Here is a 104,317-nt window from a genome sequence, read left to right as displayed (position 1 = left end):
ACGCAGTTAACCCATTAATGGCACCTCGGATCACAGAGCGGAGGCCCATCTCCCTCTGCTAACTTGTGCTCCACTCACAGGGGGAACAGTGGAGCTATTTAGATGTGACAGAGCACCAGTGTTTCTCTGACAACTTCAACGCCGTCCCACGGATCTCGTTTGTAAAAAAAAAAAGCCTCGGCAGCAGCAGTGTCGGTGCTCGAGCGTTAAGTAGATGACACGCTGGTAACCCTATTTGTCTTGTGCCGAACCCATTACAGCATGCTGTTAAAATGCACAGCCTTCAAGACGGATGGCGAGGTCCTTGGTGATCTGCTAATAGCGGCGCCAGGATGAGCACAACACTTGGAGGATGAGTGTGCAGAGGGAGACGGAAAAGAAAACTACCTGGTGGGTGTGAAACTATGCACATAAAAATGGAAAGGGAGGTAGCAGAGGTCACCTGTTGCTCCCGACAACGCTGCAAAGTGAAGGTTGTTGGTCGCGTAGCTGTTGTTCCAGCTATGAGACACAGCTTTCAGGCCTGATGAATACTCTGCCATTCATCTGCCACCAGCAGCTGGGGTCGGCTCAAGCAGCTGCCTAATAGGCTGACGGGGAGCTTCGGCTCCCGGGAGGAAAGTTTGAGTGGCAGGCCGACTCCATGCGGCCACTTAGCCCATCTTTGTTATTTAACACACAAGCAATCTTGGCAGAAACCAGCAGCAACGACCGCGAGACCTGCATTACCTCTAATGGCCACCAGGGGTTGACTCCTCTGGTTGTATAGAAGTCTATGAGAAAATGACTCTACTTCTCTCTTGATTTATTCCCTCAGTAAACATTGTAAACATGAGTTTATGTCTCAATCTCTAGTTTCAAGTCTTCTTCAATACAGCATGATGTTCATTTAGTAATTTATGGTCCATTTAGAGTCAAATAGACCATAAAGCAGGGGATGCTTTAGGGCGGGGCTTCCTTGACATTGACAGGTGAATACGCTTAAAAATGTCTTACTCAGCATTCGGTTGTACTTAGCTCCTCCCTCTCGCGTCACTCCTGGTTCCAAAAAGCATCCCAAGATGGCGAAGGCCAAAAAACAAAGATGGCGATGGCCAAAATGCTGAACTTGAAGCTTTAAATACACTTTCCATTACACTTACATTTCACCTTGAAGTACTGTTATCGGTTTGTCTGTGCACTTCATTTTAATTGTATATTCTATTGTAGATTTCATTGTAAATTTAAAGATGCTCCCATTTCTTGCACTCTGTTTATTGATTAATGTTATGCACCACCCGCCATGACAAATTCCCTGTATGTGAAAACATACATGGCAATAAATGGTTCTGATTCTGATTCAAAACCGTAGAACCCAAACCAATGGGTGACGTCACGGTGACGACGTCCGCTTCTTATGGGCAGTCTTTGGGCAGGTGACGTTGTGTCATTTAAGAGGTAGAAGAACACACAAAAAGGAGTGCTTCCACTTCCACTCCTCCAGAGAGAAGTGATTAACTTGATTTCATTAAAAGCTGCAATGCAGCAATAAGCCCAAAGACTCCGGTCGCAGCAGTAACTGACAATATGAAATATATCAGAGCAAACTAAGGGGAAAAGAGTAGAAATGACTTCCCATGCTCAGCAAGAACAGGCTTTTAGTCTCAGGCTATTTTCACACGAACACATCAGTTTGAACATGTTGTTACATGTCAGCATCTTTTTCCGTCTTTTGAAAAAAGATAAGTTTCTACATCTAAAAAAAACAAAAAGGAGAGGCACTTAAATTTTGTCTGCAGGGCATTCACAGGCCACTTGAGCCAGCAGCTGTGCTCCATTCCCACTGTTTTCAAAGTGGTATCTATTGCTCACAGGAAGAAAAAAAAAACAGTGGGCCAGCGGGTTACTTGTGATTAAGCTGATAATGATTCATAGTAGCAGAAGTAGTCGTCTTATTAGTCCTGATGTGTGGCTCTACAGGTAGGTGCGATGGACACAGCACAGCAGGCTGGGACCTACACATAAGAGGCTGTTTGTGCATTTATTTATTTATGCTAATGTTCTTGTCCTAAGTTCCCCTAAAATTTAATGTATAAATCAGAAGTGTCAGCATGCTCAGATTTAGTCTTTAAAGCTACTACGAGGAACTTTCATTGTGTGTTGATTTTGGCGGTCCCTGTGGACAAAGGCGGTAGTGTTTCTGAGCCCTTTAGAAAACCTCTCATTTTACTGCAGCAGAGTCTGAAAGTCGGCCCCGCTCAGTCCTGGTTCTGGTTCTCCCTATGCCTCCCCTTCCTTAAGCAGATCTGGGTCTCACTAACTTAAGAATAACTATATAGAAATAGCAGATCTTCTCGCTCATGATCTGTTTCGCTTATGTTGACATAGAGTTTCCAAACCAGTTAAAAGTTCCTTGGAAGCGTGGATAGATATAAGAGGCAGGAGAGAAAACAGCCAGGGAGACTCTGAATATGAGACATCCATATCCTCTATACAGCGCTTCTGATTTGATCTATTACACACCTTCTCTTTTGGGACACACGGTGTGGTGTTGATAGTCAAAACACTTTGACTATAATGATCTATAAGCTGCGACTCATGGCAACTGAACACATGCTTCTGTCAGATATACAAAACACAATGCTGCGAGAAGCAGGCAGACGACGAATAAGAAGTAAAAGAATCCCAAAGCTCGAGTTATAATATATTGATGCAGTGCTCCCGTTTATTGTTATGAACCCGTAACTAGGCCTACATATCATAATAGCCTCCCTTGTATGTAGCAAACGAAAACACTGAAGCCCTTTGATCCTTCGCTGTATTTTCGGTTGAGCTGCTGGATTTGTTTTTTTTCCTCCATCATCTTTTAAGGTGTATATCCAACTCCTTTGAGGAGAAACGAGCAACAACATGTACAAGAAAAATACAAAACAACCTCACCAGCGCCCTATTTCACATCTCGCCTGTTTTCGTTTAGTTTTTTTTCTTAAATCACAGACTTTCGCATGCAAACAGGCACATTCACGTTCAAGATACCGCCACATTGTTGTTGTGGTTGTGTTGAAATAAAAGCACTTTTCCACCGAAAGCTCCATATGAAGTGGTGGTACCCCCGGAACGACTTTGACTGTCTGAGGCTGAACTTGCAGCTGATTCCTGAACACAAAACTTCAAAAATCTTGGTATCGTGGTACGAGGAGGTGAGAAATGTTCCCATCAGAAGACAACGGCTGTCGCCGACTCCCAGCAGTCAGGAGCGTGGCGGCAGCTAACCGCAGCATTATTCCTGTGACAGCGGAGCGCGAAAAATAAAAATCCAAGATGAAACGGTCCGGCTTACCTCCGCTTCCATTCACTAACAAGAAAGAATGAGGCGCTAAGAAGACGCCTTCTTTTCGCATCATTATTACATAATCAAAGGGCCACGGCGAGATGAGGGACACGTCTGGGGAGAAACCGTCCCTCATTAAAAAAAAAAAAAAAAAGGAGCTTAGTGCACCAAATGAGCCAATTTCAGGGTGTTTTATGGACTATCACAAATGTCTTTATCCTCAGACTTGTCAATGTGTTGAAGCTCCTGCTGGTGTTCTCTCTAATATTTTATACTGCTGTGGTTTTCTCCGCCTTGCATTTCTAATAGGACTGACTGCCTTGCCCACTCTCGGGGCTCAGAATTGAGCTGCTAGCCAAGAAAGGAAATAAATTATGACCGAAATATCAATTTAAATTCCCTTTACACTGCATTTTTTTTCTCTTAAACTGATGATTACGCTATTCATACTGCAGTGTACACACACACACGCATACATACATACATACATGCACATACGAAACTAATAAGCAAAGCGTTTTGATTTTTCCTGATAGGCTTTCCTAGTCTTCTTGACTGCCTTTCCTTATTGAAACACCATAAAAGGAGCCATTTCCTTCAGCGCTCAGGGGAAATGAATCAAAACATCACCGAGGACGACGACACCTTTATTTCCCATACGGGAAAACAAAGTCACATTTCTCAGATGAGACACCCAGTCTGGCTCGGTCGTGGACGCACACCAAAAAGAGAAGTTTTAGCTTGTTAAACAGCAGACTTGTTCATATCTGAAGTAGAAGTCTAACACTGTTGTGCAGTTAGAAGTCTCTTAATTAAGTACAACCACTTCAGAGAATAAGTGCGGTGTCGTACATGTTTGTTACTAGAATGAGTTGCTTAAAACCGTCCATAAACCGCCGCTGGTGACACTTCAAAGGAAAACTTTTAACCATATTATACAATATCAATCTATGGTTTTATTATTTTATTGCAAAGTGCTGTAATTTGCCCGCCTGCTTTGTCCACTCCTGATTTAAATCTGTGATTTTCTACATTTCCTAGAATGACTTTCGGTGCAAACAAGAGGTTCTTTTGAGTACCAAGAAGTCCTCCAAATTAAATGACAAACTATTGTTTGTTTGTCCTCTGGAACGCCGCTTACAACAGTATTTTCTAATGCCATCATTTGTCTGTGTCTTCCACTTGTTTTGTGGCTACTCGCCGCTATTGTTGAGGTTTGGTTAGGTTTCGGCACATAAACCCGATAGATTTGGGGAAACATCTTTGGTTGAGGGTAAAATGACCGCTTTGATAGAGTTAGAGCGTTTTTATCTGCTGTACTGAGACGTATTACCCAGGGAAATGGTGACCAGTTAGAAGAGGGATTTAAATCAGATCCTTTGCATTTGATTGGACCGTGAAAAGGTGGGCGGGCTTAGAATGTAGAGGGTTCCACGCAAGCTAAAAGTTTCCAATTGTCATAATATTATTGGTTAAAATTGTTCGGTACTAGCCGACGTAAGCGCGCGTTACATTTAGTTTTACAGGAATAAAAGATGATTGGATTTTGATTTTAAAATACTAGACTATATAGATAACATATTTGTGCAGGTATTGTTATATGTGTGTTGTAGATATGAATATCATTGAACACGATATGACCCCAGATGTGATCTAAAAGGTTGCGATAATAAACAGGTTTGGGGACCATCGTGGCCATGATTTTTTAAATAAAGAACCACGTTGACTATTGGTTGGAAACATAGGGAATCGAACAAAACGTTTAGTCAAACATCATAGTTTTAATCCGTAATGGATAATATCACACAAAGCTGTTTTGATGCCATGAAGAGGTTTAGTGTTTTAGGGTGGACACAAACTGCTCTGTGTAAATCATCTTGGCCTTCACAAGTGATGCCAAAGACTTTGCCCCTGGACAATAAATGACATTTTAACTGGCGCAATACAGTTTTGATTCAAAAATTTGAGGCATGTTTTATTCACGCTGTGCATTTCTTAAGTGCAGCGTGAAACTGAAGGCTGTCAACTGAAGTTGCAGATAAGCCCTTCGTTAGTTTTTCCGCAGCAGAATCTTTTGGCTTTAACCTTTGACCTGTCAGTGAGCGGGACAGAAGGGACTGTGTTGGCTCGGACCGTGGAAAACAAAAAGGCCCTGTCACTACGCCCCCCGATAAGCACCGAGAGACAAAAGGTTTGGGGCTGGTCGACTACTACAACAAAACAGAAAAACATCATGATCTCATAATGGAAAACCTCCTCGCTGTGAACTCAGTGTGTCAGGAGAAGAGGAGAGAGAGAGAGAGAGAGAGAGAGAGAGAGAGAGAGAGAGAGAGAGCGCACGTTACTGATGTGATGAGAGAACGCTTTGAGGATGACTGTCTTTTATCTGCGCCGAGTCGAGCTGACAACCAAGAACTTGAATTTTATTTTAAAAAAAGAAAAAAGTACAGCGAGATAGCAGTCATCTGCAGCCTCATACAAAAACCATGAGTGCTGTCTGCAACCCAAATCGTACCAGTCTGCAGACCTGAAAAATGCTTTATCACAGCAGTTAGCTGATGCCATAAAGGCAGTGCTTTTGATATATGCATATATGCCATAAATGTGCACCTTGTTTAATTCCTAACCACATAACCTCTCAAACAACTTCCAATAAAGCAGCCCTGCGCCAGACGACGGGCTGAATGGTGATCATACGGGAAATAAGCGTTTTCCCCCTTCTAGACAACAGGCATTACACTGATTAACAGCCTTTGTTGAAACATACCATTACCACATAAGACCCTGTCGAGAAGGACCAGATGTCAGATAATAGGCTGTGCGGAGTGAGGTAGGTCCTGGCCTGAAGCCATTGAACAAGTAAGAACAGCTTCTTCCATATAAACCTCTGCACTTTGGGGACAGCTTGTTGTCTGGGTGGGCAACCCCCTCATATATACCTCAAGACTGTGTGTGTGTGTGTGTGTGTGTGTGTGTGTGTGTGTGTGTGTGTGTGTGTGTGTGTTGAATATAGCTTGCTCATGGAGGATAAGTACCCCCTGTATGTGTGTGTAAACCAGTACACCACCACCACATATTTGTGGACAAATAAATACAACCTGAATATCCAGAAGGGCCTCCTTTTTTTAAATCATCTGCAAAGATGTATATATGTATTAACGACTATCAAATAATGTCCGTGAAAACAATGTGGTGCACAGATCTAACATGAAAGTCGTGAGGAAAATGCATTGCACATGTTGCTTTCTGCTGATAAAAGAAAATGCTTGTTATAATGTACAAAGGAGCAGCTAAATCCATCTCATTAAACGCTACTGGGGGCTGTTTATTGGCTTAGCCGGCTGGCTGGGCTTTGCCTATGAGCAGCAGCAAGAAAACAGGCATTATAGGTTATAGATCGGCTGCTGCAGGAGCCCGACACCTCCAACACACACACACACACACACACACACACACACACACACACACACACCACAGACACACATTGTAGTCTACTAAATGTACAAATCAATTAAAGTTTCAAATGAAATGCGCAGGTGAAGGAGAGCAGAAGTTGCAGCACAAAAAAAAGGATTAATTACCTCTCCTAGACTTGAACCTTTGTTTTTTTTGTCCAGTTTTTTTGGCATCACATCGGTGGCTCCTCTGCGGCGGCGGCGGCTCCGGTGCCGTGTCTTGTCTGCGGCAGCGCTCCGTGCGGCTCCTCAGTCCAGTTTACCCGGCCAGCTCGCACGTTTCCAGTCGGTCCGAAATAGCTCGTGCGAGAAGCGACTCTGGAAATAAACTACCGCACCGACGACAGACGGTCACAGTAGCGACACCCATGGGTGTTACGCGGCGCGAGCACGCTCTGCAGCAGGTAGCGGCGCCCGGGAAACCGACGGTTACTTCTCGCCCCGCCAAATGTGCCAAGCGTCGCTGGCACATACAACAACTACAGACATGTGTGTCCGCGCGCGCGCGTGCGTGTGCGTGTTCGTGTGTGTGTGGTGCAGTCAGAGCCAGTCGGTGCCCAGTGCCACGCAGCGCCGCAACATGGAGCGCTGACCTGCCTATCACTGTGTCAAGTAGCGTAACTCTATCAAACATGCTACTTCCGGTTCTCCCTTTCAAAGTAAAACTACATAATTAACGGTTGTATCGGTTTTTTCGCTTGAGTAAACCGCACGAAGCAAAATCTAAATATACGTAAAATAATATCAGTGGAAACAACAACAAAAACAAACGTTCTCTTGTGTATTTTTTTTTTAATATTCACTACCATACTTCCGGTTTGAACGTGTTTTCTCCGACCAGCTTGACGCAGCTGAAATCCCGGGCGAACAGACGGCGCACAGGAACAAACATACAATGTGTGCGCGCGTGTGTTTGTGTGTGCGTGTGTGTGGGCGGGCCGAATGAATTATTTATGATGAAATAAGGCACTGATATCTAAATCATTCATAATTATTCCGGAGGAACAGAGCCGATGCCAATCAAACTTCAATGCCTCTCCCCTGCAGATCATGGCAAGTGGCATTTCGATCTGATAGATGGAGAAGAGGTTGGCGAATGTCAGACATTAGCTGACCTCTTCCTGAATCAGTCAATAAAATTACAGGCCCATCAGCCAGAATTTACAATCAGGGATGTTGCATAAGGTGAAATGAACTATGCACAGTGTGTGATTATGGCATACGGGGTTAATGGCCCTCCGGTGATCAATTTAATGTATCACAATTAAACTAATGTACAGTGTTTGCTGAAAGGGTCATTTTTAAAAGGGAACATTTAAGTATGTTGAGTTTTGATTACATTTGTTGTTGTTGTTTATATAATGAATGATGGCGGTTACAATATATTTTTTTTCTTCTTTTAAATTTACCACCACATTAGTGCTGAGTGAATGATAATGTGCTTATCTGGCATTAGCTTTAATCTACTTATTCTCTTATCCTGTGATTAATTCGCAACCAGTATTCCAATATGAGAGAGAGAGGCGTTCCTTTCAGTTGTCTCATAAAGTGTCTCGGGGTCACTTTATGAGATCTGATTTGTACCTCCTCCTTTACACTCTGTCAACAAAATGCATTTAAAAAACCGCTGAATCGACAGTTCCTGTGACATTTGTCCTCTTGGCAACAGGAACCAATCAGCTGAATCTGCTTTTTTCCCCGTCAAATCAAAACTCAATGTCCAGTCTGTGTTGAATACATTGTTGTAATATAGGTGTGTGTTTTTTTTTTATCTTCACAGCTCACTTTTCAACTGTCGTTTTGCAGGAAGACGTTTTTTTTAATAATATCTGTAGAGCCTCTTTAAGAAAGACCTCATTTGACAGACATTTGACACTTGCCAACATCATACATCTCAGCTTGTAAGCGAAATATAAAGAAACATACATCCTTCAGTTGGCAGACGTATAAGAAACCCACCAAAGGACATGTTTGTACTTTAAAAGTGCGAACAGTGATGAGAAATAGCTGAGGGAAGCCCCTGGAAACTGGCTTTGGTGCAGACTTCCTGTATATGTGCATGTGTGGCGTGTCAGTGAGTGTGATGGACGAGGTCACAAACAGCCTCCCACCACTCCCCAACATCCATCCTCCTCCTCCTCCCACCTCTGGAAATGCTTCCACTGCATGGCTTTGAATCAAATCCCACCAGAGCTTTTCAATTCAGTTTATTTTGTATAGCACAAAATCACAAATGACAAATTTGCCTCGAAGGGCTTTACAATCTGTACACATACGACATCCCTGTCCCAGGACCTCACATCGGATCAGGAAGAAACCTTCAGGAGAGCAACAGAGGAGGATCCCTCTCCCCGGATGGACAGAAGCAATAGATGTCATGTGTACAGAATGAACGATGTAACAGAGTTACAGCACATTACATGAATATGACAGAACTTTCTCTACCTCGTCCTTCTCCTGATGCGCTTTCCTTCTGTCTGAATATAAGGAATGAAAACAGCAAAGGTGAGTGTGCGGCTCACTCTTTTAACCTTTTTAGGGGAGGTGAGATTAATGGGGCCTAACGCGAGATCGCAGGGAGCTCGGAGCCAGAGAGTGACTCCATGGAGCCGGGCCCCTGGATCTCCTGCTAATCTGGAGCTCTGGCTCCTCTGGCACGGCCATGTGTGTGTGTGTGCTTTAAACCACTCTCAGATGTTATGCTAATGGCGGACTGCAACATGCTGTTATCAGTTATATGTATGTGGTCATGTGGTCTGAATCTCAGTTGTCTTTTTATTTTTCATTTTCAACAGAACAGGACATTCCTCTCTGACATTTAGGAGTTCAAAGAAGAAGGAAAGAAACGGACGTGTTTACAAAAGGAGGGCCAATCAATAATAATTTTAAAAATAGAATTAAGATAAGTCATATAATAAATGATAAATAAATTAACAATAAATTCAGAAATATACATTATAATCAGGAACAAATTATTCTTCTTTAAAGAGTTCACTGTACAGTTTGAGAGTTTTATTACTTTTTTTCAAGTGTAAAAGTCTTAACATTTACAATTCCAGTCAAATTTGGGGTAACTTTCAATAGCTTGAATCTTGATTTGTGTATATAAAATCTATATAATCAACAAGTTCAGAATGGATTCAATGTCATATCGATCATGCTCAAAATGTATTATGACAGTTTACCCTGAGATATTGTGATTAGTTTTTGATGATATATAATCATTCCAGTCTAAAAAAAAAGTTATCTAAATGTATGTATGGTAAAAGGATTTTCTTTTTTAAGTGTGTAAATATGGTAAAATGGCAACAAAAAAAAAATAATAATAATAATGTGTTGAAAGATTCTGGTTCATCATTGCAAAAATGTCAGATATCTAAGAATTTGAATGTAAATATAGATTTGTTGGTTATGTATTATGTACAATGTTGACGTGTATGTGCATTGTTTTTTTTCTTGACCAGCTGTCAGTGTGCAGGCCAGACGTGGGTCTCCGTGGAAACGCACCATTCGGACCATCACAACAACAACAACAACAACAACCGGTGCTTCACTTCCTGTCAGCACTGCCTTCATCTAATAATCATCGATCCGTCCAAAGGGTGAGTCAACTTTGTTAAAGTGCTGTCAAATGTGCCTAATAATGGACCTGAATATAATTAGTTAATGATAATTATGGATTATTATATGAGGTTATTTCCTCCAGTGCGTCATACTTTAAAAACAGAAAACTAACAGTCCATCTCTCTCATCTTTTTTTACAATTTCAAACTAATTATAATGATATATATTTGCATATTGTGCAATTTAAACCTGTCTTAAGGGAGTCTATGTTGAATTTATGAAGCCAAATATGGATTTATTGGGTGCTTGCTCGCTTAAATTTAAAGTTGGATTTTTTTTTAACATTGTTGAATGTCTATTTTCCAAAAGAAAACACAAGTTTACTATTTTTCTCCAAGACTCTCCAATTGTACTGAGGACAAAATGAGTATCTTCATATTTAACTAGTATAATTGCATTTTTGTTTTTTTATTATTAGCATTAGTGTATTTTTTCCTTGTCATCCTTCTTGTTTTTCTTTAAATTTCAAATGAAATGTTTCCTCAACTTGTGGATAAGTGCCAGCCTGAGGCTGTAGCGTAACCCTGCCACACACACACACACACACACACACACACACACACACACACACACACACACACACACACATATATATAAATATATATATACACACACCAGTGGATACAGGTGTTACACTTGTCTTGCTTTCCACAGGATTATTTTACACTTTCCGGCTGCCATCTTGTCATGTTGTAATTGTGTCAGATACTTTCTCTGTGTTCCAGTTTCAAACTGCTAGTGACAAGGCGCTGAACAACAACAGCTACATTATGTTTCGGGTGCAAATGAAGGTAACAGAACGTTCTGAAACGCTTTTATGGAATCCTTCCCTGCTGTCCAACTCACTGCCTCTTTTCCATCCACCAGGGTCAGGATCACAGGCGGGATGGAGCGAGGGACGACACGGCGGTGAACCTGGAGATTCCTGGCCCGCAGGCGTCCTCCTCAGTATCGCCACCTGCAGGAAAGGCCTCGCAGGGGGGGACGCCAGGGCAACTCACACCTGTACCTGTATGTAGAAATGTAGATTCACACTCCAAAACCTCTCTGCAGCCGAACCCCCGCAGCTCTGTGTTAAGTGCTTTGTCCGAGCCGGGGAGTCCAAGCAAGAATGTCTCGCTGTCCAGCCTGCGAGTCATCTACAGTGGAGCCATGGGCCCTCCAGAGCCGCCAACGACTTCAATGATCCCCAACAGGAGAGAGATATGCAGATGTGAGTTTCCTTTTTCTCTCTCCTTGCACTGCATGTTCTGCACAGAGATGGGCAGTTTTTCTATTACTTGTATTTTGAAAATTACTTTTGAGTATTTTGTAATTTGTATTTGATAGGGCCGATAAAATATCTAACGTAATGTGTAACAAAATACTGTAGAGTGGAGTAATTTGTAAGTGTGACAGTCAACTAGCTTGATGTGTAATGTATGTCTGGTCTGGCTACATAGCCTATTGTAGCTAGCTAGATAGTCAAGCTAGCGATCGATGCTAACACGCTAATGACGCTAGCATGCTGTCTAGGCTAGTGCATAGCCAACGTTTAGCAAGTTAACGTATTAGTCAAGCTAGCGATTGATGCTAACATGCTAATTACGCTAGCATGCTGTCTAGGCTAGTTCATAGCCAGTGTTGAGCAAGTTAACTTATTGGTCAAGCTAGCGATCGATGCTAACACGCTAATGACGCTAGCATGCTGTCTAGGCTAGTGCATAGCCAGTGTTTAGCAGGTTAACTTATCGGTCGAGTAGCCAGCTATAGGAAGGAGATTGGAAGCGTGTATGTTCATGACAACCTTATCAAGAGACCTCTTGTCATAATGCCATATCAATTACTGGCAGATAATATAGTGTACAGTTAGTCAGGCTATGACGGCAGTTGTCCATTTGTAAAAAAAACCAGAAAACATTAAATATCCAATTTATTTTATTTAAAAGGCATATTATGAAAGTATTCTTAGTTTTATTAATTCATAGGCCAGGTGGACAACATGTCTCAGCAAGATGATGTTTAAGAAGGACCATCAACAAGCACTTTTTGTACATTATAAAGCCCAAACCTGAATGCTCTGATATACCAAATTGTGAGAAAACGGAACATCCAGAAAAAAGTATTTCCTATCTTCTATATACATTTTCTGGCACCAGAATTTTGTATTTTATTTTAATACATTTATTTGAGGGGTATTTTGTATCAAAAATACATTTTGATGTATTTTTGCCCATCTCTGGTTATGCAGCAGCACTCTTCTCCCTTTAGTGTTTACATTTATCTGTGTATTTTAATCCCCTATGCCACTGTGTTTGCACTGCAAGCCAATATGTTGTTGAGCTTTTATTTATGTTTTTTTACGTCTCTTTCCCCCCCCCCAGTACACCAGTATAAAGACTGTGGGTGTATCAACGAGACCATCAAGTCCGCTGCATTTGAAGAGGGGGAGAAGAAGGAGGAGTCAAGTTCAGCCTCCACTGGCCTCTCTCATCACCCAGGTCGCAATACAACAGTTCCACCTGTTGGTAGTCTGAGTCCTCTGGAACGACCGAGGATATTTAGAATTAAAACAATCAAAAGGGAGTCCGCGGGGACTTTGCAATTAACACACACAGACTGGACCTTGTCACTGAGGAGGAACCTTCAGGGGAAGTCCACCGCGGTCGCCCTCAAGGAGGACCGCTGTGCCGCTGACACGCTGCAGTCTTCAGACGAGCCCTGGGTTCGCAAACCGGATGGTCCGAACGTGGATGATGTGAAGACGTCTGGTGACCCCGAAGAGGACGATCCAACAGCCAAGTTACTAAAAGAGTGCCGCGACAGGATTGCACGCATACTCCCGCCAAGGTGATCACGTGATGAATAGAGTTATACGTCTTTCTAGTTGATTATATTATGTGAAATTAAAATGCTCTCAAAGACATTCTGATTCGGATACGTGTAAGCAGGCTGGGTTGCACCAACAAGGATTCATTTAATCTAAGATTAGTTCTACTCAGAGTTCAGAGTTTAGGAAAACTAGGTTTAAAATAAGTAAATCCAGATTTAAATTGAAGTAAAGCAAAATGTCTGTTTAAGTCACTGTCTTTCTCTGAAGGAGGTGCAATATTTATATATTCGCAGAACTACTAACTCGCCGTCTGCGGTGACATTACCGGGAAGAGATTGCTCCAGTGGAGCCCAGAGCACGACTTCAAAGATCCCCAACGGCAGAGAGCCCCCCCTGGTATCCAGATGTAAGTTTCCTTTTTTTCTTTGCACTGCAGGTTATGCAGCGGCACTCTCTTCCCTATAGTGTTTACATTTATCTGTGTATTTTAAGTCCCTATGCCACTGTGTTTGCACTGCAAGCCAATATGTTTGATATCTTTATTTCATGTTTTTTTACGTCTCTTTTTTTCCCAGTACACCAGTATCAAAACTGTGGGCGTACCAACAAGGTGGACACTCTGCTTACCAACAAGTCCATTAAGTCCACTGCATTTGAAGAGAAGGAGAAGGAGAAGGAGGAGAAGGAGGAGGAGGAGGAGGAGGAGGAGGAGAAGGAGGAGAAGGAGGAGAAGGAGGAGGAGGAGTCAAGTTCAGCCTCCACTGGCCTCTCTCATCACCCAGGCCCCAAAACAACGGTTCCACCTGTTGGTCGTGATGACCTCCTTCATCTCCTGGTGCAATTGAGCCAATTTATAATTGGAAGACTCGGAAGGGAGCCCGCGGGGAGCAGGAGAAAAACACACACAGGCCGGACCTCGTCACTGAGGAGGAACCTCCTTCAGGGGAAGTCCACCGCGGTCGCCCTCGAGGAGGACAGCTGTGCCGCTGACGCGCTGCAGTCTTCAGACGAGCCCCGGCTTGATGCGAAGACGTTTGGTGAACCCGAAGAGCACGTTCAAGCAGCCCAGTTACTAGAACGTTTATGCAAACACATTCAAAGGTGATCACGTGATGAATAGAGTTATATGTTTTTCTAGTTGATTATTTTTCTGGCTTTTAAATAGTAGGCCTACACTGAATAGCCTCATACATTAGAGTATTTAATCGTACAGTTAAGTACATGATATTTGATTAAATGAAATGCACTCAAAGACATTCTCATTCAAATACGTGTAGGCAGGCTGGGTTGCACCAACAAGGATTCATTTAATCTAAGATTATTTCTACTCAGAGTTTGGAAAAAAATAGGTTTGAAATGAGTAAATCAAAATTTAAACAAATGTCTGTTTAAGTCACTGTCTTTCTCTGAAGGAGGTGCAATATTGATGTATTTGCAGTATTAACTCGCCGTCTGCGGTGACATTACCGGGGAAAAAACCGGGGCCTGTCTTTGTGATAAAACACTGAATCACTTTACTGGCAGCTCCTACAGGGTTTAATTGCACAGTTATCAGTACAAATATCCATCATATTAGATTTCATTCTGGTTTAAACTTGGATTTACTAAATAGATCAGTTTTAAACTGTGCAACAAAGCTCTGTGTAATCCAAAATCTGGATTCACTTATTTTAAACCTATAGTTTGGCCTAAAATCTATCAGATTTTTCAAGATTGAGTTTTTGCTATAGTCTTTATCCTTTTTGGTGTCATGGCATATAAAATGTCGTTAAACTTGAACTGCGTCACCTCCTACTCTATTGAAGGTTATTGGAGGAGATATCTGACAAGGAGAAGGATGAGGACTTCTGTCGGATCTGCCACGGTACCGACAACTCCCCAACCAACCCGCTGACATCACCGTGCTGGTGTAAGGGAAGCCTGAAGTTCATTCACATCGACTGCCTGAAGAACTGGATCAGATCCAGATTCGAGATGGGTGAGTCGCCAGCTGCCAGCTACGACCAAGAAAAGATCAATTCCAGAGAGGTTGAACGCAAAACGTGGGGTTTGTATTCCCGGATTGATATGTTTCTGCACGTGTACCCACTTTCTCCAGGCTTGGGGCCCTATTCTGTCCAATGTTGTGAACTGTGTAAGGGGTGTATGAGACTGGAGCCCGGCACACTTAACGTTCACGATTTTTTCAGAGAAACGATACAACAGGTAAAGAGACAGAATCGCCTCTACTAGCAAAATATAACAAAAACTGCTCTTTGAGTGGAACTATGACAGCGCTTTTGTCTGGTTCCCACCTGTGTTTAGATGCTCAACGACCCAGACAGGTATCCAAGGCTGGCATTCATCCACCGTCCCTCCAGGGTGACTATACACCTTCTTCTTCTACTGTTCATTCAACACACTATAGTGCGCAGAATGTGTGGTGTAGGATCACAAGCATGCAGAGAGAATAATTGGCTCTGTATTGTTAGTATTAGTGCCGAGGTATTAAAGGGACAGTTCACCCCAAAATGTTTTTTCAACCATAGTTCTGACATGAAACTGCTCACAACTGCTCAAAGATCTGTGGATTATCTTGAGTAACCAGGTCATGATGCCTGGAAAGACACATCGCTGTTTAGTTTTTAGATGTATTTTTTTATTTAGTAAACTGCACTGCAGGTAAGAGGAAACATTTGTATTTCTGATTCTTGGGTGGACGGTCCCTTTAAGGTACCCGAAGAGAAACCAAGAATACAACAGTTACAACGCCCACAGGCTGTTGTTGAATGATTACCAATATACATCGATTTTATATTTATTTATGTATACAAAGAAATTGCCTTGGACTAGTAAAATTAATAATTACCTAGATAAATAAAACAAATTATGATTATAATGATGAAAGTTCTGATGTTGACAATTTTCTACAATTTATTTATTTATTGTTAATTTATTCTGTCCTCAGTTTCGGAGGTTCGTCTTAAGAGTCAGAGGCTGGATGACCTTCAGACGGTCTTCTTGACCCTCCGCTGGACCCGTTTTCTTTTTCACATCTTGTCAAATTAGTATTAAAATAAACAACTCTGCATCTAATTCAAGTGAGTGGATCAATGTGGCACAGGACATTTAAAAGCAGTGGGGATATACAGTATATTAGCAGTAAGTTATTGTTTAGTACAATATCCATTACATTAAGCAAACTATCAAGTGTTCATTTAAAAAATAAGTCATTCTTTATGGTAATATTTCATTACGTAAGACATTTCAGGACACAGAAGTTGCTTCAGGTGCACGTTCATCACCAACTTCTACAGCTAGAAATCAAACTTAACTATAAACAGTAAAATTATAGAGTGAAATGTTATCGAGACTCAAGTTGAGGTTACAGATGAACTGGTAACGATGTGCTCCAACGTCACATGAACAAAATCGCTGATGCTGTTCTTTGAGATTCCTGTGATGTGGCTCAGTTCTCCAACTACCTGCAAGGCATTCAAATAAATAGTGATGTATTAAAATATATCTGGGACCGATTCAGTATACTGACATTAACGAAACGTGGATAATAATGACTATATTTAATACTTTGCTTTAATATGGCTGCAATTTTGACAGGTAAAACACTGAAAGTAATTAGGGTTTTTAATACGAATAAAAAAATAGTTTCACCTGTTCCCATTTGCTGACATAGTTGATGAATGTAGCCACGGCGATGACACCAACACCAAGAAGCATGCAGTCCTCAGTCACGGTCACAAATTTCTCCCTGTTTAAAGAGGACCAATATCAATATTCTACATCAACAATGTTCACAGCCATCATCCAACTATGCAGTTCTCGTTGTTTTGAGACAGCCGGCAGTCAAAGAGTCGGTCGAAACCCAAAGAGAGCTAAAAGCACAGACTGTATATAAGAAGGGGACGTAGTCACCATGACGTCACTCATTGGTTTGTGGACGGCTGTTTCGAAGCCTCGAGTTTGGCATTTCGGACGTCGCCATCTTGATTTATAGTAACCAGAAGTGACACGAGAGGGTGGAGCTAAGTACAACTGAAAGCTGAATGAGAAAACATTTTCAGGCGACCAAAATGTTACAATTAACTTTCATGAAGTGAAAACACAGTGTGAACGAGAAAGTCGTGAGACAAAAAACATGGACAAATCCCAGACTGGACAACGCTGTGTTAGCGACCTGTCAATCACAAGGTAGCCCCGCCCTTAAAGGCGTACCCTGCTTGATGGTCTGTTTGACTCTAAATGGACCATCATTTACGAAATGAACATCATGCTGTATTGAAGAAAACTTGAAACTAGAGATTGAAACCATGAACTCATGTTTACTGGAGGGAATAAATCAAGAGAGTCATTTTCTATAGACTTCTAAATAAATCAGACATATTTTCGCAACAGAGGAGTCGCCTCCTGAAAGCCATTTAAGACACTTCTGCATTGGCATCACTTTTCAGAACCGAAGGTGGAAATGAGAGTGGATGTTGGAATGTTTTGCTATGTTCACCATATCAACTCTAAAAGGTGTGGTAGTCGTTTCTGCTGGCTCGAAAGTGACCAGAAAATCACTTATTGCATTTTTTAGTGCATGCCTAGCGGGAGCAATTTGGGGTTCAGTGTCTTGCTCAAGGAAACTTTGAAGTGCAGACCGGAGGACTGCAGACAGTGCTCAGCTGGTCGGACTCTACTCAACTGCCAATCAAGCAGCGTGCCCACTCTACCATGGCAGGAACAACCTGTTCCGGGAAAAAAAAAGAAAATCTGAAAATGTAGCTCAAAGAGAAATGTAATACCGGTGTTCGCTGGACGGGCTGACGCACCGAGTGGTCGTCACTAACAAGGAGTCGTAGATGGCCGTCTTCTGCAGGCTGACGAACTGGAGGACGTGGTGGCACAGGAAATGCAGGCGCTCCACAGGGATGGATGGCTCATTATGTCCTACAAAAGTGGAGTCACCTCTTTGCACACTAGTTCAATGAATATTGTTGCATGCTAATATTTCAGGATAGTCTGTGTTTAAATGTGATATCTCACCAAGCACCTCCAGGAGGATCTCCACATATGTCAGCGGGTTGGGAGCGTTGAGTTTGAATTCTAGCCCCTTTAAGACCATCAGCTCGGATTCCAGGAGAGTCTGCTTGGAAACACTGAGGCCGACCGAATGCAGAAAGTGTACAGCTGTGCTGTTGTCGATCATCTAGAAAACGTTTGAATAATTAAATTAAATTAAATTGCTTCGTTCTAAATAACGGTCCATTGAAATGTATTCGTCGTATTGGCATTTCTGAACTGACGTGACTGTGCAACGACAGTTTGCTTGCGAGTTGCACGCAGGAGAAGATGATGAGGGGGAATTTGTCCTTGATCTTGTCCAACACAGCCTCCTCAGAACTTCCTGGTTGATCAGCAGCAGCGCCTTCAGGTGTGGGTGTGGTCAACAAACCTGTAAGGTGCTTGACCATGAACCTGAAGGTAGACAATCGTTCACATAAAGCCTAAAACCAACATCATAATGGGTGCGGCAGGGGGGGAATAGAAAATGTGCTGCTCCTTCTTACCTTTGGAGTAATTCGATGGCATGGTATCCGGCCAGTGGATCAAGTCTGAGTTCTTGCGTTATCAGGAAGATGTGTTCTACGTTACACGGGAGAGGGAGGCAGGGCGTTGGCAAAGAAAAGCAGAGAACAAAACAGAAAGATCCTCCATTTGAACACAGCATGTTGGGACAGAGTTGCTAATTTAGAGCATACAAAACACATTCGCAGAGAGGAATTTGTAAATGTGCTTGGGCGATAAAGTGACAAAGGGAGAGATCATCTGAGGCCAAACTTTAACTCAAGTGAGGTACTTGTACTTGTACTTTACTTGAGTGTCTCTGTTTTTCTGCTACTTCTACTCATTTTGGAAGCTACTATTGTGTCTTAACTCCACAATATTCTCAAATTACTTTGTACATTCATATTAATACAACATCTAAATGTAACTAATACATTATTATGGATTAAGCGATGATATAACATTCATTACACTGAATAATTCTGCATAGTCAGTACTTTTACTTAAGAAAGATTTTGAATGCAATTTTACTTGGAAGTATGTTTACCCTGTGGCATTGCTACTTCAGTAAATGTACACCTCAAGAGAGATCATGTAGTTTTGTGGAATAGGATCAATAAACAAAACAAAAAAGGAAGTCATAACTCACCGTAATTTATGAGCTGTTTGTATTGATGCTAATATGAACATATTAGAAATTAAAAACATCTGATTTTCTGCATAATTTATAAAGAAAAGATTGTCGGCATGATGAGATGATATAACACAGGCCCAACAACACAGGGGGGAGGGCATTATAAGTGAAGAATATTCATTTGAAATTGGGATTATCTTTTTCTGTATACAATTTTTTTTTTGCGTGAAATCAACCGAGAGCCGTGCAATTAAGACACTTAACCATGAATCACAACCCTGCTGGGTTCCTCGACACCACCCACCAGCCAACACCAACAAAACTGCATCGTGACTCAGTTTGAAAAAATAGATTTTAAGTATTTCTTTGGTAGTTCCTTCTGTTCTATGAAAATCAGGTTCAAGAAACAGGCAGAAATGAATGAAAAAGAAAAGATCCCCGTGAATCTATTGAAACAAATGGTCTGTTCGCTGTTCTGTGAGATACGAGGAAGCACGCGGATGTTCATTAGGAGTCATTAACACTGCTTTCCATCTGCTCCTCCTCGGTGGCAGGTGTGTCTGCTGAGACTCAGCGACCTGGAGGTGTTTGTATTGAGAATTGAGCTCCATAATAACAGGGCTCACGGCTCCAGGTGTATGAAAAACAGAGCGATGACAGGGCACACACGGCTCAGTGGGCCATTTACTCCCACCTGCTGGCAACATTATTTAAAATATTACAAAATTAGTGTAATGGTCTACTAATAAACGCCTTGTTTATGTGTGGTGGCAGTAATTTATCCAATATAGAAATGACTAACAGTAAATGCAGCTGTAACTCATTAATCAAGATGGAAAATAAGCATTCTGCATTGAGGTGTGCACCTACACACTAATTGCCACATCTGTGTGTGATATGAGCAGATTAAAATTGCACATAAATAAAAAAATATAAAACATACGCTTTATTCTTATTGTTTTTGTGTACAATATTTTTTGTAAATATAATATATTTGTATAATTGTTTTTCTCTCCAAAGAAACAGTTGAAAATCCGACATTTATTTAATTAAATTGATTAATAATTAACTAAATATATCCTTGATACAAATGTACAAATTCAACGGCGTAAAACAGCAGGAATAAACATAAAGCGTTTGTTAATTATTCCATACGTTTGTTTGCAAGCAAGCTAAAATAAAATTAAAATAAAACTGCTATATCTCTGTGGTATAAACACTTACCCATTAGTCTTTTGTCTTTGAACTCTGCGCTACATTTTGGCAAACTGCTGAGGTGGTCTTTGTTTCTTGTGTTGAGATTCACGAGGAAATCTTTGAGTAGCTCAAAGGAGACTTCCCGGAACTTGAAACTCAAACGTTGATTTGGCAAACAAAAGATGCTTTTCGGCATCTTCAGTACGCACATACGTTTTATTTCAAGCTTCTGTTTATCAAGTATAAATTGTTATAACCCAAACTAAATCGAGCCTTAAAACTGAGTTTTCACCTCCAAAAGATGGCGCTATTCCCTCCGGTTTCAACGTCTCTTGGTAGGAACGTTTAATCTGCCCCATCGGGGACACATTTGAGTGTAGCACCATTTTGTTTCATTCGCACGGCACCCTTGTTTGCGCTCGTTGTGCGCCTGCGCAGATCTTACAACGTACGGATGGCCTCCTCTCAACAGTAGACGCACGCGTCCGACTGTACAGATCGTTTGAATCACCGCCGCTCGTGTGTAACCGCCCTCCCGACAACCTTGCGTCGTTCCTTCCACTCACTGCAAACATGGCCGACAAGACGCCGAAGGAGCCCGGTGCTCGCGTTGCGACCCGGATAGACCCGACGAAAGAGGAGCTCTCCCGGGATCAGGTGTACTTCATGCGGCAGGTAGAGCTCGCACAGTGGAAGAAGAAAACGCAGAAGTTGCGGACGCGAAATGTGGTCACGGGAATCGCCATTGGAGCGCTCGTTATGGGGATCTGTATCCTTTGACATGCGCACTAACGTCAACACAAGGTGAACTATGTAACATTGGCTGATTGTTTTATAACACAATATAAAATATAAGGCGGGTTTATCTCCGATTGTCGTGCTATTGGCGTGTCTTTGGTAAGGATCACTCTTGCCTATTGATTATTGATTTGACGCCTATGACAGGTAGCTTTAGCTGTAACTGGCTTTGAGTGCATGAACAAAATAAAACACAGATTAAATGTTGCATCTAAACACAAAAAAAGTAACGTATTAATTTGCATTCACTGTACTCTTTTTAAAATTTGATCAACGTTGAAGCTTCTTTCGGCATGGAAGGTAAGGTACGGTGTCACATCAACCTGTTCTCAACCTGTTCTTTGTATTTGTTTCACACGAAAATTTTTGAAGACACCTTTCATTTTTCCTATACAAATAGATGACCATTTTTGTCTGGAAAAAATAGAAATCCATGATAAGTTAAGACATGATTTAAATAAAATGATGTGTAAACAGACTTGCTAAGTCAGAATTATGACATACTAAATCACAATTGCAAAGTTTTAAATAGACTCACTTTCACAATGTTAAGCTTATTTTGTTTTTATCATAGACACTTTTTTATAAACTTTTACTGCCAGACATTGACTCCTATATTAACACCATTTATTTAACCAAGGTTAGACTAAACTAGAAAATTACGTTAAGACATAAAATAAGCCCCTTTTTAGGAAACAGTGTTAACAAAAACCTGTTTCAGAGTCCCAAAAAATAATAAGATGGGATATTCTGGTGTTTTAATGATTAAAGGCGACCATACGGTTCTAACACAGATGGTTAAATATCCTGTTTTCAGGCATTCGGATGCAAACACCTGAGTGACTGACACTGTTATGTGATGTTTGTCATATTGTTCTTCTCGCTGTCAAACATTTGCCTTGACCACTCGCCTGCTAGACGGCTACACGTTTTACTCGGTCTCCCAGGAGCGGATCATGGACGAAATGGACGAAGAGGCCAAGCGCGTAAGACTGCAGGGACCGAAGACCGGCGCCAACTGAGACGCTGTTGGACCGCGTGCCTGTCCTGCACTTCACCGAGAAGGGACTTATGTGGACACTGAATTATATTCCATTGTTTTTTTCATGTTGAGACGGCGGCGGACGTGTTTTGTTTTGTCTTGATTGTGACGGGGAGGTTCTGTTCTGCTGACTTGAAGCTACATGTGTTGATTTTGATTAAGTATGCCTGTCAGCAGAAAGGACCAATCCACTGATCTTACATGCTTTCCAGAAGGCCAGACTGTAGAGTAATTGACACCTTTATCATGTGATGCGCATACAGTTTTAAGGTAAATATCCTGAATTTCAGTCAGCCAATGAGGCAAAATCTACAGAGGCCTTTAACAGCAGAGTGACACTGCTGAAATGACACACGGATAACCTGTCAAGCTCTTTATGTCTATAAAGTAATGATTTGTAAAATAAAACTAATGTATTGGATTTTTTGCTGAATTATGTTTGTGTCACTAGCTATGTGAGAAAAAGACACAGAGTGAAGCAGTAAAGATGACAAAAGAGCCGTGGTATTTACAATTGCATTTATTTGTCAAAATTTGATATACGGAGTCTGATCTAGCCACCAAATCTTGAGTAAAAATATAAAATAAGACAGTCAGGGAAAGGCACAGATTCAGCATGGCAGGACAGCAGCAGCTTCAGAAAGTAATACAATTATATATTTACATTCAAAATTTTGGAAAACAAAACTTTTCTGAATATATTATGAACTTTAGAGAAAGAAAAAAAACGTACATGAGTTCCACTGCCAGAAGATTCAGTGTGTTCTGGATATTTCAGAAGGCAACAGCTACACATTCACAGCTTGGACTGATTATTTAAAAACTGCGGGAGGGTAGATCGTCGTTACTGTGATAATACATAAACTGGAGCATATTCTCTACCTCCCTTATGGAAATAAAAAAATATATATACCATGAAACATTACGTCTCTTCCTCGAGTGAACAGTCGTATCAACAAACATGTTAAAATGATTGAGAACAAAAAGTAGAAGTTACTAAAGTGCACAAGGTGCTTGATCTAGGGAACAAGCGACAAAATTACATTTTTGCTTGAGCGAGGGTTAAGGTTACTGACATGTAAACATGATCTATAAATCTACTATGTACACATGTACAATCAACAGGAAAGCCAGTAGTCTAAAGACCTTGATGGATTTTTATCGCCTTGTAGATGCAGAGAAATCATTAAAAAAAAGAAGCAAAACCAGCTGTAGTATTTGATGTGTGCTCACGTCTTTCAACAAATCTCTCCCCTATTTAGTCGTTTAAAAAAACCTTTCTTTCTGCTGAAGCCAGCTGTGTTTCTAGACAACTCTTTCTTTCTGGCGCGTTACATCTTCATAACGCGTTGATCTCCTTGTTGTACCGCTGCACTGTGCAAAGTGAGAAACGCCAGGACTGCGGTCAAACCGCTCCAGGCCGAGGCTGGAGAACGTAGGTCATCCCCGTCACCAAAGAACCCAAAGATGTACGACAACAAAATGCTTTCATTATATACATTTGATTAAATCAAACTATACAATGCATCTAGAGGCCCATTGAAGGCAATGTTCACTGTGCAGTCAGCAGGTGCTGTGACATTAACAAACTACACCAAATAAACTGCAAGATTAATCCGAACATTTTGTCAGTAAATAAAAAAAAAAAGGGCCCATAGCGGACGAGCAGGAGAACGAGAAACAACCTCATTCTGGGTCAAGGTCGTAGCAAAGTCACCGCAGCACTTGGTACCCATCGCTTGATTGTGTTAATGCTGAAAGCTGGGATAAAACATTGAAACCGGTTTGCTTTGGCAGCCTGGACTTGAAGTTTATTTACAAAAGAGGACTAAAAACTTTGAACGTGAGCCAGATTTGGAAGTTGTTTTTGTTCTTCAGCTGCAACAAAATTCACCAGAGCGCTGAAAACCGGACGTTACAGTTCCTGTGTGAAGTCCAGCTCTGTTGATGACAGTTTACATGTTTATACGTTGAGGTAAATGACCACTGGCGGTTTTGCTGATGGGTTGGCCAGTGAAAAGTGTGAAAGCGATCCACCTCACTTGGTTGGACCCCTGCAGTCACACTTCAGATGAGGTAGTCCAGAGACGCAGCGCTCGGCTGCAGAGTTTCTTACTGGGGAGAGAAAAAAATGCATGAAGTGAGAACGAAAGGGAGAATGATAGTAACACAACATTTTTTTATAATACAGCGTTCACTCACCATTCTACTAATGTCGAAGGTGACGCCTTTGTTCGGTTTATCCTGGGAGCCGCCGCTGCTGCTGCCTCCAAGGGAGTTTCTCCTAATGATACCTGGGGGAACAATCGTGTTAAAACAAAGCTTTTCACGAGTTTCGTCGCATACGAGGTGGTAAAACGTGGACATTCTCCCTTGCCTAGGAGCGGCAACATGTCCAGGCGCTGCAGGCTGTTCCTGCGGGACGGAGGGAAGCCGCTCCCCTTGGACACGCGGCGCTGGCGGCCTGAGAGCATGGCGGCTGGAGACACGATGCCCGGAGGGGGAACCTTCCCCATCTTCTCATACAGCTCCTCGATCTCCCTCTTCTGGGCGGCCTGCAGGGCCTGCACCTCCGTCACATGTCTGATGAGGGACGAGGAGGAGCCCGTCAGTGTACTAATTAAATGTTGTTTAACTGTTACTCATGGTACATTAACATTTGTTTGGATGTTGATTATTGTACATGACACCTTTTCAAATAAGTAAAATCAAAAGGGGAAAAGTCAGTAGAACAGGTAGTCCTCGAAAATCCTTGACGGCATGTGGATTTGAGGAAATGAAGGCCTCAAAAAAGTTTGTGATGACAAGATAAGACGCTAATATAGCCTCAATTGTAGTGCGGATTTACAGAAAACTATTCTCAAAATGTATTCTTAAATGTGTGGATTTGTTGCTTTCCTCACTTTGGTACATTTAATAAATAAAAAAAAACATTAATCAGTAATTAAAATAGTAATTTCTCAACTAAATTAATAAATAATAAGGATGTCAAAGGAAAAAAAACCTTGTACCCTGATGAAAACCTTTTGATGCAGATTTGTGTTCACACAGGAGAGTTGTTCAGTTTTAAAACTGGTGAGTTAGTTTACAGGATACATTCAGCTTAAAGACGCTGTTGTTTACTTTAATCCTGTGTTAAACCCTGCAAAAATGAAGTCCCAAAGTTTCACCAAAGATCGTAAAAGTCATTGATAAGTGTGTGATGGGTGCGAGAGCCCCGGCGACGGCTCTTAATATTACTATTGTACTCATACTGTGGTTGGCTTTCCTTTTTCCAATGTCAAAAGCTGTGTTGACCTTCATCGCTTACTTCTCTCTGAGCTCCTGAAGCTCCTCCAGCATGTCGGAGTCGTCGCTGTCGGAGTCGTCGCTGCTCATGTAGGGATTGTTGCGTTTGTAGGTCGTCAGCCACAGATGATGAAGGGCGTTGCTGTACTGCGGGCTGCCGGCCGCTCCGTCCCACAGCCTCCCCTCCATCTCAGCCGCCGTCACCGAGAGTCCGCTGTCCGCGGACATTCCCATGAGGCTCAGGCTGTAGGCTCTCCTCCGACTCCTCTTCCTCGTCCTCTGTCGTTCCCCAACAACCTCTTCCGCCGCCTCTTCCTCATCCACCTCCTCCTCTTCCTCTTCTTCTCCTCGGTCCAGCTGCTGGTCCTGGATCCAGCCCAGCTGCCCGTCCACCCCCTGGAGGACCCCGATGGTGGACCCCCTGTGGGGATGCTGGTGAGGAGGGGACATGGTGAGGGAGGTGCAGAGGCTGGTCTCAGACTCTTCCTGCTCCTCCGTGCTGCTCTCTGACGGCGTGCTGCCGTCGTCCAACGGCTGTGCCGCAGCTGGTACGGCACCGGCTGGCACAGCGGGCTGAAGCATGTGCATGCTGGGAGTCACCTGGAATCGCCCCACAGTGACGGGTGCAGAGTGGACTTCTGTGGTATTGAAGAAGAGAAGGTGTGAAACTAAATCTGGTGGGAGCTCCAACTACTGCCTCATATAAACTAGAATATAGCTTGAGCATCTTTATAATGCATTATACTGAAACACTAGGTGATTTAATCTAGTGAAATTTCTTAACACATAAAACAAAATTTTACAATTTTCTGCTTGTTCTGTTTGTTACATGTTGATATTAGACTTTTACATCTTACATTTGAACTGTGATCTTTTAAGACAGCCCTTTGGCCATGAACAGAAACCAATATTTAATATTCACAGAGTTTAAAAGTATTTAATTAATCTAAATAAATACAGAAATTATTAAAATAATTTGAGCACACCAGGAAACAATTGTTTAGTAAATGTATGTAGTTATTTTGATAGAAAATACATTTTCTATGGCACATCTGGTTTTCTGTTCCCGAAACACAGATTTTCTTGCAATATAACTTATTGAAAACTAGGCTTTTCCTATTCCTATAAGACATATATTTGCCATCTGTATATGGCCTGCAGTGAAAAAAGGTTTGATCACCCCTGATCTAAATGCTCTTCAGAAATCCAGCAAGCATTTTTTAAAACACCTTTACTACTTCCCTTTAAGATAAAAACTCATAAATTACCTGATTCAGTAGCTACATTTCCATCTAATAGATGTATTTGTTTCAGAGGAAACACATTATATTGGTTAATTCTTGCAGCGCTCCCTCTACTTACTTCTAGTGTCCATGAGCAAGAAGCTGAATGTGCTGCAGCACACGGACCGACTATTTAAAGGAGAGACGGACAATCATTGGCTAAGCAGTAGTGATTGTTCAGTAATCTGATCAGAGCCGAATGATCATCAGGACAAAGCCTCACTCTTTCCTGACTTCCAGGGTTTGATTGAAATCTAATCACGTGTTTTTTTTCTAATTATTTAATGTATTTTACATTTTTTATCTGGCTTTGAATCCGGCTTTATTTATTTATCTTTCTAATTATTTATTGTGTTTTACATTTTTAGTCGGGCTTTTTTAAAATCTTTCCTCATTTTTTTTGTGTGGTTTTGTTATTATTTAATCTTTTATAAATTACAAAGTAATGTGTTGTTGTGCTTGCGAAAGAGGGGGTTGTAGCACTTTTTTTGTCACATTTCATTTGTATTAAAAGTGCTCTACAAATAAAGTCTGATCGATTGATTCATCTGCGGCAGATAATAAATGATGCAGTTCATCTGCTGTCACAAACACTGCAAACACCCACTGGCTTGGAGCTTAAAAGGTTAAACTCCTGCAGTGCCTCTGTTTGTCCACTAAGTGTCCTTCTCGCAGTAAACACAGATGGCGTTTGGGTCTGCGCCCATTGAAACAGAGGGACTCTGTTGAGTGTGGGCTTGTGAGGAGGGTATAAACACCGACAGGCGCGGGCATGGGGAGGAGAGGCCTGTAACGAGCGCCGCTGCCCGCTGATTGGCCGCTGCCGGTGGGAAGGGCCGCAATCACACCTGCGTTTGTGTTCATTTTGAATGGAACATTACATCCAGACTCGCCGTTACGCAATGGCTCCTGATGCCCCGCCAGCAGGTGATAATGTTGCAGAGGATACAGCGCCGAGAAAGAGAGAGGGAGCCGAAAACAACTCAAGGGCCAAATTGTCCGTAACCGAGATTTCAGATTGTATTTAGACTCAATACATCATGAAAAGCAGCAAAAAAAGGGGGAGAAAAACACTGCGTTTGTGTGTACACACATGCATGTGTTTGGGTTTGTTTGGGGTGCAAACATACACCTTGCTCAGTGTATTATCCCAGCACCCCTCAGGCTGGTAACATACAACACATAAGGTGTTTCTGCTGCAGGAGCTGTTGCAGGAAGTATTTCTTACCGGGTTCAGTAGAGGAGGCTTTTGGTTTTGGGGTGCTAGTTGTCATCTCAGGTACAGTGGGGTGCAATGGAATGCTGAAGGAGGATAACTGGACAGGAAGTATAAACATTGGTAGTGTTAGACGTGACACACATCATGTTATCTGTCACGGTGCACCACATAGATATCCTTGGTCTAATGCTCGCTGAGATAAAATGATCCAAATGAGCGTCGGACTGTGCAGGCCACAGATTTTTAAATAAGGGAAAAACTAATGGATTAGTAATTGGTTTTGGCAGATACTCAGAGTTGAGGTGTTGGAATAGATAACATTGGATCAATGTATGTCGAATTTTTTAAAAGTAATCTATAAAATGTCTGAAAAGAGTGAAAAAAGCCATCTGTATTTCCCAGAGCCCAAGTTGGTGTCTTTAAATAGCTTGTTCGGTCCGACTAAAATACAAAGATATTCAGTTTACAATCATTTAAAATAGAGAAAAGGCGCAAATCCTCACATTAAAGAAGCTGGAACCGCTAAAAGTTTGGCATTTTGACCTGAAAAATCATTGCATATAATTGCAAATAATTATCTGTCAACTAATCATTTCAGTGATGACTTGCATGCACACAATATCATTTTTTAAATAAAAGACACTGAGGAAGAAGTAACTGACGGTGACTCACAGTGCTTTTTGGGCTCTCTGGGGGAGATGTTGAAAGATCAGAGTTTGAACCGGAGACTTCTGATTTGGGCTCAGCCTGGACTAGAACCTGTGCCGAGTACGAGTCCACATAATCGTGGAGACTGTCCTCCTGGGTCATGCAGGGGGGACTGATCGGGGGACTCAAGAGTCCAACCTGCTGAAAAGGCTCCTGAGGAACCGGCGGAGGAGTGGAAGGCATGGACGGTGGAGAGACAGGATGCAGCCAGCTTGGATGAGGAAAACCGGCTCCATCCATCAGAGGCGAATTCTCCGGGTTGTGGTAGACGTTGTTCTGGGCCGGGAAGCTCGCTGTGAGGTAATGGGCCTCTACTGGCGAGTTCTGGTAATGTTGTGGGTACATGGAGGGGTAACCGGACTGTGGGGCCATGTGAGCGGGTAGGTTGTGGTAGCCTGGATAGGAGGGCATCCCCTGGGTGGGCATGCTGGCAGGAGGGATGAAAGACTGAGCCATGCTCATAGCCATGGAGATGACGTTAGCTAAGGAAAAAAGAGGCTGCGTGTGAGCGGGCCACATGTTAGGATGCTGAGGGCTGGATGGGGACATGGAGGAACCCTCACTGCTACCAGGGCTGTGGGTCTCATTGTGAGGACTCGGGGGACCGGGGGCCGGGGCTGGAAGGGAGGGGAAGGTGGGGCTACTGGCTACGCGCGTGAGGGGCGGATGGACGCCTGGCGTGGAGGAACCGGGAGGGCCTTGGTACTGGAATGGGAAGTTACTGTGGCCCATGTAGGGCGAGTGGTAGTGCTGGTGGTGCGGCAGGAGAGACGCAGGTTGGTGGTGGTGGAGGTGCTGGTGCTGATAATGGAGGGGAGACCCTGGTAGACAAGGGATTTAACAACAGATTGAATTTATTAGGGTAAAACTGTGCAAGAAAAAAAAACGGACAACTAGAGAAGTGTGGTCAGTAGAGTCAGGTGTGCATAAAACGACCACGGCTGTATTGAGTGATTGCATACGAACAACCCACAATTGGCTCAGCTGTGTTATCACTTGTGGCTCACTGTGCCGGACCACCCCTCCCTCAGACAGTTGCAGTGGAACATTTGACAGAATTGATCCAGAGAAACAAGTTAGATCACTCTTTCTTCCTCTCTCCTCAGGGTTTGGTAAGACTATTCCTTCCCGCAGCCCCGTGCCAAAGACACACGCCATGTGGAGAATTGATCCATCCCTGTACTTCCAAATAGTGAGGTTTCCACGGTGAACAAAGACGTTTTGTTTGAAGCGGTACCTGGCTTTAATTGCATTCGTAAACCAGGCTTAGATGGCTGTGTGGGATTCAGCGGCAACGGAGCGAGGCTCCAAGCGGATGGCATTTTGGAGGAGTTTAAACGGAGCCCACGTGGTTGTGTGCACGTCTCCTTACGTCTGATTGTGAGATTAAAGTGGTCAGGACTTCTACATCCCTCCTCGGGGAATAGTTGAGCCAATAACCGAGCCCCATCCATTGATTTGACATTTACCTCAACAATGGCCCCACAGTTATAAAACACCCCTCCTGTTCCTCGATGATGCAAAGCAGCCTCTACTTTTTCCATGCTGAACGGAAACATAGGTTAGGCAACACTAGGGTGGCGGGTGGCCAAGAAGCATTGCGAAAGCGACCATGCAGTGGACGTCCAGCGGAGAGGGGACGAGAAGGGATGAGAGTGTCCGGATACAGGGGACATATGGTGGACGTGTGTTCTTTAATTGACTTCAAATGCCCTCCCCTGTGGGGGAAGAGTGTTTGACGGTGGGAGGAGGCTTTCTTGGAAATCCTGTAGGACTTTGTGCTGGCAAACAGATGTTGCCGACTATCGCTAACACTGGAGGAAAAGCTCATGCCTCACAGCGACCGCATTCACAGCTCCCTGAAAGCCAGAAAGCGCCCTTCAGGTGAGGTAATTACCCAAGAGGCCCCGCTGCAGAGCAGACACAGACGAAGGCTTTGAGGTGTAGGGGTGGCAGATGGCGCCATGTCTGAACAATACCAAGGACGGGCCGTGAGAAGGGGAGCGAGGAGGAGGGTTTATGAGGGAGCCGAGCCGAGCTTTGACTTATTCTTTGCCAACGGACTGTATAAAATTTTCAGTGTGCTGAAACAGTAAACAATGCCGGGGCCTCTTCGCGCAGGGACCAGAGGGAGGGCTATTTACCTGGGCCGCTGTGGAAAGACTGGGAGCGGATTAGAGGTCGCCCGGGTGAAGTAATGTCTGCGCTGAAGACGTCTCCATTGGGGCACGCGGGGGAGCCACGTGCCTCTACGCTTGGGTTAGCCACACTGAAGTCTACGACAAGACACACACATGCATGCATGAGTGGAGGACCATGCAAAGAGCAATTATCATGCAACAAAATGATGGACGCAACAAACAATTGCAAGTTAATCCGACAATGCTGTGAGGAAGACAGTGAAGTCTGTGTGCAGGTCCCACACACTTTAATGTTACTTGGGCGATTTCAAACTCCCATGACATGATTAGAGAATGGCAGCTGGCCAAGTCGGACTTCATTCATTCATAATCTCCTCATGCATCAAATGATCAACGGGAAAGGGTGGATTAAGAGCAGACATGACTTACCGGGCAGAGAAGAGGAGGAGTGTGTTCGAGGCAGGGTGTGACTGTGCAGATTGGGCTGGAAGAGAGCACATTTGGATCAAACTCAATCTAATGGGGCGAAGCTGAACTGGAGAGTATTGTGTTCATATTAATGTACCACTCCTCAGTATTTACACCCATCATGCCAGTCGCTGCAGGCCTCTGACGTTGGTAGAATCACGCCTCGCGGCCGTGTGTACAAAATGCGGTTCGCATCCACGTCAGTCCAAAATGTTAATTGATTAATTCATCATATAAGACATCTGTGTGCTTCGCATATGAATTATTGAGTGATGACATAAGAAGAGGGCATAGTCACCGTGACGTCACCCACAGAAGAAATTAGACAACTTTTTTCACTGGTTGGTTATTAACTAATACATTGACAAGTATAATCCATCCATTTAAGTTACTTTATGAGCAGCTGATCATGTGCTATTAACCATTTAATAGAACTATCATAAAAAAAAATGTAATCAATTATGGAAGGTAATATAACCATAATAATAATCTGGTTAATTTGTAATCTATCTACACTTGCTAAATCTGAGAGGCGAAGAAACTGATAAGTTTTCTCTGCTGATTTCTTATTTTCATGTCGCTCCGTGTAATATCCCAACTACGTTTAAACGGTTTGTGATTACATTTAAACACAGACATTCATGGTCCCAAGAGGAGGAATCCTGATCCTCTGATTTTTCCTCCAGCAGGTCGAAGTATTTAAACATCCTGTAAAATATCTCAACATCTTCTAGATGGACTAGCTTGTACTTTGTTTGTGCCAATTAGCCAACCAGCTGATTTAAGATTGCGAAAGTGGCAAACAGTATAATTGACATCAATATGTTAGCATGCTGATGTTACCATTTGGCTCAAAGCACTGCTGTTTTTCAAGCAGTGGATCGAGGAGACAAGCAACAGCTCGGCAAACACGTCTTTCCAGGTAGTCGAGCTCCATTTACACACAGTGCCTCTTCCCAAAACTCTCAGAATAGCGTCCTACCTCAGAGGTACAACAGCCAGAAGGAGAGCCGAGTCTCTGTGGGTTCCTCCCCAACTCAACTAGCTTGGTCTGGATTTAGTTATTTATTTTTTGGCTGGACAGTGCCGGTGGGGATGAGAGGCCATAATGAGTCTTGGGGGATGAGGCCCATGCAGTGTTTTTTTTAAATCAGCTGCTGGAGTGGAGCCAGGAGAGATTTGTCCACAGTGGTTGAGGATAATTATGTAGCCAGCGGGTGGGAAACACGGCGAGTGAGGGAGATAGTTGACTGAGGTTTACTCTTTTTTTGCATTCAGCCACACTTTATTCCCATCGATGAACATCTTAGATCCTTTCCACTGACGGGCACAAGGAGCTTTTGTTCTGCGTGTTCTACAGAGTGGAACATATCCTGGCAGAACAAACGCTTGCTTTCCTTTGAGCGAACACATCTGATTTGGCATTAGGTCATACTTTGTACACTGTGGCACGGCTACGAACAACTCTTTTTTTAGTTTTTCCAGGATTTATTTTTTTATTTTTTTAAACAATTTCACAGAATTTCCTGAAATCAGAGAGGCTTAAATAATCCAAACTTTAATTATTCTACCCGTTCAATGTGGGCAGACACACTGGAAAGTTAATTATGGTGGAAGCGCCGGAAAAGGTTTGTGGGAATAAATAAAGGCATGAGGGTATGTTCCCACAAATCACAGAGATTTATAACATGATGTTTGAAATGGAAGAACTAGCTCAGGTGGCTTTGGTAACACTTAACCTTGGATGTTTAAGGGCAAGCCTCCAGAGGGATCATGGACAGTGAAGAAAGCACTCCACTCAGCTTTTTATTCCCAGTATATGAAGCACTACACCTTTCCATCTGCACCAGATTTATGGGTCTGCCTTAGAACACACTATCGCTGATTTAATTTATGATTATCACACAACATACAGTTACTTCCTCTTTTTGATCTCGGCTAACCGTGCTGTGATCTGTAGGTGCTGCTGACCTGTGAGGAAGACAACGAGTTCACCCCGTGGAGGAAAGCCGGCTGAGGGAGGCGGTGCCCGCTGGAGTGGACCGGCTGCTCTTTGGCCATCAGAGCCTCGGCCCGCTTGATGATGTCGCCCATGCGGTAGATGAAGCCCTCCTTCTCCGACGGCAGGATGTACTCATTGTGCACCTTGGAGACAAAAGAAGGAAAATGGAGAAAGAAGTGTTTAGATGCTTTACTTAATGTGGTGTCTTTTCAGAGTGTTGTTCAATGAGAACTATGGAAAGTGCTCTATAAGTACAATTGATTTATTATTTTAGTAAAAGCAGCAATAACACAATGTGAAATTACTCTTTTACAAGTAAATGTACAGGATTTAAGATTGAAGTATCTCGTAAAGGAGAAAAATGGCCCCTGTGAATGTTATGTTAGGATATATTATATTGTGTTGTTAATACTAATATGAGTAGTGTGTAAGCATGTGTAGCAAGCGTAGAGTGTAAGTAGTGTGTAAGCATGTGCAAGTAGTCTTTCACTGTTTAAACTGTTCGAGGTGCTGCTAATTTGATCTCCTTCATAAAAAGTTGGGGAGTTTAATCGATAAAAATGGCTCTTATTTTAGAAGGCAATCATGCGTTTTCTTCTGAATTGCAAAGTTTAGAGTAACTACAGCAAAAGTACACAAAAGTAGCTGTAAAAGTACCGTAAAACAATTGTACTAAAGCACAGTACCTGATTAAATGTACTTTCCACCACTGTAAAAGAATAGATGGAGGAACACATGCTCCACCATTGTTTTTCTATTCCTCTGTAAAAGCCCGCCGCCCTCCCCTCAGCTGAAGACCTGCGTCACTAACTTCACAGAAAGCTCAGTTAAAACATCAGTCAGAGATAGCATCGACAAATAAAGAGCCGTTAACTGCAAGCGGGATGAATCATGTGTACGTTCAGCTGAGATAGAGGATTCTGACTTATCAGCTGACGGCATGACTTCATTTATTTATTTCTGTAAACTTCCGTCTGTAAAAAAACAAGACTGATTAGTTGCACTGTTCATTTCTCCTCTCCACTGATCCCAAAAAGATGATTTAGATACACTCTTATTACCATGTAGTTATTAGTTAAAGCTACAAAATAAAGAATCCAATTGTGGATCTATTATCTGGGATAAGAACAAAAGCAACCCGGTTTATTTAACCTGATTACGTGTTTTACCTTTGACATTCTGAATATGGGACCTGTTGGCCGTTAAGCACCGGCAACAACTCACCATGACAGCAGCGATGTCTTCCGGGTTATCTCCATCCAGGTCAAACTTGAAGGTCACCATCTTGTCATTGTGTGTCTGCAGCTGACACTCCACCACGCGGTCCACTTTATCAGAGAGCTGCAGAGACGGACCGGGTCAATGGCAGTGACAGGTGTGTCTGTTTACCCTCTAAAACACTGAGCAAAGTCACACACAGGAGGAACAATGTGTGTTTGTGTGCATGTGTCGGTGTGCAAACATCTACTGTAAAATGCGGCGTGTTTCTGTGTGCTACTATGCACTCGTTGAACCCGTGATAATGCATGATCTGTTTGTCTCAGCCTCCGGGCCGATTGGCTCGTTAACAGACCACACAGTGTCCTGATCAGAAGAGAAATGTACTGCGGTTGCCGGGGTAATAACAGCGCAGCGGCTGATAACGTAACCCGGGTGAAGCCTCACCGCACCCTCAAGGATTAAAATGAATCCACCGATTCTCCATCATTCGAGCCCCGGCCACTTGATTTATCTTTCTAATCAAAACAGAACTCTCGGCGTATCGTACCCCGGTGATGCGTAGCCTCGAGCGCGCCCTCCTCCTGAACAGCTTCCCGGCCGTTCGCCTCGGAGCCGTTTTCTCGCTCTTCTCCGACAGGCCCTCGTAGCCGTCGCTCAAGCCCGAAGTCACATCGGAGGCGTAGCTGCAGGGAAACACATGATAGATGCTACGGTTTAGAAGATGAAGAAGAAGAAGAAAAACGCCATTGAAACCTTCCTCAAGCAGTAATCTCAAAGTAGATGTATCATCCATCTTGGCTGATTGTCTTGGCATCACACATTGTAATAAACTGCACTCTGAGGTGTCAAATAAAGTCCTGATGTGTTCCAGCATCCTGGGTGTAAACGATACATTTTAAAGAGGCCCGTTAAGAGTCGACGTGATCTGTTGCGGTAATACAATGGATGGGTTTTTCGGTTTCAGAGAACTGGAGAACGTTCAGCAGTATTTTATAAAAAGCTTTTGGTTCAGCAGCTAATTGCGTCTCCTGGGCCTTTTTTTTTTTCAATTGCTGCGGTCACAGTCTCCCCTCCACCCGAGGCTGCAAACATTTACAGGCCTACTGGTTGGCAGCGTGCGCTCTCTTTCCTATTTAAAAACCTCCGGCTCACGGGTAACTTCGGTTCAAAGCAAAGCCTGTTTTCACCTTCAAACAATGAGCGCATGGAAATTTGGGCCAAGTAAGATTCAATTAGGTTTGTGTTGATATCGCAAGTGATGACGGAATGCAGTTGTGAGCAGTAATCCAAGGCTTTTCTCAGAGGAATAATTAATTAATGGATCTTTTAAATAGTGCACGCCTAAGCTGTTGTGAGACATGATACTCAAGATTTGTTTCAATCTACCACGAACAAGATAAACTAAGCGGGCTGTGAAAGAACTTTTGATGATCTTTCATTATTTGTGAATCCCACCCAAATTCTACACAACATATTTTAACTGTATTTTCAGTAATAATCTCAATGATTTTCCTTTAAATGAATGTCTGTTTAGTCACTATCGATCGCTGAGTGAGGTAACAGAGTGGTGATTAAGTCGACTTTTTCTTGTCACTTTAAGTACATACTGCAGCCGCTCTTACAAAGTGCATACTGGTGCATGCAGTATGCATTTAATTAGTTATGTTTTGTTTATTTTGCAGGGAAAATGCACACGTAAAACTGTAAGTGAGCCAGAGAGGCTAATTTTCAACTGCTGTCCCTGGCCAGATTATTTGATGGCAGCCTGAAATTTCCAATAACATACTAACTAAGATTCATCGATAGACTACTGGGACTACTACTAGTGTTTGAGGTGGTGTAATATTTATCTGGGGTCTCTGAATTACTATGGCGGAACAAACAAATGAAAGAGCGACGACTACAGGAGGACGAAACCGAGATCTTTGAGATTGCAACTTTAAGGTCACAAATTAATTTAAAAAAAAGAGTTTGGCAAGACAAAACCAAATAAGCAATTTGAAGATGTCACCTTGGGCCATATATAAATGTTTTTTTTAAGAATGTAGACAATCATTTTTTTTTTTATCAAAACCATCAATTAATAATAATCGTTCCTTTGTGTGTGGCGACAATATAATTCTACCAAACATTATGGTCTCTGAACGGAAGTTAAAGCGCAGATGACACACACAAATAGACAAACACACACACACACACACACACACACACACACACACACACACACACACACACAAACAAACAGACAACCGCGCGCAATCTGGTCGTCCATTGTCGGCTCTCATGCCAAGAATAAAGTCGCTCTCTCCCTTAACATCCCACCAACATGGACAACAGGGCCTCCGCAACATCCCACAGAGACCCGCGAGGGTCCCCGCTGCCTCTCTGTAATAAAAACACAGACGAGCCTGTCGATTGCTTTGAGCTTGTTGTCGTAAGCCACACAGATGTTGAGGGGGAGGAGTTACAGAGCGAAGACCAGACACTTCTACGAGACTCTCATTGATTTGAAGGCCTCTGACTTCCATAAAGAAGGGACTATTGAAGTGCAGTGTTCCTCGGATGTTTAAACAAAAAAAGAGAAGTTACCTGTCCACGGGAGAGTTGAAGCCACTGGGGAGCCTAGAGTTGCCATGTTCTATGTTGTTGGACACAGCAATACTCTGTAAATAGAAATGAGGGAAGTGGTGAGGTGAACGTGGATTAAAGACGTACTTTATGTGGCATTATTGATGCATTAAATCTCTAAATATCAAGATTTGCTTGAATAAAATATGGCATATGATGATGTTTTTAAATCAGGGAAGACAATGCTGAACCACTATATCCTCAATCATTAATTCAAACATCTAATGCTTTTCATCCTGATTTTCGTTGTCCCCAGAGAATGAAACCAAACTGACTTTTCCTCTCGCGCCACATTTCGTGTTTTGAGTGAAATGTCTCCACAACTATTGGAGGGATCGCTAGAAATACACAGCATATATCCTCCCTCAGGAAGAACTTTAAAATGTAGGTCAACTTTTATTGTCCCACCACAGCACAGAGACAACATTCTGTCCCTGCATTTAACCCATTTTAGTATTAGGAGCAGTGGGCAGTGACTATATCGCGCCTGGGGAGTGATTTGGGGGTCTGGTGCATTTCTCCAGCTAGGCCTACACCATACTTTGGTCCAGGTGGGGACTTGAATCGAGACCTTCTGGGTCAAATTAAGCAATTAAAGCATATTAACAATAACCTGAACAGACTTCAGGGGTAGTTTAAAATGGAAAACGTGAGCAAATCTTCAATTTTCAGTCACTAATTAATGACTCAGAACTGAAATACTCATCAGCTCTTCCTTCATTAGTTGCGAGATACGACTGCTGAAGGTTTTTTGAACCTCCTAGTCAGATACTCTCCAACGACACACGGTTTACATAACACCCTGTCAGCACTGTGTTAGACCGAGTAGCGTTGATGAAGGAGGTCTCGTAAAGTCTTCAAAGTCATCCCCTCCCATGCACCCTCCACTTTGATGACAAGCTCTGCAAAGGAGGCCACTCACCGAGGGGAAGCGGAGGGCCGGGATGGGGAGGCCGTTTGCAGCCGTCTGCGTGTCGGCGTGTGCGGTGGGAGGGGTCCCGGGCGCGTTGAAGCTGCCGGCCTCCAGCGGATCCTGAAGTCCAGAGGAGCTCAGATAGCCGTCCGTCTCGCAGTCAGCTGTTTCAACAAAAGGACTTAACCCATTAGCATGTGACCAACTGTGGCCTGACTAACTGGCACAAACTGTACGGTACACACACTCACACACACGACCTGAAACAACACATCTAATGACCCCAGACTGAGACGTACCCCCACTGAGGATTAACACTGCTCTGGCAAATTTATTTAGAGATCAATCGGATCCACAAGGACCACCAACAAGGATATTTGCGCTGTTGTTTCAGATGAAAACTGAGAAATATTCATAAGTGCAGCACGTCGGGACATAAACCGACAGGGACCGGATTATTTAGTTCACCGTTCACGCCTCCACATGTGCTACGAGATCAGCGCGACTCTCTGTTCTGATCTCGAGTCATGCTAATGCAGCGGAAAACATTTATCTGCAGAGTTCATGACTCTTGATGTCAAAAGTTTAACCTTGACGGACCCATCTGATGCACACCATGCGACTCAATCTGGTCAGTTATAATATGCATGGAGAAATGTGAAAAGTATATTTACTCTGTACCGTACTTGATGCTACTTTCTACAATATTTCAGAGGGAAATATCGTACTTTTAACAACATTAAATAATATTTATTAATTTTTTTTGTAATAGTCTGGTATAGTTTTTATTTAAGTAAAAGTAGAAAAAAAAAAAAAAAAAAGTAAACAAAAGATGTTAAACTATATTGAACAAATGTGTTAACATGTTTAAACTGCACAACCTCAGAATAATACTTTTATTTTGTGTGCTTACCACTTCAACAAAAGCTTTTCCTCTAAATTTAAGAAAGAGAAGTTTGCAAGAGAGCGAGTATAAACAAAACAAACTAGTCTTATTTAGCTACTTGTTAGTAACCGCCTTTTTAAGACACGTAAAAGCTTCAACATTCATGAGACGGGTATTTAGTGACATAATTTATGTCTTAGATGAAAATGTTGAAATCCTTATTTCTGGCATTTCAGCTAAAAGACATGAAACTAGAATCCTGATTACATTCATGTCTGTAATCACTTCACCTTTGCATCCTATCAGTGTGTTGAATTGGCACGATTAGCATCTACATTTATGAGTTATGGCCGATAATGTGTTTTGTGATCTTTGACCTTTGACCAGCAAAATATCAAATCAGTTCCTACTTGAGTCCAAGTGGACGTTTGTGCCAAATCTAGAGAAATTCACTCAAGGTGGTTTTGAGTTATCGCGCTCACAGGAATGGACCGGACACAAGTACGAGTTTTACCTCGAAACAGAGGAACAGGAAGTGAAAAAAAAGCTGAATCATTTCCCAATGCAATGACTCATTCCTGCAGCACGCTATTGGTTTCAAACGTGTTTTATGAGCCTAAGAATTTGATCTGAAAACATGCAAACCACCACGGGCGTAGAGAGAACGACAAACGTGTCATTGTATGGGATGCTTTACGAGGCGGCTCACAGTTAGCTGAGGACAAGCTGTTGTGCCGGATGTGAAAGTGCTGGTCTGCCTCCGGCTCCTCCGGCTCCGCAGGGTAGTTGGAGCTGACTCCAGAGTCCACCGAGCTGCTGACGGGGGACAGGATGGGGGCCGGAGGCGTCAGGGCCGGGACGGGGGACTCTCTGGCGATGACGTCGCTGACTTTAGCTACAGGACGGGGAGCTTCTGCTTCCTCCTCCGTGGCCTCTCGCTCCTGCTTCTTCTTCCGCTCCTCCGCCCGCCGCCTCAGCTTCTCCCGCTTGCGCTTGATGGCCGCCACTCTGTCCCGTATGGCCCTGGCCACGAGCTTGAAGTCTGCCTCACACACAAAGCCAAGCACTACCTGTGTAAACACAACACACAGAAATGGTCAGGGCACAACATGAACATACATATATAAAGAGACGAGGGCGGCCGCACCTTTTGACCTGCTGTGACATTAACAGTCGTTTTGATGCGACAAACAACATTTGTCTTGTAAAACCGAAGCACACAGACTCCATTCTTCTGTCTTGCCCGGCCTCTTGTGACACCCAGTCCAGCAACGTGGGACACTCAGTCCAAACCCGCCTCTCAACACATAGTCGGATTACAGCAGACCGGCCCGGACTAGATGCCCCCCGCTGATACCAAATTTGATCTTGATGAAAACTACCACACAGAGGTAAACAAGTAAGGAATTGTGGCTTGCATTTTCATTAAAAGTGACCTCTACATAGGGGACATACAGGCCCGTTTTGTTACAGGCAGGACAGCCACGCTCTCACATTACCGACCGCTGATGATTAAATGTTGAGCCGTGCCCTTGACACACTCTGCGAGGCGCTCTCTTTATGCGTTGGAGCGCTTTTCAAAGTTGCTGCTGTCCATGACGGAGCCGTAATGATGCCCGGGTGCATTAGTGAGCCTGTGTTCACTGCTTGGGGTCAAGGGTCAAAAGACGGATAACTCAAAAGGGATAATAATAACGTCACGGTTATGTGATGTTACCTTAACCTGTGTTCAAAAGGTGCCATATCAGCACTATCCATTGAATTATTAACATCCCGATACTGTGTTTTGATCTGTAATTCAACTTAACAATTAGCTACAAGGAACCAATCTCGCTGTCATCCAACCACATTGCATCCTTCGTTTGTGAGGAGGAATCTGGTGCTTATTTAAAGGTCAATAATAACTCCATATCCTGTGACTGTAAATCTAGATCGGGATGCAGAGAAGGTGTCGGCTGAGGTCGCCGCTATCTGTTGATCAGTTACTCAATTTCCTGGCTAATGGCTGCAACAAACTGGGTGAGAAGCAGTAACGGTTGACCTCTACCACCAGGCGCCGGCCTACCATCTCCTGAGACACCTCTTCGGCCACGTCTTTGTACAGCTCGAACAGGAACTCGATGGCGTTGTTGTCCTTGTACTTCCCGTGGAGCTTCTTGGTGTCGTCCAGGCGCAGCCACAGCTTCAGGCCCGACTTCACCATGTCGTCCTCCTCCGCCAGCTCCACGTGCACGCCGTTGTCCTCCTGGAAGAAGGGGTGATCCAGGAGGTCCTGAATGGTGAACCTGCAGTACAGGAAGGGAATCGGCTTGTTTTTAAACCTAGTTCCTGATGTAAAGTTGTACTTGTATTCATCCATAACTATTGAGAAATGTATTTGCATCCTGCAGCAGGTTCTGTTGGGTCCTACAAACACTTCAGGAGGGTCATTGCTTTACATTATCTACTGGTGTAAACGGATGCAAAACATGCTTTCTGTCATATTTACATCCTGCATTAACATCCATAATGCAGGGTGCAAAATCACATCAATAATCAAAGCATGTTTTATTTTATTTTTTTATATTTTCAGTAAAGACTCATCCGTACCATACTTATAATGTGTTATAATTGCTTATAGCACTCATGAATATTCATAATGCTTTATAACCAGAATGATAACACCTTATAAAGCATTTTATAAAGACTTATGAGGTCAAGTATGAGTATATTAGAATTGCTGGACACTTACTTAAAGCAAACAATGTCCACTTATGATGATTTATAACCGGTTTGTAATGCACTCTATCTGCCTATACCTGAGGAATTTCATTACTTTACTTAAAGCACCTGGTGAACACTTATAATCACATTAAAATGCATTATAAAAAAGATGATAATGTATTCCATCTACAGGAATAACAATACACTCTGATCCTACAATACATGTCAGTGAATGACTCGCAGTTATACAATATTCTTCTACTATACTATTATTCTTATAGTGTAAAATGTGAATCTTTTCAGATTTTTGTGCTGAACAAAGAATGTTTTGTCCGAGTTTTGAGTGAGACTCCTAGAAAACTGATAGAATAGGGATCAGTGCAGAATGAAACAGGACAGGATTCATGTAGTTTGTTATTTTAACGTTTGTCTCTACCTTTCATCGTTGTTCATGCGAATGCAGCCTTCAATGATCTCCTTGAGCTCCGGGACCTTGACTTTGAGGAAACTGTCGGGTTTCATTCCCTGTGAAAACAATCAGAGAGAGTTTGACTTCATCTGCAGGGCTTCGTCATGAATCGACGAATACCAGAGGAGGGTGCTTTAAACAGAATAAGTGATCAATGGCAACGATCTCTTCCTTGTACATTCAACCCTGCACTTCTCCTGTCGAGAGGATCTAATCGAAGCAGGAGCAGACGGGGGTTATTCCAAAATGCTATCATGAGAATGTACATAGATTACAGCAGAGCTTGCATCTCTGTAAAAACACAGATAAGAGAGCAAAGAGTCAAGGTCAAAGAGATGTTACCCAAGCAACCAGCGGATGTTAGGGTCAAAACACACAAATAATTAGAGCGATACAATTTGTTATAACATTAAATTAGTGACACGTCACACAGAAGCTGCAGTCTTTTTTAGTTTTGACCTCAAATCATCTGCTGAAGATATTTTTGCTTTTTGCAACACGTGTGTTAGTCTTTTGTAATTGTCTTCAAAGAATGCATTCTTAAACTAAACCTTTGTTACAATTGTCATATACATAAAAAGGTACATACATGACATCTGACCTTTAAATTGAACCTATCGTAAACATTTAGGGGCAGTGGGAGCAAATTGGCAGCAGCTGGGGATCGAACCTCCAGCCTTGGGGTTAAAGGACTACAGCCACATAAGTTACAGAAGAATTCTTCTGATAAATTACAGAAGAATTTCATTCAAACTCACAAATTGGAAAGCCCAAAACTGAAATCCTGTTATCTTAACACGTGAAACGCTGCACAGAGGTTTCTTTGTTTCGAGCTTCGGTACACCTTCATAACAAATCGGGTTTTCCCTCAATCCAAATTTAATTTAAGGTGGCAAAGGCCAAGACAAGATCTTGAGAAGTAAAAGCTGGTTGTCATTGATTTTTGTGCATCACATCTGTTAATGACAATCATTTAAATGATCTTAAAACAATGATTTAATATATATATATATATATATATATATATATATATATATATATATATATATATATATATATATATATATATATATAAAAAACAAAGCATGGTTGTGTCTTATAACGGATATACAGGACAGGACTTCCTTTTCCGGGCGCTGCTCACCATTTACAGTCCAATTAGCAACTGGAGATGAGAGACTGGAGTTGGAGTTGAGAGACGGCGGACATTGATAATAAAAAACTGAAAATCTATGGGTTTTGGACAAAATAAGAGATGTGAAAAAACGCAAATCTGGGCTCTTGGGACATGTGATGTGCATCTTTTACTACTTTATTATATTTAAAAAAAAAAAACAGACAGTGAATCATTAATGAGGACTATAATAATTAGTTGCAGCCCGAGCAGCAAATTCCTGCGGTCAGGTTCGGAAATCATGTGGAGGGCCTTCTCAGAAAAAAAAAATGGAGGCTCTTATAGTTGCAAATTAAAGCCTGCGGTATTGCCAATGGAACGTAAACTAGAAGGCATTTCTTTTCCTTTTCAATTTACTTATGTGATTTAAAAGTAAAACAAATCATGAACGACATCAGGAAAAGTCTGCAGACAGTTGTGACCACACATGAAAAAAAAAAAACTTTCCAAGAATTTATCCACATTTGTTTATGTTCTGCCTTTCACATGTCCAGCTATATTCCCTTCGGCCCCTGTAATAGCAAGTGACATCAGCTACAAGTCAGACCTATGTAGTGTTTAATGTTTTAAACCAATAAACTGACAGATGTCGTATGTATGCACATGGAACACGATTATGTTGTGTTGTTTGCGGAGGAGCCGGACCCTCTGCGCCTCGTTGGCGTCGTCGCGTTCTCACATTCTCACTTTTCCAGCCTCCGTCAGAAGCTGCTTGCTTTGCGTACGCCACACGCACGGAAATGAAAACAGCCGCCTTTGTGCAAGCGTAGAGTGAGACACAATTTTCCAAAACATATAATTCTACCGTCGCCTCGCTTTCTGCCCACCGTGGCGTCATCGATGTGCTTTTGGCATCCAAGAAAATACAGCAGTCGTTGTTGTAAAAGCTTAAAAACTGGCCACACTGCTCCTGGTCTTTTCTTTGTAAGAAGTCCCACAAAAAGGTTCTGCGTAATACTGATATGATCTGAATCCAACATCAGTTTAGGGCCTGGGATTTAAGCATCTCTTGATCCATAAATAGATTTCTAAGAATTAAGATTTCTGAAAATAGAAAAGTGGTCAGATTGTGGTAAACCGAGCCTTTTTATAGACAAAAGGAGGCTTTCCCAAGGATTCAGGATATCCAGACGTGTACACGAGATATCCTCTAATTCCACATGGAACAAACACGTGTGTACCATTACACTTAATAACCCGGGGTGGTCCCCCGCCCTCCTTTCCCTTTACTCACACTGGTGACTTTGCGGTAGATCTGGGCGGCGTTTTGGCACTCGGAGTACGGGTACTCGGAGGTGGCCATCTCCAGGATGCACATTCCAAAGGCGTAGACGTCCACCGCCTCGTCGTACTTCTCCTCGTACATCTCTGGGGCCATGAACTCTGGTGTTCCTGTCAGGGTTTAGGAGGGCAGAGGTCAACGGTTGTTCCAGTAATACGACTGCACATTCAAAATGTACCCGTTCCCACCTAATGTTCCACCATTCGGACACAAGCAACATTTTAATTCATTTCCATGGACTGCTGGTACTATTTAAAGGTGCATGAGTATAAACCATTAATATATGACTTGATAGATACACTTTTGTCATTATTGTCGTTCTCAAAAATATCTAATATTCACTCGCCTTTCTGTTTGGTCTCAACCGACTCCTGAGGGAAATATCTGACTCTTTAGTCGATAAATGATCACCCGCTATATTTATATGCACGCATCAATACACTCTTTGGTAACGAGTTAAATAAACTGTGTGCCGCAAAGCTTGTTTCCTCGTCTTTCATGCTTTCGAAAGCAATTCAGGTTTTGTGCATTATTTGTGTTTCAAAATCAATTTCTTTGGTTATTTATTTGATACATAACTTCCAGGAAAAACGAAAAGAAAACCAAATGTGCTATATAATTGAGCACAAAACAACTCTTTATATGTTGAATAAACATACAATGTTTGATTTGGAGGTACAGTCAACTCATCAAGTGTCACTTTCAACAAGATTCGAGAGCCTTTATGTTCCCTTTACACTCCCAGCATGCACTTGGGAATGCTGAAGAAAGGGAAGTTCCCACTGAAATATGAGTTGACGTGATTTAAAATGCAGGCATCTCGGTGAGACAATGAAAGATTAGTGACATTTTGTATGTTTTAAAATGGTCATAAACTGTTTGTTATAAGCAAAATTGTTTCAGTGGAAGGAGATATTTATGTGACGTATCCGACCGAATGTGCACTTACCGATGACACTTTTAGCGAAAGAGGCACTTTTGAGCGTGGCCAGCCCGAGATCTCCTATCTTGACGGAGCCGATGGGGCCGGTGATGAAGATGTTGTCACACTTAAGGTCCCGGTGGATGATGGGAGGAGAGCGAGTGTGCAGGAAGTGAAGCCCTTTGAGGATCTGACGACTCCAGCGCTGCAGCAGCTTCAGCTTCATCTCCTTGAACCTCTTCAAGTACCTAAAACAAAAGAAGGACAAGACTAATCATCCCACACTCAAACATGCATGAAGAGTGCCAGAAATGACTCGTCTCTTATTTTGACAGCGAAGAAGAAGTTTTAAAGTGAATTCTGTCTCGGAAGATTGTATCCAAAGCGGAGCTATTCGTTATTCTGCAGCTATTGTCGCACATCCTTTAACAGACAGACTTGTCAAACATCAGACAAAGATCCTCTTTTCTATGGAAAAAGGATGTCCGCCATTTGAGAGATGGGACACCTTCTTATTAAAAAGACAGAGAGGAAATGGAGATGAAGGACTGCAGTTTAAAAAGGGGGATTGGGACTGAGGGACTCACGTTTTGAGCGTGCCTGAGGTCATGAGTTCAGTCACCAGGATGATGCACTTGTGGCCCTTCACCGACGACTTCCAGGAGTCGTGGAAGCGGACGATGTTGGGGTGCTGCAGGCCCTTCAGCATGTCCACCTCCTCGCTGAACCGCTGTCGCTCCGCCTTTGTCAGCTTAAGGGTCTGCAGAGAGAACGTGCTGTTGTGAGTTTACGTGCACAGTAGCATGAGGTCTAAAACCGATCAAAAATAATTATAATTCACAACATTACTGCATTTCCTGCTCTGCTGACTTTTATGACCAGTCATAAAAGCAGAATCCCTCAGTCCTTCATTTTTATTACTCATCATATTCATTTTGTTTTACTGGTCTATGTCGTTACAACTGGTGTTGAGGATGCACCTGCATGTTTAGTAAAGAATGTTCAGAAACCTCTTTGAGGTGTTTACATGCTACAGTAAGGTCAGCTGGATATTCAGGTTTCTCAAAACCAGGATCGAAGGGTCCATCCAGGTATGACCGTCAAATGCACAAACACATGCGTGGTATTCACCAAAAACCTGATCATCCTGATGAAAGTGTGAATGTTCACACTCCAGAACAGTTACTAAACAAGGAAATTTAACGTGAGGTCAGACCGGCTTTCATTTCAAGGTCAGGAAAAAAGCTTCTGTCCTTAAAGACATTTAAAAGTCGACAATTAAACGACAACTGGACAAACTGCATGCTGATGAAGGCCATGTGATATGTTCGAAAGCTCCCACTAAATGGACCTTCAGAAGAGACTGACCATAAAAAAACAAATGCAGTTGTGTTGACGGCTGAGCTGTGGAGCTCCGGCCTTGTTGGGGGGTTTCCGACATCCAATGTGAAACCGAACCAAAACGCTGCAATCACGCTGGACACACAAAGACATTTTTGTGCTTCCTCTCGGGATGAATGGCCCGATTTCAGCTGCCGCTGGAGTAACTCTGCCTGCGGTGGGTGGTTAGTGGAAAACTCCTGGGAGACTGCAGGGCCATGAATCCTGCATTGAGGCGGATTTCTGGAAAAAAGCTCTGCATATGTTTATGCTTACAATCAACTTGACCGCTACTCTCTCGCTCGCTCTCCTTCCTCTCTGCTCGTTCTCAGTGAGTGAAGAGGCAAGACGCTCTTTTACCTGCGTCAGTCACCTGTCAGGACGTCATGGTGCGCCAAGCATGAGGCCCAGGGACCCTCTAACAAAGTGGTGCTTCTAGGTGGATAGCGATCAGTTTATGAGTGCAGCTTATTCCTCAAGTCCTCTGTCAGAAATACTAAATGGTTTTCCAAGAACATCTTAAAAGGGGGATGGAAAAAACACACATTAGACACAAACTATGGCGTGAGGCAGGGTGAGTGAGTCAGTGGGTTTAAGGGTTGACGTGCATCTGGATGTTTATGTATCTAAGCGCGATAACAGCGGACCCCATGTGCGGCGAGCTTTGTCTCCCGTGGACGGTCGGCTGCTCGCAGCACCGAGTCACTGTGACACGCGTGAGTTGAGCTTGGCGTGCAAAATACCGAAATGCAAAATGCAGACGACGTTTGGCAAGTTCAGAGGGAGCTCTTGGCGGGAATGAACAAAAGCTGCTGTGGGCAAAGAAATGTGGACCGTGGAACAATCTGGAGGTTATTTCATGGGACGGGCAAAAAAAAAGGTGAGTAAAAAAACACAGATGGAAACAACAAAGCACATATATGAACTACGTTCACGCCGCCATGCTGTTTCGTGATTTTATTGTTATTAATTTCAGGGAAACAACAACTACTCCTCCCAGTGAAAACACACACACTTAAGCCGTGACTAATAGCAGAAATGAAAAACAAACCGCACAGTAATGCTTCAGTTTGATTGAGATTGTTTCCCCATCAGGACCAATTAATGGACATGATTATTTCTCTCATGACAGATACCGACAGAGAGTTTCAATTGGACTTAATGATTTCTGTCTTTCGTCAGACGCGCTGTGGCATTTACCACAGAAGGAATCCTCTGTTGACAGCGGTGCACAGCTTCCATCTCACTTTTCCATGAGATATATAACTGCACTTATCTGTCACCACCGCCATCTTCCCCCCTCCCCTCTTTGAGAAATGTCGCAACACTGGAGAAAGCGATGCAGGGGAGGAGGAAAACAAACCACCTCCGTTTGGAAAAGGCAAGCGAGTATTTCCTTAAAAACAGTTTAAGAGGTGTGTGGAATGAGCCTCAGCTTAAATGTTCTTATTCTGTCGCCTCTTACAGCTGGATATTTTATTCGTAGCTGCTGTGTGTGTGTGTGTGTGTGTGTGTGTTGAGTTGGGGGTCTGCAATAGTGTTGGAAATACTTGGGCTCGGAGCCACATAAGTGGAGTTACATAAGCAGTGTTGATGGTAGAGGAGCCACTGGTATTATGAAGTCCCTGTCAGCGCCCCTATTATGACAACCAGGACATGAACACCATATGTCAGCCAACATTTGCAGCAAAGGGGGTGTCAGCGGTGGGCTCTTAATGTCCTGCCGTTACACTCAAATAGATCAAGTCTGAGGAACATCCAGTCAGACTGTGGCGTCTGTGGGAATCTCGACGAACCGCAGGATGGAAAAGTAGGGCAAGTGAAAAAAAAATGGATTCACTCATATCACTTATAGCCGGCAAGGATGTGTGCTAAGGGTTAGACGCTGGAGTTAAAGTGCAGTTTGTCTGAGCCTCTAAATGGTTATGAAACAGTCTCAGTTTAACACTGATGCCTCTATGTGACCTGAATAAGCAAAGGAGACCATCAGCGGGAACACGGGCTATTTCTATACATTATTATTATTATTATTATTATTATTATTCATCATGCTTGACATCAAGGCAACCGGGAAGGATTCGGCGTGAAAGAAATTGTTCCTCATGGTAGTTTTAAAGTATCTAAATCTGATGAAAACCACAAAACCACTTATGTTGGTGCGTCTCTTTATTGTTTCCCCATCCTGTCTGTGGCACTCACCCCGAAGCCCATTTGTTCCTACTGAAGATGTACATCTTCAACAGCTGGTCCCTAATATGTAGTTATAGTAATAAGAGTGATTTCCTAAAACAGCTGGTACAGGAGTAAATAGTGCATTTGTTGGGGACTATTTTCAGCCGTGGATAAACACACATTCGGTGATCTAGTTGTTGTTTATACTGTACGGCATCAGGAGGGTGAATGTGGGATTAGATCACAATAAACTTACAGTGCCCATGTTTGTCGTAATGAAGGAACAGGTCAGCAGTGTGGCGCCTTTATTAGTGTTTTGAATAGCTTTTAGTAAAAATAAATTGAGCTCCATGGCTCAGAGGAATGAGATCACACTTTGGCTACAAAGACAACAGCCTACTTGTTAGTAAGACCAATTAATTGTTGGCTTTGCTCTTTTATTTTAGCTAAAATAAAGTGTTTCGGGGTTCTGGGAAATTGTAATAGCCATTTTCTGATATTTTATAGATTTGACAATGAATCAATACGCTGATAAAATAAGGTAAAGATTAGTTCTAAACCTAGAAGAGCAGCTGTTAATAGACAGTGTTGGATCGAGGCAGAAGGAGAATATGTTCATATGTCAAAGAGGAACTTTTTCTGTATTCCAGGAATAACCGTATTAATCTGGCATACTTTTCCGTCTACCTTGACCTCTGTTTGAACCCCTTTCTGACACCTCCTGCTACAACCCAGAGCGTCCCATGGATAAGGTAAGTCCTGCCCTCTTCTTCCTGTCTTCAACATACTGGGCCAGAGTTCACAGAGACCTTTTGATGACAGAGTCGGCAGGCGGAGAACCTGCAGGGCTTCGGAGGCGGTGACGACGCGCTCGCCAAGAACTGGGAAAGAGGTCAAAGGAAACGAGGTAAAAAAATACCTCTAAGACGGACATACCCGCCTTGACTGACATGCGCTTCGTATAAACACGCACGTAGGCACTCACACTGGCACAGTGTTGCATTTAGATGTTTGCAGGTGAGAACTGAGGTGGCAGTGTGCTCTTTCCAAGAGAAACCTGACATGTTCTGTAAACGGAGCGGGCAGAGGGAGGTTAGCCATTAATCTCATCAGGATCGGGGACTCAAACACGCCTCTGACTGCTGCTCTCACACCAGCTACCTGACCTGACTGGTGGCGCCCGGCCCGGTAGGAGAGGCCGAGATGCAGGATTAGAAAAGTCTTCTTCCATCTGGTTCAGATCCTTGTTTTCTAGACATGCATGTCATTTACAGCCCGATCCAATCTGGATTTGTTGAGGCAGATATTGATAATTGGGATAATTTTTTAACCATTTTTGAAATGCATCTATTCATTTTTTAAAGCAGTACATTTTTCAGTTGAAAAACCAACTTCTTCATCTTCTCTGGTGTACAAACCACATACTTGAGCGTTTCTGTGACGTTTCTGTTTTTTCTTATTACTTATTGGCCAATACATGTATAACACCAATATCAATCAATGGAAGAAGCAAAAATTGGCCCATATATCCGCCTGGTTGATACATCGTTCTAGCTTTAATATATTTGCATGGTTTTCCTCTGATCTGTACAGTACGCGTTGCCTCAGAAAGTATTGCATCACCCTGTTAGACTGATTTGTTTGAGATCTGGGAGATCTCGACTCTTTAGTGCGTTTACTTTGTCCTTCCTGACGTCTGATGTTTCCTTTTAGAGGCTTTTAACCTCACTTAGCAGTCTTCTGTAAACAACTCTGCACTCTACTCTTCTTAAATAATCATCTTGCCTTTCAAACTGAGATTTGCGTTGTGCAATTACAGTAAAAGGTCAACTTCTCCCTGCACGCTACCCACCTGATCCACCTCAGTCGTCCACGTCCATAAGCCCCGCAGCATTGTCTTTGGTTACGCTTTGGACACGGCAGCTTATGACAACAGAAATGACAAATATTTATTCTACAGTTGCTCATGGACGTCCATTAATTGCTCAAATTGGAAACTGCAATGGTGGCTGATAATATTAGGGAGCTACCCAGACTGACCACGGGCAATAATTCATCAGAGATTCATGAACAATGACTCCCTTTGTAACTAACTCTCGTAAAAGTCAGTGGTGTGTCTGCACTTTTTAGACCAGTTTGACACTTTTCAGCTGACCTCAGGTCGAAGCTAAGAGGAGGAAAGAGGACGCTCACGCTCCAATCGGATCAAAGAAAAGATGTCATTAGAAGAGAACGGTATGAATGCAGCAAACACTTTGTCCTCTGCAGAGAACCGCAGAAAGATCACAAGATGCCTGGAAGATATGTAAGAGTTATGTCCTCAAAAATACACGTAGAGCAGCTCGGTTATGGGTCGTCTGACCGAACTCGGTTATTCAATCACACGATGCGTAAAATGCTTTCTTTCATGACCAAAGTTTAAACAAAGTGTCAACCCCCACCCCACCACAGCATTTTCACCAGCTTGTGTTCACCGCTGCTCGTCGGGAACTTTCTCTACTGCAGGATGAGAATTCAATGAACAAGTAGTGTGTCAGGCGAGGTAATTGTTCCTCATCCTGCACACCGAGGGCCACGATTGAAAAGGTTTCGGCAAAAGCGGACGTGGCAGCCCGTCAAGCGTCGTCATAGCTACGTCCAAGGCGGTGGTAAAAAGGGCCAGGGCCAACCTGTGGGCTCTGAAATCAAACAATAATCTGTGCGCGTCCATTTTAACAACCTTTTCTTGATCGGTTACTGCTATTGGAATCATACATATGTGATGTGTGCATTCTATTGTTTTTTCTTCTGCTGTTCGACTGCTTTGTGTTTCGTGACCTCAATGAGCCATTCAGAAGGTCACATTTAAAAATGCGGAAAAAAAAGGACGTCAGTTGTTTGTTTTTTACCATCTGATTATGAAACATGATGTTCCAACCGCTTCACAATTACCTTTATTAGTACACAGATATAATCTAATCATTGACGTTGAACCGGCCAAACTCCCAATCTGATTACCAGAATGATTTAGGGCGAAATTATTTTAATAATGTTTACGATAATTAGAATCTGTGCTACCGTTACTACAGGCCTCAATGAGGTCATAGACAGAACCGATATGTCAAGTTAGGAACTGTATAATCCCCTGTTCCTGAGCTCTTCTGGTGTCAGTAACAGTATTTGCACATACTTGTTTTTTTTTTTAAGTGGGCTCCAGAAGATCTTGGCCAATGGTTCCCCAGAAACTTTTGTGGATTAAATATACTTTATAAAAAGATGATGGATTTCTTGTAGGTTAATGGATCTACTTGTGCTTTATTGATCAGTTACAATCCAATAATACAAACAAAGTTTGGGTTGTCATGTTGTCAATTAAACTATGCTTCTGTGTTTTTCACATTCTGATAATCCATCAGATCTGCATTGGTCAAACAGACCATTCTTTTCTTCATTAAAGGATAAAGCCAGTATCATGCTGAAGGGGGATTAACGTCTGCAACACCTGGCAACCCAAAGGTTGTTCTTGCAAATGGCTTGTGAAATTATCTGTGTCAATTATGAATCAATCAATAATAAACACCATTAGCTACCTACTTAAAAACACTTGAAGTGTGTCTTATTGGGCTGCAACTAACGGTTATTTTCATAATCAATTAAACTGCAGATTCTTTTTTTGATTAATCAGTTGGTAAAATGTAAAGAAAATAGTGAAACATGTCCATCCCAGTTTCTCAAAGTCCCAGGTGATGTCTTGTTTTTTTAAATCCAAAACCCAAAAGATATTCAGTTTAATATGATATAAAACAGAAAAGCAGGACATTTGCTTATTTGAGAGCCGGAAAACAGCATTTCCTGTCATTATTGCATGAAAAATGACAAAATAGTTGCCAAACTGATGAGACGACTAACCTAATCATCTTTTCCTTTGATGGTAGTCATCATTTCCTCATCATTCCATTCCGTTGTCTCATAATCGGCACAATAAAGTTGAATTGAATCGAATCTAATCTCACGCCCCCCTAAAATCCACTGTGTCTTGACCTCCAGGTCGGGAGCCACTGGTCTGGACGTCACTAAAGCTGTCACCGTTTGATCTGCCCCGATGCACAAAACTCCACACATCTGGAACTGCAGGCAGAACAATATACGCTAAGCTTTGCTGGGAACCACTACTTGACTGAGATATCACGTTAGAGCGAAGCCCTTTGAGGCCGCTATGACCCGAGGCTCAGCCGCCAACAGCAAACTGAGAGGGCGCTTTCATCTCAGGCTGATAAAAATCCTTGAAGATCACTTGAAATTCCACATACCGGAAAAATAACTGAAATTCATTCACCTCATAATAAAACAATAAACAAATATATACATCTTTATTTTCTTTATAGATGTTTTTGTGAACGCCTGGCAAACTGAGAGGAAACATGTTGAAAACGGTATTTCCTGGCGACGGGTTTGTTTGGCTGCAGGAGGGCCGCAGCCGCATAGTGTTACACTGACAAACAAGGATGTGGCTATCAAGTGCCACTGGCAACCAGCGCTGGATATATAGTTCACAGAGTGACAGTATGTGAGCGGTGCCCTCGTCACAGGAAGGCAACGTGATGAAATATGCACGAAGGCTCGACTCGCCGCTCAACTCAAACATGGCAACCCACGGAGATGAATGTGAACCAAGTTCAAGCCGGGGAGGAAAAACAGGCTGGTGCTTTCTTGTTGACTGAGAAAAACACATTTCAAGTGTTTGTTGACCGGCGCTGCAACATCCCCCCGGGGTCCAAACCCGGTGGAGCCCTCACTGTACACACCAATGGCCGGGACTCACGTGGCAACTGGAGAGCACATTCACACCCTCCGACACCTCCGACCCGCGCGCTCCGACACACACGGTCAGTTCAGAGAGGACCGGCGGGCTTTTCCCTGACCGACTATGGCTTCAGGGCCCCAGCAGTTTTTAAAACCTTTGGTTTGTTGAGGAAGCAGGACTCGCGGCCCTCAAACCGCACGGGGATCACATGTTCTCCTCTGTGCAGTGGAGACACTGTCGATACTGTAAACACTGGAGGAATCGGGTATTTCCAGTGTGAAAGTGATTTATATCCCTAATACACTGTAGGATACTGAACTGACCAATTAATCAATAGGATAAGTCATAAATCAATCATGCTGTGGGATATGAGGACTTGCCTTTCTCTTTTTTTATATCATTTTATAGATCATGTTTGGGTTTTGTGCAAAATAAGCAATTTGAAGAACTTGGGGTCTGGGAAATTAGGATGACAGACTGAGACAGAGATTTTTTTAGACCCATCAGGCACAGTGTGACATGCAATTAACCTACAAGATTTCTGTTATTAAACTGTGCACAAAATCATCTTTATGAAGAATCTTTCAGTAGAGAGAGAGAGACCTGGAGACACACCCAATGTATAGTAAACATATATTTGTGCTCCTTTAAAAAGACGGAGACAACACACCTCCTGGAGGAAAACTCCTGGTGTCAAATAAAAAGCTTGAAAAACATGGAGCAGAGCCAGTGACTGCATAATATAATATATGGGTCACCAGAAAACTATTACTAGAAACTAGGAAACAAATCCACTTGCTGAAATGACTCACATGAAGAATCGATCCTGAGCAGCGACTCAGCAGAGACTGGCTGACAGAGAACCAGTTTTTAATCGTTTTGTTTTGCCACAGTTTGTGGCGGCAGAGTTACACAATGAGAACTTTTGCACCAGTTACTGACAGTTGAAAAACAACTATCTTTTTGATTACGACGACAGGTGAAGCTTGCGATTGTCATTTGCAGTCGATAATATCTTTGCATTTTCTCGGTTGTGACGGTTATGTTTGTTGAGGCCTTGAATATAATAGAAAAACAAACAAAGTCAGATTACTGTGTTTGTACGTCTCGGGCGGCCTGAATTCTGGCTTATCTAAAGACATCATGTTTAGAATTCTATTAATCAAAGAATTACAGTGGCTACTGTAAACAAACGCGTTGTCGTAATATGTTCCAACTCTTACTTTAAATAATAAACGATAACACAAAAATTAAGACTTATTCATTGTATATGGACGGACATCGCGGACTATTACATTTAAATACAATTTAATGAAGTAAATACACTCCTAATATGCTACTTATCATCATGAAAAAAGGTGTTATACTAAATTAAAGGGCCAGTGTGTTGCATCTTGAAGGATATACAGTACTTTACAGTACTTTTCTACAGTAGCCCACAAGGGACAAACCAAACGCTGGCTCTAAAGAGAGCCTTTCACGTTTTCATGTTATCAGAAGGCCACCGTAGTTCTCCAACATGGTTGAAACTGCGGTTACGTGAGCAAAACCGCCTGACTTGTGTTGCTCCTAAAGTAGTGTTATTATGGGATAACCTCTGGGCGAGGTTTGGCCCTCAGCTGCTCACGTTGGCACGTTGGAACCAACAATCACACTTCTAATTGAACATTTAAGTTAAACACGGCCTTCAGCGACACTGATTCCTTGAGCCTTCAAAAGCGTTTGACAAGTCTCACCGAAGCTAAGAACACATTCAAAAACTCGCCTTCGCACTTACGAGCAATTTAGTTTCAACATATACGAAACACACCCAACGGCCTCCGGGCGCCTGAACACGGAGCCGCCACGCTGCCCCAGCATGCACCTGCAGCCTGCGCCCTAAATAAGACACCAAGAAACTATCAACAGCAGGCAAAGAGACGCTGTTATGTATCTTGCAGGGCAATCGCCAAATGGGTACACTCCCCTCCCCTCGCCTCCACGGGACTGTGCAGAGCTAAAGCAAACAAACAGTCGCCTTCGCGTCAAAGTGACGTGCTGCCATGTGTAAATGCAGGCTGTCCTCTCGGGCCTCCTTCACTTTCTCCTCCAACGTCGGCTGGCCCTGATAAGCTGGATCTCGCTGCGCCCTGCGCGGAAACACAGTGTTGATGTTGGCCCTCGGCGGGACTGATAGAAGCCCGCAGCTTGCGTTAAGTCACTGAACACTGGCCACCTTCAGATAAAAAGGTTACGCAGGAGAAAAGGCAACAGAGGGCTAAGATTCGGGCTTCGTCGGTGAACCTCGTAACTCCAGAGGAGCGATAATGAGGTTTCACACAGCTTTAGTTTAATCCGGGAGCTATTATGTGAACATTAAAACTGAGCAGCTTCCAGCTCTTTCTGCCCAATCAGCCCAGTTTCATTAATGGTTTAAACTACAGAGGTGGTGAAGCAAGTCTCACCATCACTCCTCCTCCTCTCATTCTGTACTCAGGTAACTCTGTTTCCTATCAGTCGAGGTGAAACTAAACATTATTTTCATTTTATTTTCCATTTGTCAATTATTTAGTCTAAAAAGCGTCACAAAAAAGTGTAAACTGTCCATCATAAGTTCCCAGAGCCTGAGGCGACGTCTTCAAAAAAAACAAAAAGCCTGTTTTTATGCTCGATCATATTTAGAGTGGTTTTAATCTTTTCATCTAAGTCTTAGCAAGGAAGTAATCAACAGTCCCCAAAATGTCAAACTACTCTTTTAAATGCTTTCTGAACACATGCCGCCAGAACTATTTCTAATTAAATACAATGTAAAAGTGGCAAAATTATGATTTTAAATGAGGAACTGCTGTATCTGACTAACAAAGTCCCCAATCTGGTCCCAACTGAAATGTATATTTAGCACTGAAAGTTGGCGTTGAATACCTGGTCAAACATTATTATGGCTCACTACCAATGACGACAAATAAAAAAACTACCTTTTATGCCCCAATAGTTTAAACGGATACTGTTAGAAGCACTGACGCTATCCGTCTATAGCAAACAGCACCGAAAGAAATAGTGTCTCTCGGTTTGTATTAATGCCCCCGAGGCTGCTGGCTAATTGGCCTTTTTAAAAATGGCCCTGATAAACACCGATGGTGCTGAAAATAAAGGTGGCTGTGGCGAAGCAGAGCACGTAGCCGAGGATGTTGATGCAGAGCACGACTGAGGAATGTGTGTTGGTTCGTGTTTAAAAATGAGGCATGGGAGTATAACAGTGTCTGCTGCAGGCCGGGGGACGCTGCCCTTGAATAAGATCAGGCATTGCGCAACAACGGCCCTTTAAAACAATGGGGGCTCACCAAAAAGTACACGTGCAACAGCGCGCTCATTCCTATCGGTTACCGAGTGGCTCGCTGACTTTGCTGGATAGAAGCTTCATGCTCTTGATTCAGCGTTTCGTTTTGGCAGTTTCGTGGAAGCAGCTATGAAAACACGACATGCATGCAGGAGCAAATACAGCAAACTCGCTCTGCCTCGGTGCAGAGTGAACGGACGCCGGGAGGAGGCCATACAATGGCTCATCCATTTTTTATCGCCTCTACATTTCAGTTTATGTTGCATATATGGCACCTGGGTCACCTGTGAGGGGAGGGTTGCTAGGCAGCTGCCACATTGGGAGGTTTTTTAGATTTATTTGGCTTTGCTTCTTTGAGAAAACAGCTCTAAAACGTACAGATTCAAGATCCAAAGTTCCTAATACAGCTATTACACAACAATTTATTTATTATTGTGAACTGTACTATATAATTGACTTGATTAAAAGCCGTTTTATTCTATTTATCTATGTGTACGCTATTGAATTGAGATATGGGACTAGCTAATCGCCATCTTTTTTTTCCTTCTTTAAAAAAAAAAAAAGGCAGCAACAACAAAATAAAACTTCTCTAGAAACATACAGCTATTATAAATATAATACGACAAATACAAGGAATAAGAGTGAAGTAGAGGTTGCATCACTGGTTTTACAGGTGGACGTGACTGGACATAACAAATGTTTGAAGCAACTAGAAGAGGAAAATCAACCGGTAATTACACAGATTTTTCTTCTTTTCTTTTTTACATTTGCTCGAGTACAAAACAGTTTGTACAAGGACCGCGTAGATTAGAAGAGGAAGGACACAGAGGTCGAGATGATGTTGTGCAAAGGGTGTGGAAATAATCACCAGTTGAGGCTGATATTCATATTTCACAGATGAAAAAAAATAAACCAATCAGTGTGATATTTAATTGGAACAAAGTTTTCCTAAATTGCATTGCATTCTCTGCACGGGCGCTTGCTTGTCTATTTAATCAGCCCTGGTGCTGTGATATCTGTGATAAAAGTTAGCTGATGATGTTGTCCTCATCATTTCACTTTATATGTACGACAAAGTAAAAGAGGTTAGTGGGATAGATAGCGAAAGTAAACAAGAACATAAAGCAAAGTAGCTGCACTCTGCATGCATTTCGTGTACATCAGCGACACATGTACGTCGTCCTCAGGCCTCTGGAGTTCCTCGTAGCCGATTCATGCTTTTAAAACCTTTTCTGCAAACAATCAACACCTATTCAATACAGATGTGAAATCACGACACCAACTGGTCATTATTTGTGTACTTGAGGCCGATGCTATGAATGTTTTTTTAAGGGCTGCTCCACGTCTTCGTCGATTAGTCGCCCGCTTTGGTCTCGGTCGATTAAAATCTCTTTAGCTGATTTGTCGTTCTTTCTGCTAAACGACTTATTTACAAGGAGCTAAACACAAGATTTAAAAGTGATGCTTTTGTTGTTGGAACTTTATGGAGAAACTCAGTTTCACAGATCATGTCATGTATCGCCTTGTTCATCGCAGAATCTCGAAATGTTTCGCGTTGAATGTTTGTTTTGTGTGTTTTCGTGGATGGTAGTTCTTGTTTATTGATTATTATATGAAGGGATTTGTGCACTCACTGGTGTTGGAAATGATCTTTAGAGCACATCGGGCATTGCTTCTGCAATAGTCACTGTTTCTATGTCCTTGTCCCGTACAAATACATAAATAAATGAGTATCTATACATAGCCTTCATGGGTGGAGTGGAGCTCCGATTACTTTTTCTATTGTATCACAGTCCTAATATTAGTTATGAGCCACGAGGTGAGCCAAGTCCTGTATCCTTCACCGTCCCGGCTGATCTTTTGTCACGCTAGACTCTAAATTGGATTGTCTTCTTTTTGTTTTCAAGTACAAAAAGAAACTTCCAGTTGACGACGACGCCCAGACAGACCGGTGCAACAACAGAGGCAAAGCACCGCACACAGGAGATCACCTCGGAGTGGCTCAGTTACAACGACGGCTAATTGAAACAGTGATCTTTAGAAGTGGGACTCAGGTAGAGCAGAGGTGGTTTGAGACCAACCCCCTCCTCACATTCTGAACAGCTGACTGAAAGGCCTGCAGACTAGGCTCTGCAACACATAGTTAAAACAGCTTAGGGGCATTTTTCTACCTGACTTGCAATGACGCACCTTCGACTGCTGCTCCGTCAACATTACAGAGGCGATTGTGTTTAGCCACCAACAGCCAGCTTTTGTGTTCATTAAAGCAATCGGGGGCACGCGGGGAGGACGGCTTGGAGGTTTCAGATGGAAGAAACCGCGGCTCGCAGCTGTGACCGTGTGTCTTTGAGGTTAACTTCTCACAACAGTCACCGTATCAACAGTGGCCACCTTTAAGCTCATTAGGGGCGATTAAGGGGGCTTAGCTGGGCTCATGTCTGAAGTCAGGAGATGAAAAAGCAATGCTCGTATCCCGCATGCATGGGCTGCATGGGCCTAAGAGCCGCACAACTGCTTGTTTCCCCGCCACAGAAGTTAAAAGTTGTGTTTGACTTGAGGTTGTGAAACAGATGGCACAGGTAAAGGGACATCCAAACTCTCTCTCCAAACAGACACCTGTTGTGTGAAGGGACAGGTGGGCTCTGGAGGCAAGAAGTCCCAACCTGCTGGTGCTGGGAGCTCGAGCCCTTGGGGGCAGATCCACCTCCCCTTGTGTAACCCCTGGCGGTCCGCCTGCCTCCTGCAGAGCTTTAAACGCAACACGAAGCGCAGTGAGAATGCGCAGCAATGTCTTAAAACAACTTCAGCGGGGCTGAAGTGATTGCCAGCAGTGGACGTTTAGTCTAATATTAGAGTTGAATTTGAGGTTTAGAGCGAACAACTTCAGACCCGGAGAGAGGGCTCACATGGGTGCCAGACTGATACCAATGCACGTCACACGAAACAGTAAATGTAATCCTCCACGGTGCTACTGCACCTTGTAAACAGGAGGAGTGGCAGCTGGTAGCCAGGCTGCATACCAAGCACTCAATGCACTCAATGAAATAAAAGAAATAGAAAGGACTGTCACCTCTGTCTGGGCAGACAGAAAGAGTGTTTACATGCAACACGTGAGCCACGCATTATCCCCTCTGATCTCTTCGTCCCGCCTCGCAGGATGGGGACATTTCAAAGCACAAATGGGACTATTAACCCCCCCAAAATACTGATGGCAGAATGTATATAAAACGGTTTGCTGCCTCTCGGTTGTTCTTGGTTCGGCTTCCGGAGAGTCAGCCTTGGTGTCACCGGTTGTTAATGAAAACAGAGATTAGAGGGGATCATGGCAGGCGAAGTGGTTCAATTGGAGCCGACTGCTGACAGTTTGACCTGCGTTACCATGAACGGGCCGGACACGGCCCATCTCAAGGTCAACAGGGAATAATAGTCAGTGGATTAGCTGCTTCACATGGACTCTGATGACCGGAGGGAGGAGGAGGGGATTAGAGCTGCACTGGGGAGAATAGGGAAAGAATCAGCTTGTGTACACCTCCTGATCTAGGTCAGGTTTTTGGCTGGAAAAACAATGCAACTTTGATGTGGAGGTGTACATAAAGGAGATTAATCATGGAATATGATGAGCCAGCTAAATAAAACGCCCTTTAAATGAAATGTGTGCTCCTGAATGCAGACTTTTTTTCCATCCAAACTGGTAACTTGAAAGTGTTTTTGTTACTCTCCAGTGAAATTTAAAAGAAGCCATCCTACCTGTAGCTCACACCACGCCACCTCCACTGTGGTCTCCGTGTCCAGTCCCTTATAGACCGTCTTGAAGGACCCTCTTCCGATCTCTATGTTGAACTTCAGGTATCTCCCATCGGGCGACGTCGCCACCGCTTTGGTCTCCACGTCTTCTTTCTCCTCCTGCTCCCACTGGGCATCGAACATGATGCGAGGCGAGATCATGAGCCGCTTGTTCTGCTTGTTCTGAACTTCATTTTCAGACCCAGAGCTGGCGCTCCGAGCGCCGGTCCTCTCACCGGGAGACCCGGCGCCGGGCTCCTGGCTGCTGGGCGGCGTGATGGAGCTGGTTCCCGGGCTGGAGACCGGGGAGGGCGACGGCGGGGTCTCGTCGGCTTTCTCATCCTCCGCCCGGGACTCGGACAGCGTCGGGATATTCTCCGCGGACCAGGACAAGGCTTTGGATAGCGCGCCGCTGTACAGAGGCGAATCCATGTCCATGGTGATCTTCTGCAGCCCGTAGGAGTTCCTCCGCGCGCCCAAGCCGTGCGCCCGCAGCACGGACGGGACCCGGTGGAAGCTGTCGTCCGTCATATCCACGGGGAGGCCGGGGAAACCGCGTCCTCCTGGGATCTCAACCTGCGCGTGAGACATCGTGGCAGGTTCAACGCCTTCTTGGTTCAGAGCCTGGAGGTGGAGACGGCGCCGGGATACCGTTACATTAAGTACTTTTCCGTGATGTCAGACGCTTTAAAGGCTGGCCACAAAATATTAATAACACAGAACCAGTTCTTAGCAGAACATTCCTATCTGACATATATTTTAAAGGGCATTACCTGTAGCTACACACCCGAATATCTTTTACGTAAAAAAAAAAAAAAACACACCAAAAACACACAGGGAAGTAAGAAAAACGTACTTACTCATTACAGCCGCTGCGTAAAAACAATTCACATAAACGCAGATTAACACATATTTCCTCTCAGATAATCAGGGTGTTGCTCTTCTCTCCTCTTTACAAAGTCCTCAGCCATAACCTCCGGCGAAAGAGGACGGCGCTGCCTATATCAACAGCGCTCCGGAGGGCTGCGCGTCTCGTGCGCTCCGCGCGCGCCCAACTCCGCCCCTCGCGCAGCTTTGACGCGCTAATACTACCATAGCAGAGGGAGTAATTAAAGAGGGATTTAAAGGAGTGTTTGCAAACTAGTACTCTTTTAAAACCCCCAACATTTCATTAGCAGGGATTGCTTTTCATTTCACGCGTAATTGGTGTCCAGAAAGAGCTTTTAAAATCTAATTTTGGGCAGTAATGAGAGTTGCAAAAGAAGTAAAACAAGGGAAAGTGTCTCAGAGGATCCATAAACTTTGTGTTTTTGATATTTCCTTGTATTGATTAGCTAGACACGTGCCAGGCATAGCCCCAACTGTCTCCCCCCTTTTCACTTCGCAGGAACAAACAGCAGAGGAACAGGATGTCCCCTCTTCTAATTGCCCCCCGCTGACGAGCGCATCTCTGGTTTCTCTGAATTACCGAGTCGGTTCACTCCAGTCTGTCGTCGTCCGGTTAACCTGAACGAGGGAGGTGTGCAGGGTGCGAGTCTGACCTGCAGGGGGAGCCACACAGCGGACAGGCGCTGAAACGGGACACTTTTTAATCAGCCAAGGCCATGCTGACTGTCCCACAAGTGCACACACAGACACACACAGGCTTGTTATCCGAAAACACACACTGGAAGGATTCCCTGGAGCTGTATCATCCCCACGGACAGGAGCACCTCATCCATTCAGTACAGCTGCAGGCAGAAGGTGGAGATCCCCATCACTGTGGTCACGTGCACGTCTGCAGGTCACGTGCACGTTTGCAAGGTGTCGTTTAACATCATCATTCACGTTTTACAAACAAAGTCTCCGACAAGACGTCCCAGAGAAACAAAAAGGAAGCAAATATAGTAAATTTCTAATTTATTTTCCTACAGGATATGAAAAAAAGAAAAGAAAAAGAAAATTGAAAAGAGACAGAAAGAGAAAGAGAGGATATAACAGTAGCTACAGCACAATAATAGGGTGACAGCAATCTGTACATGAAGTCCACTGTTATCACACTCAGGAGGGTTGGTGGCTCCAAGTCTCTGTGGTGTTCTCAAAATAACAAAAGTCCCCCTGGTGTTGCATTCTGGGATTTCTTTGGGATGTCTTGTTGGCTCAGAGGAGAAACAGCCGAGCAAAAGGTCCACAGCTAACTATACCGAGGAGATTCGTTGACACGGGGGAGAAAAGAAGAAAGAAAAAAAAAAAGGAGATAAAACTAGTCGTATTTACAATAAAGAAACAGCTGGTGGGAAGAGATTTCCCCAAGGAGTATTCAGATAGTATTTAGTCCCCTGAAAAAGCCCATTGCATGTTTTAATGGCAACAAGTGTCACCTCAAATGCTCTTTCCCCCCAAAAAACACTAAAGAAATTATATTGATTCTTTTCCAATAAGAAAAAGGGTTTCGTATAAACTTAATAAGGCGGCAACAACCAGTGCAGGACGAGCGTCCTCTGGGCCGGGCGTTTGAAGAGCACCTCGAGAGAAAAAAACGTGCCCCGCGAGGTTCAGTATGAGGCCTCCCGGATGGAGTGTGTGTGATGTCCCAGCGCCGCTTTCAGAAGAACTTGACCCCCTTTCCGTCGTCCATGGTGATGATCTCGGCTTTGCCGTCCGCCTGGAGCGCCTGCAGCGAGCGCAGCAGCATCCAGTCTTCTAGACCGTGGAACTCTGGAGAAACACATCACGTTACTGGCAGAGGCTGCAACCACGTAAAAAAATACTATTTAGACAGATCATTCAGGTGATAAGTGGCTTTACAGGAGAGGCTCATGACTGAAACAGTTCAATTAAAAGTAGAACAATTAAAGATATACATTCCATGGTTAGTCATCATCTGCACGTTGCACATTTCTATACGTCGTTCTGTGAACCGTTGCATTCTTCGAACAATTTGGCAAATTTCTCCACAAAACAAACACTTTGAAAAACTGCGGTTCTTTGATTTCAATTTAAAAGGTTTTTATTGTAATATTCTTCTAATCTCTGTTCCTGCAATACTTGCTATTATTTTTAATAAAATGTTCTCTTGCTATGTTTATGTTAAGCACTAATATACAAAAATGTGTTTCATTGGACATACTTTATGTTTACTCAAACATGCATTTAAACATGTTAATCAGCCTGAAATCAAATGTTTTAACGGTACCGTACCTTCTCCTTCTGTGTCGTCTCCATTGGACAACTCATAGAGAGTGAAGACAGAGTTGACCATCCCGATTTTGGAAACCTGAAATGTTCGAGAACAGAGTAATGGTCACTGAGGAAATCAGTTGAGTAGAGGTGAGAAGAAAAAAAAAACGTGTGTTCAAAGGTATTTTTTATTCCGGAGGGAAGAGATCTGGAGCACACGGTTATAAGTAGAGCCGTTAATAATGTGCAGCAACTAACACTTTGACAAAGTCGTGATTAGACATCACGGTCTCATCATCGTAAATCATCCAGCTGGGACTTTTTGATAATTTATCTCACCGTTGAAGCACAAAACTGTTGATATTCTACATTTTAGTTCTTGTCAACGAAGACCAAAACAGACAAAACTTAAGTTAATTTCTCAATACTCCTGTCGTCATAGAAGTTATTTAATGACGCCTCACAAATATAATTGGTTACGAAGCTACACAGGCAGGAAATACGCTTCCACCAGGGGAAAGCTAGCTGGGAAAAACCTTGTCTTTCATTCATATGACATTTAAGAAATTAGGTTATTGCAGAAAAGTGACTGAGAGTTCTTATTTTTACCTTTTAAAGTTAGCTGTCTCTAAATATTCTACTTAGCATGTGTATACATTATACAAAAAAGCTGCACTGGGTCACCTAATGGAAAACTTGCTTGAACAACATCCCACAATAACATTGTAGCGCTGAACAACGTGCTCTGACGACAGCGAATTACAAATGCTTTCCAAGGTACTTCTTATTTATTGCCCTGGAGAACATTTCCTTCTCTCCATTCATCCTTCGTCAGGCCGACAAATGTAAAAAAAAAAAAGTACAGAGTACACAGACAGGATGGCGTGTGTCTAAAGGTCCATGACTCACCCACTGGTGTATTAGCTTTCCCCATTCCTCCGGTCGCCTCCACATGACGAGGCACCGAGACTTGTTTTTGTCCAACCAGTCCAGGTTTCCTAAATGAGTAAAAAAAAATAATTCACTGTGAGACGATGAGATAATTATTCATAATCTTAGCATTTTGCAAACATTTAGACAAAACAAAATGTACCTTTTTTCCTCAATTCCTCAAACACAACTTGAATTGCTTCCATAGACAGTTTTCCTGGAATTCAGTTAAGGCCAAACGAAACACAAAAAGCAACACATGTTGATGCTTTGTTTTTTTATTTCAAAAAGTCTCATCATGCTATCAGCGTATAAATGGGCAAATTAAGAAAACTCTGCCGACAACTAACTCACAATAGAAAGTGGATTTGAAAAAAGGATCAAAATCGATTTAGCAGAACCAAAGATATTGTCACTTCCTGCCTGTCAAAACCTGAAACCTACATTACCCACGATGCAACTTGACTCTCCTGGTTCATTATGCTAATGATAACTAAGGCAGCTTCTAGCATGCATAAGAGATGAGGAGGTAATATGGTAATATAGTGCCCTGGACTGAGCCACAGACGGACTGTAAGGATACGCTCTATCTTCCTGTTGTTGAACACGGGGCTTTCCTGAGCCTCCATGACGTCCAGGGTGTAGAGCTTGTGGTGCCGGCAGTACGACAGAGCCAGCGAACACCAGGCCGCCAGCTGCTTCTGTCTAGTGTCAACATTGGGCTGAAGACTGTCCGCGGAGAGGAGCAAAAAAAAAGAAGAAGAAAGGTGAATAAAACAAAAACCAGACCAACTAAGCTCGAGCGATATGACGATATAAACTAACAGATGATCGTCAGAGATTCTGCTGCAATTTTTCTTGTAATACCTCAAGTTGTAGTAGACGATCAATGAGGAGAACAAGCATCTTGATGTTATTTCATGCATTTAATTCACTGGATTAGATATTCCCATCTAGTTGTTTTATCTATAAAACCCTTTCACAACTGGATTTCCTGAATATTACAATTGTTTTGGTCTGGAATTTTAATAATATAAATGGAATCAAATCTCTTCATCCATGTTTTAAACTCTTGTGTGAAGCCTCACCAGTAGACTAGAGGCTTCTATAGCAGCAGACTGAGAATATTATAGGAGAATATTCAACTATAAAATAGGAGAATATTCAATAACCACGTTTGAACCCCGTAAAGTGAGATAAAGTTTTAACACTGGCCGCCGTCATTACTATTGAAACGTACACACTTCTGAGTACAACTTATCAACCGCCATCGTACATTACAATGACACAGTGAACAGTTAAAACTCTGTATCACCACACAGGAAATGATAGTGTTCCTTGTATTTGCTTGCCATCAGTGTTAAATTCGATTTTACAGGAATTTTAGCACCTTTTTTGTGTGGCTGGTATTGAACCGAGCCCTGGAGGCTCAACAACGGGAAAAAGACTGATGTGTTGACCAAATACTGTCGGCTAAGATGGCGACGCAGTCAACAGATTCAATACTGGTATCAAAAGTTATTTTAGCCTCTTCACACTGGCTCCCAGTGTGTTTTAGATGAGATTGTAAGATTTTACCGATCACTTTTATGGCTCTTCATGGCCTCTCCCCTCTTAGTACCAGATGCACCTTTGAGATCCTTGAGCTGAAGTCTTTTGTCTGTTCTAGAGGCCCGGCTTAAAGTTAAAGGGGCACGAGGCTCTGGAGCAATCTGCATGAGGGAATCTAGTCGGCTAAATCCCCTAAAAATGTTTTTCAAAAATTGATGATGATACCTGATTTTACTCAAGCCTTATTTTATATACTTTTTTATTTCTTTAAAAAAGTTTCAGTGGTGACTCGGGACCAGAAGGTTGCAGATTCAAGTCTCCGTACGGACCAAGTAGGGGCCGTTTAACTGGTAGCTGGAGAGGGGCCCTTTTCGCCTCCTGGGCAATGCCGGTGCCCTTGAGCAAGGTGTGAAACCGCCAACTGCTTGGGCCCTGTGCACAAACATCTCCCCATTAATGCATGTGTGTAGAACCAGTTTGTGCTTGTTTTTGTGTAATGTGTAAATATTACAAGCGAAAACCTTTTTTTTTTCCCCATTAAGGAATTCATTATGTGTTATGCTTTACATTAAATTAATTCAATTATTTCTTTAATCCGTTTCTTTAAACTCATTCATATATGGCTTGATGGCTTGTGCAGTCATAATAATAATATTAAAAAAAAAATTTGCAGTGGCTTTATAGAGCTGCAATTTAAAAAAAACAGACAGCCAAGTCACATACTATGATGGGTGACAGAATTGGCTGTAACACTGTTTATTGCACTGTGTAATACTTGGTGAGCATTTAAGTGTTGCTAGCTAGAGCTAACAGCTAACGTTGAACTTATTCTCTGAAACAGCGTTAATTATCTACGTGTTATTGTTAGTAAACATCCGCATGCAGTCGAGCCTTGACTGTAACAGACACGTGTGGCTGTTACACAAACTCCAGAAAGCCAGTAGGTAGAAAAACAAGTCCACTTCCGTAGCATTTTGTGTTTCGTTTAGCCAGCTAGCCGGGATAACGAGACGGTGGCTCTCTAAAAACAACACACTTCGATTCAATAACAAGTAAACAACGGAGGCTGACAAGCAGAGCCGATAAATGGTGTAAATGTGGTTCAGAAAAAGTTCACTCACGTAAAAAACGGTGGGAAATTATATTGCCAGGGCCACTCAAAACTCATTGCAGTTGATGCGGTGTTTACAGCTGACAGCTTCCGGAAGAGCGTCCACCCCTCAAATGGGTCCGACTAACTACACAGACTTTCCAAAATAAAAAATATATGAATACAAATAAATGAAAATGTAAATATATAAAACTAGACAAAAATAAGAAATACATCCATAATTGAATACATAATAAATAAACGCATTTTAATATAATTAAAATGCGTTTATTTATTATTTATTTATTATTTATTATTATAAATTAACAAATATAAGTGTGTGTAAATATGTTCAGATTAAGTGTATTTAGCGGAGCACATAGAATAAATAAAGTACTAAACAGGCCAGTAAACTGTGAAAAATAGTAAACATATGAATGCCATTTTATGGAGCTGTACTTTGGCTAACACAAAAATGACTACCAAAATGTGTACAAACGAGTTTAAAATGGTTTCAGGTCAACCAAGCTGCAAAACCCAGATGCTGCATTGATATTAAGGCATCGGTAATGGTGAAACAATAAAAAAACACAAAACACTCTAAACGGGTCAATTCTGCAAGAGCACTTTTATTTGTGTTTATTTCAGTACATTTTGTAAATGTAGGGTGGATTTCTTCCATTTTTATGTTGTTCATTTAGAGATATAATTTCACGAACCTTTAGTCAAGAATAAATAAACAGCTGTACTTTTTTTACAAAGTTATTTTTTATTATGGAATAACTTGTGCAATTTCAACAACATTCAGCATGAATATGCCTTCTATTTCTATTTACAGGTCATCCTTCTGTTCTAGAATCCACCTTAATGTTTCATGTTCAGACTGATTTTACTGTCAAAAAAATGTATCATTAGTTTATATTTCTATGGTGTTATTATACAGAAAAATGGCATTTTATTCAGTGGAAAATAATCTATCGGTTGCACAAGTATTCTACGTCATCATCTATTTCACAGCGAGATGTTGGTTTTAATATTTATTTTTATACATTTCTATATTACATTAAAATTCATGGGTAAAATGTACACAATATTAGAATACAATATCAGTTACTGCCATACGTGATATACCGTAATTTTTAAATTCAAAACAATATTTAAATGTCATTCCAATTTCTAAAATAAAGATGGTAGCAATCATTGAGCATCAATGCATCCGTCCAGGAAAAATTACTTTTCTTCACCACGATTTTAACCAGCCAAAATAAACAATTACAATCTCCAGGAAGTAATTTGAGATTAAGACAGCTCGAGCAATCTGATGCACTCCTTCAACCCAAGCAACACGCCCGATAGCTCTGAGTTATCTCCACCCGTGTGGCTCAATCATACAATACTGCCAAAGATGGATCTAACGGTGTCAGCCTCTTATGGACTAAATCTGGACAAAACAGTGGTTAGACGTGCTTCAAATACTCTCAGCAAAGATCATTTGAAGATTCTTTTCATCTCATTTGTACGTGGTTAAACCTCAAATATTCTGAGCGAAGAAAACTTGAAGAGCCCTTTAACTTTTTTTACAAGAGGAGTTTCATTTCGGATGTTGCAATGAAGCCGTTTACATGAACTCGAGGAAGGTAAATCTAGCACTTTGAGCATTGAGCACATTTAGACGTCGGCCCGGGGTTCTGCGCGGGAGGCTTGTGGCGGCTTTTAGCTGGAGAAGAAGAAGCGGTCGTATTCGTTCAGGGTGAGCTCCACGATCTGGTTCTGAAAGACCATGTGCATGGCGATGTTGGACGCCTCCATCTCCGGCCGCAGCAGAGTCGGGCCGAACACGATCGCCACATTCTGCACCGTCATGCGATTGTCCTCTCCATATTGAATGACCCTGTGAGAGAAGAGAATAGAGGATCATTTTCCTTTTTGTGGTCAGTTCTATAACATTCTTACATCAACCTTCATGTATCGTTGTAAGTGCTCAAACTGATTGATGGAAACAGGTAAAGGATCAAATAATTAAAAAAAAATATATATACCTTCGTAAATGCCCAAAAAGGAGTTTCATGGTATCATGATTTGAATGAGGAAGTGATTTGACCAGCTCGCACATGTGAGACACTTTTGCTTTGTAATCAGGATTCCCTAAAAAAAAAAAAAAAACAGGACAAAAGTTATTGATTAGCTATAATGAGCATCAACCAATCCCCCATTAACGTCATTCATGTTTATTTAAATATCGTCTGTATTGGGACTGAATACACAAATATAGTGTGTTTAGATTCATGGATTCAAACGTCGGCTTACTGATGGCTGTGATGAAGTCATTGAAGTGGCTGAATGGGTAAAGCGGCTCGGGAAGCTCTCGGAAAAACAACTTGAGCGCTCCGGTGATGACGTGAACGTCCTCCCACTGGCCGTCCTCGAGGTCCAGCTCCTCTGTTTTAAACAGAACAGGTGCACAGCCCGTTAACGCACAGCAGGGGGCGCTGACGTCAGTCTTCCCCCCGCGCCCGGAGTCACCGCCTGAATTAAACTTGTTGTAAGATTTATTACCGTGATCGGCCTTGAAGCGAAGTTTCTGGATGACGGCGAGGTTCCCGCTCACTCTGTAGAGTCCATCGATGTCTAAACCTGCAAATCAACACATCAGTAAGTCAACGTCTTCAAACGAAAACACGTCAACATGATTCAGGCGGGGACTCGAGCGTGGTGTATTACCTCTCTTTTCCACTGCTTTGATACATTTCTCCACAAAACTAGGAACTGTGGTCTTCTCTTGAGCGCACAGTGTGGCCAGATGGCAACCGAACACATTCTCTACAGGCAGGAAGAACAGTATTAGTATTAGTAGCAGTAACAGTTGTAGTAAAATCAGTACTATAACTCCACCGAAGACATAAATAGAGACTTATGTTGGGAAAATATAAATAAATAACAGAAATAGAAGAAAATATTAACATAAAATGCAGCTGTTGTGGCTATATAATCATACATAACTCAGTTCAACATGTAACTACAGATTATGTGTCAAATATTGTCTATACAAGTATAGATGACAGAATACAGCATGTGTTTAATCTAGTGCAATACAAATAATAAATATGTATCGTACAATAAAGGAAAACGAGAACTAAATAAATAAGTACATTCCAATTGGATCCAAATCTGATTAAAGAATAAAGTATACACAATGTGTTATCATGCTCATAGCATTAATAATGCACTACTTCTATATAAATGTGTGAATCAGTCTTTGTTAAAGGGAATAGTGTGTGACGGTGAGTCAAATAATTTGCAGCTTTTAGTTCTAATACATCATAAACTGCCTCGATGTATTTCTCTGTTGTTTCCTGCAGAGTTCAAACTTGTATCTTATGTTACTGTGGTCCGTATTGCATGTTTGATGTCTCATTATGATTCGTGTTTTTACATGTATTTCTTCACGTTATATTTCCTTCATGTCCGTGTGGCAGCTCCTGATAAAGACGCAAACTGATATGAAATACAAAACAGATTGTTTACATATACAAACAACTACAAACATATACAAACTCACTTTTCCATCAGCTTCTATTCAAATCAGCCCGACGAGACCTACTGTTGTGTCACGTGACTGAGATTACCTCGGATGTAGCCCTTCTCCTTCACGGACTGCAGCGTGGGCCGCTTCATGAGGAACTTCATCAGCTTGGTCCGAACCCGCTTCTGGTCCGAGTCTCCTGCAGAGCTGGACGAGTGTGTGACACTCTGCCTGGAGGCTAAAAAAGAACACCCCAAAAACACCATGTTAGACTTTTAAATAATCGTCGCCCTCAATGAGGTCTGACTGGGTGAAAACGATGACGTCATTCATGCCGGAGGTAAACAAGGAAATAGATTATTTATGTTTTTTTACTTACGTCTTCGCTTGACATGGTTGCTGCCGCCTGAAACCTTGTCATCTCGCTCCGTGTTGGGGATCTTTTCATAAATGTCCCCGTCGTCCTCCTCCGAGTGATGCTCCAGGTACTCCTGATGAGCACACACACACACACACACACACACACACACACAGCGAGTCCATCAGTCAGACCGCTCGCTCACGGTCGACTGCACAGTGACCGCAGTCCAACCTGTCACCTTTTCTTTAAACTGAATTCAGCAGCTTGACCACACTCTCCTCTTTTTCTGGAATACCATTGTAGAATGAAACATTGGGACATTTTTTCTTATTAAGGCGCTTTTTTTTTTTTTTTTTTTACAGGGACACTTTAAAAATAGATTATTTTATAAGCATGTCATATTTTAAAAACAGGGTCACTTGTTCGTGCTAATTCATTGATGATGTAATTTGCATTTTAAGTCTGTTACTTGACTCTTTTACGTAGAATATTTTATGCTGCTTTAAATTCTTTGCCGTTTTCATTTAAAGTCCTTTTTTGTGCTTTTGTTTGTAAAACTTTTATTTCTTTTGGACAATAGATTTTTAATCTATTATGGGCCGAAATAATTGATAAAAGGTAAAACAAATAAAAATGTAAATCAGTCCTTAAACTGTATTTTTCTTACAATAAAAACAGCTACCAGTTCGTTAAAGATATTTCCAAATAAATACAAATGTTTATTTATTTTTATTTTTTTCATTCTTCAGGCACTATGATGAAACCTCCACTTTCTCTAAAGCAATAAAGCCTATTCCCTGTGATGTCTCAGCAGTAACAGTGAGATAGAAATACATACTATATTTTTGCAGTTCAATGTGTATAATTTGGCCAGACTTACCAGTTGTCGTATGGTGTCCATTAAGACTTTGTGCCAGTCGGTGATGATGCTTTCTGTATCGTACTGTATCAAAAACTCCACACCGTTCTTCCCTTTTAACTGGAGGAGAGATATCGAGATATTGGGAAACAATAATGAATCACAAATCACATGAAGATAATTCCCACTTAACTAAAACATGATCTCATGTATTTATGTCAAATGTTAAGATGAGAGGCATAAAAAAAACAATAGGGCTTAAAAAAAAATGCAAGCACGTGTGTCATTTGCTCGTGACACACACTGCATGTCAACAAACAAACACACCTCTAAAACATTCTTCTTGCTGGACTTGTCCTTTGACGCCCTGCCAATCGACGCTCCTCGCAGGTCCACAGTGACCTCCGGAACGATCTGATTGGTCTTGTGCTGCGTGGAGAGCACACAACAAAAATAAATTAAATAAATACAGCTGTTCGCCAAACTGGCGGCTCTGCATTCCAAAGAAACGAGCTGCTTTCACACAAAAGCGGTGACTGTCCCTGAGGAATTCCTCTGCGCTGTCACTCCCCGTGAAGGTGACGGCACAGTGTAACGTTTCAATGGCTGTCTTAGGCGTTAAACATGATACCGAAGTGAAGGGGAATAAAAAAAAGCAGCTTCTGTCTACACAAGCATAACAGAATGCAGTGTTCAGGTGTCGGATCTTCTTATTAACGCACTTTCCCCCCCACATGCAATCACACCAGTGCGTCTGTTATTAATATTTAAGTGTAGGTCGTACCAAGGCCCCCAGTGCTGCAGACTTTGGGTCTTTGTGGAACGTCAGCACTCCTCCGTGGAGAACCGTCCACGTCTGGGCCCAGTTTTTCCTTCAGATGGGGGGGAATAACGTCACAAACACACGAACAACGCTACAGAGAGCTGTGTGTGTGTGTGTGTGTGTGTGTGTGGACACATGACTCCAAACACACCCACAGTCCAAAAAACTGAAACGTGAGAGAGTCCTCTAAAAGGGAGGTTTTCGCTTACCGTACTTTCTTGCCGTTCTCACACACTTTTGTTTTGTTGAGGATCCCGGCTTTCTCCAGGTTCTGCACCTGGAAAAGGTCACAACATTTGAATTCTTCATGAGCTGTTTGTAATGTTTAGTTAAGATCATGTGGAAAAAAAATCGAGCTCTGTGTTGACATGAGACACAGTTCTGGATCAGCAGAGCCATGCAAATATGCATGCATGCAGCGTTCAGCGTTCACAATGATGAATTCCTTATATGCAGAAATATCCTCATCCATCTATGGTTAGAGTCACAGGGGGGGTTTTCCCAACAGGAAGTGAAGGCTATTCCGATTGTTTGATGAATTGTGACAGAGAAAGACTTCAATATATAGAAATCAAGATATGATTTAGTCTATTTCGTCTATGCTGAAAGGATCGGACTCGTGTGATTCAATATTTTGGTTATTGTCAACAAATTCCATGAAACACCAAAACCAAAGCGTTACTCCACCTTGGAATACTTTGACTTTTTTGTACTGTTATGATTTGATTTCACATCCTGCTGTGTTCAGGAACCGCAGAAGCTAATCCATCATTACGCTTTACTGCAGATTTATGACTTAGAAATGTGAAATGCACAGCCAACGTACATTTTTATTCCTCTACGGCGAGCAACATCCTGTTCAGACATGCATTTCTGAAGCATGTGGTATTTCATGTTCCCCTAGTGTATTTATGTTTTACGTTTGATTTATTTGTTTCTGCCTGCTTTGACTGTAAAGAACTTTGTGACTCCGTCCATACATACTGTACATACAGACGTACTTTGGTTGTACATTTAAAAGACCTGAATACAGGTGAATACATGCATATAAACAGCAGGTTTATCAGGTGGCCAGTGTGGTTGAAAACATGCATCCCAGCAGAGGGAATCCAAGCACTTTGATGCAGGGAATGAAACAAACTTAAAAGTCACACCTCTCGCCCCACATAGATAGACGCTGCTATCTATGAGTGGAGCTCAGGTGAGCGCCCAAACTAACAACCCACATTATAGCGCAGCCACCTGGCGGTCAGATAATAGGGGTTTCTCCAGGGTCTAAACCCAAAAGCCTTCAGAGAGAGAGACAGAACACCGTTCAGACACGAGGACGCTCGCAGTGCTGAATACGTGTTAGTCGCTGAACAAGTACTTTCTCGGCCTTAAAGTATTCTGGAGATGGACAGATTCCACTCACGTTGTGCTGCGTCTCTGGAGAGTTTCCTGTGCTGGAGCTGTCGCTGCTGTAGTCGGACGTGTTCCTCCTGTGAGTCGGTACGAACCTCTAGAAACAGCAGAGTACGATTTAGTTTGGAATGACCACCAGATTTACATTTCTTTGAAATTTTTTTTTACTTAAAACTATGCAATTTCACATTGTTTTTGGACCATTGTTATGGGAGATAACACCCAATGAGCTTAAAAGAGAAAGCTTTCTGTAGTTAAATATATTTTTTATTATTTAAACATATTTGTCTTCAGGAAATGTTTTGCCCTGTAAAACCGTATTCTGTAAATCAAAAGAGCAGATTCAGATCACTTTTAAATAATGTTTCATTAATTATATTTGTTCACAAATGTAAAATAAAAATGTGCTATGACGTACATTTCAAGAATATATTTTTAGAAAAAGGGCATTTTCATAGACCACGGCCCCCGCGTTCTCACCTCCCCTTCCCCGATGTGACATTTAATATGAATTACCCAAAGAACCTGCTATGGATCAGGAAGAAAAAGTACCGTCAGCTTGTGAGAAGGGCAAGAAAAAGTAAAATATTCAAATGTAAAAGTGCCCGTACTGCGTACTCTAGTGGCTGAATGGAAGAAAATCTCTGCCGCCAGGTTATAAAACCGTGCAGGAAGCATTCCCGGAAGAGTGGAGGTTGTTACATGAGCAGATTAGTGCCCATTGTTTTTTAATGACTTGACCAACAATCACATTTGTTGGGAATTCTCCGGTTTCCGTATACTTTAGGCCAGTTACTGTGTATTCCCACCTTGCGTGTGTGCCAAATTCAACCACAACTAGGAGACACATCTATAATCATAATTACGGGATCAGATCACAGAAACCAGCCCTACCCTTCTTTTGTGCCCTTGAGCAAGGTGTTGTAACCCTGACTGCTTAGTAGGAGGAACCCGGCATTTGAATCCAGCAACTCACAAAGGTTTGCGTACGATTGCAGCCCTCCCCTTCCTCCGCCCTCCCCTCCCTCCGCAGCTCTGTCCTCGAGCTGTTGCTGTAAATACGAGAGCACACGTCGATTTGCCTTGCTAAATATGGGTTTAAAAACCTGGGAGTGCCCTCGCCTTTTCTGGCTGACTAAAGCTTTCCGTCTCTGCCGGCGGACACGCCCTGGATGTGCGATGCGGCCTGCGCGTGTACCTGCAGGCCCGAGTGTGTGAAAGTATGAACGCGCGTACCCCGTCATCCTGGGCCGAGCCGGGCTGTCTGGGTGCCATGGTGTGCCTCCAGTTTTTCATGACTGACATGTTGTCGGCCTCGACGCCATTCTCCATCCTGAACTGACCGGCAGCTACGGGGACCTGAAGGGAATCCAAAAAAAACGCATGACAGTATAGTCATCGTGAAAGCATTTGAAAATCCTGAGGGACCTGTTTGACTTTCAGACACGAGTACATTTTAAAACGTTGTGCACTCGGCAGCTATACTTCCACTGCGCGTCGTGAACAAACTGTTTCTCGTGCAAGCGAGGGCTCTTTTACCTCGGGGAGGGTCCACTGAGACCTGGAGCCGTCTCTCAGATAGTAGTAGGTCTGCCCTCGATCATCCACAGACTTGATCCACTGGAACACAATAAAGAGTTCTTTGTTAGACATAATTCAAACTCTTCAAAGTGTCAAACAGCACGGAAACATCTCTTAATGTCGGTCCTGGAACCGTCAGTGAGTCCATGCAGCTACCTGATCAGGTGAGTGCTCACTGGTGAACACCCAGGTCCCCTTGGGGTCCACGTTGAGGTTCCAGCCAGGCGGGGTGCTGCGGTCCAGGCTGGCCCGCGGGATGACGGTCCGGCTCACATGATCGAGGCTGTACTCTTTAGAGAGGGCGGGGGGGCCCGTGGCAAAGACATCCTCGTATCCCTCTGGTGGATCAGCAGCCGGGTATTCACCTGGCGGGTAGTCCTCCTCAGGTAGAGGAGGCTGTGGATGGAAACGCAGCGTTTATTGAAAATATATGCATCTATGAGTTTTGTGCAGATTAACCAATGAGTGGTGTTCTCTTTGTTTGACCTTAATAGTTTTTTGGAGTCCTGAAGCGAGCAAACTGTGCAGTATTTCACAAAAAAGGCAAAGATATGATAATAAAACAGAAAAAATGTAATGTTTTGTACTCAAACATGTTTTTGTTCTTCTTAGTTAGTTTTATTACTTATCATACACTATATATTTTTCTCTTGTTTTTATTCTCATGTTGTTCTATTTACTTTTTCTATTTTAGTTTACGAAGTGTATCTTACTTTACTTTTTTTTTGATTTTACAATATTACTTTTTATACATTTAATATATATTCTATACATTTGTATTCTTACTTTATTGCTTTTTTCTTATTCTTCTGTTGTAATCTTTGATCAATATCTGGCACAAGAATCTCCCATGGGATAATATCTTATATTATCTTTTCTTAGATGAGAAGATTGTGTAACATTTGTCCGTTTAGCTTAGCTTAGCACAAAGGCTATAAATGGGTGTTTAACAGCTAGCCCGGCTTTTAAAACAATTAAACATTTTTTATGGTTAGGAGGTGGTTTCATGTGTAGAAACCTTTTGTAAAATAGGTCAACATGGCACAGGACTCTTGTTTCCTGATTGTCAGTTGATACTGTTGTCTGTCAAAAGTTGAACAATCCTTAACTTTTAGTTTGGAGTTTGGAGCTTTACAGGTGCTGGTACACGTGTTAACTATTGTACAGACTAGAGCAAGGCTAGCTGTTTCCCTCCGTTTCCAGTCATTGTGCTAAGCTAAGCGTAGCATATTTAATGTACAGACACAAGCGTGGTGTCGATCTTCTCATCTAAGTCTTGGCAAGACAGCACCTAAGTGTATTTCCTAAAATGTCAAACTATTCCTTTAATCAAACCATTGCAGCGATCACTAGACCCAACACTGGTCTTTGGGTTTAAAAATTGCTAAAAGTCACAGAATAATGGCAGATGAATGCTTTCCCACGTTGACCCAGATACTCAATGACTTTTCCACAACTTTGATGAATAAGTCACAGCATTTCCGTGGCCTCAAAGTATTCTTCTTTCTAGCTCACAGAAGCCAATAAGGAGCAGAAAAAGGGGTCACTTGCATTGTGAGGAAAAGCAGCTGAAAACCATCTGTTGTTTGAATAATGTACTCAAGATGTTCCTGTAAAGTGAAGCTTTTGAACGATATCTCCTGAATCCTCCTGACTCTCTGGAATAGTAAAAAAACAAATTCAAAATGAGGACAGATTTTACTTATGGGCACGACTGCTGGGGACATTCTGCCCTGTGAGCGTTCCTAATGAAAACCAGTCCCGTCTGCTATGTAGGTGCAGGGGATTTAATTCCATTAAAAGCAGACCGCATTTACAGCTTTCCCCAGGGTGAGGCTAAAACAGGAGACAGAGAGTTTCTAAGTAGAGCAGCCAGGCCGTCCTTACCGGCCCGTCGTCGAGAAACCTGTGCACGCTCATGGGCTCCATCAGAGGCGGGTACGGGCTCAGATGCCCCGGGGGGTCCCAGGACGTCTCCCCAGACATCGCGTTGTAGAAGTAGGGCCGACCGCTGGTCTCATCCACCAACTGCTCCCAGTCGGAGGCCCACGCGGGCGGGGAGGCGGCGGACGGCGAAAGGGCGGGAGACTGAGAAGGCGACGGGGAACAAGGCGGCTCGAGGTCCGTGGGGGAATCTAGAAAAGGGTTGTCCCAGGTGGTGCGCCCCGTGGGCGGGTGGTAGTAGTACTCCTGTCCACTGTCTTCGTCAACGTGCACCTCCCATCCCTCTGGGTCGAGGTAGGAGGGAGAGTAGGACGAGGGAGCCGAGGAGGGAGACTCGGAGGTGCTTTGGAGTTGAAGTTGTGCTACATTGACGTAGACGGCTGACTGATTGTCCACCTGTGGAGAGGCCCAAAAAAATTAAGAATTAGAGTTGAAGAAAGAGAAAGTGCAGGCACAGGTGCTTCTACAGAACAAGAACAGAAGCTAATGTGGGAACAGTGTGTGTGTGTGTGTGTAAAGACATTTTCCGGCAAAAATAAGCTTGCAAAAAGTGTTTGCTGTCCAACATTAAAGCTGTCGCCCCGCCTCTCTCACTGACAGCATCGCTCTGAATAAAGTCATCCTTCCACATCTGACAGGGCACCAGAGCACAGGAAGTAGCGCACAGCTGAAAACAAAAATACCACACAAAAAAAACACACACACACACACACACACGCCACAGAGGCGTGCCTCCCACAATAATGATGATTACTTAATTCAATCTCCTTCTCAAAAACAACCACACAAAGGAGTCTAATTCCCCCGTGTGAAAATGTCCAGAGGACATGTCTGCTGTAGTCAATGCAGACTAGCGTGAGCCCAAACTAAAATTGCCACGATGAATGCTCGGAAGAAACTCGGATGCCATCCTCAGGTATTGCCACGCAATGCAAATGCACATCATCACAACTCATTTGTTTAAAGAGTGACAATTAAGAGTGAAACTGCGGGCGTGATGAAAGGCTGCCTCTGTCCTCGGCACTCCGAAAGTGTTACGCAATGAAAAGTGTCACCAGTACACTGCCAGGGTTAAAAACAACAACAACAACAACGTGATCTTTTCTCACCTTGGCTCCCCTGAGGCAACTCTTTCTCACCCCTGCTGCCGTGCAGAGCTTTTCATACGCCTTCATGATGCCACTGCAGGCGACGCTCTAACTACCTCTTGTCTCTCAGCTGGCCTCATGGTCTATATTTACCAAGGCCTGAGTGAGAGTGAGAGTGAGAGCGAGAGAGTATATGTGTGTGTGTGTGTGTGTGTTCATCACTCTGATAAATGTGCAATGATTTAAAGAAGAGGCATGTCAAAGACGCCAACGGGCACTGGTGGAAACTAAGTATTGAAGTAAACATTTTGAGGTACTTTACGTGAGTATTTTTATCGTTTCTACTTTCGACTAGGAAGCAAATATTGTAATGTGTAGACAGTTTATTGGAGACGACTGGTTAAAGTTGGGCATAGACCTCAAGTAGTGAGGCTCAGGGCAGCCTATTGGTGAAGGCATAGGGTTAGGGGTTAGTAGTTAGGGGTTAGGGGTTAAGGTGTTAGGGGTTAGGCATAGGACCAGAACAAAATCACCAGTAACTCGCCGAGCGTGGACGACCGGCCAATCCTCGAGCTTGATTGCTGCACAGGGCGGGGTTTGCCAGGAAGAGCAGTGGGATTCATAATAACGGGTACCGTCACCATTGCAATCGCTGTAGTGGGCGAAATACTATACAAACCCTGATTTAGGATAAGTCACAGACTCACTCAGGTGAGGTGTTGCAGTGGAGCATGTGCACCGCCCTGCAGCGAGAGAGGATTTGAATGCTACGTGATGAGCATCAACAAGAGACAGAGAAAGGAAAACGCCACAGTGTTGTGATATTAGGCCAAAACTGAGTCTTAGTGTGACAACTGACAACAACTGACATTTACTTTTGACCCAGTCACATGACCACGGCGAACAGCTCAATGTCCGTTCTACTCCTACTCCATTTCTATGACTTCCTATCTAATTTAAAAAAAAAAAGTTTCATTCTTCATAATCCTTTTGCAAAAATCTGCCTTATTCTTTCTCGTCTCGGGTGCATATTTAAACAAATTGATAAGTAATTATAGACAAAAACAGTCTATAGAGCAGTTACAATTTGCTCCACCTCAACCCGACCACAACAGTAGAAGGCTATTTGCACATGTACATCAGTACTGTATTAACAATCATGTTGTCTAGATATAAATATACATATAACACGTATAATACAACATAATCAAAGGAAGTGACCATTTCTTGTCTGAGTACATTTTATGCTTCAAGTATATTTAGCTGATAATACCTCTGTACTTTGAATGCAGGACATTTGCTTGTAATGGAGTATTTTTTTAAATTGTGGTTTTGGATTGCTATAAGTAAAGGATTTAAAATACTTATATAGAAATCCAATAGTAGAAAAAAAACACAATAAAAGAAAATACTCCATTTCAAGCAAATGTCCTGCATTCAAAGTATAAAAAGTACTCATACAGGAAATGGGCACTTCCTTTGATGGTGTTGTATTATACATGTTATATGTATATTATAGTATATTATAGTACTGATGTAATGATCCATAACGCAAAAATAGTAGTTAACATAAATAGCATTTCCACATTATGGATTCCACGATCAGCTGTGTTTTTCATCTGTCTATTCGATGTTATCACTTTGCTTCCTCATTGATCCCGATCTGACCACGAGGCCATCGACTCGGACAGCCAGACAACTGACCCCTAAACAGATTGATTCCACAACACACGACCCGCCTCCACAGAGGCAGACGGAGGAAATGAAAGAGCTGCATCATTGATCTCTGACACCGCTACGCTGGAATGCCTCCATCATGCAATGGAAGGAAAACTGTGCAAACAGATCAACAAACGCTGCAGATGTGTGATAGTGTCATCACTTTGAAGGGATGGCCACAGATCAGTATCAGTCCATGTACATTTACTCTGGTACACGACTTCAGTACAACGCTGAGGTACTTTTTATTAAGGAAATATTGGGTTTTTTACTCCACTACCTCTACGTGATAGCGGTAGTTAATGCTTTTCTAGATTTTACATACAAAAACATAAACAAAAAACAATGCACTCTCAAAAATGAAACCTCCTAAACGTTCTTACAAAAGATGTTTTCCTTCTCAACGTCTTAGTTCCATTTAAGTAATTGCACAACGTTCATTATTTCGTAAAACAAAAGCAACGATTAGAGAAGCGTCCAAAAAAATTGAAAGAAATGTCAAAAACTTTGGTTTTCTCTCATTAATTATCTCCTGACCTCTCGGATTCATATCGTGACTCTTATGAGGAGCCAGACCTCTAGGTTCAGAACCACCAAGATACATAAACAGCTTGTTTATAAGTTGCTCACATATTGAGTCATGTCTTGCATACACACATCACACACAGCTGCAATATTACTATAGTACTTTTACTTTTGATACGGTACATTTTGCTCAATCTAAATCAAAGGATTTTGAACGCAAGACCTTTACTTGTAAAGAAGTATTTCTAAACGAATGCATTGGTGCTTTTACTGAAATGAAGGACCTGAATGCTTCTTTCTCCCTGGTTAGTAGTACTTTACAGTGTATCAGTAGATGGACAGCTATGACAGAAAGCACGCCATGAAACACAAAGGTTTGAAATGTTCAGTCGCTCTTGTGTTTTGGGGCAGGGACGCACTGTACATCAGAATTATGTTACGCATCATACAGTAACTATAGTTTCTCTGGTCTGGCTGGTGTGCCATAAAGAGTGTTGATCTTGTTCCCAATATCAGACATAATTCAGACGGGCAGATGCCAACAAATGAAACTGGAAGACATGAAACACAACAACATCCAAACTAAAAATCTAAAAGCAACATTGAGAGGCTGAGCTTTTACACAGCAACTGTAAGTTCACTATTTATACCGCTTTACTTCAGTAGAGGAAAAGACACAAGTGCAGGGCTGGCATGCTGACGCAAAGCAGGAAGCGTCAAGTGTCATCAAAACACATCGCCATATAAAGCACGCTGACCACGGCGACTTAAAATTTACAACGTAGCAATAAAAATAGAGGTGATCGCCTACCTGAGGAACCACCGGCAGAGTCAGGCCCCGCTTGGCCCCGTGGCTTGACCAAACCCTGGAGTACATGTCCACCATGTTGATGTCTTTCTATCTAACAGGAGCCATGCATCCGAAGTGAACTGGAGAGGCTCGAACGCGTCGACGTTGTGATGGGAGAGAGACGCGCAACGCACATTCATGAGCGCGTCCTCCTCTCGCAGCAGCTGTGACAGTTGCAGCCCAGATAGAAAGGAGAACTGTGAGCTCTGTTACAATAGCAGCAGGAAGGGGACTGTGTGATGACTGGGTGAGATGTGTGTGTGTGTGTTCACATGCATGAATTCCTGTGCACAGGGTAAAGGGGGGTAGAGGGCAACTGTCTGTGGAGCCAAAAGCAGAAAGAGACAATGAAAACAAGACGCAGAAGAGGGTGAGATAGAGAGAGCAACAGAAACTAGGCCGGTCACTGCAACCTACTTCCTGCCTGATGAAAAAGGAAATGTCTGCATGGAAACTACGTGTTTTTTAAAGTTAATTTAGAGTTATAGTCAAAAGCGAATGTTACAGAGCAAGAAAACACACAAAAAACGACTTTGTTTTTATCTACATGTCCTCTTCCGTGTACAGTATTTGACTCTTCACGCTACAGTAGGCCACTCATTCAACAACTGGGTGAATAAGGGAAGTAATTATTTCCCACAATGTTATGGGAGAGCCGCATTTGGCCGGCTGTTCTGATGAGACTGCGTCTTGAGTCCACGAGGCTTGAAACAGGAAGTCTGGTTTCAGGGCCAATTGTTGGGCGATCATCACTTCCTTCTCCACGGTGCAACACGAGCAAGTCTGAGGACAGCGGGCGGTGACAGGGTAGATCGCAAATTAGGCCTGAGGCTTTGTGGGTAACTTGTGTGTTCATATACCGCTACATCTGTGCTCGTCGATTGCTTTCGAAGTTCCAGTGTGTGTCACGGCTGTGGGGAATCAATACTTCCTGGAAAACGTTTCACGTTAAAGTTCCCATATTGTAAATATTGTATTATCATAGTTCATATCGAAGCGCTCGACCCCATCTAGAAACACACACAGGATTTCCTGAAGTTTGCCATAACCATTGAGACCACAAAAAAAAAAATGTGTCCCTGTCTGTGTTTGAATGACATCAGCTGACAGGATGCAAACCTAGACCCGACTGACATGTACATTCAGACAGACAGTCTGAGAAATAAAAAGAGGAGAGAGAGTTCTAGGAGAAAACTACAAAATACAAGTGTGGACCTATAATTGAGCATAATAATAGTATAAAAGGAGATAATTCTATTTTAAGTGCCTGGACAGATTATAGTTTGCCATTAAAATGTGCCACGGAAAAACCTTGAAAAAAAATGTCTGATTTTTCTCTGTTTCTAATCATTTAGTTTTAATTGCAAGATGCAAATGGCTCTGTCGTAGCCCTGCTTTTGGACCTTGGAAGATGTTGTCGGAGCATGATTCCCGTCCCTATACGCAGGGCAGACAACGCTCTCTCCCTCAGCAATGCATGAAGCAGCAATCTGCGTGATTGCTTAACCACATTAGCGCTCATCCAATCAAACAATGGAGCGCCAATTTGGGGCCCAAATCACGCCACAAAGCACACAGTTGAGCCATTGAATCCATCTGGCTCCGCCTCCTCTTACATCACACTCCTCATGGCCCAGAATCCAGGATAACTCCCAAAAAAAGCAGCTTATCACGTTCTTATCGCATCTTTGCACTTCAGGCCGGGTTTGCATGCAGACGTGCAAAACCGGCCGATGTTGCTTATTCCTCACAGGATTTCTCTCTTGCTCTGTGGGTGAAGGGTTTTCTGAGTAGAAGGGGAAATATAAAGTACCAGTTGTTGCAACTGTGGCTCCCACTCTTTTGCAAAAGGGTGCCACCTTGACATTTAGTTGCAGTTGCAAGTATCTAAAGTCTGCATGCAAACAAACGAAAAGCTGAAGGATTCAGGACTTCGGCCGGGAGCTTATGCCTCTGAGAAGCTTCTCGTTTACTGCAGCAACAACAACAACTTACGAACTATAATTGCAAAAAGAACTAAGACATTCCCGTGCGTATAACTCACGCAACTCCGAACCGAGACGAGCTGCACCCTCGCATTACTTTGTGGATCAATATGACAACTTGTCTCAGAGAATGTCTCAAGAGGACATAGAAGGACAAGCAATGCATGCTGGGTGAGAGCACTCCTTCACAATCACTGCACTCAACAATAATCGTATTGTTTATGAAACCTATCTGAAACATACTCTTTACGCCTGCCTGAGTTTGTGCCTCTCGTGCACATCTGACTCAAAGAGCTGAGCATTTGTTTTTCTGAGAAATAAACACCCGGCTGTCTACGAAAGCTCGTTCAGCAACACGACCGGTGTTACACCCCAACTGGTTTTCAAACCTACTGGTTTCCCTACGCGTGCGTGCGTTGTCTTCACTTCCCAGCTGCAGCGGTTTTCTGTCTGGTCACCAGATTCGTCACACATTCACAAACATATTGCTGGAGATTTTCAAGCCACATTTCATCTCCATTGCAGCGATCGTGATTGTATAAGTGAGCGCTGCATCACAACCACGTATGAAGAAATACATTAAAGAACATATATTTATAAAAAGATCGCAACGACCTGGATTCGATCCCTGTCGAGCAAAATGAAAACATACTTAAAGACGGTGGCTCAACATATATATCTTTTCCTAACCAAGTTTTTAAATGTCATTTAAAAAGCTGTCAATGTAATCCCTTGATGGGGAACTTTATTACGAGTGCTGAAGGAAGCAAGATGAGCAGCAGCATCATCTTGCAAAAGTATAGCTGACTCCAGAATCGGCAACAATATATTTGTGGAGTTCCACCACAGTGTTTTAATATCTGTTTTTTATAAATATATGTTCTTTAAGGTATTTCTTCATACGTGGTTGTGATGCAGCGCTCACTTATACAATCACGATCGCTGCAATGGAGATGAAATGTGGCTTGAAGATCCCCAGCAATATGTTTGTGAATGTGTGACGAATCTGGTGACCAGACAGAAAACCGCTGCAGCTGGGAAGTGAAGACAACGCACGCACGCGTAGGGAAACCAGTAGGTTTGAAAACCAGTTGGGGTGTAACACCGGCTGTTCTGAAGGCATTTACAATATCGTCAAAGGATATTCAAGTCATCTGGGTGACAATATTCAGTCTGTTGAAAGATTAAAAAAAAAAGTCAACCTGTTTTCCAAGTTGATAGAAATCTACTAATTCCAACAGACGGAAGTCATAAATTACATCTCAGTGTCCAGCTTGCACACGATTAAACTAAACTAAAACATATCGTATCAGCTGTATTGGTATGCAATATTTTTCTATTTTCATACAACATGAAAGACTGGCAGCGAGAGCTACACCTGTTTGCATTTTGATGAACACTTGTGTTCCTTCTAGCAGGCATCTGAACTGACGACACGCTCACACGACCTGTTGGGGCAGTTTCTTGACGTTCACAAAAGCACTCTTGCTCTCTCGGCAAAGCTGGAGTTAAATTATCTAAACGTTTGAGTGATTGATCAGACACTCATCAGTATTCTTCATGGAGCTGAGGAGAGATCCATGCCACACTGCTACCATAAACAGCCTGTACGTAATGTAAAGAGGAAGAGCGTCACCATGGAACAAAACCAGGCCTGACTATGCACCGAAGCGCGCTTTAACCGAACTTCGGATTCCCAATCCCAACTGGATTCGTCCTCCCACTTACCAAACTTAACATTCCCCTCAGAGACCAGAGAACCAGCCGACATGCCCTTGATATTAAGTGACCTACATTTGGGGCTAATTGCAAGTTCTGCACATTACACATGCGCACACACACACAAGCCAACTGCATGGCAGGGCTGGCACTAAAAGCTCTAAAAGCTCCTGCTTGTTGGGGAGTCAGGCCAGACCCCCCCCTCCTCCTCCTCCTCCTCTCATCACCATGGAGATGGCCCTCCATTGTGGAGGGGAGAGAGAGAGTTACTGCACTTGAGGGGTCCTGGCACGTCCCCATTCATTCACGCTGTAATAGAAACGCACCAACTATAACGAGTTCTAAAAAAAAAAGGTTTAAATGTGTTAAAAGTGATGCAAACAAACACCACTGTGCTGGTATGATGGCACATAGTCACTGGGTGGACTGGGAGAGACTGCAGTCATTGTGGCTCAAAAGTGACATATACACACACACACACACACAAACACACAGAGAGAGAGAGAGACACACACACACACACACACACACACACACACACACACACACACACACACACACACACACACACACACACACACACACACACACACACACACACACACACACACACATGACTCGCTCGTTAACTCACTCGTATCCTGTAACCTTGCAACAGGTGCAAACACAACAATGGCAGTGAAACTTACCCGAAACAAAAGTTGTTGTTGTTGTTTTTAGTTGTATTTTTTAAATGTGTGCATTTCACAAACTACATCCAGGAGAGACGAGCTTTACATTCGCGTGGGTCTCGTCGCGTCCCGACGGCGCGCTGAGTCGCTATTCCCCGGGGATCGGTCGTCCGGTGCCGCTCGGGGGAAACCAGGTGGCAGCTGCAGGTTTGGGGAGTGGCTCCGCCAGCTTTCAGATTAACTCCTTCTTTTCTTTCCCTCGGAAGAGGAAGCCACCCGGGCCCTGACACTACCTGTTTGCAACCTGTTCTCGAGTGATTACATCACTGACTGTGCGGCTTTTCACCAGCCACTAAAAGTCTGCAGAACCAACAGTCCTGCAGAACCAAACCCTCCTGCAGAACAAACCCTCCTGCAGAACAAACCCTCCTGCAGACCCAAACCCTCCTGCAGACCCAAACCCTCCTGCAGAACAAACCCTCCTGCAGAACCAAACCCTCCTGCAGACCCAAACCCTCCTGCAGACCCAAACCCTCCTGCAGAACCAAACCCTCCTGCAGACCCAAACCCTCCTGCAGAACCAAACCCCTCCTGCAGAACAAACCCTCCTGCAGACCCAAACCCTCCTGCAGAACCAAACCCCTCCTGCAGAACAAACCCTCCTGCAGAACCAAACCCCTCCTGCAGAACAAACCCTCCTCGTTCAGTGATAAATGTAAAGGATGCACAACTTCCGGAGACTTCCGCTGACCAAAACCGAATCAGCTGCCCTAACTTGAGGTATTCAGCACCTCTTTTCATGGCATGAAGGGGACGGCCGGCCATTCATATGCTGATGAGCTGGCGCGGATGCTGTGAACTCAACCAATGCCTCATTCCTAAAGTCTGGACCGTCACTGAGAGAGAGAGAGAGAGAGAGAGAGAGAGAGAGAGAGAGAGAGAGAGAGAGAGAGAGAGAGAGAGAGAGAGAGAGAGAGGAAACGTGGGGAAATCAACAAGTGATTCGGTCTCTAAAATCTGATTAAATCTAACTATTGGTGGAAAGTAAGCGAGCCGATTTACTCGAGTGCTGTAGTTAAAGGGGATTGTACACGTAATAGTCTGTTGAAAAGTGCCAACGTTACTGTTTATATATATATATATATATATATATATATATATATATATATATATATATATATATATATATACATATACATATATATATATATATATATATATATATTTATATATATATATATATATATATATATATGGATAACATGTATATATAGAACTATGTAGAGTAGTTACAATTAGCTCCACTTTGACGAATCACCACATTTAAATGCACTTGTGATTATGATGAGTACTTATCTTTTAAATACGTTGTTGTTATGTTGCTAATAACTCTGCTATTTTTGTTGAGTGAACGAGTTTTACATTTAAATATAACACGTGACACGCATTCTTCTCAGTTGTCAAAATGTCCAACCACTTACAGAACCTTGCAGATGTTTAAACAGAATAAACACCGTCACCAGATTGATGAATGCAGATAATCAAAAGAAAGTAGGAATCAGGATTCAGAAAGTGCAATTATTAAGATATTATTCATTTTAGGTGGACTGAAATCTGAACTATGCTGCAGCACTGTGTCCATCAACAAAGGGCAGCGGCCCCTGACCTCTTTGTCATACGACCCCTTAAAATAACATAAAATATATGGAAAAATGTAGAGAGAGAAAATCTGAACAAAATCCACTATTTTATGTTGTGTTTTCCCTCCTTTCTTCTCTTGTTAAATGCAGGTCTATTTATACTACAGTCAACGGAAACCTCTTGACACTCAGGGGACCTCCAGGTAACTGATAAGGTGACTCCTAAAAACAACTGGCGGTATCAGTGATGTCCTAAATACTTATGAATACTGAAGCAAACACATAATGTAGAAATATGTTTTCACATCGACATACAATGTTTTTGTTGTCGAAAAAGCACTTTGAATCTATTAATTAAAAGTTGTATAACAATAAAACTTCTTCACACTGTACTCTACCGTTTGACACGAAGAAACTGCGCCACCTGCTGGCTGCAAAACCACAGTGACACTAATTGTCACAGAATGAAGAATGAATGAAAACAGTAATATGGAAAATGAAAGTCTTACTTCATTGGGATCTCCATCTGTGGGAGAAGTAGCTTCTGCATTTTGATTTGAAGTCTGCTGCTCATCCATTAACGTGTCGTCTGAAGCAACGGGACCAGGCAGCTCAGAACATTCTGGGATGTTGAGCTCTGGTATGATGTCATATATGGGAGAACTAGGGGGCGAAGGGAAGTCCATATCCTCATCGAGAAGAAAATTTTGTGTCTGTTCGACTCTCTCATCCTGCGGTGAGCTTTCAGACCGCCTCCTTCCGTCTTTGACCTTTGGCCCAGGATGAGCGGTCGCGTACAGTGGGAGGCCGTCAGCATTCAGACATCCAGACGATAATGAGAAGCCCTCTGTCGAATTGTGTGTCTGTATATGATCCGGGTTGTGTGCAAAGCTGCTGCTGCTGCTGCTGCTGCTGGTGGTTTGTCCGTCCTCCAGAGTCTCACAGGGCTTCACATCTGGTGCGTTCTCACAGAAACCAAAAGTGGAGAACCGGTAAGTGTCTCTCGAAGCGCCCAGAGCAGACGCACGGATCACTGTTGTCTCTCCACGTGGGGTCACGACAGCCACGTCCTCTGGTTTACTGTTCTTCACACACTCCGGTGGATCCGGCTCACCAGGACCAGGGGAGTCCGCCTTCACATATTGTGCAGGGACATAGAAGGGCCTGGTGTGCTGGTCTTTGCGGACGTGCCACCAGTGCTCATTCGTTTGGGAGACCAGGATGTAGCGTTCACCGGCCTTGATGGAGACGAGGCGACCGTCCTTCGCCGTGTACTCGAATTCATGCAGCACCTGCACCAGCTCCATGCTCCCGGTGCACGTGTGTGTGTGTGTGTGTGTGTGTGTGTGTGTTCTTTGCGTTACCGTGGACACAGCGTGAACATCTTGGAGCTGCAAATAGAGGAAATGGGAAATTGGTGTGGCTTTAAAAACAAACAAAAAGTGGTTGTTTTAAATGTCAGTCAGTGGCTCACAGTTCACTGTCCCACACTTCCACTATGTCGCCTCTTTGAACCTTGTCGTCCCTTTGGCTGTTTATGAGACAACGGGCCCCGAGCACGGACACGCAAAAGGCCCCTAAAACATAAAATATGTTTTTTTTGTGTGTGTCTTTGTAGTCTCCCTCATTTTATGATCTTTTTGCATTTCATAGTAGTTTTATTCTGTCTATTTGTGGTAATTTCTTTATTCTTGGGTCACTTTGTGGTCATTTAGTTCTCCTTTAGGTAGTTTGGGGTTTCTTTGTTGTCATTTTGCATCTTAATATAGTTGTGTTGGACAGCTTGGTGGTTGTTCTGGGTCTCTGTGGTCAGTTTGTAGTCCTTTTGCAACTCTCTTGGCGCAATCTCGCGTCTATTTGACGAGATCAGATAGAACTCTGTGTATCCCGTGGGAAATTGCTGCATAGCAGTTGCAGTACAAAGCAGGACAAAGTGCAAATATAAAGAGTGGAAACCTCAAGTGTCTACAGTAGTCGTTTGTTTTTGTCTGATTGACTCAGGGGCCCCTCCTGACACCTCGGGCCCTTGCAATGCAGTTTGGAGCCAAGATGATCAAAAGCCCTCGCAGAGGTAAACGCCCCTATTTCAGTGCACGGGAATAGACAGGAAGCTGCTTCCATTTGCTGCACGACGACCTGAGCTTAAATGTAAACTCACAGACTAGAGCATCGGACTGAGAAACTGCTCGGCCACAAAACAGGAAGTCTGCACCAAACCTCGGTGCGACGTCACCTGGCAATCTCAGTTTGTCTCATCTCGGGCTTTATTTTATTTAACCATGAATAAGTCAGTATTTACAGCTCTGCGTTGCCTCCTGAACAGCACAAATAATAATACAAAAACAGCAGGATGTTGCGTCAGCAGCATGTCTAATGCAAAAGGTGCAATTTTGTGTCTTTGTTGTCGCCATAGTATTAAATCTTAACATTACAATAGAATTTTAAACAAGTGTGAGTGAACTTATATGTGATAAAACAACATATGTGCATTGTAAACATCCTTGAATAATACAAAAAGAATAAAATACAGGAAATAAAAAGCAAGATGATGAAAAAGTCTTTACTAAGCTCTATTATTTATTAAGTTATACGTTTAGCTTATAGCATGTTGTATTTGTTATTCAGTTTACTTTTAGAAAATGAAGGATGAGTCAGCGCAACTCAAAATAATGAAGATTAAAAAAAGAAGCAGACCCAACCACAATAAGAAAAATCACACCATGGACCTGCATTCCCTGAAGGCCTTATAGTAAAAAAACAATGTGAATACTTGCCTGATTTAGTTTTCAAAGATCTGGACGTCTCTCAAGCAACCTTCAAATAGTTTTGTATCTGAGAGCTCAAAACTGCTGCTTAATGTTTTGTCTCCGCTCGCTCGGCTCAGTCTTGTTTCCTGTTCTGTGCGAGTGCTTCTGTACCGAAAGAAGCACCCGGTGATACATTACAGCTCTAAAACCACAAGAAATGGGAAGTCTCACTTTAAGTAACACTTCCCAGCATATTTTCAATATTCATACATTCTTTTTCTGGCACTCATCCCTGACAGGGAGTGGAGAGGGGAGCGCTGCAGGGCAGTGATTCATTTTGACAGCAAGACTAAAAATGCAACAACTTGTTGAATTAAAAAAAAAAAAAGGCAAAGAAAAGACATGTTGACATTAAAGCAGATAGAGTATTTATTTGTACTTACTTTAAGCAGATGTTAGGCACACAGGAAAACATATAAAACTGAATAAGACATGATGACATCATGACTGTAAAACCAGAGTAATTGGTACTATTTGTATTTGTATGTGTATTTAGTTGCAGCAGCTGAGTACTGCCTCCCCATATTTATACATGTGTCTGCTCTCTGCTGGATGTTCAGCTCAACTACACCCAACTGTGTGTTTTTGCAGACTTTAAGTCTGTTTTCATCAGAATAAAGTCTTTTTTTTGTACAAGTGGTGTCATTATTTTGAGTTCACTTTAGCTTCGGATTGAACACAAGTTGACATGTTTAATACTCACAATATAAGTAACGTATTGACTGTTCACTTGTCCAAATTAGAGGTTTCAAATCACTTCTTTGACTTTACTTTCCGAGTTAAGATTGTCTAAAAGTATGTTTGTTTGTTTTAAATTACAAATTATAGTTATAACAAAATGCCATTTCTTGAGGTAAAAATCTTGTTTATTTTCTTGCATGAAACCATTTTTTTTTAACACACAAAGATAGATTTTCTTGAGATGCCCAAAAGTCAGTGTTCTCCATGACCTATACTATAGTTAAACATCATTTTAAACAAGACATGTTTCACCTAAGCAGAGAGAAAACTAAAACATGCAACTCTCCGGGACCTATACTCAATTAAACAAATGAGCCCAAGTTGTAAGATTTAGTGAAATATAAGGGGCGAGGTTGCAAATCGAGGTGGAGAAATATGGTGGCCTTCCGGTAACTAAAAGGCTCTCGGTGTTGGATTTGTCCATTCCGGGCCACCATAGGAACATAGCAGAGCTCATTTTGAGGTAAAGAAAATATATGGGTGATTATACATTAAAGAAAACATTAAATATGGTGCTAACACATTTGGGGGCGTGTCTTTTCCGGTATTAGAGTGGAAACCAAACGTCTTACTTGTGTCATCTTATCTTCTTATCTTATGATGCTGAGTCATTTAAAAACATCATTCAGGTTCCTCAGTGTGTCAATATCTGACAATACCTTTACATCAATATACATATATACTTGGGGATTTAATTGTTACAAAGGTAGGAAGCCCCGCACGAGGCAGGGCATCAAAAAATTAGATTGAACTCATGTTGATCCTCTCCACGGAAATCTTTAGTAAAAGGCGAAAGATTTATGCGATCTGAAGAGAATCATGAGTGTTGAGTCACAGAAAGGAGTCGGTGGAGAGGTCATGTCCCAACATACCTTCTACAGTAACGGTGTCCGTGCGCCGATACAACGACACGTTTACGTCGTCTACCTCTAGGTGTGTTGGAAGACGAATTAGATTGAATTGAATCGTGTTTTCTGTATTTCTCTAAATCTAAGCGATTGACTTTATACAACTTTTAAAATATTGCGCGCGGGGCATGATGGGTAGCGTCGCGTAAATTCCGTTTATGTTACGTGTTACGTGTTTATGTTTCGTTACATATTACTTGGAGAGGTTTTGTTAGCCCGTCAACCAAGCAGAATTAAAAAAAATCTCAAACAAACTATTTATAAAGTTAACCGTGAAATTAAAAACATGGGAATGCCGTCAATCGGGAATAAGGGGAAACATCCGGGCACTCTGAACGCCCACAGGGAGTAAACGGCACAACAAGAGGATCACCGCCTGCTACTTCCGGCTTCGCGCAAGAAGCGTCCCGGTACAAAGAGTTGGTCGTATTTGTCGCGACCCTATAACATTATGTGAGGTCCCTTTTAGATTTCCCGTTAAAACTCAGTATTTGTTTTTTCACATTAAGAATTTTAGCCGTTAAAAATATAATATTTTACAATATTTACGTTTTTTATTTACAGTTTATTGTTTTCATACACTTCTCTTACTCTGAACAATGTGTATATTTTTACAATGTGTATTTTTCCCCCAAAGCCAAAATGGTTGGGAAGCACTGACTAACAGACTTTTATTTGTATAGCTTTGTGCTCCTAAATAAGTGTTTTGACTAACATGATCACACAGCAGCTCCTTTTGCTTAAGGACCTTTAGCAGGTCAATCCGCCTGTGGTTCTGTGTGCAACTTCCCTAAAATTACAATGTACAAGTCACGGGAATATATACAAAAATGTTATCCTTAAATCAAGGCTGAGCCTAGGGCTGTAGTTTTAGTATTGCTGAACAAAAGCAGTTGTCTTAAAGTATTATTATGGTTGTGAAATCAAAACTGAGTGTACCACGTTCTCCATCTCTTAAAATAAAAGAACCCCTTAAGGCTTACCCCGATTATCCTCATGATAACGATGACGCTGACATGCAATGAAGTCTTAACCTGCAAGCACGTAGCAGGCCTATAAATATCCTACACACACAGTGTTGCGGCACAGCAGAGTTTGGTTGACTTTTAGATGAGGTTTATTTGTGGTAATGCCACGCATTCTTTGTATTATCTGAAAAATTACAAAAGTGATAAGATAATATGGTTACCAGCATAATTCACCAATTCCATTTTTCATTATTACGGTACATAAAATATGTCACAATCAGAATATTAGAAGTACAACGGACAAATGGCAGTTTTGTGCAAAAACATCATCAATACCGTACGGATCCGAAAACACAGTTCTTCACATCAAACTGGCAGGCCGTCGTGTGTCCATGTAAAGGAACAGTAAAACAACAGAATGTGGGTTCCATGCAGTCTCAATGGCACTCTGAGCACATTAATGCAAGTTAATGTTATGTTCTTCATATTGTTATCAATATTAGAAAAATCAGAACTGTCGCTCTGTGGTAAATTTCTCCTTATCGTTTTTACATCTGGCTGATGTTAATGATAAATTACCCAGCAGCCATGGCGTTTTTTTTCCCGGGAGGCCAGAATTATGCTTAACAAACTGGTTTAAAAGAGGGCATCCTATCTTTGGCGCACACCGTGAAAAGTTCTCACCTTGGTCCGACTACATCCAAAAGGATTGATTGGTTTGACTTTATCTTTTGGTCATCTGTTCAAATATAAATATAAGTCAATAATCTAATAAAAAAAATAAGGCAGGTTTCATTTTTCTTTTTAAACCAAATATTTAGTTTCCTTCCCAGTGGGATTTGTCAGCCTATTGTGCATCTTTCACCATCCACAGAGCCACACGTTGTGTAGTGGTTCATATCCTTGCAGACGAGGCTGCGATTGTAAAACCGACCATTTAAAAAGTGTCTGTGTGCAGCTTCACGGCCGCTCATATGGCCTTGACATCGATAAGGTGGCCATGCTGGGCCCCTTGCCTCAGGGTCTTGATCCCTTGCAGTTTTCGGCCGTGAAGGGTGAAGCGAGACCAGGCGGCCAGCTGGAGCAGGGCACAGGTGATAGGCACGAACACCACCATGTAGAAGCAGCCCAGGCGGAGAGGCGGGGTCCCTGAGCCAGAGGCCGCGTCAGGCACAGAAACCAGAGAGTCCCTCACGGGTTCCCTCTCGAAAATATCATAACCTGGGGACGAGAAATAAGAAGTTCCGTCAGAGTACGCAAAAATACAGATGAAGCAGTTCACACACTGAACTCCTTTATCAAAACGGATCGTCCCCTCCCTGAAATACGATTAGAGTCTAGTGTTTTGTAACAAGGAAGTCCTGCTTGAAGAATCTGGTAAGAATCCAGCAACTAAAGACGACCCTTAAACTAACACAAGCTAAATAAGCAAATAGAGCGGTGCAGGTACGAGTCTGCATATTTGTGTTTTTGTTAGATGTCTGGAATAAAGTCTGTGGTTAACACGAGCTTAAGAGAGTTTCACGTTTTTGTACTACCAACAAAAAATACCACACTCTGGAGTTTTTAAGCTTTTATGAGTCTCTTAAAAAGGCAGTAGCTGCATACTTATAGGATGTCAGGGACATTAAACGCCATCACGCTCAAAACTAATCCGCCTTTATCTTATGAATTTGCGTTTGCCACAGAGTTTACTTCCTGCAATAAACTAAAATCTAATGGAAAGATACCATTGGCTTTTTGTCGAGAGGACCAGGATGATGCTAACTTCCTGGTTGACCTACAAAAAGACATCATCCCTGTTGCACTGTGTTGGTTTTGGGTGGCTGGCTAAGATATTAAAAGGTAACACCAGAAACTCCCACTACATTATATGTGATGTGCATAATTGACACACAATCGTTTTATTTCCCTGAGAGTTCCCTTGCTGAGAGTTTGATGTGAAAACCAATGACGCTCTCATGTCTGTACTCTAAAACACAAAGTTACAGGCAGTTGGCTGCGCTAATAATAAACTTATCATAAAACCACATGAATGCAGAGACCTGCAGCCGCATTTGAAACAAGGTCATCTGGCACACTTCCTAGTGGGGACTCAATCTGAGCGTCTGTACCTGTGTAAACACACAGCAGCCAGGTGCCGATGATCGGGGCGAATGTCTGGCCCGGTTTGGTCAACAAGGCGACCATCCCGAAGAGGAGAGCCGAGGTGGCCTGCTGACGCCGATTGACCACGTAGTCCTCGTCCACCAGATCGGAAATAACCAGCTTCAGCAGCTTGCACGTGCCCTCCGTAAACACCCGGTTACTAGGAGGAAGAGAACTCTCCGGTTACGCTCTCGCAACGTCAAAGAAATATTCATTTAAAAAGACGTTTGTCAAGAGTAGATTGCTATGTTCTACTTGAGTGTATTCATCATTCGTAATGTCTCTATTTGTTGAGAGCAGCCGCTAAGGAGGGGCATGGTTACGCGCTTAAAACCACAATATAATGTGTGAAATACACTAACAACTTTATCACCTGTGGCTCATGTGGTTTTGTATCGGCTCAGCCTGAAAGTTTGATAGAAGAATTTAAACTACCATGACTGTGACCAATATAGGACTAAACCAGAGGGAATATAAAACATTAATAATGGAATGAAATGAACAAGTGCTCAACGTCTTCTCTGATTATTCAATATATCTTTGCTCATTATTGACATAATCAGTCATAGTCTAAATGTACTACTCTGTAATTTTTTATTTTAAGTATTTTTTTAGGGTAATTTTTCCCTTATTCTCATCCAGGGTCAACAGATGTAAAGTGTTGAGTTTGTTTGTTCAGATTTAAAACTATTTGGGGCACCTGCTCATTCTGAGTGAAAGAAGCTCAAACTGGAGCAACGTTTTTTTTGTCTTTGGGGACAAAAGTTCCTGTTGCAACAAAAAGTAAACACAATATTTGTCTTAAACATGCAACAAATGTTGAGTTAACCTTGGAAAACAGGCTGCAACAGAAAGAAGAAGAAAAAATAGTCCTTAATAGAAGGATACGTGTTGCTGTGTGTTCAGCTTAGAAAAAACAACATAAAAAAAAACAAGCAAACAAAAGTATAAGCTGTCGCACATCAGATCCCTGATGCTCGTGCTGATGTGTGTGCGTGGCCATACCTAGCGATGAAGATGCACAGCAGATAAATGTGGTCAGCCCCTGCCAGCAGCATAGCCACACTAAGTCCCAGTTTGAGCATAAATAGCCAGCGGATAACCTGGTAAACCCCGTAACGCTGGCACAGTGTCAGGAAATACAAGTTGTTCAGGTGGGGGGCAATGTATGAGATGCCTGCGTGGGAGCAGAAGCAGAACTGAATTAAAACAAAAGACTAAATCAATAGAAAAGCAGAGCAATTGTAAACAAAAAGACATGTAGCAAATAATATAGAAATATAAATATGTCTGAGCCACAATTAACCAGTTGTTCCTAACAATTCAGGAGATATATTTTAGAATAACACATCACTGGTTATCACCACTCATATTCATCTCATTATTGGCAACTCAAATGTGCTTCTAATATTTAAAAATAAAAAGCATGCGTGTCACTAGCTTGCATGCTGCCAGTAATGGTAAACTTTTAAACTGTGTTTTCCCATTCCAACCCAGTTTAAAAATATCTAAATAAAAAAAATGAATCAGTCAATTTCAACATCATTTGTAATTTCCTTCAGTGTTTGTCAAGATCCCTCTATGATAATCACTGCAGTCTCTGGCACTACCAAACACGTTCCGAGAAGACTTGAATACGAGCCACTTCCTGTCTCTTACCGAGTAAGATTGAACCTGTGGAGGCAGCAATGTTGTCAGACAGGAGATGTTCCAGGAAAAGAGGAAAGAAGTTGCTGTTAAAATGGCAGTGAAACACCTGCAGGGGGAGCAGAGACAACATGAGTTTGTAACAGACTAGACCAAGTCATAAAACACTGAGTGAACATCCACAAAACATTGTTTTCCCTCCAATGAGAAGTGAACGGATCCAAAACTTAAGAAATATGACGAATAGAGAGAATTTGGTCCCACTTTATCTCTGCTAGCATTCATAGCACATCCAATGTGATTAATATTCGTACCTGAATGAGGTTCATCGACACAAACCACATGAAGTTCCTGTGTTTGGAGAGCTGCTTGAGGTACTGTCCGATGGTGACGGGGTTCTCTGTGTGGGTAAGTGGAGCATGGCCAACATTCAGCCTGCGATACAGCGAAAGGAAAATGAGAGAGGAGTGAGATGGAGAGGAAAAAACACACAACCACACTGACCAAAAACATGTCACCCCGAAGTCAACGAAAAAGACCCTTACTCTTTGAGAGCCTGCGCCTCATCCTGTCTCACACGGACTTCCTTTTGGAAACGATGGCGAAGCGTACGGGACACTAAGAAAAAGCCCACGATGGAAAAAGCCGCGAGGGCCACGCAGAAGACACGGAAGGAGTAGAAATCCTCCTTGTCCCAGAAGGAGTAGGACAGGAACACGGAGAGGGAGCCCAAAGCGCTGAACACGGAGCAGTGGAAATTCAGGCGCGTGCGATCGCTGGCGGACACGGCGAGGTCCGCCAGCAGGGCGCTGTGGTGGAGGTCCACCATCGAGAGGAAACCGTCGTACAGGCACAGGCACAGCAGGAACTGCAGCCACGGTCGGGCCCACGCCACCCAGAAGCCCAGGAAGGACAGAGCGAAGAGAGGGCCATTTGTGGAGAGGGCCTTCACGCGCTTCAGCACCACCTCTGGAGTTGTGATCTGAGAGCCTGACCTTGGTGGGAAAAAAATACAAAACAAACAGGAATTAGACATAAATACAACTTTTGTGAGAGCTAAGAAATTAATCTGGTGCAACGAGACAAGACCAACAGGTTTATTAATGTTTGTTTGGGTGTTCCTTTAACATGGCGGGTGTTCTACTATGCAAATACAGAATCGGCAAACACCGCGAACACAATCAAATATACCAAAAACCCATCATAAAAAAGGAAAAATAAATACAAGGGTGAATACTTCAAGTCCCTCGCTGTACAATCAGGTTAGGCGTTGCAGATCTTACAAACTTGCATCAAAGAATTATGTGATCAACTTTGTTCTGTCAACAGTGCAGAGTCACAGATGGCTTAATCAAAATGAAACGCAAACACAGATGGCAGGTTTATGTTTGACAGTTCTGGCTCTGACGAGGTGTTTACTCAGCCTTGTGAGCATTGCATCATTACTGCAGCTGATGAAAGAGTTTACGCTGAGACATTTGCGTGTGCACGGGAGTATATATATATATATATATATATATCATGGCTTTGGGGCCAATGTGTGTGGGAACCAAAGCAGTAGAAATATGAAGGCTAACTTGAAATCCAGGAGGGACTGGAGGATGTCAGAATCGGTAGCATTCATGCTGATTGTGTGGATCGATGTTGTGCTGAACTCTTTGTTATTGCGGCATGTTTACAAAGAAAAAGAGGATGTGTAACTAAAAAGAAAAACACCCTTAGAACCAACTTATCATATCCGGAGATATGCTAAAACAGATTATTGTATCCTCTCACTGTAATAAAAAACAAATTATCTTCAGCTTGACAAAAAAAACCTGCTTCTTTGCTGACAGCAAAGAGGCAATTTGCTAAAACATAAAACCTTCGCAGCTCATCATGGCTTCTTAGTCACGTTGTCTGTTTGAGTCACGTCCATGTTCAACAGGTCTTATTTAAAAAACAGTTGGAGGCAGTTGATTTTATGCAATGTCTGATATGAAATATTATTTACCGCAGTGATTTGTCTGAGAAAAAAAAGGTGGAAGATGGCTGAGGAATGGAGACACTTACTGGGGAGAGTTGAGGAAGGAGCGGTCGCTCAGCCAGCCGAAGAGAGGGTCGTTCACACTGTTCCAGATCAGGAACACCGCCTGTGGCGCAGCAGAGAGGGGAGAACAGAACAGAACAGGACAATAAGAACAGAACATCAACTATTAGAGGAGGATTGTTTATTGAGAAGCTAGAACATGATTTCGAGCTTCTAAGAAGAACAAGAAGGTTTAAATCATTGTGATACTTATGTACAAGATTACTTTAATGTCCATTTCAATACCACAGTTATCACCAGGCAATTTCTTTTCTGTTTTATATAAAGTAGGGTTGGGCAATACAATAGCGACGTATTGTTTTATTGTCAGATTATGTATGTCTGGGAATTTCCTCCTCCAATTGTTTAGGAAACATTAGTGAATGCCATGCAATTAAAAGTGATACACTTCAATTATCAAGACTCAGCCACATCAACAAAATACAAAAAGACATCACGACCCATAGTCTTCCATACCTAAACAGACATTATATATTTTGCATAACAGAGCTAGAAGAAGATCCTCTGGTTACCGTGAAGCTTATATTTTTCCCTGTCGTGCCCAGTCTCTGCAACCCACATGGTTTTAAAGACAGAAAACTGGGGCAGAACATTGCAGCAACCTACCAAACTGGTTAACAATACTCACACAACCTGAAAAACCACCACCGCCACACGGCAACGCCGCGGCCGTGACATTTCAAGCCTGTACTACAAACAAAAAAGGTCTCTTGTCGCTCACCTCTCCCACCCAGAAGGAGACTTTATCAATCTTGTAGATGGACACGAACGTCTCCACGTAGTAGAGGAGGAACACATTGTGGAGGATGGAGATAAATAGGGCCAAAGAGCCGTAGAGCACTGCGGTGGAGACGACGCTTTGCCAGCAGCCCCAGGTGCTCCTGCCCATACTTCTCTTCTCAATCTCGCTGCGCCGTCGTTCCTCTGTGCCAAGCTGCAGTCATCTCACGGCCTGGCCGACCCAGGGTCACCACCTCATGGTAGCCTGCAGGAACACAGTGCAAGTGGGTAAATCAAGAGTTATTGTTCAGCTCACCCGGTGATATGAACGTGTCTCCGTCTCTGCAGAAGTTTGAGCGGAGCCAGAGGGAGCTATTTTCCACAGCAGTGGTTCAGTAAGTAGTCATTACAGTTAGTTGGGCTGCAGGCTTCTGTTCCCGTCTCCTCTGGTCCACGCCCAGCTGTGGTGTGTGTGTGTGTGTGTGTGTGTGTAAAACTACACTTTGACCACTCCCCTGACACTTGGCCTCACAGAAGGTCTTCTTCACAGGGACACGACAAAAAGGAAAGTCACATGATCCTCAGTTGGTCAATCTTTTCAAGCAAGGCTTTTTATTCTCCTGCAGTGCAATCTATTCACAGCTGACTCCCACAAGCTCAGACTTGATCTACAAAACATCCTCTCACATCTTCAGCGGGGGGTTGAAGCCACAGAATAGCTCACAATAACTGTGTCTCAAGGCGATGCAACTCTTTCCGTGGGAGTCAACTACAATGGAGCGCCACAATGGAGGATCTCAGATAGCAAACGTGGCTAAATCAACCTCCTCCTTTGTGGCGCAATAAAAAGCTTTACAACCTTGTTCCCGTCAGGTCTGAAGCAGCGAAGCAGGAAGACTCTATATCGCATCTTTAAACACATATCTTTCTAAAAATCAGAAGCGGTCGACTTGGTAAAGAGCGGAACGTGGATCTACAAATATCCAATTCATGACCTCTCAGCCACAGTTGATTCAGGGGCCGTCTACACATGCAGAGAGGTTTCTTGGCAGCGACTCTGAAGAAAACCTGTCGCATTCACTCGAATAGCCGACAGATATGATGACTGGTGACACCTGATCTCAAGATGGACCGGCAGAACATGACAAAAGGGGGCATCTATCATCCCACTAACTCAACACATTAGAAATGTGGTCAATACTATAGATTATAGAAGATGGAGGCAACAATCCAGCTCAAAACCTTCTCTGAATCTGAAAGGCACAACATGGAAACCTCACCAGTGTTAGTTAGTTAGTTAGTTAGTTAGCATGGGCTTTAAACTGCTAACATGCATGCAAGCGTTTGCATTTTATCTTCCTCATCCAGCTTCTAAAACCCTGTCATTGCTATACTATGTGACGGAGAAAACATTGGGAACACAACGACCCCTTTCACAGAAAGAAAGAAAGAAAGAAAGAAAGAAAGAAAGTATTTGACAAGAAATCTGGCTCCATTCGCAGTCTTTTTTATGTGTGTGCGCATTGATTGGATATTGAAAGTATTAGTCAGGATTTAGTAGGTTCAACGCAGAGAAAGGAGGAAAATCTGCGTCACCTGCTTATTCAAATCTATGGAAATACTGTGATTATCTTCTACCGTGTGGGGGTTACTTTGTCTCTAAAATACATAACCTTCATACATACAAATAAGTGGTGTATTTTAATTAAAAGTGTTCCTGATAAGACTGAAACTATTGATCTGGATTTAGTAGCTTCAAAGCAGAATCTGAATTGTTTATTTGCCAAGGACGTATACAAGGAATTTAACGAGGTGAAAGATGCATAACAATAAACATAGACATAGAATAAAACCATAGAAATAATTGAAAAAAAAACAATAAACAATAATGCAATAATCAAGACATTTAAAGATGAATAAATAAAAGCAGAGAAAGGGAGGGAAATCTGCTTCACCTGCTTATTAAATGTATATGAAACACTCAGATATGACCTGTCTCTAAAGTAAATACACATCATACATTATAATAAGTGGTGTATTGATCCATTCGTGTATTGTGTGTATCTACATTTATAATATGTGTTTTCCTAAATAAGACTGAATATCCCCCTGAAACTAATCAGCATGGCAAAACACGATTTGATGTCAACCAGCGGTCTTAAATAAACGATTTAAAAACAAGAGTAACGTTAAAATCATTGATCCACTGGCTAGTTATTTGGTTTGGTCTCCAGCTAGCTAGCTAATAAATACACTTGGATGAACGTCACCGTCACTTTCTGGACCATTAAAGCTTCAAACTAACATCTCACGTGTTGTGTAGTCGGCTGCTTGAATGTAGATATAACATAGAAAGATTTAAATGTCACGTACCGTTAAAAAGATGTCGATCAAACCAAATAAAACAGTCTTTTATGTCTCGGTGGTGACGCGTTGGCTTGTCGGTTTGTTCGCCGGAAGAAGACCGGTGTTACGGTTTAACACGCCACCGTGTTAACTGGAGACTTATGGCCGAACGACCTGTTGTATTTGTGCTTATGACAGCTTTAGAAAATAGGAAGATAAGATGTTTTGTTATTATTTCGTGAATGCCGCGTTGTTTATTATTTTTATGATATATACGATGTATATGAGAGGATTTGACGTTGTATTAAATAATTAAACAATGACGGCATTCACGAGGGCAGCTACGGATCCTCGTCCTATTTCCAACAGTCGCCAGTTAGCAGGGTCGCTTGTTCAACCGTAACACCGGCACGGTGGTTACGGGCAGACCCGACGTCATGACACCCACAGCCGGTTACTCGCAGCCGTGACGACTCCGTACTGGGTTTCTTTTTTTAGGTGAACAGGTTTCATGAAGGTACAGCGCCACCCAGTGGCCAGTGTTACCAGAACCAGTTCACTCAGTCTGTCCAGTGTGTTGTAGAGCAGGTCAAACAGGAAGATATTTTTCTATTACTCTTTTGTGCTACTTTAAAATTAGATTAAATAGATGAGCCTACATTGCACAAATGCAGAAAAACAGAGGGTAAAAAAAATAGATATTTAAATGTTGGCTAATTTTTAACGCATGTCTTCTAATTGAAACAGAGTGTTTCTATGCCGCGATACTGTGGTTTATTTTTGGTAAATACATATTAAAAAAAATAAATAAAACGAAAGCAAAATGAAATAAATAGGCTATACAACTAAAATAAGGATATAAGTAAACTAAAAAACATAAACATGTCAAGGCACGAGGTGGGATGTTATTTATAGCAGAAAATGTAATACTACATGTTAACAACACCAATATAAAATATAATATTATTGATCAAGTCATATGTCTCAGGGTTTGTCTGTATTGATATAGTAAAATAAAATACTTTTGATCCTCATACTTTTGTACTTTTAGTTAATTCAAATGTTTAATGCTTACTTGTAGCGGCGTATTTCTACAACATGATACTGTGGTACTGTGGTTTAGACATACAACACATTGGTAATACAAATAAATAAATAATAATAATCATTATTATTATTATTAAAGCACAAAGAAAATAAATGCAATATACATATTGCAAGTACATTTCTTATGCAAAGTCTGTTGTTCTGATTTGAGGTTTAAATCAGTCAAGGAAAGGACAGTTTTCTTGAGACTTAAATACAAATACAGTGGGCTCTACTTCAGGTGTTGTTCATTTCAGATATCACTGCATTTTCGG

General features: G+C 42.5%; 6 protein-coding genes across 7 annotated transcripts; 1 reads left to right on the top strand and 5 right to left on the bottom strand.

The window, feature by feature from the left end:
* Nucleotides 1-16,016: 16,016 nt before the first annotated feature.
* Nucleotides 16,017-20,674, bottom strand: cntd1 (cyclin N-terminal domain containing 1). Its single transcript, XM_079214077.1, has 7 exons — nt 20,607-20,674; nt 18,751-18,826; nt 18,487-18,658; nt 18,227-18,389; nt 17,986-18,130; nt 16,853-16,949; nt 16,017-16,665 (listed from the first exon to the last, which is right to left on the bottom strand). The coding sequence occupies exons 1-7, from the start codon at nt 20,608-20,610 to the stop codon at nt 16,555-16,557; spliced, it is 768 nt and encodes a 255-aa protein (XP_079070203.1). The 5' UTR covers nt 20,611-20,674; the 3' UTR covers nt 16,017-16,554.
* Nucleotides 20,675-21,152: 478 nt separating this feature from the next.
* coa3a (cytochrome C oxidase assembly factor 3a) lies at nt 21,153-22,840 on the top strand (the record flags this gene model as incomplete). The annotated part of the gene is made up of 2 exons (XM_079214574.1): nt 21,153-21,348; nt 22,296-22,840. The coding sequence occupies 2 exons, from the start codon at nt 21,153-21,155 to the stop codon at nt 22,397-22,399; spliced, it is 300 nt and encodes a 99-aa protein (XP_079070700.1). The 3' UTR covers nt 22,400-22,840.
* A 1,330-nt stretch (nt 22,841-24,170) lies between these two features.
* On the bottom strand, nt 24,171-61,751 carry wnk4a (WNK lysine deficient protein kinase 4a; the record flags this gene model as incomplete). The annotated part of the gene is made up of 20 exons (XM_079233273.1): nt 24,171-24,534; nt 24,622-24,713; nt 24,797-25,002; nt 25,730-26,345; nt 28,219-28,306; nt 28,882-29,738; nt 31,062-31,193; nt 31,488-31,542; nt 33,498-33,671; nt 34,753-34,869; nt 35,297-35,432; nt 37,339-37,412; nt 38,300-38,454; nt 39,886-40,246; nt 41,242-41,461; nt 42,316-42,404; nt 44,757-44,914; nt 45,754-45,974; nt 46,314-46,486; nt 61,125-61,751. 20 exons carry the CDS (start codon nt 61,749-61,751, stop codon nt 24,532-24,534), a joined length of 4,554 nt encoding a protein of 1,517 aa, XP_079089399.1. The 3' UTR covers nt 24,171-24,531.
* A 1,299-nt stretch (nt 61,752-63,050) lies between these two features.
* vps25 (vacuolar protein sorting 25 homolog) lies at nt 63,051-67,986 on the bottom strand. The gene is made up of 6 exons (XM_079237472.1): nt 67,922-67,986; nt 65,833-65,978; nt 65,413-65,466; nt 65,229-65,317; nt 64,341-64,416; nt 63,051-63,857 (listed from the first exon to the last, which is right to left on the bottom strand). Exons 1-6 carry the CDS (start codon nt 67,966-67,968, stop codon nt 63,745-63,747), a joined length of 525 nt encoding a protein of 174 aa, XP_079093598.1. The 5' UTR covers nt 67,969-67,986; the 3' UTR covers nt 63,051-63,744.
* Nucleotides 67,987-68,505: 519 nt separating this feature from the next.
* Nucleotides 68,506-89,889, bottom strand: arhgap27 (Rho GTPase activating protein 27; the record flags this gene model as incomplete). The annotated part of the gene is made up of 18 exons (XM_079237252.1): nt 68,506-69,781; nt 69,930-70,035; nt 70,198-70,329; nt 70,447-70,524; nt 70,612-70,710; nt 71,517-71,651; nt 71,793-71,904; nt 72,655-72,753; nt 72,961-73,062; nt 73,418-73,505; nt 73,666-73,733; nt 74,683-74,745; nt 74,871-74,957; nt 76,097-76,219; nt 76,400-76,480; nt 76,598-76,837; nt 78,329-78,781; nt 89,092-89,889. The coding sequence occupies 18 exons, from the start codon at nt 89,887-89,889 to the stop codon at nt 69,604-69,606; spliced, it is 3,042 nt and encodes a 1,013-aa protein (XP_079093378.1). The 3' UTR covers nt 68,506-69,603.
* Nucleotides 89,890-94,142: 4,253 nt separating this feature from the next.
* mfsd13a (major facilitator superfamily domain containing 13A) lies at nt 94,143-103,046 on the bottom strand. Of its 2 annotated transcripts, none has more exons than XM_079214435.1 (9): nt 102,984-103,046; nt 100,612-100,875; nt 99,854-99,933; nt 98,347-98,796; nt 98,116-98,236; nt 97,814-97,910; nt 97,160-97,331; nt 96,121-96,314; nt 94,143-95,227 (listed from the first exon to the last, which is right to left on the bottom strand). In XM_079214435.1, the coding sequence occupies exons 2-9, from the start codon at nt 100,777-100,779 to the stop codon at nt 94,977-94,979; spliced, it is 1,533 nt and encodes a 510-aa protein (XP_079070561.1). In that variant the 5' UTR covers nt 100,780-100,875; nt 102,984-103,046; the 3' UTR covers nt 94,143-94,976. The 2 variants fall into 2 exon arrangements, with proteins under 2 accessions (XP_079070561.1, XP_079070560.1); XM_079214434.1 differs by lacking the exon at nt 102,984-103,046 and adding an exon at nt 101,021-101,052.
* Between the last annotated feature and the right edge of the window lie 1,271 nt (nt 103,047-104,317).

This window comes from Taurulus bubalis (assembly GCF_910589615.1).
Source record: "Taurulus bubalis genome assembly, chromosome: 2".
Classification (NCBI taxonomy): Eukaryota; Metazoa; Chordata; class Actinopteri; order Perciformes; family Cottidae; genus Taurulus; species Taurulus bubalis.
Note: the sequence above shows the minus strand (reverse complement) of the source record. Positions and strands in the feature narration are given on the sequence as shown.

What these genes read in the sequence shown, in the direction of transcription:
- cntd1 (XM_079214077.1), bottom strand. An exon ending in GCCATCGAATTACTCCAAAG is followed by an intron (nt 18,659 to 18,750) that starts GTAAGAAGGAGC and finishes GTCTACCTTCAG; the next exon opens with GTTCATGGTCAAGCACCTTA. An exon ending in AACTGTCGTTGCACAGTCAC is followed by an intron (nt 18,390 to 18,486) that starts GTCAGTTCAGAA and finishes AACGTTTTCTAG; the next exon opens with ATGATCGACAACAGCACAGC.
- vps25 (XM_079237472.1), bottom strand. Translation starts at nt 67,968, where the DNA reads ATGAGTTTTGAGTGGCCCTGGCAATATAATTTCCCACCGTTTTTTAC. An exon ending in TGAGGAATTGAGGAAAAAAG is followed by an intron (nt 65,318 to 65,412) that starts GTACATTTTGTT and finishes TTACTCATTTAG; the next exon opens with GAAACCTGGACTGGTTGGAC. An exon ending in GAAAGCTAATACACCAGTGG is followed by an intron (nt 64,417 to 65,228) that starts GTGAGTCATGGA and finishes CGAACATTTCAG; the next exon opens with GTTTCCAAAATCGGGATGGT.
- mfsd13a (XM_079214435.1), bottom strand. Translation starts at nt 100,779, where the DNA reads ATGGGCAGGAGCACCTGGGGCTGCTGGCAAAGCGTCGTCTCCACCGCA. An exon ending in TCCTTCCTCAACTCTCCCCA is followed by an intron (nt 98,797 to 99,853) that starts GTAAGTGTCTCC and finishes TTTCCCACCAAG; the next exon opens with GTCAGGCTCTCAGATCACAA. An exon ending in CTGTGCATCTTCATCGCTAG is followed by an intron (nt 96,315 to 97,159) that starts GTATGGCCACGC and finishes TCTTCCTCCTAG; the next exon opens with TAACCGGGTGTTTACGGAGG.